We start from the raw sequence: 144,179 nt of genomic DNA, 5'->3' as shown, positions 1-144,179 counted from the left end.
CTCTGTTGGAAGAACACCTGAGCGATGGTGACGCCCAGTGTGGCATAGTTGATGTACGGCTCCGTGGCATCCTTGAAGTAGAAGGGCGGCTGCAGCAGCTTCGGATTGACAGAGTCTGTCGACCAACTGTTATCCATTTCGAGGTCCACCGGGACGCCGGTGTGGAGCGTGTAGACGATTAGGTTGACTACGAAGTCTTCACCGTAGACGCCGTCTAAAGCACCCTCAGGGACGTTGTCGCGGTTTCTAACGCTTCCTGCGTGACAGACGATGACACTCAATTGCGATATATATGTCGTAGGCCTTAAATACAGCAGACAATACTAATATATAATGTACATGTATTTCTGCAACTATTCTGTTAAGAAAGTCGCAATAATTGTAATAGATATATTTGGAAAACATGACTTTCGAATATGGAATGAAACGTAGCGGCATGTCGCTACTTAAATCAAAACAAAACTCGTAATTATAGGTGACTGTTGAAATATCAATGACAGGACATTTACATTATAATTAGGTAGGAGTGGCAGCACATGACACAGGCATGGCCTCAGCTGCTGGGCACCTGACTACCTGGATCACAAAGTTTGAGGCAATGGATTATGGTAGTTAGCAAAATAACTTTGGGTTGTTGAGGTACAGAGCGCTACGACAAATACCTAAACACACTAAGGTTCTGTACATCCAATAGCACAGTGCTGCATTGTTTCTCCGAAGTGTCCAATACTAAGCAGATACTCGTTGACACATCGCTAAGGCTCGTGTACAATACCAAATTTCGTCTTGTTTTGCCATAGCCAATAGCGCGCAAGTGGAGATAAGTCTTATCTGATAGGCTAAATTAGCAAAATCAGCGGCCAGAGAGATACTCATGTCTTAATATGCGCAGCGGCCCACAGTATAATGTGTTCGGACATACCGGGTGTCCCAGCTGTTTTTAGCCAAGGGTTAAAAAATACAATATTAGAGGCATGCGAGTGAAACCAGTTGCAAATTACTGAGTCACCTTCCGCTTTGTAATTAATTAATTTGTTAATTAGGATTGTTTAACTGAATTGCTAAATGCTGACTATAGGCAAGAAAGGCGACTTGCCAAGTTCGAGAGCGTCTTCAGAAACCCCTATTGCATTATTTGCGATAAAGAAAGTCTCACGTATACCATTTTTTTTTTTCAAGTTGCAAAGAAAGCCCTCGAAATAGAAGAACAACCACGTGGCTAGCGCATTCGCGCGCAGCGAACATGCTGCTCTCAGCCGTGGTTTGAGCGAACGAAATCAGCTCCGGCCGCGACTCGCCGGCTCCCTTGCAGCGGTAGGCCGATAAGTCGGGAGGTGGTTTCTTGGCCCACGTCAGCCATTTGGCGCACGTGACGGTGCAAGTTGTAGCACGCGCGGGCCAAGGAACCACGCCAACTTATCGGCCTACTGTAACGGAGCCGGGCAGTCCCGGTCGCAGCTGATTTCTTTCGCTCAAAGCACCGCTGAGAGCAGCATGCTCGATGCCTGCGAATGCGCTATAAAGTCGATATTATAGCAATGCAGTTAAATAATCCGAATTCACAAATTAATTAATTACAAAACAAAAAATTGTCTGTAGTGCGCAAGGTGGCTCTCAGCAATTTCCAACTGATTTCACTCGCCTGCCTCTAATATGGTATTTTTTAACCCTTGGCTAAAGATAGCTGGGAGACCCTGTATATCCGCTTGATGGAAGGATACAGAACTGCGAACTGTGAACTAGAGGCTAATAAATCATGACTTTCAAGTGCCGTGACAATGAAGTTTCAGCATGGAATATGCATGGCGTGGTAAATAACACACCTTTTACAGTAAGCACGTTCTTGGCGTTTAAATGCTCGCTAATGTTGAACATCCCAGTAGAACCGGTGAGCCTCAGGCAAAACAAACCGGCCGCAACTGAAGTCACACCAATGTTATGGCTGACTTGACTATCGACGTATGCTTTGAGTGCAGGACTTTTTGTGTGTTTCTAGTCTCGGAAGGGATTGCAAGATCTCCCAATAGATAATGACCATCATGAGTGTTTCTTTATTCGCACGTGCGTTTCAGTCATCAGCGCAACATTATTTTTGTAGGCCCTTCCTGGTTTCGTGTGCTCTCATCGAAGATTGGCTGCGCCGTTGAGTGCTAATATGTTTTAGGACTGTTCATAGCACCGGTAGGTCCAGTATTTCCTCACTTCGAACAAGCCATGCCAAAAACGGTGGCCGCAGTCAGCCAGAGTAGCTCAGAGCCAGCTAGTACATTGAAATAAATCTCAGAGTTAGGCTGACGACGGCATACGACGTTCTCCAACGCATCATGATCGCCTGAAAAACAATTTCGCCTGCGTTAAGACGGAAGCATCATGCTTCTATATTGTTTCAGCAGGACATAATGTTTTATGTCTCGCAAGCGTACACCGTCAAGCCCTATCTCCTGATTTCAGCCATCGCATCACACGGCTAGTTAGGCAGCTGTCGCGACCTGTGACTCGTTGATCGTTGACCACTTCGCTCAAACCACCTCGTTGTCCGGTAATCAGGGGACGCATTGATAGGCTCAGAATACGCAGTTGGCGACGAAAAATACATCACCTGATAGTTAAATACAAGAAACAATGATAACTGCAAGAAAAAACAAACTAGCATATGCACCTTTAAGTTATATAGTGACGACTACAAAGAAGTGTCGTGACTCTGAGCTATTACTAACGGAAAGAAAAGGAGGAGACGATGCGGATCGACTCTAACAATGTATAAGAATGCAATTTACGGCGGCTGAATAACACACACAAAAAACAATAGACATACAGATGACTGGACAGCAGCAACTTCATATACCACGAAGGCACGGCAGATCTTTCGCGGAGAACGCTAGCGAGTCTACCTGAGGTGGATGCTTCTGCAGGGCTCGTGCTCCCGGGGGTCTAGATCTGATTGTTTGATCAAGCTGGCTAAGGCAACATGAGAGGAAGCTCCGTGGACTTCATTGTAGACGTTGGTTTCTAGTCTCATGTAAACTTCTCATTTGGAGCTCATGCGTATGAAGTTAGGTTGCCCAAGGGACACTGTACAGCAATAACTTCTCGACTGCTTCGGGCTTAGACTTTAGATTCCGAAAGTTTGCGTTAACTTATATTTTCCTTTAAAATAGACTGATCAGTTCAGGGTTCCAGCGTGCGTTTATGTACCTCTTGTTTTCCTTAATTTTCTGGTCTGAGAGACCGCAAGTCTTGGTGAGGACCCAATCACGATCACTCTATTCCCTCAAGGCTGATGAAACGCGTAAGTTTCTTATCTACGCAATGTCGAGACACGTGTCTATTGTATATGCAGCGTCATGAGTGCGTCGACAATGCATTCATAAATTGTGGCACTCATTTGACGAAGTATAACTACTATTCATTGCTAGCTGTTTTATAATTGAGACCTTCAGTTAATTGTACTATTGTATGTGTTCAAATGCATGTATTTCTTATGACTGTCCAGTACAGTGCCATGCCACAGGGAGTGGGGACCCTCGTCTACTCACTGCTGCTGCGGTTTATAGTCCCGTCCCCTCCTTTCTTGACAAAAGAAAATATTATGAATGGAAGAAGTAAAAAAATAATACAGATTTAAAGAAACAAATAACCATGGTGGTACGAAAGAAGGAAAGGTGATACATTTAAGCTTATCGTTAGTTTGAAACAGAAGAACGCAGGAGCTGAATCTCGTTTCCACAACACCGCTTTACTTTCCTTCATTATATACAGCCTTACGAAATCCTGGCGATACTTGGCTACTGAATGGGAAACTATGTTATAAATCAATTTTACAGCTAGCATTATCTCTTATGATACAGCGCGAAAACGGGAAATACCTTATCGCGGAATTTACACATAGATAACATTTGCTCTTCTGCGTTCCGTAAGTTATACTTTTTAAGACATAAGCTCAAAAACTCACCTCCAGGAGTAACATTCCTTGATATAGAACAGTAACTAGGCCAAAACTTGGAATTAGGGCAATTTTACTAAATACAACATTACTCGTCTCGAAAATGTACACAGAAAAGCTAGGAGGTTTATTTTTTAAACATTTTCTTCGTATGACTCACCCACTGAACTAATGCACTACAAACGGAGCCCAGTCAGCACTTGGTTGTCTACACAAGTGCTCATGAAACGTTCTGTTTCACCTGCACAGTGTAATTCCAAATTTCACTCGCCATCGCAATGAGCTCAGGCCTAGTCTTCATTTTCCGGACGGCGTCTCGGACCCTAAGCGTGGTCATGGGAATGTCACCGGAAGTCGTTCATAAGCAGAATTCTGGGGTTTATTAGGATTTTAACTTTTTCGATAACTGAGCAGGTATTTGTGACAGGGTTGATTGCCACAACCGCGCGGTAATCTGGGCTGCTTACGGGTGATCCTCCTCTGTGCCACGCTTCACGCGTGATTCGTCCAGACATTCCTTCAGCGGAGGAGATAAACGTTCTACGGGCCTTTCAAGCGGTCAGCCCGTTTGTTGGTCATAGGAATAGCATCTATTGTATTCTCAACTTGTCGCGCTCTCGAAAAACTAGGCTGTACTAGCCATCTGTGCAAAAAAATTGGGGGACCCATAAGCTTCGCCTTTAAGAGTTGAAAGCGATAGCGAAATCCGGCCCCCAGTGCGCACTTCAGCCACTAAGTGCATATTTATTAATGTGTGTTGTTACACACGCACGCACACAGACACACACACGCGGGCGCTATGTATCATAGTAATGGTACAGGCACTGCTACAGGTTTTAGATCTAAAGCACTTCGCTGTGCTAGAGTCGAGACATATTTCTCACAATGCCTCACAGATGGCAGCACATTATCCAACGTTTGCTGTTTGCTTGATCAACGCCTCCTCTAGAAAGGAGCATGGCCTCCGAGATGGCGTGGACGCCGCGCGCCCGCCATCTCAGAGGCCATAAAAGGAGACGTTGCCTTGATATGTTTTCCGCTAAATTAACATAGTTGTCCATTTTTGGATCTCTTTAAAAGTTCGTGTGTGTCTTTAGCGGCGATGGCTGCACTATCCCGGCTTTTTTCGAAGCATAGCGTCGCGCAAAAAACGTAATTTGACGGCCTCGCCAATGCGACTACAAATCGCCGAATGGGCTCATTTTCGTATTGACACCTGCCGAATAAAATGCGTTAAGGAGACTCCTTCCACCACATGGCATTTACGTACCGTTTTTCTTCGACGCAGTCGCAACTAACCTTGTGGCCTTCTGGTAGGACACCTGCTTGCCACGCAAACGGCCCGGGTTCGATCCTCAATGGGACGGAAGCTTTTTATTGTTTATTTTATTTGTATCTTTCTCAATTTTTCGGTCACGGACGATTTTCCGCTCACAAGCGACTTAGCGACGCCGACACTGACGGCGGCATTTCCGCGAAACGAGCTCTCTAACGCTATCGCGGTAAACGTACGCACTGTTATGAAGATGTTATCAAACGTGGCAGAACTGCGTGGTGAGCTGCCAAAGAGGACTCCAGCCCCAGCAGAGTCACGTATTCACGTTGTAAATACTCGATTCTCCAATGGAATCAGCAGCACTCTGGTTCGACGACATTGACAGGTACGACGTCCAACTAAAGCTGACAACAACGGACGTGCTTTCCAACTTTTTACATTAAGGGTCACTTCGAACCTCTCCATCCATCTCGCTCCAGTGAAACAAAGTTCCTTAAGCAGTGGTGCCGACATTGCGACCAACTCCGAAATGGACACCGTTTGTGAGCCAAGTCCTGGGATATAATGAAAGAATGGGATTTTTTCGAGGGACGCGTTTTTTTGTTAGAAGCAACCAAATGAATACCAGAGATAAGTAGGTCAAGGAAATATGATATGTGACAATTATTGCTGTATAGAGCTGTACTGTAGTAATTATGACGTAAGTCAGAATGAATTAAGGTGGACCAATAATCACCGCTTCCGTGAGTGGAATCCGAACCCTAAGCTTCGAATTACGCATCCGATGCTCACCAAGTGAGCTACGATGGAAGGCACTTCCCCGTCCATTTCGTTAAATACTTCTGTGCGTGTAAATCCGCGGAGTAAAGGGAACCCAAACTCAAGTTTACGGTGCGATGACAGCGCCGGGCTGCGACTCTGGAGAAAAGCTCTGGCGCAACTGGTGCAAGAGCAGCCGGCTCAGACGGTTTGTCGGCAGCGGGAACACGCGCGCGCGCGCGTTTCTCAGTCGATACGGGGAACTGGGGCGCCGTGCCGACAGCTTGGCACGCTGAACCGAGAGGCTTGCTGTGCGAAGCTGCATTCCCAGGTTGGCAGAGGCAACCCCGCGGAAGCGCAAGCGTAGTTCGAAGTATTGCTGTGTCGTGGACTGCCACAATAGCGCAGACAACACCAAGGCACGCGATTCACGTGGGAAGCTGTATCGGTTCTCGGGCATGTCGCACGAGAAACCAAGGCGGCAAGCGTGGATAGCTGACAGCGCTGTCTCGCCTTCTATTTGGGCTGTCTGAGTTCATCGCTTTCGTTCGTTTCGACTACATGAATCAGTACGACTCTCGGCGCATGCATGCAGCGACTGCAGTAGTATTACTCGCTGGCTTCTCGCATTGTGAAAGTCCAGGTACGGTTGTAGGTGAAACAACTTTGTGTTTTGATTCCCCTTGTTCGTGAGACCTACCCGTCGTTGTTGAACGTTCACATTTGCGTTATACCGTTAGCGTTGCGCAGCTGGTAGAATTCAGCTGAACTCGGCACATTGTCAGAAATTCGGCGCCTGCAATTCATGCGTCGAAAAGGTTGCTTTATCACGCCGGAACGGACGTCTGTGCATTTTCAATAAGCTTTGACATCGTTCTGCAGGTTTGCTTTGTTTTCGTAACCTCATTAGGGTGATATTGAAGCCGCTAAATATCTCTGGAACTTAATACCTGCTTTGCAATTGCAACCTTGAAGTAACCACCTTCTGACTTTGTGCGATTTTCTAGTCGCGTTCGCGCAGCATGTTTTATACGCCAGTCAAGTCGATATCTTCATAAAAAAGAGTGCAAGCATGACGCGAGAGCCGAGAAAACGAGGCGAGTAGTTCATTTTGCTTCACAGTGGTTAAAGCTCAGCTAGCTGCCTCGCATCCTAATCGGCGGCTGATTCTCCAGCGGCACGGAGTACTTGACTCTAACCTTCTCCGGAAACAGTGCCATGGTTGTATAATTTCTTTTTATCGCACGCCGTAAACGTTTCTTCGCGAAAGTACAGGGCATGTCATATCAAAACAACAATCATATGAATCGTAGTCCACACCGCAGAACATTGATACCGTGCACGGCTTCATTTCGGAGTGCATGTGGACCTTTACGCATCTTTAACATGACATGATGAGGCTTACCTCAAGGTATACGTCCTAATGGTGTAATCGCGACTTGGGAAATGCATTTCGCCTTGTGTCGGGCGTCGTTGTCGTCGATCATCTGCTCTTCACCGTAAACGTGAATCACGAGCTTTTCTCCTTTTATCAAGTTCGCCTTTCGGAAGTGCCAGTCAAGCTTGAAGATCATTTTGAAGCCGCACTGAAAGCGGCACATTGTGAGCCGCCGCAAGTGCACCGAGAGATCTCTGCACGCGCACGGAAGCGAGCGGCAGCGCATTGGAGAGAAGGGAAAACGCGCGTTGCTTGCACACAGTTTGTATTTTCATGCCAGAGATGCCGCTGCCTATCAAGAGCAGCAGCGCCACTAAGCGATGATTGGGGAGCCTATTAGCCAGTACCGCTCGTAGTCAAGGCGGCGAACGTGGAGCACACTTTTTGCCAGATGGCGACACGGAGCACGTGACATTTTCACGAGGCGCAAGCTGAAGAATAAACCCTGACACGCTAACCGAATACATTCAGACTGTCGTTCACCGTGTATAAAAGAAACAAGTTGAATATTTTTCCGAGGGACTCCTTTCTTCGTTAGACACAACCAAATGAACCCAACAGACAGTAAGGCCGAAAAAAAGCAAAGGGCACATTAATAATTGCGTTAAAGTGCTGTGTAGTGCTTACGAAGTCATTTGAAATGAATTAAAGGTCAAGATGCAGCACCCATTCTGTCGGTTGAGTCCGAACAGCCGACCTTTGAATTACGCGTTCGTACCTGAAATGACAGTTGTTACTGCGCTACCTTTCTTCCTCTTCGTGTAAGCGCGTTCGTACATTCAGGATGCCAAACGGACTTCCAGCTAGGTTTTTTGAACAGCTGAGGTTATTTTATGCTTTATTTCTCGTGCTTCTTGTTCTTCTTTTGCTTCAACAGAAATTCGTATTCGCAGATGTAAAAGTCAGGATCAGTAGCTTTACGTTATCTATTTTGCCTAAGGTTTTTAACGCATCAGGCTTGCCTGTAGCGAGCACCTTTCTTTTGAATAATGTTTCAGGGCATAAATGCAGCTGCTCGTAAGCGCCAGCTCATATTGGTCACTCTCAGATTTTGCATCTTCCATTGTACGTTACGCAGTACAAATGCGCCAGAGCTGTGTGGCGTTAAAAAGATTAGCATGCAGATGTAATCCAGCTGCAATATAATTCCATTGTCAAATATTTTAAGCCATGAACAACTGTTGTTGCAAAGTGCTTTCGGCTCATCTTAGGACATTCGTGATATTACTCAGGAACACCAACAGCAATGCTGCGTTTGCGGAAACCTCGTAGCACATACCTCTTTGTCAGTTATTCAAAACAAGTGTAAAAACAGTGTTTACGTAATACCCCCAAGGACATACAAATACCTCTCGAACTCACCGTGCAGCGTAAGGGTAACATTGGGGGGGATTGGGTCCTCTTTGAGCCTTAAACCACCAGCGTTAGGCCTTCCAGCGCCGGCCTCCTGTATGCGCTTCCAAATGGCGTTTATGTTGGCCAGGGACTCCGAGGCATCGCTAGACGTTGAGATGACCGAGTGAAAAGCGTCCTTAAAGAGTCCGTGTACGTAGTCGGAGCACACTGAGCGTGTTTTGGAGTGCCCGTAGTTGCCTCGAAGAACTGAAGTTTCTTTTTCAAAGTTGACAAAATCCGCGAACGGCACGTGCAGCAAATATACTGCTGCCAGTTTCACGTCAAACTTCCCAAACAGTTCAGCCATCTGCAGTACTGAAGCGTCGTCCGGATACCGTATCACCTTCGCCGCTGGCTTGGATGCATTCGCCAAGTGCCTCGCTATCGGCCCCGAAAACAGAGCGGCTACAGGATCACGTTTAAATTCGGGCTCCCGTATGGAAACCAGCGGGTTGTGGATGCCAGAGTACTGCGAACAAAGGTCGTTTACAGCTTCATTAAACGTCTTGATGTCTGCTTCGCGGGCTCGGAACCAGTCGTTCGCCGGAAGATTTTTCGCCGCCGTCATCATGTACTGGTGAAGAGTGAACAGTGACTTCTCCAAAATGCCTGTGCCAATCGTTATGTCGATGGTGGCGTTCGGGTGGTAGACAATCGAGAAGATGGACGACAGGTGGTTCGTCAGTACGCTGTCGACAACGAGATCGATGAGTCTTGCATGATCTCTGACAGAAAGCCAGACGTCCGGGCGAATTATTGCTGCAGGCCACATTTGGGTAAGCTCAGCACTCCGATTGGTGTAGAAGGCGACACAGGACTCGTACATGGCACCAATACTGCTTGCCTTGGGATCTTCTGGTGGCGACAGCAGCTGCTGCTCCACACGATCGAGGTAAGCTTCCTGCAGACCCTGTATGAAATTTCGTTTTTTTCCATGAAGCACTACCTTTACAAAAACGGGCCACTCATTCAACATTGTTAGACACCTTCTAAACCTCAACTATTGTTCGTTGGTGAAATAGCGACATTGCTAACGTTTTGAGAGACTGGAGCTTTTTTTTTCTTTTGCTGTCCTTCTTGGTCAGAATTACCTTTTGGTGGGCAGTGGGCTAGCAAAGGCTGCACTGCGGCACAAGATGCACAAGCGCACGATTTTACTCTGGTGTCAGTATTTGGTTCTAGAAGAATCCGTTGGTGGGATAGTTGGTACATGTATTGATATATGCTAAGTATGTATAGCGCAAAGAAACGAAGAGAAGAGAAGGCACATAAACGACATACACAATGCCAGACTATGTCGTTTATGTGTCTTCTCTTGCCTTCATTTCTTTGTGCTGCACAAACTTAGCATATGTCAATATTTTGTTTGCCTGAATGGCAAATGTGTAGCTTATATCATTAGGCCTCTATCATGAACGCGGTTTACTGGTAGCGGCGAAGCGCTCTCGATCACGCACTTTGATCAACTGGCGAAGCAGTGTACCACAATGCACAGACATGCGTCTCAATCTGCCTTCATATGAAATGATAAACCAACTTGTGTATTTTCAACTTGTACAGTACTCACGGATTGAAATAGGACACTCGGAGCGCGTGGCCGCCGTTATGCAGCGCCGCTCGTGCGTGCTCATGGGACCAAGGTGTTGCATTTTAGTATATAGCGAGGGGAGAACATCTACGCAGCAGAATTGCTCCTTTCGGTCGCCAACTAGCCGGCATGTAGTTCACCGCACTGCCAGCGAGGCGCTGCCAGGTTTGCGCGCTTTCGTATGCCGACGGAAATGGCTCGCCGGTGCACGCGCCTTGGCGATACGGCACGCATGCTGTGCAAGTAGGACACATGATTCTGCTAAGAGATGGCGCCTTACATGCGTTAGTTGAAGCTACATCGAGCGCTGCTTGCAACAAGATGAAGATCGGGCGCGTCAAACGTGGGCGAAGGAAGGGGGTAGAACGCTCACACTATTTCACTTCACTGCGATTGATAACCGGGACGATAGCGAGCCCTGCACTTCAAGGTTGGCAGAATGCACTGCTTACATTCACGCTGTAAGGCGCAATCTCTTAGCTGATTCCCGTGTCTTACTTTCACAGGATGCGTGCGGCATCGCCAAAGCACGTGTAAGGAGAGCGTCCTCTGCTCGCGCCTCAGTATATGAGGTGCTGTTGCGACTGGCCTTTGCAGACACCGGAGACTCGGGAAGGAGATGCAGAGGCAGCATGAAGAGACTGAAGGGAAACTTGGCGTGGTTTATTTACATGGCGAGCATTTTGTTACGCTGCGACTATTTCGTCCTACATGACGAACATCTTGTTACATGAAGAAGATCTCGTTTTTACATGACGACGATATCGCGCTACATGATGAAAATTTGGCATCGAGTTATGATTTCATGCCGAATGAGCCCACGGGGCTCATTTTAAAGCGCCTTTTAAAGCGTCATTTTAATCACGTCACACACAGCACTAATGAGGGTCCCGCCCACACCCACCCAGGTCAACGTCCTCGACTGGGGCGTGGCCTCAGCACTCTGCACTTGTGGCACGAAGGCGTTCTTCCTAGCAATGTGAAGGCCGAAGGGTAATGGGTAACAGGCTCGGACAACCGGGCGCATGCAAAGGTCCGCCGCTCAAAAGCACCTCGGCGCTCAATTAGCGGGACGGGTTGTCATCCGCGGTGACGCCGCTGTCTCTTCAAGGAAGATGTCGCGACCAGAAACCTTATGGTCGTCTGGTATCTCCCTGCTGATTCGGGCTGCATGGCGCCTCATTTTCCGTGCCAGGAGGACAATTCAAGTGTCTGAACAGCCGTCAGCAGGCAAGCAGCCTTTCGGCGCCTTGTTCAAAAAAACAGGGAACGCCGTTTCCTCTTCGGCGCAGGGGCCGATCGTAACAGTGCGCATCGGCGAGCCATTGCGGTTAGCATACGAAAGCACGGAAGCTTTGCAGCGGCACGCTGCCAGTGTAGTGAACTACAGGCCGGCGACCGGAAGGAGCAATTCTGCTGCATACCTGTTCTCCCCGTCGCTCTATACCACAATGCAACATCTTACTTCCACGAGCACCCACTATTGGCGCTGCATGGACCGGCGATCAAACGCTCCGAGTTTCCTATTTCAATCTGTGGGTACTGTACATCCTTGCGTACAGAAACAATAGTACTCTACGGCAGGAATCATTTATTACAAAATTTAGCTTGAGAATTCATAACTACTAGTTGACTTACGAAAGGACAAGATTTTGCTGGAACCATTGACAAAGGAATGCAAGTGAAAGCAATCTGAACGCTGCCAGAAAACTATTCATTGAATGTCTTGAAGAGCGTATGTCTGCAAAAGTGAGGACCTATGTATCACTTAATTATCTAGGAAAGGGAGCTGTGGACTAAAACATCTGTTTTGTTATGGAAAGTAGGCAACACGCGCATGCGAAATGGCTCTCCCAGCCATTGGTGATATCGTCAGCTGCAGGACAGCGCGACTGCACCAGAGTACATTGGTTTTGAATCGTCTTCATTGTCTTAGCGGTGAACCTTAACTCCAACTACAATATGGCGATCTCTAAAGTAGGCAAATGAGCCGAAAGTAACCTAGTTTCATTCAAAGTGTGACCTTGTGCTCGCTCTGCACACCGCGAGTGAATCCCTGAACGAATGAATGGAGCAAGTGCAGGATTGCTGCTACCGCAATATCTTTTAACTAATTCAAAGAAAAATGCTCTCGTTTCCAAGACTCATTTCATTTTACGGTGAAAGCTGTTTGGTCAAGAGTACGCTATGTGCAATCAGTGCTGTTTGTGGAATTGTTTCGAGTGCATGCCAACGTTGTAATAAGCAGCGCGATGCAAACTAGCAAAAAAACTCACAATAGGCATGCGGATTGGACTAACGTTGTTTAGCCTACTATTGTCTTGTGAAAATCAAGGTATTGTTCATTGTGAATCGTCCCCTTACTCTTAATGAGTCATTTCACTGATTGCTCGTCCAATCGCTGAAGTCCGAGTTTGAAGCTCTCATTCATAATTATCGTATTATTATTCATTATGTAGCTCTTTTCAAAACCAAATCTCACCGGGATACATGAAAAAAAAGCAATGACAGAGCCACCTCAGGTGCTTCACCTGCGTGAAAGCATATTTCAGAATAGAACTTTCAAACAAAACAACAAAGACAGCAGGGAGCCCGACAGGGGCATTTCGAAGCATTTGGATCAAAAAGAACATCAGCAGGACTATGGCCGCGCAGGAAGGGAGAGGAGACACGCGCACCGTCTACGCGTGCTTCTCTCTCCGCAATCTGGGGCCTAACAGAGGCTTCCTTAGGGTAAAATATTCTAAAATTTGTAAGTATATTACCTGCAGTTCCATTTTTATTGCATACATATTAGTACGCAACCTAATATTAGGGACCATTCAGAAAGCATGAGCCAAAAGTTAGCCACCAGTACCCGACTTCAGCCGACCTCGGCCATCATTCTACCTACACTTGCCTGCACGGCATCGCCACTTGTGGCGGCAACCATATATTGGCTCACTTTCTACAGCTGCTCCATGCTACTGCTACTTTCTTCAGCACCTGTGCTGCCGTTGTTCCCTTCTGTGCCGACTGTATAATACCGGGTGAAAGAAGTTAAGTGTCCTGCCAAATTATGGGACGGGTCACGTAGTGACGGTTTATGGAGGTTAGTAATGACGGTTAGTAATGAAGGTCCGATTTTTCTGCCGAACACGAAGCCCGGTTCCTGTTAAGTATTGTTCAGCTGTTTCTACTGAACTCCGTAATGTGTTTTCAACGTGTTCATCTCTGCTATCGCTCACGTTAAGGTGATATCGTCAGCATAGATGGTATGATGGAGGCCGTCTATTTCATGTAGCTTTGTCGGTAATCCGACCAGGGTGATATTAATTAGCACTGGCGAGATTACTGACCCTTGGGACGTACCTGCGCTTCCGAGCTCTGGTACTTCGCAGTGAAGGTCTCTTATTTTAAAGTGTGCTTTTCTGTTCGTGAGAAGTATCGTATATAGATGTATACTCGCTGGCCTAGGCCTACCTCAGTTATTCCATTTGTTTTTCGTGTGTGACATTGCGAAACACTACTGTACGTCTATTCTAAGGATAGCATTGGTGTTTCGACTTGTGTTTCATGTGATATGATGTTTTAGTTGGAGCATTGCGTTCTGTGTTGGTAAATTTTTCCGCAAGCCCAGCATGCTAGACGGAAGAACGCCCTTGTGATCAAGATACTTGATCACTCTCGTTTGGACAACGTGTTCGATGCGTTCCCTCACACAGGACGTGAGTGAATTGGGTCTCACGTTCTCCAAATGTAGCCGATTGCATGATTTAGATATTAGAGTATTCTGGCCCATTTTCCGTTCCGCGAGCTACGGCCGCAAACGTAAAACGTATCTGCCGAGTACTTTGTTCCGTGAAAGCAAGTCTATGTTCTGTAAAGACCCGCGCATGCGCACATTCCATCCGGTATCCGGTAAAACGGTAACGTAAAAAGGCCGGCGCGTGTGCAGATTCCATCCGGTATCCGGTAAAACGGTAACGTAAAAAAAGCCGGCAGATCCCACGCAATGTGGGAATCGAAGTAATGTGAAGGAGCCAGCAAAGAGCTGCATATATCATCTTGTTCGTCATTCAGGCAACGCAGTCATTCATGTGGTGACATCTAGTTCCCTATATATCGCCAGATTTCCATGAAGGCATGCATGTGCAATCTGGTATATACCATGCTAACGAAACGCGCATTCTGGTACATATATACGACTCATGATCTGCTATTTATATTCGACATGAACTCAGGTCATGCTACACTGATTTTGGTATATATCCAGCTAACAAAACGGCCGCGAGCGCACCATGAGCGTGGCGCCTAATTAATGCATTACATGACATGCGCGTCAAGATTGTCATATTAAATCATGTTATTTAATTACGGGCGTCAGACAGTCCCGTCACGCAATACCAATTTTGGTGTATATCAAGCTAGCGAAACGTCCGCCAGCGCATCTTGAGCGTGTCACGTAAGTTATGTTATACATGACATGCGTGTCATCATTTTCATATAAACTCCTGTTATTTATGTTCGTCACACAGTGAGGTCACGCAATACCAATTTTGGTGTATATCAAGCTAGCGAAACGTCCGCCAGCGCACAATGACCGTGTCACGTAAGTCATGTTATACATGACATGCGTTTCATGATTTTCATATTAACTCCTCTTACTTATGTTCGCCACACAGTGAGGTCACGTAATACCAATTTTAGTGTATATCAAGCTATTGAAATGGCCGCCAGCGCACCACGAGCGTGGCATGTAAGTCATGTTATACATGACATGCGTGTCATGATTTTCATATAAACTCCTGTTATGTTCGCCACACGCTCTTGTCAAGCTATACCAATTTTGGTGCATATAAAATTGACGAAACAGCCGCAAGAGCACCAAGACTGTGGCATGTAAATCATGCTGTACATGACATGTATGTCATAATTTTCATGTTATGACCAGTCATTTATGTTCGTCATACGGTCATCTTATGCCATACTAATTTTCGTGTACAACCCATGAACGAAACGGCCAGGAGAGCACAAAGTCGTAGGCGGCTAGATAGATAGATAGATAGATAGATAGATAGATAGATAGATAGATAGATAGATATAGATAGATAGATAGATAGATAGATAGATAGACAGACAGACAGACAGACAGACAGACAGACAGACAGACAGATAGATAGATAGATAGATAGATAGATAGATAGATAGATAGATAGATAGATAGATAGATAGATAGATAGATAGATAGATAGATAGATAGATAGATAGATAGATAGATAGATAGATAGATAGATAGATAGATAGATAGATAGATAGATAGATACGCTCAAAGTCTTAGAAGTTCGCTAAGAAATGCTTCGCATTTAAAAGTATGCGTACCAGCCAAAAGCCCCTAATATTTCAACATTAAGAAGTAGCCTACATGTGCAAACGTACACAGAGCCTGTCTGTCGGGCGCATAAAATTGTTCGCTTGAGCGCAGTGTTTGCTCGGACGTTTGCGAATTCTTTGAGTGTTTATTAAATGCAGGCGTCTGGTTAAAATTAAGCTACATTTCTCCTGGTTAACGCACGGCCCTTCTAGGCAACAATGGAATGGCCTCGCACTGCTCGTCATCTTTCATGACGCTTCTCCGCCCGACGTGCCATATCCCAACGTGACGAAGGCAGTGTGCTAAGCAAAGAATTGTCGAGCGGTGATCACTCCATATAAACAAGCTTTAGGCGTAGTAGAGGCAGCACAAATATTATCTACAAATGATTATTTCCATACGATCGGGCCCCACTGTCGTGTCTGCTAACTGCTAGCAGGCGTACGAGCAGATAATTGGAAGCGCTTAGATCATTCCGTGAATAAGCTTCGTGTTCATTGTTATGCTCTAATCATTGCGACTGTGTTGGCCAAATATCCTACATACATTTAATGTATTTATACGGTGCGGTCATGCTAATTAGGGACATGATTTAAACAAACAAAATAATTATAGGCATTTGATACCTCTATGGTTAGGTTATTCATCCACCATCGGAATTATGTCGCCCTCTAGGAGGGGCGCAACGAAGTACCACTCAGCACTAATGAGTGCCGGCCCGAAAGCGCTACAGAAGCGCCTCTGCTACTTCGCTTTTAATAGCGCCATATAGCGGCGCAGAAAGGTAGCGACGTCTGCAGGTGAATGTCGTGAACCTAACCGCGTTGGGACAGTGAGGTACTCGGCAGCTGGAAGCACAACGCATTCATCGTTACAGACGTTAGACACTGTAGTTTCGCAAGACGCTTCGAGCGACCTGCGGGAGCGAAAAGAGAAGGAATCAAGTAGCGCAAAGTGCGACTCCATTGCAAAGCTTGCTGTGGAACCACATGCAACTAGCAAGTACAAAACAACGATTCAGCTTAATTAACATTCCATGTGCTTGCGCGCTTTACACCCAGAAAAATAGGTGTGAATTTCTCTCTGCTGGTCTGACGCGCCACCGAACCGCAATGAAGTACTTTCTGGATCACTCGCCAGAACGATGGAGAAAAAAAGGCAGACACGACACCTCCACGCACGATTAAGAAACGCCGCAATCGACGCTACTGTTGCGTTGCGAATTGCCGCGGAAGTGAAGGACTGAATATTAAGGTCCAGCTTTAACGATTTCCACAGCTGTCGTACGAAGCAGAAAAACGAGAGTGCTGGATACGAACCACCTAACGTGTTAGGCATAATCGAATTGCTCGCTTTATCCACAGCCGGTCGCATGAACAAGTATGATAACGTGGCTCTGCTGTTATTTATTTGCACAGCCCCGACAGAGAACTGTGGTAACCTTGACGTTGAAACTCACCAGGGTCTCTGACCACGGTGCGCGCCGTGTAGCACGCAGTGAGCAGCTAGAGGAAGACTTTAGACGCGTGATAAAGATCACGCACACCGCGTCTTCCCATGATCTAGATTGGTCGTCACCACACAGCATCACGCAAGTACGTTTCGAGGATTAATGTTCTCGTTTTAACTAACAAATGCTGACACTTGCGCCATACAGCTAAATTGCAAAATGTTGGTCGTGACCATTTTCAGGTTGTTTGTTGGTCGTGACCACCCCACGACAGTGGACATGCACGTATTCCCATTTGCTGTATATCCAAACGGAAAACAACCATCAATAGAACGTTAGAGCATGCGTAATAAAACACTCGAATGCACAGGAAGCGAGTACTGAAGGGAGAATGCAACTGAAAAGGCGAAAATCGCCGGGGCCATTGTCGTCCCTGATAAAGCGAGCTTTTTTGCGTTTATTGAGTTTATTGGTGACATAAGGGTTAGTTACATAACACGTGTATACAGATGAGGGTCCCAGAGTATAAATACTGAAAACGGGATCCACTGATCCACTGTTCCACTGATCGTAAGTTTAATAAAGGAAGATAATATTGAGGGCTCGTTTCTTTGCTTGACACAACGGTAATGAAAACATGAAGACAAGTAAGTAGAGGGGACGTTAATTGTACAGTCTTAAGTGTATTACACTCATATACTCTTAATACACTTGAAATTGTACACTTAACGTCCCTACACATTAAGGCAAAATTACCCGAAAGAGGAGTAACGGAGCCCACTAGGCGCGTGCGATGAATGAATAGACTATTGAGAAGCAATCGCAGAGGGATGCGTTCTGTGTGCAAACCAGTTAGTCTGCAAAGGGATCAGCCGCGTGTGAGATGCAAGTCGTGTGCAGAGACACGTTCCGCGTGCAAATCGTCGTCAAGGGTAACTAACCGTCCTCCTCGCTCTTGGGTCAGTCTTCCCACTTGTTTTCGTGGTGGCGTGTTAGCGGTTGTGCCACGCTCGGAGAGTTCGACAACCTAGGAACCATGCCGCGGTGCCTTCGATATACACGTATGCGTGGATGAGCGTGTGGTGCAGCTTCTACATTTCGCCGCACCCATAGACTCTGCAGCTGGTCTTGACACGACGCAACGCCGCGCTCTGTCTCCGGCGTAGTCACGGCACTGCGTCGCCACCGGCTGGGAATTGCGGAACACAACACAATAGGCCTAACAGATCCATGATTTCAATCTGGCTCTGGGCACAAATCGGACAAGTAGGCCATCGCTTTTTATTCTGCCGTAGCTATCGCGTGCGCGAAACTGATCGCGATTGCCGGTAACGTACACGATCGTGTGTTATATCGTGCGAACGAAATGTACCATGAGGGTCGGCTTGGGCGTGAGCTCGTCTGTGCTTTGTGACCGCCTAGATATCGGCCACCATTGCCGTCGGCCGCCCGGATGCTTGCTCATGGAGAGTTCACCGCGGTGATGAGCGGCGGGCTCGAGATATTGGCCCGAGGCCTGGCCGCTGTTCAGCGTCTCGTCCAAAACGCATTGCGGTCGCCGGCAACGACCACGATTGTATGTCGCGCGCTTGAAATGCACCGCCATGCGTTGGCGGGTCCTTTGGCTGGCAGACTTTTGCTGCGCTTCGAACTCTGGAAATTGGTCGCCATTACCGTCAGCCTCCTCGACGCTCGCTCGCAAGCAGTTCGCTGCCGCTCGTGACGGCGGCCCCGCTTTCGCTCGCTGTACTGCCACTTGCTCGAGGAACTTCCTGGAAATTGGACAAAGTTACCGTCGGCTTCCCCGTCGCTCGCTCGCAAGCAGCCTGGCGCCGTTCGTAGCGGCGGCCCCGCGTTCGCTCTAGGAACTTTGTGGAAATTGGTCGCCATTACCGTCGGCTTCCTCGTCGCTTGTTCGCAAGCAGCTCGGCGCCGTTCGTGGCGCCGGCCTCGCGTTCGCTCGCTCTTCTGCTCGAGATTCGCTGGCCGCAGCAGCGGCTGACCGGCTTGGTCGAGCTGCACGACGCCGCTCCCAGAAACCTCACCGACTCGTTGGCGGCACGGTAGTTGGCGGCGCCTCGGCCTGATGGCTGCGGCTGCCGCATTTGGGGTGTTGCGCTATGCGGCTCGAAATACGTCTTTGATGATGTATGACATTACGGTGAAATTATTTGCATGCCATAATTCAGACCTGTGCTTTCATTGCACCTTGCACGTATTTGACGTGTGCGTGCGTATCCATCCTCTCTGTCATGTGTGACTAACTATTTGCAATCTTTCTTGTGGTTTGCTGGATGCAGCCTTTGTCCACAACGTGCAGAATGCTAGGTGAGATGGCGCATGCAATACCAGTCATCTAAAGCTTCCGTTGGAGCAGCTTCACAAAAAGAACTGTATGGGAATGACAACTCGGCTGGACCTGTACTGGGCATTTTACAGTGAATTAAATGAAAGAAAGCAGAAACTTCACATGTTTACAGACAAATAAAACGTTTCATTGTTTCACTTTTGTTTTTCGTTGCCGCGTTGAGTGCGAAAGTAGTAATACGTGCATGAGTAAATATTTTTTTACGCGTTCTTTTCCGCGCAATTTGTTGCTCACCTCGGAAAAAACACGCGAGAAACGTATTAAGCATTGCGGATAGTAACTGCAGAAAATGGTCCGTGGGGATTAACGGATCATTTGAAATGGGGATAAAAAGTTCTTCCGAATGGAGTATTTGAGTGGACCGACCGTTCGTCCGGCGAGGTGCAACTGCGGGGAATAACGCTTGCCCGGTAAGGTGTAAATGTTAGGACTAAATGTTAGTTCACTGAGGGTATATCTGGGGACTAACATTTATCTGCTTGGGGACTAAAGGTTAAACCCAGTGCCGTTAGTCGTTAAAGAGATTAATGGTTGTGGCAGCCCAATTAGTCCCCAAAGGGACGAACCACACACTATTTCAACACCCTTTTGCCTTAGAGTGTAATTTTCCTTGACGTCATTACCTGCTGGTTTTCATTACGATTGACCGATAGATGTATGGCTAACTAAATTGATTTTGTATGTATTTTATCGTTTTGACATTACGCATATACCCAAATTTAACGCATTTAGGCGCTACAGAATCGACGTTGGAGGGCTTGCCTCGAACTCGATTTCGTGCGATGCTCTGTGAGTTGCAGCGCGCAGAATTAACTAAACCTTCTTTTGCATTGTACCCGCAGTTCGCTTTGATGAGCTTACTACTATTCTGAAGCGTGGACTGGCGCAAGAAGCTTTTCAGGTCTTTGATTTCTGGAAACCGTGCCTCGACACCAAGGAAAAGAGGGCGTTCCATTCTGGCGTAGGCACATTCGCTTGCGGACGGCTCTCTTTGCTCTACCCAGTTAGCGCTAGGGTTGCCATGAGGCGCTACAGAACGGACGTCGGAGCAGATGAAGAGGCGACAATCGTCGGGGCCATAGTGGTCCCTGATATGGCGAGCTTTGTTCCACTGACAGTGACGGTGTTTTTCGCAGTGCCGCCTGGGGAAAGAGCGCGTCGTGAGGTACCTGGTTCCGACGCAAACCAAAGACTCGTACCTCCTCCGAAGCCGCTCGCCAGCAGGACACCGCGTGCCACTCGAAGCCGCACGGCGGCTGCTAAGAGACAAATACTCTCGTGGACAACTCTTCTCATTTAAGAAGTCACGGCTACAGAGGCGAAGTTCGTTAAAGCAATTGCCGCTGCACGTGGTCCCCATGTTAAGTTCTTGTTTTCTAACGTAAGCAATTAAAATGAAGATTGCTTTATTTCTTCATGAATCGACGAGGGGAATATTCTCGAAGAAGGTATAAACGCATTACTTGATTTTAATGGGTGCCATTTCATGTTTTTTCAGGTGGCAGACCTTCGCACATTCTATACATTCCCCGAAGAATAAATGGCGTCCGCGTCTCTTGCTGAGAGTTTGTCACCGTCTGGCTTTCTCGTGTATTCGCGTCAGAAGCGTACGACAAAGTTCTCCGAAAAATTGCTGTCGACGCAAGATAATTTCACGAAACGTTTACAGTCAAACCACAAATACCCATCCGAAATATTTGCGCCGTCGCCTTGGCACAGCACAGTGAGCCACCTGACCGGTGTTAGTGTGCGAACACACACTACGATAAAACCCAAGAAGCTGTTCGAAGTCCGCTACAGCCTCGAAGACAAAAAAGACGAAAAAAACCTCCCTTCAGGGCATGGAAGCAGCACTATGAAAACTATAAAAATAAGAATACAGCGGCGCTGCAGTGCCGCGTTTGGTGCCGTAAAGTGCAGGGTATTTCCAAACTTCATGCGCAACTAGCTCCGCACGTCAGCGAAAATCGCTAAGGATGTGCACAGTTCACCCGACATGCACTTGCCTCGTATGCGTGAATGGACCGTGTGGAGTCTTCTAAGCAACGTTGGTTTTGTTTTGCGAAGGGAAGGCAGAACTCCACCATTGTCTAGAGGCAAGAAATTTTGCGCGGATTGCGGAAACAAGGTGAGCCTCTTCATCCACTCTTCAGCGGGGCTGTGGTTAATCAAACGCTCGTGAATCTGCACGGCAATCTCAGACATAGCGGGACAAAGGCTGCATTTTGTAATGACCGTACTTTAGTTGCGAAGGCAAGTCTCCAGACGAGATCATCGAAACGGCCATCCTTGCTGTCGCGTGGCATCATTTGCTTTCAGGCGAGGCACTTTTTTGCGCTGCCTTGCTCTGTCCGTGGGAAGGGGCACTTACAAGCGAGAGGCTTTCCGATTTTGACGGAGAATGTCTTGTCAGCATTTATTCGCTAAAAGAATTCTATAGCACGTTTTGATATTGCTTATCACGTGTCTGGTCAAGCCGTAGTAATATGTTTGCTGCAGGAGTCGCGAGAAGAAAACTGGACTCGGGAGCCTTCGATGTCACTGCTTGCTAGAATATTACTTCCCTGTTAGAATCACAACGCCCCCATTAGCTCGTGCTACTTGAAACCACTGTGAGAATTAACGTGATATATATATATATATATATATATATATATATATATATATATATATATATATATATATATATATATATATATATATATATATATATATATATATATATATATATATATATATATGACAGACTTGCATGTTACAATTGGAGTGAAAGGAAGAGTGAATCAGATGTATTTTAACAATCTGAGCACGCATCCTACGTCCATGGGTCTAAGAGGCAATTTTTCTCGATCAGTGTGTATGTGAACATTTCTATGAGTGTTGTAGTATTTTAGTTTTGTTTTATTCGTAAATGTAGAACCCACTGTGGAATGAGACGTGTGTCAATGCTGTGTTCCTATGCAATAAACGATGAAGTCGCGGCGCATGACTTCCAATTAATATGTCACATTTACCTTGACGCCTACAAGTCACCATAGCGTAACATTCGCAAGCTTTACATCCACGATGGTCCTTAGCAGTGGCGTAGCCACAGGGGGGGGGGGCACACTAGGCCCGTGCCCCCCCCCCTCCCGAAGAAATTTTTTCCCGTCGGATACAGAGCACAAGATGACACTCAACCCCACTTATCTGCCGAGCATATGCAGCTTTTCTGGACACCAGCGGCCTAGTTCGCGTGAACGACACCACGTGGCGTATCGACCTTAAAGAATTCAAAAGTCCCGCCATGATGTATGCAGTGACGCGGCACTAAATAAAAGAGAATCAAAAGAAACAGTACACACGCGCCGAGACTGTCGCTTCACCTCGGTGCGCAGAAAAGAGCGCTGTTTGTCGGCGTTATCTCGACGGCGACGACTGGCAATGAATTGGCAGTTTTTCTAGACGTGCCATGTCATATGTCTGGCCGTTATAGACGCACCCGCGATGCAGGAAGAGAATCGTGTTTTTATTTGTTTGTTTGTTTGTTTTGTTTTGTTTGTTTCGTTTCTTGCGCTGCCGTACCGGTGGGATATTGGAGCAGCATGCTGCTTTCCGAGTTTCTTTTTTCAGCTAGTGGGAACCATTATGTTTGGGTACGAACAGGATATTGTGGTTGCATAATAAACCGAATTTCCTTTGGTGTAACACTTGGGTGATGCTCGTTTGCTCCTTGCGTTAGCTCAAATTAGAACTGGATAAGTTTGAGAACGCTAGGAATGAGTGTAAAAAAAAGGAAGTTAAAGAGAGCTTTTATTTGTTTTCATTTAGTTCTTATCGAAGTGTGGCTGCCACGGCCAGCTTGGCGCCGTGAAATCGGGTGTGCAAAAATGACACAGTCGTTGAATGATGATATTGTACTCAGGAAAATGCGAACTTGGTAAGCTTTTTTGTTAGGAATGTACGTGTAGTAGAACACATATGACCGACGTGTTGTGTAATAACCTCTAGATCTGCCGTCTATCCCACCCAAAAAAGGCACCTATCTATCATAATTGCATTTCTTCTTTCTCTTTCTTTTTTTTCCCTTTTTTTCTCACGGTCGACTGACTCATATGCTCGAGGTGATTGTCTTGAATCCTGTTGGCGCAGATACATAATAGGTTACTCTAATGGGCTGGAAGTTCTCCTGAAGCTCTCCTTTCATGTTCTGTAGGCGCAGTCTCTTTCAACTTTGCACTTCAGCAAGCACAAAGTCGATCATGAATCACCTACTGGCCCAATCGTCCACTTTGATCAGCACAAAGAAATTCAGAAGAGCGAATTTTGGCGTTTTTGCGCTGACAACAACGATTGGTAATGCAACATAATATAGTAACTATTCCTACAATCTCTCAAAATCACTTCTTTATTCTGTATCACTTCTGATGAAGAATACAAAATGCATTTGACTTGCTCAACAACGGGTCACAAGACACATCAGAGAAAAGCGAACCCTTTAATTCCCCCTTCTTTCGTTCACCCAGCATATGAAAATTTCTTCAGTTGTGAGTGGAGCTCCTTCTGTTGCCACGAAGACGTGCAGGCGTTCCAAAGGAAATCTTAAGCCTTTCTTTCCAGGAGGTCCCCTTAAGAGAACAATGGTGTTTATGCGCACAGGAATTTTGATTAGTAGTTTTTCGCTCGTAGCAATGACTGAAAAATACCAGTCTTCAGCCAGATAAAACCTAGCGAAATTTGCTTTTTCGCTTATTATCTACGGCTTTTCAAGCAGTAGTCTTCTTCCTCTGAAAACCCAACGGAAAATGACCCATGTCGAATAGAATGATTACAGCTCCGCTCGAGGGTCTTCAAAACCGGAGCTTTTTTTTTTTGCACTTTATCATGCAAAATATCAGCCGCGTATTGAATCCTGGAATCTTCTGGCTTGATAGGAATGTCAAAGCTGCGAAGACATTCCTGGTTGGGATTCTTTTCTGGCTCAAACGTGTAGGCCCACTTGGAAAGTCCCTTCCACTGTATCGGTAGTTTTGTCTCTATTGTAGATAAGAAAATCATAGTAAAATAGATAGTAAGAAATATATAATTCAATAATAAATTTTACTGCAACATAAAAGTTGCAATAGAAATACGCGCGAAAGCGACTAAGAAAAATTAATAATATTTCAGAAGACACGATAACTGGCATGTAGCCTCGACTTTAATAATAGGGATATCTGCACACAGGTGTGAAGTCTGGTTAATGCGCATCAATAGCACAGTGCTATCATAGATGCATGCGTTTTAGAAAACACCCTCTAGACATGGATATTCCCTCTCAGCTTTGTCTGAGTGGAAATAGCTCAAAGAATTGAATTCCTGTCAATCTGATAACATGTTATTTTTTTTTCTTAGATTAGGCCCTAAATCTGCCCTAAATGGTGGCTTTGCGCTGTACAGCGCACACGTGTGCTGTACAGCGCAGAGCCACCATTTAGGGCAGATTTTGTAGTGACGCGGAAATTACCTCCTTGATAGTCAGAAAGTTCAAATATGTATACACAATAACCTTCTCAATATTTACTTATGGACAAATATTTGGGATCGTGGAACATGAGGTGAGCATGAGTGAGGTCACGCCTTTTTAGACTCTATCACTATATATATTCGCGATGTGCTTTCTTAAAGGGACTGAGATCCGACCGAAATGTGTCACAAGACCCTGGCTGTGAATTATAGTGACATAAACGAGCTTTTTTTTCAACCATACGATTAGGATTTGTATTGTTGAATTGCGCTTTGAAAGTCACAACGGCATGTCGCGTTGCCTGACGGGCAAGCCTTCATAGTGCACGAATGAGATGTGCAGAATGCTGTACGCAGTCCACTGCTATTTACTAAAGAAAAAAAAATGCGTTTAAAATTAATCCGCACGTTATTAGGCGTTCTCGATTTATTCTGTGCTTATAAAAGAGTAGCAGGAGTTGACGTTGAGCGGTGGCGTTGCCTTCGCGACTACTAGTGAACGCATGTCGAGCAACGGCGCATGCGCAAGGCGCTTTCTACATTGCATGAACTTCCAGGTAGCACACATCAAAAACCGGAAAAAATGCAGTCCATAACGTTTGGGCTGTGGCATGGGCTTCGCAAGACACTGACCTACTTAGGCGGTGTCACGGCTGAAACGTTAGTAAAGGCATATTTTCTTTTTTTAGTGAGTGCTACCCGCAGGGCATTCTCTCTCTACACACACACACACACACACGCACACGCACACACACACATATATATATGTATGTATATATATATATATATATATATATATATATATATATATATATATATATATATATATATATATATAGTGCATTACCGACACGTTAGTCATAAACCTGAGGCGAACAAGCAAGGCGAGCTTGATCTGTTCATTAGTTTGATGAACCGTAATTAGGCTTGGCTCGGGAACACAGTGCGGAGGGCAATCTAGTGAGCGTCGAATACTTGGCTCATTGACTCGGTAAGCAGAACTGTAAAGCGAAAAGCGCTTGTTAGTTTTGAAGTCTTCTTCCTTGCTCTTTCTGTTGTACATTCATTTTGTTGTACATTGCTGCTAACATGGGTACCTGTTAAGGGAAAGTCATCAGTAAAGACAACATGCATGTGTCCATGCCTGGACTTCCCTCTTAGTTACTCCCTCTTATTACTCTTTCAACGGCGTGAAGTGGCGTTGCGGCAACAAAGGCAGTGTGTAATCGGCTAATATTCCCTATGAAGTTACCTATGCCTTTCAGGAAAGCAGCGTACACTAAAGAACGTGTTGAAAGGGTGTCGTTTCGCCTCACAAAAACAGTCCTGATGTCGTGCATGCCTCTCGATTGCATTATCGCCGCGCGCCCGGCACTTCCAGGTCACAAATGGCATACACGGTATGAGCGTGAGACAGCATTCTTCATAGGAAAGTGGCGAGTGCTGAGAATTCAAGAAAGGAAACGCAAGCCAGCAGCAAAGCAGCCGGTTGAAGATCTCTCCGTCGTTGGCATGGCAACGGCGCGCGCGGCCGCGCTCGCTTCCGAGTCTGCTTGCCTACCGTTTCGCCGTCTGTTCCTTGCACACCGGTCCCCGCCGCCGGCCTGCGCCAGTCAGCGAGGGGGGGGGGGGGTAGGGTAAAGGGAGGGGGCACTCTGAAGGCCTTGACAGTTTGAGAGAAACACCTATTATCATTATTCTTGTCGGTAAAACACCGCCTCCGTCAAACGTTTGGGAGGGGAGGCGGGCCCTTGGGGCATACCCCCTAGCTACGGGCCTGGCCTCTGGACTCCTAGGTGGCCCCGGTCGGTCTACGAAACTTCTTCCGAAGTACCACGGCCCGCACCGTATGGTCTAGAGAGCCTCGTACTTCATATACGCCGTCAAGTCGCTTGAGACTTATTGTAATCAAATAACTAGGCATGAGATTCTGCATATGGACATGATAAAGCTTCGCTGTCACTGTGCAGCTGTCCGTAATTAGCCAGGGTGGCTCTTTTTCGGAGGGGTAGTAAATGTAATGCAAAAGAGCGGCACTACTTCCACAAGCAGAGAACGCTGCTCCCTTAGAAAAAAGGCGACGATTCGACAATACAAGCTTTGCGTTGGTTCTACTATTCCTGGTTACGTTTCTGCGTCTGTCACTAGTAGTAGAGTACTTCTTCAAAACGCTTCATTATATTGTAAATGGCTGCCCTCATGCTTGCCTTGGTTTCGTTGCGTCTTGCCTTCTTATGGTTGAGGTTAACTAAAATCTGGGTTCCTTTTTATAGTTATTAAGTAATGGGTTGCGTGGTAATAAATAATAAAACATGAGAAGTTTACTTGCTCCATTTACAGAAGCAAAACCGAAACTGCAGCAAATATCTTGGGTGAAATGGTCCAGCGAGAAAACAAGCAACTAAATATTTAGTGGCATTGCACTTGTAATATTAATTGCTGGAGTTTACGTGCCAGAACCATAATATCTTTATGAGTCGTGCCGTAGAGGAGGGCTGCGGAAATTTCGACCAGTTCAGGTTCGTAACGTGCATCTAAAACCAAGTACACGAGCCTCTAGCATTTTCGCCTCGTTCGAAAATGCTGGAGCCCCCCTCAAACCTGTGCCCTTTGGGTCAATAGCCGAGCGCCGTAACCGCTGTACCACCGCGGCAAACTTAAGCAATTCTGAGAGAGACAGAAAAGTGAGCAAGAAAAAATCGCCTTGTGATTCGAACCCGGCCCCAGCGATTACGCGCTAACAGCCAGCACGGGCGATCAACCCATTCAGCCACAGCGCGCGGCGGCTGGCACGTGATACGATAGCTATTATCAAGATCTTACGGTCAAACGCTCCTTGCAAAGCTTCTTGCAAGTGTCCCTACATTCCAAAGAGCAGGAACGGAATGCAAAGTGAAAACGGCTGCTTTCTGTTTGCGCTGTAAAAATGCACTGAAGAGCATAATTCGATGTTTCACACCGTAAGAAACGAGGATGATATTGGAACACACACACAGCACTGAACTTACAACTGGCTATATTTTGAAGCTTACAGCCATATAGATACGCTTTTCACCAGAAAAGAAAAAAGAATAGAGCAATTGAAGCACGCAAAAAATTCCGGAAATATCGTAGAAGACCAAGAAATTTTGAAACGTGATAAAAAGTGCATGAGTGCAGCTTCGCTTGCTCTTTCGTGCAACGAAAGTTAATTTCTCGCGATCGTGAAACATATGTGATATCGATGATGGGTTGTTGTTTCCTGTGACTACAATTTTTTGTACACCAGGCCTGCAATTGCCGCATGACTAAAATCACGTAACATCGCACAACATCTCCTTACGTAACTATAATCACGTAACAACTAGTCACGTGACTGAAAATCAAGTAAGATCACGTAATTAGTCACGCGACTAAAATCCCGCAACGTCACGTAACTATTGATGTGACATGTTTCCGCCAAAAACTTCGGAACAACCGGCTGGCACGGGGCAACCTCAGCGTCTGCACTGGACTCTAATAAAGTTGTACTTTCTCTCTCATGTGACTAAAATCCCATAACGTAACTACTAGTGACGCGACATTTCTCCTTCAGAACCACGCAACAAGTGCGTAGTGTGGGGAACCGACCGAAACCTGAGAAGAATAGAACATCCAAGCCTAACGATATCCTAGTACTACTAGCAAAAACGTTGCACCTCTAGCAAAAGCTTGGTATTACTAGCAAAACCTTAGAAGCTAGATCGAACACTAGCTCCGTTGACGGTTCCAGCCTTACGCAACTAGTACAAGCTGCGCACATTTTTATTTATAGATGTTTAAAATGACTGCGGCACGTTGAAGTCGGCTGCGAGTGCGTGAGAAAAGCGGCTGAATCACAGGATTTTCGTTTTGTAATTGGCAGCACCAGTCCCTGGACTTCCACAAAAATTTGATCCACACGGACCTATCCGATGCAGCGCACAGTGCTTTGTCATTTTAAAGGAGAAGGCATGCTGGTCTTTTTCTCTTGACGTAGGACGATAGGTATGACAAGAGGTGAATAAAAATCCCAGTTTCACCGCAAGAGCGATGCAAAGAGTGCGATAGCAACAAATGAAGTAAGGCTGGACGCTAACTCTCCTAGATCTAGCCTCGCGTAACTCTGCAAAATGGTGCTTTAAAAGAACACAGCCACTCCAGGTAGGAAAGGGGATTTCGCACAGTCTCTTTGCGTTGAGAGCGCAGCATGTAGGGTATACGAGCCGTCCGCTGATGCCTATCCAGATAGCGATTTTGATTTCTTTGAAAAAAAAAAAGAAATTAAACAATGTTTCCTATTCCTTGCTTGGCGTAATGATCTGTTCGTTTCATTAGCTGTGTCTAACAAGGAAAAGAATCCCTCGAACAATTGCCCTTCTTTCGTTAAGATTACGACAGATACTTGCCTTAGCCCTAAAGTAAAAAGCTACTGCAAAAACGTCTAACATTGTCATTTCATTACTACGCCTCGCTTTTCTAAGCTTACTTCGTTTCGTTTACCTTGCTGAATTGTAGGTACCTCAGAATATCATAACGAAATCATGAGAACGGAGAAATAAGTTTCCACCACAATACGCGTACGAAAGTTCCAAAGAGCTTTGTTCACCATAACTTGAGCGTTCGTTCTGTTCCTTAGGACGTTTATAAAAGGATAAAGTAAGAATTACAAATGTAGATCTGAACGATCTGATACGCACGCCAGCTCAAGATTGCAGTCAAAAAACCGAAACCGAAACGAAAACTCTTTTCTTTTGTTTTTGCGGCGACGTCTTGAGGGATTGTGTGAAACTAAGTCACGGGCTGAAAAAAAAAAATACAGCTGATCCGACGCCAGGAATCGAACCTATGACGACGCGGTGACGTCGCGCTTCGAAAGCGAACGATTAACTCACTCGGCCACGGATGGGATCGTGCGGCCGGTGATAAGCAAGGGTTTATCAATATACCACAAGCATTTGAAGGACCGCGTTTCAAAAAACGCGTTAGGGAACAATGTTACGCCAATTGCGAAACGTTGAGAATTGCTTCAAACGAAAGCTGAGTGTCAGGACTACATGTGATTTCCTGACCATTAACATAACTTGCTTAGTTTTACCACAGTGACCGTTTTTGTCTTGAAAAACGGGCCACATTTTTCGCCGTTTCCATAGACTCCCATTGTACAACCTTTAACTGCTCTGGGAACAAAATTGAAGCTTACTGCAACATGATCGCTGCAGTCCTCTCGTGCGTTTAGGTTCCCAGAAGCGCTCTGTGGTCTGCGTTTTTCAACATTCACCCTCTACACTTAATTATTCGGGAAAAACTCGCCAGTTCCATTGAAAACGCGCTAGCTTCGCGCCGGGGCCGCCAGGGGTGCTGGCTGTGATGTGTCCACAAAAGCTGGATATGACCCAATGTCGGATCAAGGAGGTGTCCTCTCCCCCGCTCCCCGAAAAAAATTTCTGGCTACGCCACTGGTTCTTAGGAGCGCAAAAGCACATGATATACAAGAAAAAAGAACGGGACAGGGCGACCGCTCACTTCAATCCAGAGTTTATTTTCAGAAACAGGCCCGTACGCCAAAAGGCAAAAGCCACACGAAAACGCATGAGTGCGCTACAACTAAACTAACAAACATTAAACAACTGTCGCCTCAAAGTAAAAAAGAGTGAAAACTACATTGTGGTGTGAGGGTGAGAAAGCTTTGGTAAAAATAAGCTGTGGAGAAAAAAACTCACACCTCATGCCAGGTGAACGCCACCTTCTGGCCAGATGCGCGAGCGGAAGCCGCTGATGGAGTACATCGGCGTCTTTCACGCGAACGCCTGGAACGGCGTGCGCGTTTTTTTCATCAAAGTTTTGTGGCCCTCATGTGCCATAGTAGTTTTGGTTTCTCTTGTGGTTTTATCTTTGAGGCGATTGGCCGCGAGATCGAGCCGAGTCGGCACCTAGCGGCTAGTGGACGAAACCCCGTGGTGTGGATGGCTCCTTGCGTCGTCTGCTAGCCACACCGTGTTCGCATGTGTGCGTACGTCATGCACGTCCTCAGATTACAGCTTATTCCCTTGTGCTGGCACAGTATCAAATGCTTGTACGTATGCCTACACGATATACATAAGCATTTCGCCTTACGAGACCAGTATGCACTCTAATAAGCGAGTGCACGCACGCGGCGGTATGGCGCTATGTCTAACCATCGTACCGTGCATTCGCCAAAATGATTTCTACGTGGGTACCACCTTGTTGTTCAAGCACATCACATAGTGCATTTGACGTCGTCCTAAAAAAAAGTACTAAATGTCGAGGTGTGAATCGAGAATTTTAGCGACATCATCTCGTGGAGTATTGGCGATTTCGAAATTCCCTCGATACCGCAAAGCATGAACTAGTGCTTGCAGAGGCCGATTAGCGGTAAAAAAGACCTGAAGCCGCGCATTTCTATTGCGGTACGCGTATGCAAGCAAATAGAAAATCAGAATGCACAAAGTTATACTTCATCTAATTACACAGAAACACAGGTTCTCTTTTTTGTAGCTGCTAGAGCAAGAACAAAATACTTAATTGGCTCAGTCGCGCTACACTATTTGTATTGTGGATAGGCAAAACACAATTTAAACACGCGCAAATAAAGCAAACGAAACATCGAGCACAGTGCAAAACACGAATGTGACCGAAGGCCAGTACACCATTGATTGGCAGATTGCGCTTCTTTCACATGTAATAGGAACGTTAGGCCGGCTTCGTGCATTCATGTGGCAATGGAGGGCGTATACATCACCGTTAGGCTGCAGTCAACGCGCTTTAGTCGCCGATAATCGACTCAAACCGCCTACGGCGAAGCGTTGCCGCGTACATTTGTACACGCACCGCCGACCGCCTATCCACACAAACGCGGCGACGGTGCTGCCAAGTATTACCTGATCTCGCGGCGAATAGTTGTTTATTGTTTGTTTGTTTAGTTGTCGCGCACGCATGCGTGTTGTTGTGGCTTTTGCTTCTTGGTGTGCGAAGAAACCGGGCTGGTTTCTGAAAGTAAACTCTAGCTTGAAGTGAGTGCTCGTCCTGTCTTGGTCTTGGTTCATGTGTATCATGTGCTTTTTGCGCTCGTAAGTACCATCAGAGATCCTTACACACTGGCCCAAGTATATGTTTTTACTAAGCTTTACGTGAATTCACTGCGTTATTGTGTGCATTTGAAACGCTTACCTCTTGATGCCCACGAGAAAATGAGATAAAGCTGTTCCTTTCCTAGAATTCAATTTTTTTAACACGAAATTGTTTTATGCAGGGTTCCTCCAAGTCTTCAATGACGTTCTTAAAATGGACGCTAACGGGTGAGAAAGAAAAAACATAAGAAAAAATTCTGCCACCGGGAATCGAACCTACGACATCTAGGTACGCGACGATAAGCGCCCGGCGCGCGACCGACTAAGCCACCGATGCCGATGCGCGACACTACAAACGCGCCTTAGATATCTCACGCATTCTCTCTCGCATGGTGACCTTTGTTGGCGGGGCGGGTCGGTGCCTACCTCTGTGACCGGTGAAGAGAAATACTGCGGCATGACATTTACTAGCGCCGATAGAGAACGATTCGGCGACGACGCAGTTAAAGCGTCGCCTCTGAAAAACATGACGATGCGCACTCTAGGATGCCATGGTTAAAGCGTCTCGATAGCAGCGAAAAACACTGGTCGGGCAAGCATCGGGGATTAGCCCTACACGCAGTTACGTTCTTTGCCTTTCACTTCATGTTAGTGTATGACGGCTCGTTATCAGAATAGTGCAGCTTCCACGTGGACCAACGGTGTTTCTCCGCCGCCGACTGCTTTCAGTGCGGTAGCACCGATTGATAAAACTGCTGCAATAAGCGCTGCAGGAAGGCAACGTTGTCGACGGGCGAATGTCCTGCCTTGGTGGAGCGAGACGGAGGCCAGTGGGACGTGGAACGTTAACGCGCGTTCGCGGCTAAAGCTACGAACCTCTGCATCCCGTGTTGCTGAAGCGCAATGTGGTAGTGTATGCCTGAGCGCAGGCGTAGGTTACTCTAATACCCAGGAACGCACACCGTGCCGTTTCTCTCCTTAACTGACGACGCTTTGAAGAAGTGCACGTCATATATCAGTGTTTATTATGAGCTTGTTGGTGTTATATGTGCGCGAGATTCACGCTGCGCTGTGTCCACGTATATGTTAAGAACTTCAGCTATCACAACGGTTAAATCATGATCGTGGGCGTTAGTCGTCGCGATGGAGATGTGCCACTAGGCGCCAACGTGGGTGCATCCACGTCAAATGGTGGTCTATCTGCCAAACACCAACATACATTGTACATGCTCTCATATATCACTACACAATAAGCACTACTTCTGTGAAGACACATTTCACGTCCGTGTTATACCGATTCCTATGGCGGAGGAATCAGCCATGGTTTTTCGAACAACCACACTTCACATTACCACGATATCTGCTGAACTAAGCGAATGAATGCATTTTCTTTTAATCAAGGTAACGCATTACCTGCATGTAGGACAGTTGCACCGTAACGCCCGAAATTTCAGTGGTATTCGCGATCTCATTCCATTTGCCGCAAGCGAAGCTGTACAGGTCTTGACATGGTACGACGGAAGTGTTCACCGACGCCTTCATTTCGCTGGCGGCTCTCTTGCAGCTCGGCGACTCGCAAAAGTGGTACATGGCATCGGGAAAGTTGGCCATCAGTGCGTGCGCCCCCATTGGTTTGGGGCCCCCCTGCAGGCGTCGGTAGTAAATGACCACCAACAAGGCTGCCACTGCAATGGCAGCGATAATTGTCGAGCGGCCTTGAGCTCCCGTCATTTTCTTCCAAAAGTTGCCCTCCACTTCGTCCTCTGTGTCCATAAGCTCCTCTAGGTCAATCTTATCTGCATGCCAAAAGTAAATACATGTAAATAAATAAACGAGACATTTTTGTTTCTTCCGTAGACCATGCAGAATGCCGCTTGCATCTAGTTTACAATGTCCGAGGTTTACGTACTGTCTTGACACGTGGAGTACGGAGTTCAGTCGTAGTCTGAAGTTTATTAGCTGGCGAGACTTCAATTTAGATGCGACAAAAACCAGCGATAACTCACGACAAGGACGAAGAAGGAGGCACATTCAAGCGCACACCGTCGCCGGTGGCTGATTGAATGTGCCTCCCGAGTATTCGTCCTTGTCTTGAGTTTTCGCTTGTTTTTCTCGCATCTAAACGTGACAGCCCAGCGTTTCACGCTTCTCAAATTTCAATGCAGCTCGACAAAGTTTACATGCATTCTTATTTGATGCTCTGAGCGGCCAACGACAGCCTGTCATGGCAAAAAGTATATTTTGAGAAATAAACGCCAGAGCAATTCACAGATACACGGAAATTTTATAACGGACAGGACATAGGCCAAATAGCGTACTGTTTGCTTTCTCGCTGCTATACCAAAGAAGAGAAGATCACGCGACCACGTAGACACCCAGCTCGCCACTGGTGAAAAAAGGTAAAACTGCGGTACCCTGAAAGACTAACGCCACCCAACTCATGCATAGCACAGTAGCACTGGATTTCTCTTTCCTTAAGTTAAAATGTTATCCAAGCGGTTGTCCAACAATTCTACCTTTTCCTGACTCAATGACGTAATAAACGAAATAAAGCATTCTTGAAGCTTAGACGAGTTGGTGATGCGACATTTTGATTGTGTTTGGAGCGTGCATAAATTAGTAAAAAAAACAGATTATAAGCAAAGTGAAAATAGGACTGGCTTGCAAGTAATATGCTGTACAATAATCCTGGTTATGCACTTTCATGGAACGAAAACAATCCACACGACGCCGAATCATCAAAGCATGCGGGATTATTTTCAAGCATTAGCCCGATTTAACATAGAAATAAACTCTCAGTTTGCCGCAGGCGGATGCAATGAATGCGATAACAACAAATTTAATTTTTGTACTAAATAATGCTGTGCGCTCACTCAGTTACCATGACACGTTGTGCAGCACATAGAAAATGCTACGTAACTAATCACGGCCGTTGCAGCGAGCGAAGCAACCTTCGTGGTTTCCATGGCTTTCACGCAAACTTTTATTGGGATATAACACAACGCGTACTACAAGTGTATGAGCGTTGGCTGATCCCCTGCAAAGATTTGGCGAGTGCGGCTGCAATGTACCATACCCGCGTACTACAAGTGTATGAGCGTTGGCTGATCCCCTGCAAAGATTTGGCGAGTGCGGCTGCAATGTACCATACCCGCATCTCTTGCCGGAAGCATGCAGGCCCCCTTGCTCTTTTCACGCATATACAGACGACTGGCACCTCTGCTAGGGCCGCCTACTTTGGCAGCGCTCGCGCGCTTTCACTCGCACATAGAACATACGACGCGCGGACTGATGTTCATTTGGGCTCTATACGGAATATTCATAATAACATACACCACAATATTCCACAATATACCGCAATATTCAAATGGATGCTTCGGGATAGAAAACATGGATGGTAAGGCTTTACTGAGAGCAACTTGCGTTTGGCGACACTATCATTTAAGTGTCACGAATAATAAGCCTGTTGCCCGAGCTATCAGTCAAACTTTGCCAGGCAATACGAACTCCTCACGTAGGTCAACCAAGTTTATCGACAGGAAGCTCAGGCCCAATGTGCAAACGGCGCTGTCCATGGCGCAAACTTGTCATCGCGCAAAAGATCAGAAGGGCTTACTGTTCCAGCGTAGCAGCTAGGACATGACCAATAGAATTGCGCGATATTTAAAGTTGAAAGCAATTGGTGAGCTCTAGCCATTGAATAGCAATAGCAGAGCGCGTGTCATCCACTTTTCCTATGGTCTGGTTAATAGGAGACATGGAGGTCAACAAAACAATTACGTTTGTGCACATATTATATGTGCTTGGTAATTGGCATGCGTGTTTCTTATTGCGCATTTTCTTGTCACTGCATGCCTGCGTACTGTTTCTGACCTAGGGTGGTCGTCTCGCGAGTTAGCCACCGGCTCCTCAGAGTGGTAGTGGGTGAGAGCGATGGCGCTAGCCATGGTCAGCCCAAAACCACAATGAATGTCGGCCAGAGACGAAGCGAGAAGTTGTGGCAAAAACTGTATATTTTACAACAATGTCAAGCATGAGAAAAACAAAAAAATACAAGTTAGACAGTTCAGAGCGCGCTCTTAAACACTAGCTAACTTCCAGCTCCCGTTCTACGCAAAACAGCCTGTTTAAATAAGGGTTTAATACAATAGATTTGTCGCTGTGGGCCCTGAAGTCCAGACTCCCTGAAGTCCAGTCCTCTCAAATGGAGGGCGCGTGTCACGTGGATTAGCAGAGGGGGGAGAGAGTCACGTGATCACACGCTGTCTCTTCATCAAACGTCATCAAACGCTTTCGTGTTTAAAAAATACAGGACCAGTTGCCCTATCACGAAAATAGGGGGAAAGCGAATCATAGCGTGTGCGTGGCTAGCCAACTATTTTTCGTCATGCTTTCTTTCTTTATCTCATATTGCGCAATCCTTTCTTTCCTTATCTCACATTGCAATCCTTATCTCACATTGGGCTCCTTTCTGCATGTTTTTTCCCTACATGCTGCGAATTTGACCATATCCACAAGCTTAGCAGCGCAACCCTTCAGTAGCTACAGGCAACAACGATGGTCATGCCTTCATCTACAGCTAACGGTGAAGTGCGGCAACGTGAAATGAGTCACCTCGATAACCTCGATAAAAGATCAGAGAACCGCATCAGAAAAGGACAACAGCCGATGAGCCCACAATCAAGAGAGCATAAATAATTGAAAAAACTGCGCATAGAAATACGCATGTGAGCAGTACACCTTCGAGGGCCGCATTTGTTTGCGTTCACGAGCGCCCGGTATCGTTCCGTTCACGCCTACAGCACCAACGACACTTTCAAGACACTAGAACCTTCGCTTGAAAAACGACAACTCAGTATGCCGACTGAATTTCGGTAAGTATATCAGGTGATAACAATCTTTCCGAAAGTAATGAAAAGTGAGGGATGCGAGAGATGCCCTGACCTTCCTTTTGTTCAAAATAAAAGGGGGTTGGAGGGACCACTTGCAAGTTTCGCCCATACTCTTCAATTTCAATTGCTTGACAGTTAAGTATTGCGCGTTCTCCGTAAATTCAACTGCGAAATCTGAAGCGCTTCCAATGAGCCGAAACGAGGTACAAAAGTGAAAGCTGCTTTTCGTTTCAAAAGGCACTGTAGAGTGCGAGCTTTATGAAATGCTTCTGGTTACTTCTGACGGGCCATAATGTTTGTTATGCTGGGTCTTGAAACGTAAATAAAGAATCCCTGACAACCTACCGCCATATACATCGACGGCTTGGTGGAAGCCATTGCCCATAAATTGTGAATGCGATGGCTCGCCTATGATTGTGTCTTTGAAAAAACACATCCCTGGTGAACATAAATACGCTTTACAAGAAAGATTTCAAGGGTAAAGGCTGGTAGTATAACAGATACACAAAATGGAGAATGGAGCTGAAATTATAGAAAAGTTGTGCTATTACGCGCTATAGCGAAGCAATGCTAGCAATTTCATTTGATACTATTGGCTGTTCAGTGCTATTACGTTGCTAGATGACTGAACACTACGTACGCGCTTCACCTGGTAGGGGCAGATCACTGTCTCACCACTGTGGAGCTCGCGCTCTACATTGGATTTCTCAGACATGTGCAACACATATCTGACAGATATTTCTGAAGGAGATATTTCTGACAGAATGGTAGGTGCCTCAGAATGGTTGAGGACATAACGGCTAAGCACATCTTAGTCAAAACCAAGAAAAAAATGGGCATAGGCAGGCCACGTGGCGCTATGCAAAGATAACCGCTTGTCTTAAAGAGTAACAGACGGGATTCCAAGAGAAAGCAAGCAAGCAACGGGAATTCAGAAAGTTAGGCGGACAGATGAGATTAAGAAGTCTGCGGGGATAACGCGCGGCTGCAGCAAGCAGAGAACCGGGGTAACTGGGAGAGGCCGTTACCCTACAGTGAGCGTAGTCAGGCTCATGATGATGATGATGGTAGAAGCCCCAGCGGCAGTTGGAAAGACCAGGCAGCGATAGTTTATTGGCGCATTCACTGCCACGACATCTTGTTTCGCAGCTCTTTTTAATGAATGCGATGTGTACCATAACGTAGGATCCAGCAAGTTAGTGATAGTGGGCAGGCTGAAATGACTGACTCACAGGGTGACACGAGTGCTAGTGCATATTCCGTCACCTATTTAAAACCTGTTTTGTCATATGATACATGATATGAAATAATAGAGATAACGTGCTTCAATACTATCGATCAAATATTTGAGTCCCTCTCTCTTGCCTTCTTCCCTTCAGACTGGTGTTTAAGTTTAGTCAATGAGTAAAATAAAGCTAGTGGATATTCGGCGCTGTATTGCTTTGATCAGTGTTACTTGTTGTCGTGCTCACTGTTTCCCCTCTACGTCATTGAGAAGACAAAATCAGATTTAGGGAGCATAAGCTGCCAGCAAGGCACCGCATCCTGCTGAAACTAAAAAAAAAGTACCTCAAGATTCTATTTACATCATCGGCGCTGCGGCACTTCTACTGAGAGTGCTACCAACTCAAAACAATTGATACATCGTAATAAAACAATTATTAAACAGCGTGAGATGGAGAGAACTCGTCTTCATACACTACTTGTGCTTGCACGAGAAATACGGCTGTTACAGCCGAATTAAAGAGGTAAAATACCTTTGACTGTGTCATCGGCATCGACGTTTCCACTCGTATCCGGGCTTTTAGCCGAGTACTTCGAAGTCCCTTTGCTAGTTGCGGAAGCTGGAGTGCCTGCTTTGTAGGTTCCTGCTGCCGATGGCTGGTCGCCCTTGCGGCTGGTATCAGGCTTATCTGTTTTCTGTAGCGGCGTGCATGCAAAACAATTACAAGCATTGACCAATGGGATCTACACAAGTTCGCAACGTGGCTAACTGTCTTACTCTATGACCCTAAAGAGAACTAACAGGTAATCGACCCATGGAAACTATAGGGGACGTTGTTTGTAGTAATACAAATAACGTCCCCTATGCCCATCCTGCAACCATCAAATAACGCGTCCGATCCTCTACAAAAATCAGCTACGGCGGCGGGCGTCCTCCCAAACACTTTATCGTGTATGTATGCGCATTTAAGCGTGGGAGATAGAGTGTACTGGCGGACGACCACACCCACAGCATAATTGGTGGAGCATCGAACGCGTTATCGAAGGTTGCAGGTTTGGTTCCAGCTGGAGGCAACTTATCGTCCACATTAATTGCTTCACATTTGTCTCAAAATCGCGACAAATAACGCCCCCTGTACTTTCCATGGATTGATTGTCTCTCCGTTACCATTGACCCATATATGCCCAAAATGGGAGAAATTGACAAAACAAATATTTGCTTCACAAATACGGCACTTGTAGCATCAATAAGATGCACTTAATTGTATTTACTCTGAGGAAATTGGAACGTTGTTTCCCGAGCCCTCCTACGTGTAGGACACTAGGCATATAGGCTGCTTGCACCAGTTGAGTGAACCTTGAAACATTTCACGCGCACACCAACGTCTCACTTCGCGGATCGAATTGCTTTCTCGTGGCAGTAGCATAGGCGTGCGCAGAGTTCCCCATCAGGCGGGGGAGGGGGTGCGAAGGTTCATCGCAGCGCCCCCCCCCACCTGCGAAGTCAATGTACGAGGCAGATTTTGCGCCCCCCGCTCTTACGTGACTAAGAGGGGTCAATGTTTGGGGCAGATTTTGCGCCCCCCCCTTAGGTGACTGGGGGGGTCAGTGTGTGGTGCAGATTTTGCGCCTCCCCCTCTTACATAACTAGGGGGGTCAATGTACGGGGAAGATTTTGCGCCCCCCTCTTAGGTGACTAGGGGTGCAGCCCCCCCCCCCTGCTCTCCCCCATGCGCACGCGTTATGGGCACTAGAGCACCTTGTCTATTTTCAGTTAGGCGCAACAGTATGGTCAGTGCGGTCTAAACGTCTTTGTGCCTGAGTGTTGAGCTCGCAGAAATTTCCGCGGAACGGCTCCGTCCGTATTTCTTGAGATAGACCTGTGCGGTGGACCTCTCAAGCGAAATGTGCTCAATCTTCCCATTTTTTTGTTTTACAGCTTCAAAGCTTTGGTTATGGATGCTCCGAGAAGGTAGGCAAACAGAGAAGAGTACCACTTTTTCCCTCTCATGGCATGTTCTTTATCCGCATAGAGGTTACTTTCCTAGACAGGAAGTGCGATGATGTCGCTCTCAGAAAAATTCTCGAGTGCTTCTTGCGGAGTCAACAAACAAGAATTGACATGTTCGTCTTGGGACGATTCTTTCTGGTGTCATTTTGTGCTCATGCCCCGCCTTGACCATTCGTGCTGGACTTCTTGGCCTTTTTGGTTGGCTCACAGTCGTAATCGTCTTCACTGGACGAGGACCACTTGTGAAGGTCCATATTTTCCGCCTGAAAAGACACTCCAGGGAAGACAACCATTGCAGTGTCATTTTCATCACCACTTTCTACGTCAGTCACTACGGCTGCAAAATTTCACTCACACCGCCCCCTGACACCTTATTTGCCTGATGTCCTAATATAAGACGGCTGGGTTTAACGCGTTGTAACTAATGACCTCCTGACATTGGAAAAACACAACTGTCCCCGATTAATTTCTTACCTTCTGTGAGCTGTTCGAAAAATTATCGCCATGACTTCATGGAAAAGGAAAGGTCCTAACTTAAATTTTTTCCCGCTCCATGGCGTTCGTCATAAAGGGTAGGCGTTCACCCGGAGGAAGCAGTCCATACAAGGCAATGGTAAGGGCAAGCAACGTTTAGGCATACCTGCTTCACACGCTGTAGGTGGCGCTAGTCTTCAGCTAAAGGACAAACGATTTTAAAGCACATCATAAAGTGTCCTACATGTAGGACACTGGGCATATATGGGTTAAGGTTATGTCTAACAAAAAAAGAAAGAGCGCTTGGATTTCCCTTCTTTCATTTTTTGATAGAGGGTTCTCGTTCTAGCAGACTTGGTGTCTTCAGGTAATTTGCTAGGGAATATTGGTCAGCTGCCAGCTCGAAAAAGATCACGTGCTACGTGTCGCCAGCAGACAAAAAAAGGGACTGTTCAACACGCGACATCCTGGCTACAAGCGGCGCTGACTAACACACCCAAGTTTAAATGCACAGATATACCCGATAAAGCATACGGGAGGACGACCGCCAACATAGCTCAATAAGTAGAGCATCAGACGCGTTATTCGAAGGTTGCAGGTTCGGGTCCTGCCGGCGGCAAGTTGTCTTTCCATCCACTTTCATTTGTTGACATTTATCTCATAATTACTCCAAGTAACGTCCCCTATACTTTGCGTGAGTTGATTGTCTGTTAGTTCTCAATAATGAAGGAAGAAAAATGAGCCCTTAAAGGGGCCCTGCAACACCTTTCTTAGTTATATTGGAATAGTCTCATTATTGACGTATGACTCTTCACGAGTAATATGCCGCAAACATTTTTCGAATCCGTCAAGTCTAAGTGGTGTTACCAAATTATAGAGATCACGTTCCGCAGCTTTCTCCCTCAACTCAACGCCGCGAGCGCGCGGAAAGCTAGGCAGCGAGTCGACGGAGGGAGCGCAGAGGAGCGAGGCTCCGCCCAAGAGCGCCGGCGGAGTTTTTTTCTTCATTTTTTTTTCTCTGACGTCTGGGCGCAACCACGTGGTCTGTGCCGCCACTTCCGGTCGGCTTGCGTCGTTCTCGTCGAGCGGAGTTGATCGCACTGTGTATCGCGCGTGCTTGAAAACTGCGCGTCGGTTTGGTAATGTTGGGTGTGCACCTCGAACGCCGTAGTGTTTTCATCGCTCTGCCAACCATGGAAGCAAACCTGCGCGCTCGTTTGGAACGAATGACAGCTGAGATCGGTTTCGGCCCATACTCCGATACACCGCCTCGTAAGACGGCACTGGAAGACGACCCCGAAGCGCCGCCATTACCGGACGCCAGCATTGTTATCGCAGACACGCTGCGCTCTTGCCTCGGTCGGTCGTGAGAACGTGCCGACGATGCAGTTCTCAGCTGACGAGGCAACACTCGAACGGCTGCCACTCTCAACGGCAACCGGCGATGGTCAAAAGCACAGAAATATTCACGTTTTCGGCACTGCGCATGGCGAAGAAAACGGAACCACGCAACTACGAGCAGACGAGCTGTCGGTGAGACCGGAAGTGCTAATATTAATGTTTGTTCGGTGTTTTTAACGCGATAACAGAATATAAACATACATATTATCTACTTATTGAACTCAAAATTAACAACGAAAGTAATAATGAGGGTGTTATCGTGATTATAACATCAGCCAATGGTGGAACTGCCGACAATCGCGTCATATTTTGCGGACAAATACATCATTTGTCGAGAGAAGGGGGAGCGATTTTCAGCTGACTTTGAGAATTTATTGTAAATTCCAGGCCGTGCGCATCGCTATAATATTTGGCTCGCGTGTTCTCGGGAGCCTCGACTACCAATCGGCAGCGCTTTTTGAGCATGCTCGAAAAGTGTTGCAGGGCCCCTTTAAATTCCCATTCTTTCATTCATCGCAGTACGGCCGCCGCACCAGAGCGAAGAAAGGGACAAGTAGCATACGCCTCATGAACCTCTTGTTTTATATCCTTAGTAATGCCTGCTTTTGGCCTCGTCGCTGCGTTACTAGGGAGTGTGTGAGGCACCAAATAAATAAAGGATGATACAAATGTGCAGGGTGTCCTGCGCTTCTTCGTGACCATTTTTCTACATGCTTTATTTCGGGCCTTAAGCTCTTCGTAGCGTTCGTAGACACTCTACGCTGTCCTATTCTGCAGTTTAGCCATTTTTATAACCGCACAGTTAAAAAATATAGAGCAATTTACACGCAAACTTGCGAAATGTCGATAATGGAATCTCACAAATAGTTCGACACTCCGTACACACGCGCCACAGAGCAATAGTCGACATTATCCTTATATGCAGCCACGATTCCGTTGCCTTGAAACGGCCCATGGAGCAGCTGTACATTTTCAAGAAATACGATTGATCCGCCCATGCAGATTAGATCTGCTTTTTTTTAAATCAACGTAATACTTAAGTCAACAAGCAACATTTATTAAAGGCGGCAAAGAAACAAACTTAGCTTTGGGTTTGCAAAAAGGCATCTGCTATCTATCACAGGCTGCACAATATAGCCAGACCACTGAAATCCTGACGACTATTGAAAGCACCTGCACGAACTGAGCAGAATGTCTACATACTTAGGCTTTAGAAAGTTCCAGAATTCTACTGACGAGCAAGAGGATTTATGCAGAAGGCCAACCCACTCTCCTACTTGTTAGAAAAGTGACTGTGGTAAAAGAAAGTACACAGGTTGTCTGTGGGAAGGTCTCCTTTTGTAATCACAGATTAGCTCATTATGGTCCGAAATCGACATTACTCTGCGGGTCACCCTCTACGAATAGCGGCAGAAAACTTGTTAATTTTTAGATACACCGTAGGCAATGAAAAATGCTGCCTCGAAAAAGTCACACTTCTATATTAGCTGACATATGTGAAATTACAGTCGCTACAACCAATTGCTCTGAAAGCGATACTCGTAAAGTTTTCACGAACAACTCGTACCCTAGGTGAGCGAGATGGACGCGAGAGACATGAGTTGCCCTCTCTTTGTAGAGCCCTTATAGCGGCAATGTCTCACTAAACATTGGTACATTTTCAAATTTGCAGTGTGTGTCTTTGAAGATTGCCAAGAATTCCTAACGACTCTGTTTACTATGAAAATAGAAAATTTAATCATGTGTATTCTACCAGTGGCGGTAGGTGCAATAACTAACAAAAATTATTCCTTATAAAGTAAGACTCGGTAATAAGCTTCTGCATAATTTTTCTCGGCACATAATGTGATTTACTTATAGCTGGAATGTTTTAAGGCGACCCTACCGCTTAGATTGAAACCTGAAGGTCGCGCGGACTGGATGTGGGCCTTCAAACTTCTGGTAAAAAATATCTGTTGTTCCTGTTACTTTCGCTAAAAACCCTTGTCTTGTGCACTAGAACACTAAAAGAACTTGAACCCTCATGTGTTCTTTCTAAAGCTTTGGGAAACTTCGACAACTTTCGAAAACTTTGGGAAAGAACACCTAGGAACTTGTCTTGCCCCGGATATTATTTCAAAGAGTACAAGCCTTGTGAACTCCCCGGCTATACAAGTCTCCAAATGCAGTGCGTGCTGATGAGTGATTACATAACAATTAGCGAATATCAGTTAACAAACAATGACTTAGCCTGACAATAACATATATGGACGACCGCCGAGCCGGACTCTACAATATTTTGTCCTCGACATATTATGTACAATATGATATTGGACAGGTTATGCACTATATGATATGCTACAATGTGACACCACGCTACAAGAGCATGCCCTTTAGTAAGTCCAACACATCCAAGAAAATGTCATTGTGCAAAGTGTTGACTTCGAAGATGTCTTTTTTCCTGAAACTTTGTGCTTAAGAATTCATGACAGTCTTCAGACAAATGCAGCGGGTTTACATGTTTACCAAGAAGCATCGCTTTCTTTTAAACAGCAACAAACGACAATTCTAAATAGCAGAAGGCTCCCTTGTACTTAGAATGTTTAACCATGGTTTCGTCAAAGTGCAGCGTAGACGACACCACGAGCAAAGTGTTGTGATATTACAGACCAACAAGCTTAACGTTTGTCCACTAGTATAAAAAAATGTGTGCTGTCTTTACGGGTGATTTACGACTGACCGGTCCTTTCCCTGCGCTGCTGCTCTCCGTTGCTTCACCCGTGAGAAGGCTATTGAGCTCGGACGACTTGGGCGAGGCAAACTTCTCGTAGCCTTCTTTGAAGCTTGATTCCGACAATGAAGAAGGCTCATCGGGTGTTGCCTGGTCATGTGGCACTTTCACTCTGGGGGTTTTCGGCTCGTCGTCGTTAAGAAGCTTGAGTATATCTTCCGGCCTGAGCGTATACCTTCGCCAACCGAGGGGGAAGTTCATCCATGAGGAGGACGGCAGACCAATACATCCTACGGCCTGAGTGGTTCGATTTACATTCTTCGGACTACTGGCTGTTTCCTGCAAAAACGAGAACAGAAGAGTAATGGGCACACGCACAATACTCGCGCGAAAGAACTACCGTGCACCTGGCTTTAGCTGAATGATGCAAAAGAAATAGTCTGCGTTTTTAGAAGCGCAATCATAAGAGATGAAAAAATTATTCTCCTCGCCCTTTTCTTGCGTATTCACCAAGAAGATCTACGCTACCGCAGCCGTGCCTCAACTGTGCGGACGTCAGCAAGTTTAACACGAACACTCCGCAGCGTGGCCTCCACTGGTTTGACTGATGCCAGCCTCGAAGTGCTGGGCGCTGTTGCCCAGATAGTACCTGTGTATATTTGGTTAGTATGTTGGCGTGTATTGGTAACATCTCGGCGACAGAAGACAAAGCTACGTGGCGCTGGCATGAATCAAACCGTTTCAGGTCACGCTGCAGGCGTTCGTGTTTAGCGTGCTGACGGCTGTACGCATGCTGTGACATGGTGATGAGATGATCTTTTGAGGCGCTACACATTTTTTTCTTTAAACCTGGTGCTCTACTCATTCCCTATATTTTCCTTGACGCATTATGGCGCATCATGTACCTACTGTCTTCTGCCCTCGAGCAGCTCCGACGACGCAGGTTTGACAGCAGCCTCATCTTTACACAAAGCGTGAAGGAAATAACATAGACACCAGTAGAAAAAAAAAAACGCCAGGCCTGCGCTGAAACCGCAGCACAGTCACAGCGAAAGCTGGAAGAGCGGCGTTTCTAGAGCCCGTTAAGCACTCTTGGGGCTACAATACAAGTACACTAGAAAGGTACCCACTACGCCATAAATCACAATTTTTGTGAAGTTGGGAAGCACCTACTAAGCCATTATTCATCATTCTGCGGAGAAGCGAGGCACCAGCTACACGTCTGTAAGGCATTATGTGTACTTTGTAGACGCGACGACTGATGACGATGAAGAATTATGGCTCAGCCCTTTGTAATGGGTTGTAATCTTTATACGGCCCACCAGTTATGTAATTTGCATTGGGTGACGCCCGGTCGCTATTTCTCTCTGCCGCCATGTTGTATAACATACATTGACGTGGGAGAGAGAGGGAGGGGGCGAAGAACTTTACTGAGACCACGAGGAAATGGATCATGCGCTTATGGGCTTCCTTGGCAACCAATACAAGTGCACTTGCGAGGAACCCACTACGCTATAAATCATTGTAATTTTTGAGAAGTAGGGCAGCAGGCACTGTGCCATTTTTCGCCATTCTACGGAGAGCGTTGGTACCTGCTAAACGCATGTAAGCATTATGCGCACTTTGATGATGCTGTGCTTGATGACGATGAAGAATTATGGCAGAGCCCTTTGTAATGGGTTAGAAGCATTCAACAACCTACTCGTTGCGCAATTCGCATTGTGTGACGCCTGGTTACAGAATTCGCGTTGTGCGACGCTTGGTGCTTATTTTACTCTTCTACCACGCTATATTACATATGCTAATGTGGTTCCTTCCCGACATGAAGCCTGTATAGGACCTTTTTGCAAAGCAGTTTCAAGCACCGGCATCGCTCAGAGGTTGAATGCTGGGCTCCCACGCAGAGGGCCCAGGTTCGCACCTCGTTCCATCCTGGATTTTTTTTTTCTTATTTCGTTTTTTTTTCTTATTTCGAGCGATACTGGTTACGGACACCGGCGGCGGCGGCGGACAACTACGGCGCCAAAAACGGCCGGTGAAATGATCTCATAACAGCTTTCGCTGTAGAACGACGAAACACAAGTACTGACGAAAGACTAAACGTTTATTCAAGCAAATCACGAATGTAACGAAAAATTGCACGTGCATACTCCAGCACGTCTAGCCCTCCATTCAACATGACTGAAACATGACAGAGGATACAATTGATTAGCGATTGTATCAGGTGCATCGGCGTGGCGTCACAAAGAAGGTGACGCCACGCCGACGCACCTATCGCCACCCTTAAGGTACGTGCCCACTGGCGGAAAGCATGCCGCGGCGGCGTTCTGCCCGTCGGCGCCTCCGCTCGGCAAGCCGCGACATGCTGTCCACATTGCAGGCGCGAGTGTCACGTGACAAGAGTGAAAATCTATCGAGGCGCGTGCACCCGCCGGCTCGGTGCAAGTTCGCAGCTTCTACCAACACCTTCTGGACGTTAAGGACAAAGGGCTGTGTGCAATCGGAGTGCTGCCGTCCCGAACCGGCGGCGGCGACGGCGGGAATCCGCTTTCCCCTGATCTATTCAATCACAGGGGATCAATTCAAAGCCGGAAGGATACAACTTGACACATGACACTGGTCGTCATTTAGAAATTCGCAGTTTTTCTCTCAATAAAAGAACAGGAACTGCGGAAGAGAGCTGCAATATTCATATCAGTTATGTTTGAGTGAAATATCACTTAGCAACAAAACACTGTACACAAAAGCGCACTATATTTACTGACGAAGGACAAGTAGCGCGGCAGCACACCGGCCCGTCAGTTTGTCTCTCGCTGCTAGACGTGGCATGTCGGTCCCCTCAGTGCAGTATGCCGAGTTTCGCAAATTGTGAGAACCTCGTGCGTGCTGCAGCCTGTGTGAGGCATTGATTTCGCCTTACCGAAGAAATGCTCTGTCTCTCAGTGCCGTGACAATTACGACTCGAAGTGCAAGGTGTGCGTTTTCAGATTTTTCTAAGACGCAGAGCTGCGCTGAAAATGGCTGCGCGAAATTTCACGACACTTCACTGCCTCGTATTACAATAGGGTTAGTGGCCCAGCCGAATTTTGTCCATATACCTCCCAGCGTGATTGCAAGTATGACGGTCGCCACTTTTAGAACTGCCAGTGACAAAGAGGAGCAATGACATGACCTTCAGGAGGAAGCTAACTATTTGCGGCCTGCCTGCAACCTAGTTGTCACTAAAGAAACGCAGTCAAAGATGAAGGACAATATACCGGTATTGTGGTGTGTGGCAGGGTGTGCTGTCTAAGCCGCCTTGAAGAAACTCAAGTGTTAGATGCACAGATCAGCATTGACAGTGAATAAAGAAGTTTCAGTTCGTGTTGCAGAGAACCACTGTGACCTCACCAGAACAATGCAGGAATTATCCTGCATTCAGCGCTGCTTGTCGCAAATGTTGTTGCGCATATTTATGCAGACGTGGAGTATTTGTCGAAACAAGAAGTACTTTTAAAGCTCTCGAACCTGCGCCAAGTGGTTACAAACCTCATCGTGGAGCTCTTAACCAAGGACGAATCGTCAGATCTTGATACCTGCGACGATGGATACGCTATATAGAGATGCACGTGTTACGGTGTAGCACGAATCATTTTAAACATTTTTTCAGCCGAATGAATGATAATATTTTAAAAGCTGGATCGAAATCAAAGAAGAAAAAAACATGGTTGATCCCTCCGTCATAGCAATCGGAATAAACGAAAGTAAAATGTGCCCTTCTAAAAGTAACTGAATGTTTACTGTACATTGATATAAGAGAGTTTGCACAATGTATATTCATGTCTAGCAGCTACAGCACCGTTTAACATGGATGCACCCACATTGATGCTTGGTGGCACATCTCCATGCCGGCGAATAACGTCCATGTTCAATGATTAAACAAACCCTTGTGGTAGCTGTAGCAGTTAACGGTGAAAGCGTAATCAGAGAACGAGTTGTGATAGCCAGAAGAGCGTCGCATATTGGGCGAAGAACTTGGTCGCCATCCTGCGGCATGTTAAAATGTGATAGAAAACCACGGCCGCACTAGAGGGAAACGCAAAGTGCGTCGTGCCGCCCGGGTAGCCCGGCCGCAATTTTTCTTGGTGCGAGCGCGTAGGCGGGGAACGCGGTGTTACAGCCAGGTGAGGCAGGCGGGCGTGACAGAGCTATTTTTGGTTTCATCATCGTGATGCTATGGGGGAGACCGACGCTTTTACGACGCTTGAGTTAAGGTCGCCACCTCGCGGTGTGTTAAGGCATTGACAAAATTGCACTTCTATTGAATACGCGCCGAATGGGACGAACGTGTAACGCATTGCAGGTACTAATCGAGGAGGCCACAGTAATGATGAATTACTTTACTTTGCCGCTGCCAGAGGGCAACACCACCCCGCCGACCGGGAGAGTGGTAGATACCAAAGGCGCGTTTGCAAAGCCTCGAGAGTCTGTGACCGTGGCGCAGTGGATAGCGCGCCCGTCTTCTGTTGCTGCGGACCCAGCGGTCGTGGGTTCGATGCCCGCTGACGGAACTTTTTTCCTTTGCCATCTGATCGTGTACATTTTTCGACGTCATTTCCGCGACGGAAATACGTCACTGAAGTCGTGGTGGACCCCGGCATAAAACACTTTCGTGTTAAAAAGCTGGAAGGGCTCAGCTAGAAATAGATCTGAAGGTTTCCTTGGCTTTGCTGCAAATAAAGTTGTTCAGACAAGATGCTACCAGTCTCCCGTTGTCGTTTATAAACCACTCTAGCGACCCGGCATGAAATTTCCTCTGCTTTACTTGTTATTTGACCATAATTATCCCTACCACTAAAAAGTGGAACTCTAGAACGGAAATGTCTGGAGAATACGAATTTTCACACCAACCGTTAACCTCGTAATTTGGCTAAACGTCAAACGTTAGTTCGTTCTTATGATTCGTTTTTTTATTCTTGCTTCCATGAATGTTTCACGCAAAAATGATTTTGTTCGAGAGGCGACTACGTATTCGGACGCTTTTGTGGTCGATATTCAGTCATAAAATTCTGCTATCTACCGAATGTATAACAAAGAACCGATTAAAGAAATTATGCGAAACTTCCTGGCCAGTTTCTGCTCACTACCGAGCTGAAATACAGGGCATAAGTTCAGTGGAACTGCGTTTAAGAGCTCGCTGTTTTATTAGCAAGCACATTTCTTATAGTATTCGTAAGGGAAAAGAGATGTGAAAATATGTGAGGTTCATTTCATCGTAAATATTTGCACGCAATTCCTTCACTCGTTGGGAAGGAATTCTTATGCGCAATAGAGGAGCACTCACTAAGGAAAAGACAGGGACAAGCGCACCGCAGACATTACTACGCTAGCCTTAACTGCTCGGTGGCAAACCACCTCCGCCTCCACTTTGTCACGTCACGGCGGCAGTCTTCAGGCCTTCAAGTCTAGAGGGTGTTGCTTCAGAACAAGGCTGCACCTCGTCAGGCCTTCTGTAGAAGACAGTCGCCCGGAAGTATTTCCGGGAAACCAGTCGCCACAGGCATCATAAGAGTACGTTCAGTGAAGGAGACCTCCTGGGGGTTCGTAATTTCCGTTGTGGACCAAGCTGGTTCATTGCTACTGTCTTCGCCCGCACCGGTCCGGTGTCCTACCATGTGAGCGTGGTGACTCCTTGTTGTGTGTGTGAGTGGGTGCGTCACCGTAACCATGTGGTGTGTGCTCCGGACGCTGACGACTTGGTGATTACAGACACGGACTTTCATGAGGAAGCCCACGTGACAGCGGGTACAAGCCCTAGCGGCACCACCGAACCATTGGAACAGCCATTGACTGCTGGTCAGGCCGCCGATCAAGGTCGATGTTACCCAGAACATCAGTGCCGAGCTCCTGACCGCTACGGCGCGTAACCCAGTCACGGGACGCTAAACGAGTGGGAGGAGGGGACGGGGAGAGATATGCCGTGCGCCTACGCAATAAGGAATCGCCGCTGTCACGGCGGTTCATTTGTCGCCCTTTTTGCTGTGCATAACCTGTGCTTATCCTGCACGCGGGAAAATAGGCTAATTTCGGGTACTCTAGTAAACAACTTCTTTACTGCCACAGAATATTATTGGTACTATAATATATAATATGAACTTATTGAACAAGGAAGGTGATTTCTAATCGTATTATATTTTAGCGATCATTCTTAAAGAATTAAAAAAAGAAAACTTTAATAGGAAAATGTTTGACAAAAACGAGAACACTCTGTAAAAACATCAATGGCGCTTTGCACCAATTAAACACAAAACAATTTAAAAATATACATTTTAAGCACAAATTCTATATCCATTATACCTGCAAATATAAGCATTCTGTCTCTAGTCGGTATTTAGATACAAAAGAAAACGTTTGCCCTAGTAGCTATCGTGCCACCGCGCAATGCTGTTATGTGAGGCAGTGAAGCACAGGTTTGCGAAGCGTGATTCGTAGAAAGCATTCAATTTCTGTGTTACTTTTTGTCCAAGAGTATGCATTCACGCATATTTATTAGCTGCGCTGCATATCCAGGCGATTATGTCTCAGGTAAAGAAGAGCATGAAGAAATCGACGGCTCCGACGAAACGTCGCGCGGCACTACGGAGCGCAATGCCGAGGTCCACTGCGGGTCGTTTTCTCGCGCTGAACATCACACGTTCAGTAGCCGGCGGCAAGTGGTCCCGCCCAAACGATGTTGATACCCCGCAGATAAGAGCCGTGACATTTAGAACACGCCAGATATCTTCCGAGCGGAGTGCGGCAGCGACGACTCGGTTCGGAGATCAAAACGAACGTTACCGGCGGGAATAGTTACCGGGAGCTCGCGTTCATGCTTTTCTGAACACACCGCGCTATACAGTAGGTCCGAGGTGTTTATTCTTATACGTTTGCACGTTATTGAATGTGGCGTAGCGAAAGCTTTACGGTGGCAGGTAAGCAAGATATGAAAGGTCATTGCTGTTTTATATACTCTATGCATACTCGATGTATCGCAACAAATTCTCGCTACCAGCTTTCTTGCTAGCGTACACGTTTCGGGCGATTCGGTACTGCGTAAGTGGTCGTACGTTTACAGACAAAGTGAAACTCTGCAGCCGTATTGGCGTCATCATGCAATTAGGCTTCTTATTGACGTTGTTATATTTAGATGGCAACCTGCTAGCTTATCGGCAAGCAGAGCAGTGAGTCCCATCAATTACAAACCGCCTACACCCCAGCGTAAAAACAGCTGTCATGTTAAACCACTAGAGCAACCCTAATTGGTTTTTTCGGAATAAAAGGAAGATAACGTGGTTAGGATTACAAAACTTTTAAGATACTAACAAATATTTTATTCAAATCAACTAATGTTGGTCGCAGTTACGCAATTTTTCAAGGAAGCATATTTCTGCGTAGGCGTTTCGTGCTCTATTTTATACACATATCAAAAGAAATTTGGAAACGTATCGAAGCACCTCACAAAACAAATGTAAACTATCGTACCGGATACAACAATTGCGGCTGTATCTTGTATCTGAATCTCAAATATCTGTTGCCAGGGTATCTTGTATCATATGACGATAAAATTTCAAGTATGTTTATGCAGCCCAGAGTGCGTTGCAATTGGCCAGTGCACCGTATTTCTAAGCGCATGTCCAGTGATCACTCCTAGCCCACCTTCTGCACCCTTGTTGAATGCGAGGGTGTCGTATGTGACGTCGCAGAACGTCTTTCACTCTTTGTGCGTTAATAATAACATCTGAGGTTTAACGTCCGAAAACCACCATATGATTATGAGAGACCCCGTAGTGGAGGGCTCCGGAAAGTTCGACCGCCTGGAGTTCTTTAACGTGCACCTAAATCTAAATACACGGGCCTCAACATTTTCGCCTCCATCGAAAATACAGCCGCCGCGGACGGGATTCGATCCCGCGACCTTCGGGTCACCAGTCGAGCGACATAACCACTAGACCACCGTGGCGGGGCACAGTTTGAGCGTTGTCCGATACTTACACACTTCTTCGTGCTGCTCTGCTTGCTCGGTTTCCCAGGGTCTTGCGCATTCTTCTGCTGGTTGAGTGCGGCGGGCCTCTTCCAGAATTCCCAAGCAGCGTAAAACGGTTCAGCCTTTTGCTCCTTTTGTTGTGACGAAGTCCCTTCCGATGTCTTCCTCTCTGATTTGACCGAGCTCTCCTTCTCTTTACTCTGCATGGGAGAGCAATGAAAAAGCTCTTTCTCAAAGCCTACAGAAAAGGGCACATTGCACTGAAACTTTCTTCTTTATACATACGGATATAACAACATATATGCATCTCGATAAATTTTTTGAACTAATAACAGCTGAGTCAACGAATCCTTATTAAACTGCGTTGACCACATATCAATACATGGGAACGTCAATCTGTTAAGAAGATGTTGCATTTTTAAAAGTTTATGTATTTGCTACCACATCATCTTATTCATTTCAATTATTTCTATTCAGAAATGTATTGGTTTTGTTTTCACGTTTTACTCCTTTGTATGCTCTTTCCTTCTTTCCTTTTCAGTTCTTGCTGTTCATTTCATTCATAACAAAAACAGTGGAAAAGGTAAACCACTTTAGATGGCGCTCATGCGTGCACACTTGCGCAGACCAAGAGAAAGCACCACAAAATAACTTTGGTATGACGCAACACAGTGTTCAGAACTACAATGTTGAGAACCATGTACACAAGTTGCGAAGCGCAGGGTATCCAAATTCAGTGCTTGCCTCCGCTGCCCAGAAGGCTCCAAGGTTGGCCAAGGTGGAAGGCAAAAGCAAGCAGGCGAATGAGTCGCACAAAAAAATTTCCACTGTGATTATTCTGTATCTTCACGGACTTTCGCACCACTTGAAGAAAGTGGCCGCCCGACACGACGTTGACGTCGTTTTTTTTTTTTTTTCGACAGTGAACAAACTAAGTGCCATATGTGCTGCTTTGCAGGAGCGCCTTGCCACTAAGGAGCGTACAAAAAGCACTCAACCAAAGGCCAAACATGGCATGCAGTTTGCGCCCTATAAACACGGGGCTGTGTACCACATTCCTTTCGCGTGTGGGCGGTGTTATATTGGACAATCGGGCCGGTGCATGAATGTAACGCTTAGAGAGCACCCCAGCTTGCTAAAAGGCATGGCCTATTCACACCTTGTGTTGCACTGCCGTGATTGCGGATGCGAACCCTCTTTCTCTGACACTTCTGTCATTTTCAGACACGAGAATAAATTGACAAGGGAGATAGTCGAAGCCTTTCTGATAAAAGAGAAAGGCGACGCGTGTGTTAGCCAGCCTTCACTGAGTCTGCTGAAAATTAATGTAATCTTTTGCAGAAATCTGGCATCATACCAAACTGACATTGTGGTACTTTTCTTGGGTTTCTGTGAGCCGTCTGCGCAACTATGCACGCATGCGCGCCATCTAACGTGGTTTACCTTTTCCACTCTTTATCTAATAAATTCACTTTCATGTTAGCGCTCGTTGTGTCCACTCACTTCATTCAGAAATGGGATAGCTTCTATCACATAATAGCGCATGAATAAATGTGAGAGGAATCGGGCTATGAAGGTATTTCCTTCCACAACGGGGGAGAGGAGGGGGTGTAGAGTGCTCTTCAGCAGCAGGAATGACTTTTCTGGCTAAGCTATAGATGTTCTCTCCTTACGTCAACTCCGCTGACCGCGAGCTTGACTCGACCATACGTTGAGAGCATATATTTTAACACGCAAGATGCGCACTGAGTTAGCTATAAAGTTCGAATGCCGCAATGGTGTCGTTCCGCAGATTGTTACGATTGCTGACATTTCGAATGGCCTGCGTTGTTTGGAAGGACTCTAGTCGAAGTATTCTGCAAGTTATAACAACATATCAGTTGGATGTACTGCAAGTGTGAATACATTTTTTATTCACCAATTTGCTATGACACGCTTTCGTCCTGAAATTGAGTCACAGCTCTCCCCCTTGCATAAATGTTTTCTCTAGCTAGTGAAGACTCAACAGTAATCATTGCTCACGGCTTGCGTTGTCAGTCATGCGCTAAGTATCGTTTGCCTTTATGAAGGTTTATCGAATTTAACAATATTGTTATTCTCGATGCGCGAAGTTGTCAGGAAGCTGTGGCAAATCGTCTAGTAATCTAAATTATCTTTAATAATATCGCAGCATTTCACGTTTGATTTTCTTTTGCAGCTCTATTCAGATACTTAGAGGGAAGAATATTTTGTTTCTTTTATTCTCAAACAGACTCACTACTATTAGACTATTTCACTACTCAGTGATTCTATTTCTATTTAAGCTCTTTTCTCACTTTGTTCATTTATATGTCTATTCGGGAACTCGCGCGTGGCACATGTATATTCAGGCGAATACATGCGATTACCCACTGTAACATGCTCTGTTGAGCTTGAGTATTGACAGAAGTTGCGCATTCGGGCCACGGCGTAGAATCATGTGTGATGCGAACCACCCGTCAGAGCATACGCACGCGGGCGACCAGATAACGCCACAAAAATAAAATGCGTGGACCGGGATGCATGCACTGGCGACAGCTCGCGGCAGCCACAGCAGATAAATATATTATCAGTCTTTGCCTCATCGTGAAAACGGAGGCAAGCGAAGCTTGGCGTGTGCGTGTCTGACCTATTATTTTTTCTGCCTTCTTTCTTTCTTACTATCGCACTGCGAAATGGTCCTCTGTAAGTGTTTCCTTCCTCTATAGCGGGCATTGCACCTTCACCCACCTGCTTGCAGCGCGACACTTCTGTTAGTGCAGGCAACAACGGCGGTCATGCGTCAAACAATGAAATGCAGCAATGACAGTCAACAAATAAATGTGGCAACGTGACCTCAATAAAATACGTGATTGCCATATAAGAAACTGGTGATCGCCAACAAGTCCACGATCGAGAGAGCATCGATTATTGGAAAAAGTTGCATGCAACTACGTATGTGACCGGCGAATCTTTGAAGGCGTCATTTTGAACACCCGCAAAGTCTGGACACTCAACGACACCGGGTTTCTCACAAATTATGCCACCACCATTGAACTCTGTGAGCCATCGCAGCTCCGCTTAAACATTGAAGCAACTAACTGCTTCACCATCCAACCTGGCGTAATTCAACAAAACGCCGGCGTAAGGAAACGTGGCCGCTGCGAGCGAGCGTTGCGAACTTTCTGCTGTCTATCTGTGATGGTGTAATGTGGGCCCAGGATCCGAAATAATTCAACCGGCAGTCAGGTGATTCTGTACACACAACACAGACTTTAACACAACCGATAACTGACGATTTACACACAACACACTACATCATTCCTTATGTACATTCTAAACGTCCTACGCGCCTCGGCACACAAACTGTCCTACTCGCCGTTATGCCTGTTGCCGCTGCGGCGAGGTCGGTCGTCACCGGTACGCTGCCTTGACCGTGGCGAGGTGGTGGTGGTGGTGATGGTGGCACTGCAGGCCGGTAGATCACCAGGCCACTGCAGTGCAGGTTAACTGCCCGTCGCCAACATGAGCCGCGGCCACCTCGTGACACCACTCGGGCCCCAAGACCTCAGGCCAGGAACAGGCTAGGCTGCCGGCCTCCGTGTCAGCACCGGGCACAGAGCGGGAATCAGGCTCACCAGGTCCACATGGCTGCCGGACGCCTGGTTGAGTGACGCAGCCCGAAGCAAGAAGCCAGGCTCACCAGGTCCGCAATGCTGCCGGACGCCTGGTTGCGCGATGTCGCGACCCGAACCGCCGACCAGCGGCTGCCGTTCCAACCGTGTCGCGCTCCAACTCCTCGAGCCGCACGCCCCGCTCGCGCTTCCTTTTCCTCGTCTTCTCTTCCAATGGGTAACGCAGAGCAGAACTGTCGTTCCCTCTTCGCCCCGTCACGGGCCACACAATCCACATCATCACACTATCACTTCAATATGCATAGTTTCTGCCGGAGCCATGCACTGACGCCTCACACGCCCCATGAGCCTTTCGCGCAATGAAAGACGGCCTGGCGCGTTTCCTCCCCACTTGGTGAGCGTTCGCTGGCTACGTTCACGCGCTTTCACTCACACGTAGAACACACAACGCGCGGGGCGATGTTATCAATTTGGACTTTAACGGAAATTCACCGGCGCCGCCGGCGGCGACTGCTGAATCGCGCCGAGAGTATCCATGTAACTGCTATAGCAATAAAATGCGGTTAGCCGAATCGCGCTGCGCTGCGTGGCCTAACGAGACCGATCCTGGAGCTATGTTACTAGTGGTGAGGTATAATCATGGCCGAGCACAAGAATTTAACAACAGCCGTTTTTTTTTTGTTTTTTAAAGACATTGGCTGAAGCTTGCTGTGACACGCCGTACTACTCGGTGAAAGGCACTACTTCTAAACCAAACAAGCTCTTTTAAGACTCTTGCTAACAGCTTCTTTAGCTTAAATCATCAAAATTAGTCTCCTAAAATACATTGGAAATTGGTCCAGATTAGAATTACTGCGGGTAAGAACCTCAGCGGGTAATTTAGGACACTCGCGTAGGCTTGTGGAAGTCATGCTTCTCGCCAACGCAATCGCTGAGCTTAATGTGACGTCTAAGGGCGGTGCTTGGATCTTTACTTCAAGCTCTCTCGAACCATGACAAGGTGGGGCCATTCACGTACAGAATCTTCGCATCCAAATCCACACTGCATTGTCACATGGTTAGAAACTTAGGAGGAATAATTTGTTCGCTCAAAACAGCAATCTTGGTTAGGCATTTAATATAAAAGCATATAAAACACAGAATCAGTTTATACAAAGAAACGAATAGCTATACTAAATACATTCAGTCCATTTGAGAGCGGATACCTCGTCCTAGGGAACTTCTAAGCTTTTACGCAACGCACAGAAATTGTTTAGCGTGCAAAAAAAGCACATGTCGCAGTTCAGTACGCTGTTTCTGTATATGGAATTCACACGGCACAAATCAGATATAGATAAAGAAATTGCTTAGCGTACGGTTATGATGTTTTCGTCTGCTTAGCAAAACTCCTCCTACTTCACATTCATGACGCATTACAGCGCTGCATATACCACCAAGATTGTCCATTTCATGAAGTGCAGTTTACGGAATGGTAATAACACTTTTGGTTTGGAGCTGGGAGGGACGCCGTAGTGGGACTTCGGATAATTTCGACCAGCTCGATTTCCTTAATGTTCTCTGAAATCGCACAGCACATGGACCTCTAGCCTTACGCCTCTATCGAAATGCGACCACAGCGGCCGGGATCGAACCCGCGCCTTTCAGGTCAACAGCCGAGCACCTCAACTATCAGACCACCGCCGCGGCTCTTGCAGCGTATTTATTAGTTTACCTAGGGTCTTGTCACCTCGAATAGTTCCACAAGCTTTTTATCTTTGCAATATTGAATTATTTTCGTATGAAAACGTTTTATTTATTTATTTATTTTATTTATTTAGAAAATACTGCGGTCACTGAAGACCAGGCAGGTGGGGAACATTACAATAAACAAATATGCAAACATCGAGAAAATTTCAAAGAAATAATCAACTTTGCAAGAATACAAAAATGGATAATACAACAAATATAACAAAAATATAACAAACTATATATAAAAATAAACAATGGCGGAAATGGAGCAATGTCTTAAAGCACAAAGAAAAACAATATACACATGCGTACAGACAAATTTATGCACATGGAAGCGCCTCAAGTATTACAAATACTGACACTAACAATCCGAAGAAGTGATATTGCATAAACACTATAATAAGCACTAGAAGTACAGAGATGGTGCACTTATGTCACGGTTGGGATGCTCCGAGCAACGCTTTCTCGAAGTCATCAGATGAAAAGACATCAGGTGGTAAGCTATTCCCAGGAATTATAAGAAAACTTATAATTGAATGATGCGAAATATTCAGTCATACAAAGAATGTTTGCGTGTGTGTCATTTCATAAGCTGTGTATATCTTGTTTCTTTCCTTAGCTGCGTGAAAACGATGTATTTGGTCTCATATGCATATATAAGACACTTGAGCTAATAATTTCTGTATGCGGCAAGATCTAATCTCTGACAATAACTGATCAAGTTCGACTGATGGCGTCGCCCTGCGGAAATTAACCATGAGTGTAGCGACAACACGCATTTCAGTTCCACCCCACCCCCCCACCTCTAAAAAACCCTAACTGTCCTGTCGCTCTCAAACGTTACTTACGTTACTTACGCATTACGTTACTTACGCATTATGGTACACCTCCACGTGATTCAAGTCACTGGTAAACTGAGCCTTTTCATGTAACTTATAAGCACTGAGCTTGCCATATGGTGCAGTAATGCATTCGCTAGAGCATCGAGACAAGGTGTACCGCGAGGTAAATACTTGTTTCTTCTACACAAATACATTTAGGGACATAAAACGCTCCCAGAGGCACCTTATCATAAAGAAAATGTCGGCATAAATTATCGCGCGAGGAATTGTTTGGATAGAAGGCACATAAATGTTCTTCCATGCGTGTGCAAACTCGTTAATGAAGAACACTGGGGAAGGTAATGCACACCATTTGGTAGTAGTATGCTCAAACAGCTCATCCCTGTCGTGATCCTGTCGTGCCAAGCAGGGCAACGTAGGAAAGCAGCCTACAAAGCGAAAAGCATGATCTAACGCCGAACATTGCCATCGGTTTCAATTGATATCCAACGAAAAAAAATGGTCTAGTGTAAAAAGAAATCCCGACAATAGGGCACGGCCTCAATGTTGGGTACCTATGGGTGTTCCGATTGCTTTGCATCGCTCCTGGCTATAATGCTTTCGGATGATTTCATAGACAAAATGAGTGTGGCGTTACACAGCCCATAGCCTGAGCTGACAAAACAAGCAGCGGCAGAAAAAACGAACGGAACGCAGTGTCGTCCCTGTTTGGCAAAAATAAACTTCCGCTCTTCGAAGGCGTAAGTCCACTGTGATCTGTGGTCATGGTGCCGCGTAGAATAAGAACTTTTCCGTAGGTTTTCGCGGCGAGTAACATGTGACATATGCAGCAAGAAGGAAGTCACTTTTGCCTTTAAATGACCTCATATGGCCACGCGTAGCCACGTTATTGAACTTGAATAATTTTGAAGAAAGGCAGGGATCTTACGAAACAAACACTACATAAACAAACACTCCACAAACACTCTACATTGGCGGCCTCGGCAGCATTAAGACAACAACGCCTAAATGAGCATCTGCTTTTTGGCAGATAAGCATCGGCTCTCCTGACACTAGATTCACCGCGTTTCTGCTGCTGCTGACGAAAGGCAGCGCACGCGACAAAGCCCACGGAAGCCAGGCGGAATTGTCTGCAAGCGCCGTTCGAATCATTGGTGGCCAACCAGGCCAGCCTACAGTGGATCCAGCCGCAAGCGTCAAAAGGCGCCTCGGTCGACGGACATCTTATAGGGCGGCCAAATCGAGCTCTTTGTTACGTTGGCGGTCACGGCAGCATCGAGACAACGCCTAAGTCAGCACCTGCTTCCTCGGTGGTTAGTATCCCTGACTTTCTTACTTCCCTTAATTAGCTTTGTTTTTCTCTGCTACTGCTGCCAAACAGTGATGATGGCTTCCAAGGTGCTGTGTTTGAATTGTCAGGTACGGCTCACGGAGTCGGAACCTTTTATCGTGTGCAGTGACTGTGCTTCTACCTAGCATACCGAAAAATGTTCACGAATTCCCGTTGCAACGCTCAGGACAAAGAGGCAGGTGCATCGTCTAGCTTGGTGCTGTACGTCTTGTCGGCGGCAGAAAATTCGAGCGCAACCACAGAGTGCAAGTGATGATTCCGACCAACAAGACATTCGCATAATGTTAAAGAACAGAAGTTGTAAGCTTCGCCAGCTGCTGCCATTGAAGGAAGTGGTAGAGAGCATCGATGATTCAATTGCAATTCTCTCCGGATCAGTACGATGAACTACCTAAAACTACCGACAAACATGAACACGAAATTAAAGAACTTATACGCCGCACCGAAAGACTCGAAGAAAACGAAAGCGACGTTAACCAGCTCCAAGCGGAAATCGACATCTTGAATGGAAAATCCGCCGCCTTAACCTTGAATTTCACGGAATCAGACAGAAAAAGAAAATCTGATTGATAAGCTAAACGAGCTCACCACGCAGCTTGAACTTCAACATCTATCGGCAAACGACATGGTCGCTGTTCACCGTCTACCGTCTAAGATCACTGTTTAATGTGTACCGTCTCAGAAAACCTCAGACATTATCTGCCGCTTTGCCAAGCAGACTTATAGGGACCGTTGGCGGTTGAGCCGAAAGAAACTGCGAGACAAGACTGATGTAGCCTTTATTAAAAAAAATGTGACAAAACGGACACGTGCTCCACTATTTCAAACAAAAAAACTGGGCCAAAAGAGCAAAGTACAAGCATGTGTTGCACAACAACGGTCGGGTACTTGTTTGCAAAGCGGACGGTTAACAGGTGGTCGTGATTCCGACCGCGGATCATCTACATAAACTCGCCTAATTGCCGTATGGTTTGCTAAAGCTATGGCAGATACAAACGTAGACACGTATGTATTGCCCCAAGTATGTGAGCAATACATCGGGAAACCGTTCATGAAATCATTTAAATGCTTTCACCTTAAAGGGACCCTGAAACGGTTTTTTGAAGTTTTGTCAGCGTTTAGGCAGGGGCATCCCCAAATCATTCGCACCAGAAATTAAGCGACGCACTGTCTACCAAGGCCGCTACGGAATTTATATCTATACCCTCCTCCTCACCACTGTCTTGCACCCTCAACTCACAGACACCCTGACATCGCCGGCGATCGCAGCGCTCTCATGAGCGCACTCGACGGTTTGAGCTTCGCCCACTTACAGTACACTATAGCCCAGTCATGGCCTCAGATATTGTGCGCCGACGGGTTGCGCGCATTCTCGGAAGCCCAACAAAGACGAAGCTCGCGGAGTGGTTGATATCTGCTCCGACAGGTGCCGCCCCACTACCAGCAGATGTAGGGTGCCTTGATGCGCGTTGCACACATCGAGGCACACTAAGCAGATGTAGATAAGGTATCAGGTCAACATGAAACAAGGAAGCTTTCTTTTTTTTTTTCTTAGAGCCTGGTGGCAGACATGTCACCGCCCCGTTTTAAAGGGGACGCTCATAGCATCCATCCATCTTATTTTATTCTCCTGTACGGCGACAATCTGCAAAAGCATGCGGACAAATAAAAATAATTCGAGAACGATCACCGATACGCGTAAACTCGGGTAATGTGGTTGTGTCTTCAGGGGTGAAGTTACAGCCACAAAAACATGGATCGTGGCGTTGAACGGATAGTGAGAGCGCGACGCTCATTGCAGCGACGAGCTGAAGGGATTCCGCTTGCCAGATGCCTCACGAACATTGCACGATTTCGCAGCTTTACAAGTCACCAATTGCTAGAAATCGCTAGATATGTGGTACACAACACGGCTAGGGAAATTAATTATGTCCAAGAAAAGAAACCTCGAGATAAACACTGTCGCGCAGCTCACGTCAACACGGAGTACGTTGTAACACAGGCAGACGACGCTCGCTGCCCACAGGAGGTTCAGTGACGTGTACTGGACATATCCAATCAGATCAGCCGCCTGCGTGACGTCGCGCTTCCAATACGACGCGCACTGGAAGTGGGTGGTTTGGAAACGCGTTTGGCTGAGCCGCTGTGATCGGTGGTGATTCGCAGCTTCAAAGCCTTGTAATAAATTACACAGTTTACACACAGAGCTTAAATCGGTCTGTAAATGATCCTTAGGACTTGCTCTACCAGCTCAATGTGTTCGTACAAAATCGTCAAAACCGTTTCAGGGTCCCTTTAACATTCTTTTTGTTATAAATAAGGAACCCGATCTTTGTTTGTTCTTCGAACAAATCCGACGTTCATTTGATGCAATATTATTAACAGAAACCTGGTGTACGGACGATCTAGATGTTTTCCACTTTCCATCCTGCAATACCTTGTATTTAAATCGTTTCTACGCACGTGGTGGCGGTGTATGCATCGTGATTAAGGAAGCATTTACTAGGAATGATTAAGGAAGCAATTATTACCCCAACTTCGTCAGCACACATGACTGTGAAATGCTGTCATTTAAATTATAAAACATGGTAATAACTCTCTGCTACCGTCCTCCAGTGGTGCTGTATCTGCTTTTTTCAACCATCTTGAGTCAGTTGCAGAGTTTATTAACGAAAACCCATTAGATTTTGTGTTCGGTGGTTAAATTAATATTAATATGATGAAGAATGACTTTTTGAAGGAAAACTTGATCTTTTACTGACCGTGAATGGCCTAATTAATGCAATTATTCTATCCACTAGTATACCTCACATTCCTCATCTGTGATCGATACCTTTTTCACAAATATTATTTACTCAAATGTTATAGGCGGTGTTTTCGCCTCTAATATCAGTGATCACCTACCTATATTTCTTTGTTTCAAGGTACATATGCGTAGTCACAGGCCCAAATTAACACACCTTGTGCAGAAAAAACTGAAGAAAATTTATCTAGATTTCGTAATGAAATACAACATATTTCTCGGGAAAAATATCTAGGTGCTTTGGCGTGAATAGGGCCGACAAAGTCTTTCTTTGTATTCTTAAACCTATATGTGCAGCCAGTTTTCCCGCCATCTGCGTGAAGCAAAGGCAGAAAATTCGAAAACATTGGATGAGTTCAGACCTTCCTTCTAGAATCGAGAAGAATAAACTGTACCACAGGTTCATTGAAACTAAAGTCTGTGAGCTGTTTCGCCAATTTAAGTTATGCCGTAATCTCTTGGACAAAGATATAAATAAAGCTAGACGTAAGCACTTCGTAAACTATTTCCGTGTTGCAGCTGGATGCTGTGAGCTTACGTGAAAAATACTAAACGCACTGCCTTAAACTATAACGCCACTCCTCAAAAGATTACGAAGTTAGAAATAATTGGTCAAGAGCTTTCAGGTACACTGCTTGCAGACTCTTTTAATAAGCATTTTGTTAGCATCGCAAACATTCCATTTGGGCCAAACAACCTAAACAGCCTTTCCTACGTTACAAACACACATTCTTTTTAAACCCTCTAAATAGACCTGAAGCAATTCTTGTAACTCATCACCTTAATAGAAGTAACGCAACAGACATATATTGGTTGCAAATTAAGCCCATTAACCAAGTAATTCATCTATTAGCCCCCCTCTTTCTTACATTTACAACCTTTGTTTTAACCAGGCTTCCTTTCCTCGTGAAATGCCGCCCGTGTGACATTGTCATTTAAAAAAGGTAATAGATATGACGTGGGTAACTATCGCCCTATATCTCTCTTTCCGGTATTTTCCAAAATTCTTGAAAAACGATTGTACACCGATTTACCGAATATAAACAAAAAAACAACTCCGTTCCAGTTTGGTTTCCGCAAGTGTCTTAGCACTGAATTCGTATTATGAGCTAAGAAAGAATTAATATCAACGGCACTTGATGGAAGTAACTTAGTCTTAAGAATTTTTGTGGACTTCACTTTAGCATTTGACGTTATAAACCACGCCTTTTAATGCAGAAACTGTTACGCTATGGATACCGCAGCAAAGCGGCGCACCTCATTAAATCTTACCTACAGCATCGTATCCAGAGAGTCGACATAAATCAAGATCTCTCTAGTCCCCTTGCCGCGTATTCCGGTGTGCCACAAGATAGGATCTTTGACCCGTTCCTTTTTATAGTCTATATTAATGACATAATCAACATAAACCTTGCGGCAAAGTACGTAATTTACGCTGATGATACGACCATCTTTTTAGTCGGGGATTCTGTTTATGATTTAATTGATGTAGTCAATTTAAACTTACAGAAGTTAGACGAATGGGCACGCCAAGGCAGTTTTAAAATAAATACAAACAAAAGAAATCATATGATATTTCGCAGTGAAAATAAAAAAGTGTGGTTAATAAAGATTAGTACTAAACTCGTGTTCAATGGCTATCGTATCCAGCTTTAAAACATTGGCCGTCGTCTTCCAGGAAACACTATGCTGCAACACACAAGTCGATTGCTCAGCGACAAAGCTATCTCAAGTAGTTGGCCATTGTTTACCGCAATCGCCATATACTGCCACAAAACGTTCTGATGCTAATTTTTAAGTTTGTTTCAATCTCGGCTTAATTACTATCACTTAGTTTGAGGAATAGCGACTTAAGGAAACCTACACATTATACATGTCTGACAAAAAAAATTCTGACGCATCATTTAAAATTATGCGTAGGAGTTTTTTTTTGTCAGCGATGTATAATGTATGGAAGTCACCTTCACACACGAATATTTCTTAAAGTATGGGGTGCTGCTAGTCACAAATTTATATGATTACCGTTTGTGTAAACGATATAAACAAGAGTTAAAAAGTAGATCGGGTTTTCTTAGGCACCTTTCCAGATTACAAGATAACACTACTATATATGCAACACGTAAAACGGAATACTGGAAAATATTAACAGTGCGAAGAACATACGGAAAACAAACACTAGGAAATAAGCTACCATGATTATTAAACAAAATATTTAGCGAAGGGCTACAATTAGATAAAATGTCCTTTAAAGCTATACGCAGTTATTTGTTCCATAAACAGATGCTCTTTGAAATAAATCTTATCTGATGCTTTTCATTTATAAGTCTTGTGTACTGTTTTTTTCCCTTCTTTTTGATGCTCTGCAGTAAGCAAGCTTACATTTGAATAATGTTATTATCTTGTGTTCTTTCTCTCTGCACAGGATTGCGATTTTGTGAAGTTATACTGTACTTTATTGTTCTCCTGTATGTTTATTGTATTATGTATTGTTGAATTATGTTGATATACTGTTACTATACCACTGCTGTGATCGCCAGTGGGCGGGCCTGCGGCTTCGCTTTTTCCGCCCACCCCTTCGCATCATTACACTGTACTGATACGAAAATAAACGTCATTGTCATTATCAATAGATGCAGTCACGACAACTTTTCGAGGGCAATTCAAGAATGGTTTATTTTATGTGCCCTAGCCGTCGTGTTTACGTTTATCCACGAGCCCAGCCACCAGTCGAGTTTAAGTGCTAATAGGTGATAGCGCCACCCAGCTCTCGCGTTTTAAAGCAAGCATTTTGGACGAAACCAACATTAACAAAGAGTGCGTCATTACTGGTTGCATATTATATGTCACGGTCATTTTCGCCGGCTTGCCTTCAACTGACAGCCCATCGCGAGTGAAAAACAGATAACCTAAACAGGGCACAAAACTTATAGGGGCAACAGGTAACACGTTACAGAAATGATGCTTACACTGTTGAAAACCGTCTTTATACTACTAACAAGATAATTACGACAACAGTCATAACGAACCCAAGCTCAAGCTTGAGCGCGACGCTCGTGCGGCCGAATTATGCGTTACTGGGGATAGACGCAGCCGGCGAAGGCGGTTTGTCGCCGTATTTGGCAGCGGCGGCGACAAGGACATGGGCGCGCACGAGCTCCTCATTCAGCCCGGAGCACTACTAGACAGCAATAATTACAAGGTGACACGCCACACATGCAATCCGAGAGCTCTGCGCGTTCGCGGAAGTGGGGTTGGCAGGGTTGTGGCGAGAGGAGACCCCTTGTGTGCTTTTTTGATTATTCACTCCAGACTGCCCGAGGCTGTACATACACGTTCCGTATATGCACTGTCTTGGGCAGTGTAGCACAGTCAGGGATAGATAATCGAATACTTCTTGCGTTTCTTCGCTTTTCTTTCAAAATATTCCGCACGTGACGCTTCCCGATGCTCTTACGTCACCGGCGTTTAGTGTTTGAGGAGAAACCAGACAGGCACGATCGTGGGCAACGCGGAAGGCTCTCGGGAAAGAGACTCTGACCTCCGCCTTTCTGGCGTATTATTCCAGGTTCATTAACTCGTGACACCAGCCCATAATGCTCTCATGGTTTCTTTTAACATAGGCGCTCTTTCAAGCTCGTAGTATACTGCCGGTGTTGAAGACAGAAAACTCGGCGGGTAGACGCCACAGAAAGCGGGTACGTGCCAAGTATAGTCATGGCGTAATCATGCAAGTACACTATAGCAAGAGGGTGGGAAGGGGGAGTGAGGGTGAGGGTGAGGCGGAAGGAAAGGAGGGAGGAGAGAGGGTAAAGCATTGCGTAGTCTTGTATAGTGTCGTTTAGCAAGGGGATGGGAAAAGGAAGTGAGGGTGAGGAGGAGAGAAGCGAGGAGGTAAAAGAGGCGAGATGGCAAACCATAGTACAATCTTGTACGGTGTGCATATCAAGCGCTAAGAAAGAGAAGTTAAGGTGAAGAAGACGGAATGGAGGAGGGCAATATAGAAGTAAATAACGAGCGAAAGAAACCTGATAGAAAAAAGAGAGCCGAAGAGGATTGAGAAAGAACTAAAGAAAGAAAGAAAAAATGAAAAAAATGATGAAGAAAGATCAACGAACTCGGGCTGCGTTCACCAGGTAGTAATGCTTGGTTGCCATTTCCGCTGTTTACTCAGATTTCGCAGGCATGGAAGAGACTTCATTTTTAATGAAAAAATCTCGCAACGTGTCTCCAAAATTTCATATCAAAATCGACAAAGTTGCATAACACAAACAAAAAATAATCTATGGTTTTGTTTCATTATCCCCGCAATCATACTTATCTTACATTGTATAATACGGCCGTTCAGTTAAGTGGACCTACCTTCAGCAACTCGCCGATAGACGGATGCGGCGGCGCAGTCGATGATCTGGCCGAAGGCGCTTTATTGCACACAGAAGAACCACCGCTAGGAATTTTCTTATCGCTTTTGTCGTCTCGTTTGCCAGAGTCACTAACGGCTTGAGCGCCAGCGGCCTTGGGTGACGGCGAGTCAAACACACGCGCAGCTCCGGCCAGACCAGTGCTCGGTTGTTGCTCCTGCGAAGAGCTTTGCGTTTGCACCTGGTCTTTTGCCTTGGCTGTGGGGCTCGCCTTTGTCGCACTCTGTAAGGGTGAAACCCACAAATTGTGATGCGAGACACGGCACTCATTTCACGTGCAAGTTTGGCTTATGCCTTTTCATCAGATTTGCACAGAACCTGTGGACTTGGTGAAAACCAAAACACTGCCTTATAAAGCTATGAACCTGTAACTCATACAACATCTTTCCGAAATCGCATTTGGATCTATGATGCGTGAGCGGACCTTCTATCCCTATTGCAAAAGCCGGCGCCGTTCCAGTACCCCCCGCGTGATACCAGTGTGTTTTCTTTTTTTTTTTTTGGCATTGGATCCCACTGGTAACACTGGTACACGCTCGGATCCAATGGGACTTCGGTGAACGCACTGGGAAAGAGCTGGGTCGCACTGGTGGTTCTAGCCGCTGTGACGCTGGCGCTCGCTGGGAAGCGCCGAAGGCGTCAAATTTTCACAGAAGTGCGCTGGCGCCAACTGGAGCCTGTACTGTTTCTGCCAGTGCCGCGCGCTGCTTTCAGTATTGTGCGAGGCGGAATGTTTCGGTATCCTTGAATATCGAATGTTTGATTCCATGGTACCGATAGATGCCATACTAACAGGTCCCTAGCATGTGTCACAAATTCTAGCTTGGCAGAGAAAGCTAGACGATAAGATGCGCACTATTTTCATGATGAACGTGCGATGCGAAATCTTTTTAACCTTTCCCTATCGAATGTGGAGAAACATATGTTAATAACCCAAAGCAACCAACGCTGATCATCTTGCTTTCTAGAACGCCTTTTCATTTGTTTATTTAGTACCAATGACGTCGTTAATTCTTGCGAAGCACGTGACAGCAATGAATAGACATTTTGTGCATGCCCCGCACATATATCGCTTTTGCACCCATGATGTTGTGCTCTAATGATTCCATATTGCAGTGTTTGTAAGTCGGAGGCGTTGGTCTGAACATACACAGCAAATCATCGCGTCGCCTCGCTGTTAGCGAGAAGTAAATCAGCTCTTGCTCCGCGACCTCTCCCAACGGAGGCCAGAAAAACAGCCACCGTTGGATATCGTCAAACCGGAAACACATCTCGGGCAATTCGGGTACTTCAACTTACTTCAGTCACATTAACAGATAGAATAGTTCCGAAGCTAAAATGCAGAAACTTGAACCATCGCAACTCACCGGCGCCGAGATCGGCCCTACCCAGTGCGACTGCCAGCAAGTATTAGGCCTAGCGTATAGGCCGAGTCCATCTACATGCCACCGGTACTTCTTGCTTTAAGTATACGCAATTCCGACGTGTAAGAATGACTGTAGAGCACAGTTTGGACACCAGTTAACCAAGACGAACTGTTTTTTTTTTTTCATGTTTATGGTGTCCGCACAAGGAGAGATGACCATCGATGCGACACACGTTCATGCAAGACACGCAGGCTCACCGAAAGATGCCGGCCGCACTCGCCGATGCTTCTTAAACTCGCATGTCAGAACACATACTTGTCAACTGGTACGCCTTAGTGAACCAACACATTGGCATATTTTTTCAGCGCATCGTGTTCTTTCTCTTTTTTTTTGCCGAGCAGTATTATAGTTGTAGGTATCGATAGAACTGTTAAACAGTACAGGCACGCCTGCAGTACTGGCATATCGTCGCTTGCACGAGAAAATTATTCAATAGAGGATTTTAGTCTGTCCGGCACACCGCTATACGCAAAATGCTTTGCGTGTACCGGAATACCGGGTGTGAACTGCGCATGCGCACACCCGGTAAACATGGCCGCACCTCTGAAAGCGATTGCCGTCCACCTCCAATCTATCAAGTGGCCGTCGCGCGTTCTGTCGCTCGTTATCTCCGAACTGATGCTTTTATTTGCTTTAGATGCACGGTCCTTAAGCTTCCACAATAAAGTATTCGTGTCGATTTGGCACCGTTTTCGAGAGCCATACTCAAATAATCAATGATTTAGGCTTAGCGAGTGACAATCTCGGAATCTCGGGGGACATACATTAAGTGTTTGTTAGTTGTTTTTATCCCCCATAGCTGGCGCCACTAGACATGGCGGCTGCTACGGCACACGCCATCCGGTATTACGCTACGCCTTCGCGTTACCGGAATACCGGACAGACTAAAATCCTCTAATATGAAATCATTTACGCGCGCACCCTGTGGCAGTGGGTTTTGCAATAGGAATAGCCCAAACAAATAATGCTAATAAAAATAACTACCCTGGTTTTTCATGAGTAGTTTCATTAAGCTTGTTCGTCACTCAACATTTCGCGCCTAGCTTGTGAGCAGGGCTGGGCAAAGATACTTTGAATTTGTATCGCGATACAAGATACTCAGGCAAGAAGTATTTGAGATACAGATACAAGATACTGCAACACTGATTCCAATTGTATGTTAAGATACATCGATACGTTCTCAAATTTGTTAATATATATCGATATATTGCAGCATTAAACGCCTTAGCACATAAATTTTCACTTGAAAATTTATTAACTGCGACCAATTGTGTTTCATTTGAATGAAAGCTCTGTTAGTATATCAAAAGTTTCTTACTTCTTGTTCGAGGTATATCTGTTTCATTCCGAAATAACTTATTGACGTTGTTTTAGCTACCTAACATGACAGCTCTTTATACATTTCGCTGATAGCAGTTCTTGCTTGTAGCTTTTGTGATTGATGGGAGCTAGTCGCTGCTCTGCTTGCTGACCAATAAGCGGGTTGTCAACTAACCATATGAACTTCAATAAGAAGCCTCCGCACAATGGTGCAAATACCGCTGTCGAGTTCTACCTTGCCGGTAAACATATGGTTTTCGCAATAACGGATCACCGGACAGGTGTACGTCACCAAGAACATGTGCAGCCCAGAAAAGTTTCAGACCCCTTATAGATCAATTACTTGGTGAGTAGCAACAGTAAAAGAATTCAGGGAAGCCTAAACAACGAAAGCGAATATATGCAAGTAAAATAGGAAAGCGTTTCCGTATCAAACATAGCGAATAAATATAGAAACACAATACAGGAGGCACCCCCAAGAGGTAATAATTGTTGCGTTTTGCGTCGAAAACCACGATATGGTTATGAAAGACGCTGTATGGAGGACTCCGGAAATTTTGAGCACCTGGCGTTCTAAAACCTACATATAAGCACATGGGCCTCTACCATATTGCCTCCATCGAAATCCGGCTGCCGCGACCTTCGTGCCAGCAGTCAAGCGCCATAAACACAGGACTACCGCGGCGGGTAACCCCTAATAGCTACGACAATCAAATTCAGTGCCTATGGAAAATGACGTAAAACGACTGTTTGGGACGCTCATGACAAAAACGGAGCATTTGGTATAACAGTCTTTCACGAATATATTTGCGAACATATTTAAGATGGCGCCTAATAATTTACGTTATTATAATGCAAATTCAATTTTGCTATTTCACTGAGCAGTAATCAAAATTATCGTTACTGTATACTCCAGGCGCACCAGGAATATTATATATTTGTTCTCAACATCACCTTTAGATAACAGTAAATTCAAGTGGAATATAAGTATGTAAACTTACATTCCTCTTGAAAAAGAACAGAAGCAGAAATGATGCAGACAGTTAAAAGTAAGAATAAAGCAGAGAGCTTACCTTGGCGGCACGACAAAATAAGCAGACAAATAGAATGTAGAGGCGTAGGCAATGTATGGGATGGAAACGAAGGACAGCAAATAAAGAACTGCTGACAATCAAATTATGATTTTAAGAACTCTTTGAATAAAAGAAAAACAGATGTACGTCAAGATATCCTCTGTTAGGTGAATGCTTGTTCTGTTAAATCATTCCATAAAATGCAAACTTACATCCACGAGATCCTTCAAATCGCTGATGTGTGAAAGCCACGACAGGCAAAACAACCCGCCATTCTTGCATTCTTCAGACTTCGCAACGAATCACCATACAAGAGGAACTTCGATAATGACTTTACAGCGGCATCAGCATGTGTGCGAAAGACACCGCACGCATTGTAGTACGCGGCACAGGGGAGTGGCTAAGTGCCAAGTGTCATCGCTGACAAAATTTAAAAAAAAGGATTAAACTAAAATTCGGCTGGGCGCAGACGTTCGCGCGCTTGTCTGCCGAAACGACGCGAGCGCCACCTCGTAACTCTGCTCGACCAGTATACAGAGACGCTCAGAGCTTATCGCCTACCTCGCTTGAAAACTTTGCGGAAATATAAAATAATGTCACTGCCTTTAGTTTTATTCTGGTGACTTAGTGGCAGCAGTATCAGCTTGAGAAGCGGAGCTCGGCCAACGTTCATAGCGTCTCATGGGGGTGGTGTGATCGCAGTATCTTGTATCTTAAGATACACGATACATTCTTCAATGTATCGGAAATACAGATACAAATGCTTGTTTTGCGAGACGTATCGCGATACCGATACAAGATACCGAAAGAGTATCTAAGATAGTATCGAAGATACATGTATCTTGGATACTGCCCAGCACTGCTTGTGAGTTACGTCAGACAATTCAATAATAAAATGCGTTCTTATTTAGACCTGTTGTAGGCGGTTGGCAGGGTTTTTAAGCGCGAATTGGAGCGTGGCAAGGCCACATGTGTGGCTAGATACCTCAGCGATGCTGTAGAATTCAAAATTCGGTAACTTAAGGAATATTCATGCTGCAATCGCACCGCATCTTAAATACAGACACTGTGAAGTTGAAGAACAGGGACTTAGCTATAAACTTATATTCTTGAAAGGTTAGAACACAGAGGCTCTACCCATTGTTACGTTTGGCCTGAAAATTCATCGAGGCAGACGCCATTGAGCGTACAGCTGTCTGCCAGAATGCTGCCTCCCCCCCCCCCCCGTATCGGCGCTTAGACGGAGGCAGGAATGCCAATTCTTCCTGGAGGAGCCTATGCCGAGCGAGCGAGCAGGTCGCCGTGGACGGATTTCCCAGAAAAAGGACGTCGGAATTCGGAGACCCCTTTTTGGCTTCTTGTTCTCTGCGTGAGATAGCACCGCGGGAGAGTTTCTCACCCAGCCACATCTGCCTTCTACCCTACCGCAGCAGGGAAAATTAACCTGCGCCAGAGGGAGCGGTCTGCGTGTTTTCCGGAATTCGACACACCCGCTTTGTCGTGCGTTTTGGTCAGCGTGGGACTGCGCCGTTGAAGACGCTCCCATCAACCCAGGTGGGGCCTTCACCCGAGGCAGCCATCATTCAACACTTCTTCCAAGTATTACTGGCAGTGGAAACGGAGGTCATCGGCCCTTTCCCCTTTGGACTGAAACTCCTCGCCGACCTTCTCACCTACGAGTCTTCGGGGCGTGGCGAGTGTATTGTGTGACTCTTTGCCTCCTTTCGGGAGGCCGGACGCCAGGACGACATGTCACCGGATTGGCGGGAGACGTTGACACCGGTTTGCCAGTGCTTATGCAGTGACAGTCTCGGGGCTATAAAAGCCGAAGACTTTTGCTGTTATTTCTCTTCTTTTCACCTCCTGACTTCATCATGTAAATAAACACGTTCCTTCTTGAAAGAACGCGTCTCTTCCCTGAGAGCCAGCTACCGTAACGAGACCCGCCGAACCCCACTCCTTACAACTGGTGGCAGCGGTGGGATGACCTTGTGACATGGTGCTGCGTTTGTGGTGAGTGCTTGGTCTTTGCTATGACTTTCCAGGCTTCATTTTGCGTTTACACTTGAGTAGTGTAGAAGCTGGATTGTATTTTTGTGCGTTAGGTAGATCACCTAGTTATGCGTAACGAGTGAGTTTGAGGGATCACCTAATTATGTGTGAGCAGGACCAAAGCAAAGCGGCAGTCATGGATTTGAGGACGATGCTGAAAGATGAGCTTTTGCTTGTGTGCGAGCATCTCGGCATCAAGGTAGATAATAAAATGGCAAGGACAAATATGTGGAAGCTGATTATTAGGGAATCCAGTGAGGAGGACATTAACTGCGCGTTAATAGCTTTCAAAAGGTTTGAAGAGCGAGAAAAGAGAAGAGAGGAGAATGAAACAATGGAACGTGAGAAAGAAAGAGAAAAACGCGAGAAAGAAAGAGAAGAACGCGAGCGAGCCTTAGACGAAGAGATTGAAAGGTTGGAGCGTAAGGTTGAGGCAATGCGGCGGAGAAGTCAGACGTCCGCAGAGGTTGCGCACGAAAGGTGCGAAGAAGTGGCGAGTGCGGTGCACTTCAAAGCCACTGAGAAAGCCGCTTTTTGTGAGGTACCACAAATGAAAGGTACGCGTCTCTACGAGTGCGACATGCGCACGGAGCCTTCTGCGGAGAAAACCGAGAGACAGGTCGCGGATAGTGAAACCGCGCCTGATAAATGTGTGCGTTTCTCTGATTATGCGAAGGCCGAGCAAATGGAAGACGAGACCGCGGCTGGTATCGAGACTGAAAGGATTCCGAAAGGCATTCCGTGTGGGACCGAGGCTGGTTCCAGCCGCCCTAATAGGGTCATTGAGGAGTTGGAGACTTCCCTCGCACCCCAACACGTGTATGGCCTTCCGGAAGTGGAGGGAGAAGAGGACAACGCTAGTCCTAAACGTAGCGGTGACGCGACGCTCCAGAAAGACAGTGCTATCGGAATGGGCCTCTCTAAAAAAGTTCCTTTTGATAGCGGAGGAAATATCCCAGAGTGTGAGAGGGTAGAGAGCCATACTGTCGAGAAGGGCCCAGCTGTAGTTTTTGCAAATGAGAGCAAAGATCAATTGGCCCGACAGTGCAACGGAGCGGAGAAGTCGAATGACTTAAGCAAGAGAGAAAGTGGCGCACAAGCACCCATGAGCTGTGAAAATGCCGATGTCGCAACCCAGAGTGAAGTCCACCGTAATAGGGGAAATGTTCGCAAACGTCGCCGCAAAAGAAAAAAGCGGACTCGTGCGGCGCCGCGAAGTGTTGAGACAGGTGGCACAGGGCAGAGCGAAACACAGGACAGGCGAGCGGGCAGTTCAGGGAAACGTCCTTTGAGGCGTACAGTCGGGTGCAAGCGACCGCCGCAGCGCAGAGAGAAAAAGGACAGGTCATCGGGCAGTTCAGGGAAACGTCCTTCGGGGCGCGCAGCAAGGTGCAAGCGGCGAAAGAGGGGAAGCGGGGGAGAACAATGCGCATCCCCACGACGGAGGGTGCCTTCGACAGGTACAAGTTTGCGGGGACAACTATGTCAAGGTGTTCCTAGATACAAGGCAGGAGGAGTAGAGCGCCGAGCGAGAGCAAACAAAAGGAGAGGATTGCCACTCTTTCCCCCGCGTCTCTGGCATCCCCTTCGCCTTTGTGAAGGAAACCGTCGGAATTCCCGAATGAGGCGTGACGGAGAAGTACCGCTAATGGCGCGCGCTCATTGTAGTCTCTGGCGAAATGAAATGCCGCCAACACCGCGACCGCCACGAGTACGACTAAAAAGAGGAAGAAAGCTGTAAGCTTGTCGGAGAATGTGAGTTTGTCGAAAAAAATTTTTTTGTAAGGTTATTCTAGTTAGATGTAGTGTTATTTTGTTATCTCCGACTAATTTGTTTAGCTAAGCAGTTTCTTACTTTTGGGTATTTTTAAGCGATGTATGTGTTTCTTTTATTAAGCCTATAAGCATTGTGCGAAATAGTTGTGGGCGCAATATTATGAGTAACTTGTGCGGAAGCAGTGACCCGCACGGAAGTGAGCTGACTGCGTAAGATGAGTCACGGCAGTCATGAGTGAATATTGGTACGACCGCTAATTGTGAAGCAGTGGTATAGCGTTTGTCGATCGGAAGCGCATTTCACTTGTTTGTGTTTATATGTATAGCGCGAAGTAGTATACTGTCACCCATTTAAGGGAGCCAGTGAGCAATTTTGAGGAAGGTTTTAGAGTAAAACCAAAGCGGTTTTTGAAATGCTCAGGTTTGGCGCTGAATGTGGCTATTTTCGTGGACCACTGTCAGGGTTGACAAGCATGTGGGGCCTGATATTCAGCACGAATCTAACGCAGATTACGTCAGGTGCTCCCGAGGTGTACGGCGTCAAGAGTTATTTTCTTTGCGTGTTGTTTTTCGTTAACATTTAGTTTCAGTCGCGTGTTTAGAGAAGTGAGTTTCTAGGGATGTGGCGTACGGTTAATGATGCGTGTTAATTTTTCAGTGCTCTATGAATGCGAGCAGTGTAGAGCTAAAGAGCACAGCAGAGCGCAGTGCGTTCTTTATCAGAGCGGCTCTCAGGGACGGGTAGCATTGACCACACGAGCCTGTTAGTACGCGATGTTTATTCCCTCTATTTTGTTTAGATTCATTGATGGCTTGCAGGTCGTGTGATCACGTAAGCTGAGCGTTACGCTTTACCGAACATTAAGGATAGGGACACGTTTCAGACAGTTGTATGACGCAGCTGAATCTGCTGTGAAAAAGTTTGCGAGTACGTCAGGTTGTGTTTCAAGTAGGTAATAGCGGCTACGTTTTGAGTTTGTTTTGAGTGAGCGTAGAGAATACGCACAGATATCTTCTGTAGATTTTAGGCAGCCTTCGTGTGAAAGCTGTGTTGTTGGTTGTTTTTCGTGTAGAAGGTAACGCTACATAGCAGTGCGGATGGTAGGAGCAGACTTGTTTTAAAATTGGTTGTTTCAGGGATCTAGAGCCAGATTATATCTGCTTTTGGTGTTGTTTTGCTTGGACGGCCAAATGATTCCTCTTGTAGGCATCTCCTCATCCATGAGTGTTGTAGCTTTGGCGGCATGAAATTCTGCCAAAATTTTAAAGTAGCGGGTTTTTCATTTGTTTGTGTGCCTGGAGAAGCCTGGATGGTTTTAGCGAGTCCAAGCCGCTTGATCGCGGCATGGCATTGTGTTGTGTGGTTCACTTTGCTGCTGTCGATCATTGTGAGGTGGTTTGGGAGTTTGTTGCGAGTTCGCAGTTGCGGTTCCAAGACAGGACGTCGTCCTCGTCACCAGCCTTTCTCTTCGTGCCCAGCGGTTGTGAGCGCTGGCCAGTCGAGATTTTCCGGGCGGCGGAAGAGCTGTTACGTTTGGCCTGAAAATTCATCGAGGCAGACGCCATTGAGCGTACAGCTGTCTGCCAGAATGCTGCCCCCCCCCCCCCCCCCGTATCGGCGCTTAGACGGAGGCAGGAATGCCAATTCTTCCTGGAGGAGCCTATGCCGAGCGAGCGAGCAGGTCGCCGTGGACGGATTTCCCAGAAAAAGGACGTCGGAATTCGGAGACCCCCTTTTGGCTTCTTGTTCTCTGCGTGAGATAGCACCGCGGGAGAGTTTCTCACCCAGCCACATCTGCCTTCTACCCTACCGCAGCAGGGAAAATTAACCTGCGCCAGAGGGAGCGGTCTGCGTGTTTTCCGGAATTCGACACACCCGCTTTGTCGTGCGTTTTGGTCAGCGTGGGACTGCGCCGTTGAAGACGCTCCCATCAACCCAGGTGGGGCCTTCACCCGAGGCAGCCATCATTCAACACTTCTTCCAAGTATTACTGGCAGTGGAAACGGAGGTCATCGGCCCTTTCCCCTTTGACTGAAACTCCTCGCCGACCTTCTCACCTACGAGTCTTCGGGGCGTGGCGAGTGTATTGTGTGACTCTTTGCCTCCTTTCGGGAGGCCGGACGCCAGGACGACAGGTCACCGGATTGGCGGGAGACGTTGACACCGGTTTGCCAGTGCTTATGCAGTGACAGTCTCGGGGCTATAAAAGCCGAAGACTTTTGCTGTTATTTCTCTTCTTTTCACCTCCTGACTTCATCATGTAAATAAACACGTTCCTTCTTGAAAGAACGCGTCTCTTCCCTGAGAGCCAGCTACCGTAACGAGACCCGCCGAACCCCACTCCTTACACCATTTACGCTGGACAAAAAAAAAATAATAGATGTGAATGCTGCAAGAAGGTGCGACAGCTCTTCTACGCTTCAGCCGAAACGATTGGGGGGAAAATTCATTTGTGCTTTTAAAAACAATCTGAAGTAATAAAGTGCTGTGCTTGTGCACTGTTTATGCTCCGTTTACCTTTTGAGATTGTATACATAGCACACACTGATTGCTGGTTTAACACACGCCTTGAAGAATAGTTGCATTCGCTCGATAAAAAAAAATCAATCTTACCTAACCATTGAAGCAGTGTCCTTCTGATACATTTATACTGCGACACCTCTGCTCTATTTTTCCGATCAGAACAAAATGGCGCCTGATACAACTGAGTCATTCCGTATACAAAGCGTTCGTAGATGAGTCTGTCATTGAGCCATCCGTTATAGACAGCGCCAAAGAACTTGACTCCATGAATACCGCTTGAAATCTTGCTATCTGTTTCTAAATTTCTTGGTGCGTTTTGTAGATGCGGAACGTCGATGGGTGGTGTAGATATGTGTTGTATTTCAATAATAAGCAGCGTCAAGTCCTACGATTTATGTCATTGTGTACGTGTCACTGCGTCGTGCTGCGGTTTCAACATGAACCAGCAGTGCTGTATGCGGTGAAGCATGTTTATTATAAACGAGACGGCTAACTGGCAAAGCGCCTTCGTCGAAATCAGCAAGATTCTAGTCTTGTTTTTTTTTTTTTTGGCGCACAGGCGTGTATGTTCATTTGTGCAATCAGCGTCGTGAAGGGCATCCGCGCGAAGCAATGCCATAATAAAAATAAAGCCACCCCAATCTACCAAACCTCGGTATCGAACTCAGGCAGTAGGCGTGGTAATCAAGAATTACACCACGCTAAAAACTTCATGCGTTCCTTTCCGCACGGCACGGTTGAGGTGTGCACCGATTTGCAAAGCATGACAAGTGATTCAGGCTCGATAGCGCTGTCCGGTCCTACTAGAGAAGGCGATGCTCAAGCGTCCTCCAAGCTTTCATTAATGAATTACGAGTGAAATTGCTTGATTAAGCGTCCCCACGTCGTGAGACTAGAGGTCCTTAATATTGTAAAATGATGCTAACAGCCTTACTCGGCCATCACCTGCGTTATGTCTCGCAAGGAATCGTGGTGCCGAGTAGCCCTCCGTCTCTACTCAGCCTTCGACAGATATCAGTCACGTGCTCCTACTCAACACCTGCATTTTTCGTAGTTCGTAAAACAGTCTTCTGCTGCTCTATTGGTCGCCCGAGAAAGTTGCGGTGAGCACAGAATCCACGAATAGCGCAAGCTATACACCCATGCGAAGAGGGTTTCCAACTTCAACTTGGCTTCCGGGCAGACGCGAGCCGCTCTTTAAAAACAAAGTGCGAAAAGATAAACTAAAGTTGTATATTTAATTATCATGGGAAAAGTGCTGCAAGTACGCTGCTGAAGGTCAAGGATATGTTTCGACCGCATACACATGGTGTCATTGCAACAGAATTTTCTTTCTTTCTTTCTTTCTTTCTTTCTTTCTTTCTTTCTTTCTTTCTTTCTTTCTTTCTTTCTTTCTTTCTTTCTTTCTTTCTTTCTTTCTTTCTTTCTTTCTTTCTTTCTTTCTTTTTTTTTCCTTTTTTGAAAGACGGTGAGTACGTTAGCTGTTTAACAGGATTAGGATCTTAAGAAAACCCTACTTATTAACTGTTTCCTGAAAAATAATTAATCTTCCACGCATTTTCTCTAAGGCTACATATGATAAAGATCATTTGCGCTCGGTGAAATATTCCTCAAATCTGAACAGCACTGCCTAAGGAACTTCGTGGGCAGTTCCGCACAAGCGACATATGTTCCGAAATTCGCGCGGCCATTATTGAACTAATACGCTTAGAGTTACTGTATATGCTACCTTTAGGTAGCAGAGTTGCGCATCTGTTTTCCAACGCCGCTAGCAACCATGCGTTGCGGAGAAGCTGACGCTCGGGCCAATTTTTGTATTTCTCGACGCCGCCGCTCCAGCTCACTCAATTAACACTAGTCATCGACAGCCAATGTTTATCGCCGGCCTTCGACACGCCAGACATGTTTATCGGCGACGCGGTAGGCATGTCGCCTGCAAAAATGGAGTGCGACTTCACCGCACAGCTGTGGTTGCTAGCCGGACCTATGCGCAACTCTGCTACCTAAAGGTAGCATATACAGTGACTCTAAATACGCTGAGCTTACGGTGTCCTCTATGGACGGTGCTTAGAATAGCGATGCGTGTTTTCTCGCACTGTTAAGAGATGGCGCCCGGGTCTCTGAGACACGTTAGAGCTACCGTATAGTCGCCGCTTATGGAGTATAGGATTCTGAAGATACCTATACAATAAATTTACGGGGTGTTCGCACAACAAAAAAGATTTTTGCCTCCTCAAGGGTGCAGATGTGTCCCATGGCAACCCACTTGGGAGGAAGATTGAGCTGGGAAAAAATTCCATTTCTGCAAACAAATTTATGTAAAACGCGGAAACGCCTTTATTAAGCAACCGCCGGACCTAATTTAATAAAGGTTTGTTTCAGAAAAATGTTTTAGAAAAAACATTCAGCCGATACTATTTTTCTCAGGAGTGGCACTATTTTGAAAACCACTGAAAAGCTCAAAGTATAAGAAAATTGAATGCTTTTTGTTGTGCCATTAGCTAGTTTCTTATTTAGGACGTTGACGTAGGCTAGTGGTGATTAACTTTTAAGGAACTCGTTGGTTCACATACGACGTGAACAGGAAAATAGTTCATCAACAATAGTTCATCTTTCTCAAACTAGCTATTTAATCCTAAGCGATGCCGCAATCGAGTCTCGTCTCTTGTCGCTTTCAAAGTTCAAGCTTCTGACACACGAAATCGCTGTGCTTACCGTGTCCTTTCTCTCTCTCTCTCTTTATATATATATATATATATATATATATATATATATATATATATATATATATATATATATATATATATATATATTATATATATATATATATATATATATGGAGAGAGAGAATTGCCGTGAATGGCTCCCATATAGAGGCATTTGCTCTATATGTCATCTTAAGTGGAGCATAGGCGTACGCAGGGTTTCCCATTAAGAGGGGCGAAGTGGCACCGCAGCGTCCTCCCCCCCCTCGCTGCTCCAGTTGGTCGCGTTCGAAAGGTAGCAACGTTCTAAGCTTCGCAATGGAAGCAAAAATGAAAATAAAGTGATGACGTGCTTCCCACAGTGTCCTGCCTTTGGTCGCCTCCTTTCCGGGGGTGAAAATGGGAGCCAAGCAGCTCTTGGAATGCAGTGCCAGTGGTCCTCGCCTGCCATTATCGTCAAAAACCCCCATGGCCATAACCTAGGACATTTAACAATGACGGGACAGCTCCGACTGAGTACAGACATGCGGCAGACTTGCCGCAAGTCTCAGAAGAAAATAGGGGGCGGCCGCTCACGCTGAGGGTCCGTGAGAGTCCGAACGCCGCTCACGCTGAGAGTCCGTGAGAGTCCGAACTCCGCTCACGCTGAGAGTCCGTGCTTTGCCTTGGCTGTCGCCATTGCGTATTGCTGCTGAGCACCGTCAAATAAACGCCTTAACAGCAGGAATTTTCGATGCTCATCATGCAAGATCGCTCTGATCGTCTCAGGCACGCCGGCAGAACAGAGCCCTTGGAGCAGAGCCTTTGGAACGACGATTGTATTGCCAGTTGCGCATGTGTGGCGTCTTCTCAGTAGTCGTCACTTCCGAGAGAAATTCTCGGACACTGTTCGGTGGGTCCCGCATCAGTTCCACGGAAGGCTCCTGCTTAACTTTTTACATGAGGAGGCAAGTATTCTTCTCTTCGGGCATGGCAGGGTCTGCGTGGCGGTACGGTATGGTGATCTCTTCCGTGGAGAGCGCCGCGTGTGTATTTGGCAGCTGCGCACAGGTTACGAGCAGAGCCTCTCGGCCCTCTCTTTTGCAGACGATGCTTGTGAATGTGGCGAGGAACATGGTGCGAAACCTCTCCCACGTTCTCAGGCTTCGCTCTTGGTTCGCAAACCAGGTTCGAGTGGCGTCCTCCAAGGCGAAATAGACACGCCGTAGCCTGTCCTTACTGCTCCAGGTATTGAAAACGGCGACCCAGTCGTACGCTTCGAATCAGATTTCCGGGTATTCATATGATGATCCGCGAAAGGCTAGCGGCTACTGCGTTGTTGCAGCACGGCTGTCACGGGTGGTGACACAGTGGCTGTCATCGCTGCCACAGCGTGGTCACGGCCTTTGTCTTCCGGTCTTATCGAGAACAAGCCCGTACTCTGGTGGTAAGCCTTCTTGCATGTCGAGGTTGGCGTCGATGTGTTCTTCGTGACTTGGGCTGTGTTCACGGCTTGACGGGGGCGTGCGGAACATGAACGAACAGCACCTCCACCAGATGTCACGTGGTCGTGACGTTGAAGAAAGCAGCAGTCGGCGTGTTCAAGGCGAAGCTCTTTATATGAGCGAACTTGTGCCGAAAGTCTCAAAGTTGAAAGTACAAGCAACACAACGCCGTACCTGATAGCGCGAACAGAGCGTCGACCGTCGAGTCAAGCAATCTCAAACAATCGCGAAGCTTCTCAAACATAGTAGCGCGGTCTATGCCGAGCATTGCTAACAGTCTTTGCGGGTGATATCAAAATAAAACACTCGTGCCAATATCCTTCCATGTGCGTGCGAACTTGTAAATCGAGAACACTTGGGAAAGTCATCTACGCCATTTGATTGTAGTAGCCTGAAACAGTTGATCCTGTCGTGATGGATGCGTTAGTGTCAAGCTGGGCAACGTAGCAAAGCAGCCTACAAAGCGAAACGCATGCCTTGGCGCCGAACACCGTCATTGGGTTCGATTAATAGCGAACGAAAAAACGCCAGGCCTGCGCTGAAACCGCAGCACAGTCACAGCGAAAGCAGAAAGAGCGGCGTACAAGTACACTAGAAAGGTACCCACTACGCCATAAATCACAATTTTTGTGAAGTTGGGAAGCACCTATACTAAGCCATTATTCGTCATTCTGCGGAGAAGCGAGGCACCAGCTACACGTCTGTAAGGCAATATGTGCACTTTGTTGAAGCGACGACTGATGACGATGAAGAATTATGGCTCAGCCCTTTGTAATGGGTTGGAAGCTTTAAACGGCCCACCAGTTATGTCATTTGCATTGGGTGACGCCGGGTCACTATTTCCCTCTGCCGTCATGCTGTATAAGATACGTTGACATGGGAGAGAGACGGGGGTGGGGGGCGAAGAACTTTACTGAGACCCCGAGGAAATGGATCATGGGCTTATGGGCTTCCTTGGCAACCAATACAAGTGCACTTGCGAGGAACCCACTACGCTATAAATGATTGTAATTTTTGAGAAGTAGTGCAGCAGGCACTGTGCCATTTTTCGTCATTCTACGGAGAGCCGTGGTACCTGCTAAACGCATGTAGGGCATTATGCGCACTTTGTTGATGCTGTGCCTGATGACGATGAAGAATTATGACAGAGCCCTTTGTAATGGGTTGGACGCAATGAACAACCTACTCGTTGCGCAATTCGCATTGTGTGACGCCTGGTTACAGAATTCGCGTTGTGCGACGCTTGGTGCTTATTTTACTCTTCTACCACGCTATATTGCATAAGCTAATGTGGCTCCTTCCCGACATGAAGCCTGTATAGGACCTTTTTGCAAAGCAGCTTCAAGCACCGGCATGGCTCAGAGGTTGAATACTGGGCTCCCACGCAGAGGGCCCAGGTTCGAACCTCGTTCCATCCTGGAATTTTTTTCTTATTTCGTTTTTTTTCTTATTTCGAGCGATACTGGTTACGGACACCGGCGGCGGCGGACAACTACGGCGCCAAAAACGGCCGGTGAAATAATTTCTTAACAGCTTTCGCTGTAAAAATGGTCTAGTGGAAAGAGAAAACCCGACAATGGGAAACCGCCTGAATGTAGGGTACCAATGGGCGTTCGCATTTCTTCGTATCGCTCCTGTCTATAATGCTTTCGGATGATTTGATGGACAATATGAGTGTGTTGTTACACAGCCCACAGCCTGAGCTGACAAAACAAGCAGCGGTAGAAAAAAACGAACGGAACGCAGTGTCGTCCCTGTTTGGCAAAACTAAACCTCACCTCTTCGAAGGCGTAAGTCTACTGTGATCTCTGGTGATGATGTCGCCTAGAATAACTACTTTTGCGTAGGTTTAAGAGATGTGGCGAGTAACATGTGACATATGCAGCAAGCAGGAAGCCACTTTTGCATCTAAATGACCTCATATGGCATCGCATAGCCACGTACTTGAACTTGAATAATTTTGAAGAAACGTGTGGCTCTTACGAAACAAACACTCCACAAAAGCCGCAGACGTGACAACTTTTTGAGGGCGATTCAAGAATGGTTTATTTCATGTGCCCTAGCCTCCGTGTTTACGTTTATCCACGAGACCAGCCGCCAGTCCAGTTTAAGTGCTATTTGATGATAGCTCCACTGAGCTCTCGTGTTTTAAAGCAAGCATTTTGGACTAAAGCAACATCAAGAAATTCGGTTCCTACCGGCGGCAATCTTTTCGTTCTCTATACTTTCTTCACAATGACATCAGAATTACTCCTAAAACATCCCCTACACTTTCTATGGCATTCTTGTCTGTTCTAATTAATGTTGTGTCTAACAAAGAAAAAAACGAGCCCTTAAAAGTCGTCTTCTTTCCTTGATTTATAGCGAGGGTCTCGTTCTGGCAAACTTGATGCCTTCAGGTAGTATGCGAGGAATTATTGGTTAGCTGCCAGCTCGTAAAAAGACCACGTGCTTCGTGACACCAGCAGGCAGAAAAAGTGTGTTCCACATTCGCCGTCATGGCTGCTAGTAGCTCTGACTAACACTCCTAGGTTTCAATGCACATATACACCCAATAGATTGGACGGGAAGATGACCGCCGCCGTAGCTCAGTGGTAGAGCATCGGATGCGTTATTCGAAGATCGAGGGTTCGGTCTCTGCCGGCGGCAAGTTATATTTTCGTCCACTTTACTTTCTTCATATTTTCATCACAATTACTACTAAAACATACCCTATACGTTCCTTCGCTTTCTTGTCTGTTCTAATTAACGTTGTGTATAATTAAGAAACAGTGCGTCATTACTGGTTGCATATGGTATGTCACGGTCATTTTCGCCGGCTTGCCTGGCGAGTGAAAAAAATATACCATAAACAGGGCATGAAACTTAGGGGAAACACGTAACATGTAATACAAATGATGCTTACTGTGTTGAAAACCGTCCATATGCTAATAAGAAGATAGTTACGACAGCACTTATAGAGAGTTATCACGTTTCGTGCCATCATTTGAGCCATCTTGGTGTCAGGGTGCCAAAGTGCACGCGCGGGCAGCGCTTTCAGAGTTAGGAGGCAGTTAGAGACGCAAAGTGCGTTTGATTGCAAATGTGTCAAAGCGAAGGGGATATGCGGTTCGGCTGAGTCACCACTGTCATGAAACGCCTCGCGGTGTCACTTTTGCGTCACCGCCACCCGTTTTGTGCCTCTTTGATTATTCATTCTAGACTGCCAGAGGCTGTACATAAACGTTCCGCATGCATCGTCTTGGGCAACCTAGCACAGTCAGGGATAGAGAATCGAAGACTTCCCGCGCTTCTATATACCACAGGTGACGCTTGCCGATGCTTTTACGTCACCGGCGTTTAGTGTTTGAGAAGAAACCCCTGAGGCACGATCGTTGGACGCACAAGGCTCTCGCGAAAGAGACACATGACTCCGTCTTCCTGGCATATTATTCCAGGTTCGTTAGCTCATAAGAATAGCCTATGTTCCAACCATAGTTTCTTTTAACAGCCGAGCTGTTCAGGCTTGTGGTAGGGCCGGTGTTGAAGACAGAAAACTACGCGGCGGTGCGCCACAGAAAGCGGGTATGTGCCAAGCAGCTCGTAGTATAGCATACCCATGCATGGTATAGTATAGCAAGTGAGTGGGAAAGGGAAGGGAGGGTGAGGAGGAGAAAAAAAGATGAGGTGAGAGGCTAAACCATGGCTTGTCCATGTACATTAAAGCGTACCAAGGGGTGGGAAATAGAGGTGAGTGTGAGGAACAGGAGAAGGAGCAGGGAGGGTATATAGAAAGAGTTACAGAAAGATGAAAGAACTCAGTCTGCATTCGCCTGCTGGTGGCACTACTTTGCCAGCTCCGCTGTTTCATCACTTTTGACTAGCGTGGAACTAGCATAAATTTTTATTTGTAATGAAAAAAGACCTCGATATGTGAAAAAAAAAATCTGGCAACACATCTCCAACATTTCATATCACAAATAGAGAATGTTGCGTAAAAGAAACAGGAAATATTTTATGGTTTTGTTCCATTACCTACGTAATCGTACTTTTCATACATTGGATAATATAGGTGTTCATTTAGGTGGACTTACCTTCAGCAACTCGCCCCTAGACGGATGCGGTGGCGTTATCGATGATGTGGTCGAAGGCGCTTTACTGCGCACAGAAGAACCGCGGCTAGGACTTTTCTTGTAGCTTCGGTCGTTTTGTTTCCCAGAGTCGGTAAGGGTGTGAACGCCCTCGGCCTTGGGTGACGGTGAGTAAAACCCACGCGCAGCTCCGGGCAGACCAATGCTCGGTTGTTGCTCCTGCGTAGAGCTTTGTTTTTGCACCTGGTCTTTTGCCTTGGCTGTGGGGCTCGCCTTTGTCACACTCTGCAAGGGTGAAACCGACAAGTTGTGATGCGAGACACTGCACCCATTTCACGTGCTTCATTGGCTCATGCCTTTTTATCCGATTTGCACAGAACTTGCAAATTTCGTGAAAACCAAAGCATTGCCCTGTAAAGCCATGAACTATAACTCATACAACTTCTATCGGAAATCGCACTTGGAACCATGACGCATTAGCGGAAATTCTATAACCCAAACAAATAATCACAATTAAAAATAACTACCATGGTTTTTCTTCACTTATTTCAATAAGCTTACCTGTTCATTCATTATTTCGAGACCTAGCTTGTGAGTTACGTCAACCAATACAACAATAAAATATGTCATTATAAAGAGATGCGGTGGGTAGTTGGCAGGGTTTCTTACTTAAGCGCAAATTGGAGCGTGACAGGGCCTCATGTCTGTCTAGACAGGTCAGCGATGCTGTTGAACTGAAAATTCGGTAATTTACAAAATATTCATGTTGCAATAGCAACGCATCTAATAGACGGAGACATTGTGAAGTTCGCAAACAGTGACTTAGACAGAAAACGTATATTTTTGAAAAATTAGAACACCGAAGCTCTATCCATTTATACTGAACATCCACAGGACTCGTAATGAAGTTTTCATAAAAGGGAAGCAGATGCGAATGCTGCAAAAATACGATGCCACAGCTCTTCTACGCTTTAGCTGAAATGCTTGGGAGAAAAACACATGCGTGCTTTTATAAGTAATTTGAAGTCATATTGTGCCGTACAAGTACCGTGTGCATGATTCCTTCAACGTGTGCGAATGTTGTGGTGGGAACCCCGGCAGGCCCCCCGCATCCGAGGATGGCCGCTTCCTTCCCGGCCCACCTGGGGACCAACGTACATCCCGATGTCCCCAACGCCAATGCATTTGCTCACGACCGTGCGCGAGGTCTCGCTCACCGCGGCGGTCCCGGTGGATTCCAAGGCGGGGATGCCGGAAGATACAGAGACTCGCTACTACTCACTTTCCTCGAGGTCATGACTCATTATCATCTCTCTTGGAGGGCTTTTCCACTTCCTCCCCCTAAACTAACTTGACCGCAATCATCGGCCTTCAGGATGCTCCAAACGGGGTATTTCCCTTCGAGGGGCAAGTTCAGTCATTTCTCGCCCAACATCGAACCGCATTGTCCGGACTGCAGAGAGGCCTATCGCCCATTGCCTCGTATGCTCTGGCAATGCCCTGCGTTACGTGACGCAGAGTTCAACAAAGAAGAGGACTGCGAGGAAGCCCTTAACCGCTGCCACCTCTCGGCTGTCAGAGGGTCTGCGAGAGGGCAGAACTTTGTGCACTATGCTTTTCAGTGAACATGAAAGTCTCTTATGCCGGGGTCCACCAAGACTTTACTGGCATATTTCCACCACGGATTTACGTCAGTAAAATACAAACGACAAAGAAAAATCAGAAGAAAAAAAGTTTCGTTGATTTGGATGACCTGGCGGTCAAATATAGACCTCTCCGTCCGCGACGATAGGAGCCGAGTGCTGTAACCATTGTGCCACCGACCCTAATACTTGCGGCTCCCCAAACGCGCCTTATATATCTCTCTCACACCTTCTCCCTTTTAGAGTGACGTTGGTCCGCGCAGAGCAGTGTCAGCGTTTGAGATCGGTGAAGTACAGCCTCATGACCATGGCCTCCGGGATTAGCTCCGGCAACGCGCTGCTGCTTCCCCGCTTGCCATGTGAGCAATCATGGCCAGGCTAGAGGGAAGACACGAAGCCCGTCGCGCTGATCTTCGCTCTTCTATAGCCCTGCGGTGGTTTGATCTTTTTGTTAAATCTTTAACATTCTGCAGCATGGTGACTTTAGCCCAAGCTTAGCGTCTTATAAATAAATCTCTTCTTGCTGTCCAACCGCTTGCTCTAAGTACGCTCACCCCGTGCGAATGGAACGGCCAGAGCAACAGCGCGTTCCCGGGGTCAATCTCGGAGGCCACTTCATGACGCTAGCGAGCACTAGAGTTACTGTATATGCTACCTTTAGGTAGCAGAGTTGCGCATCTGTTTTCCAAACGCCGCTAGCAATCATGCATTGCGGAGAAGCTGACGCTCGGGCCAATTTCTGTATTTCTCGACGCCGCCGCTGCAGCTCACTCAATTAACACTAGTCATCGACAGCCAATGTTTATCGCCGGCCTTCGACATGCCAGACATATTTATCGGCGACGCGGTAGGCATGTCGCCTGCAAAAATGGAGTGCGACTTCACCGCATAGCTGTGGTTGCTAGCCGGACCTATGCGCTACTCTGCTACCTAAAGGTAGCATATACAGTGACTCTAGCGAGCACCGACAGTGAGCGCCTCGGTAGTTTCAGCTTTCGGTGCAGCGCGAAGCAGAACGCCTTTCCGCGTACATGTCTCAAGCTGAGAACTCTGCCTCTCGCGTCCTTGAACCACTGTGTGGTATAGGCATGAGTACATGCGTATGTTACCGTATTGTCACGGGCGTAAGAATATCCGCAATAAAGAAAGAAAGAACGAAATGTATTTACAGGACGCACACGGGCAGTCCTTCAGCCAACTGGCGGAACACCACCACCAACAACAACAACAACGCGAGCGCTATTGCAATCGTGTTCATCGCCTCTATGGAGCCAGGGGAGTAGCCAGAAATTTTTTTCTGGGGGGGTTCAACCATACTTTATGTATGTTCGTGCGTGTGTTTGTATGTGTGCATGTATATATGCGCAAGCAAAATTGAAAAATTTCGGGGGGGCGGGTTTGAACCCCCCAACCCCCCCTTGGCTACGCCCCTGGATGGAGCATTCTTTCTTGTTCATCACGGCTTGTAACAATAATAAGAAAATAAGCGGCAAATAAAGAAAATAAGCGGCAGGAAGTGGAACATGGAAGCTTGCGATTAGTTCCAAACTTGAACCAGTTCCAGCATTGAAGAACACAATTCCACTTGTCGAAACGTCGCCTCGAGCATCCACCCCCTGTTTGCGGATTTGTTCATCATATTACTGGAGAGCGCACACCTTGGCGTTTCTCTCCTCAAGTGACGACGCTTTGAGTGACTGCATATCGAGTACCAGTGTTAGGTGCTTGCAGATGCCATCTTTGCCCTGGACTCGGGATATGCTGTGTCCGGGCAACGTTACTAGAACAAACTCAGTTTCAAAGCTCCGCATCTCCGCCAGTGGAGGAGGGTGGTCCGAACGGCGGTCGCAAGAACTAGCGGCGCTGCAGTTCCGTCTTGCGCCACTATCGGCGCGTCGTCTGCTGCCACAGCATAACGCTGCGGTCCGCCGCGCAGTTCTTATTGTACTATTTTCTTATTGTACTAGTTAGGTGGATACTTAGGTGGATATGCATAAGGTCGTCTGTACGCATTGGCCCGCGTGCGTTGTTCATTTATTGGCTAAGAATCGATGTTCGGTCTATATGGCCACGCCGACTTCTCGTTTTATTTTGATGTATTCGGGTTTGACCAGCAAGGACGGTAACGCTCGACGCTGTCCGCGAAGCAGTGTTCGAGAAGCTTCGCGATTGTAGTAGATCGTTTTGGTAAGATTGCGCGCCGCACGCGAATATTCCAGCTTCGTCGAGAGATAACGCCGCCACCAGCGATATCGCTGGAAAGTTCGATAGCGCCTGTATAAAAGCCGACGCGCTTGACCGCTTGTCAGTTGATCGACGGTCGACGCTCTGTTCACCGCTATCAGTGTATTGCTGTAGTGTGACTTTCAGTTTCCCGGCGACAAGTTCGGCCAAATGAAGAGTTTCATCTCGGACCTGCTGACTGCTGCCTTCGTCGACGTCATGACCCTGTGACAATATTCGAGCTGTCTACATTGCACTTCCAAGCATAGGAGTTTCTAAGCCAATGAGGGTTTTCAGCGTAATTTTTATAACTACCACCACAATTTTAGCCGCTGCCGTCTTATCTAGACCAAGAACAACTCAACACGTTTGTAAAAGCCTTTATAGTGTACAAAGAAGCGTACTTACTCCAGATACAAAAACGTTCTAGAAAAACAGTACTCATGTTGTCTACAATTTATTGAAAAAAACTTTATCCAAAACATTACCAATGCTTTGCAATGTTTACAAGATACGTTTTCGCGACGGTTAAAGGGATACTGACCTAGAATCGGAAAATTTTACGAGAACTCGGTAAATGAAATCTCAGTGTGCTATTACGTCGAATAGATGTCGTCTCTGAGCAATTTTTTCAGTGGATAGTTGTATTTTCGGTGTCTCATCTTTCTACGTCGCATCCTTCTACGGTGCCTTAAACAATTCGAACAGATCGGCCGTGATGTGAGCACCGAGCAGTTGTTCGCGCGTACTCTTTCGCTAGAAGAGTCGTCAGTATTGAACTTCAGTTTTCCAACTTCACTGAGCAGATATTCCGTGCCCGCAGCACTTCTTACACTGTACGACAGCCGTTTGCGTTTCGTGCTGTAGCCGTTCACTCCGCAGTTAAACTGCTCGCCAACTACAATCATCTTTTGCACAAGTAAGTCTCCGTTCCCGAAGCAAAGTGTGGATTGGGCTAGCTGGTATTAAATTAATAAACTGCTCAACGCAAAAAATTTTACACGGTACACATAGAAAAGACGAGGACCAGTGCTGGTCCTCGTCTTTTCTATGTGTACCGTGCCACATTTTCGCGCTCAGCAGCCCGTTCCCGAGCCCGCGAGTGTAAAATATTCCGTACATCTTGTTCAATACCTCGTCGTAAAATCTCTCGAAAATCCACTGCTTTGAAGGCATAGCGACAGCTGACAACTGATCGAATGTCAGTGTGATGCAACTCTCAGTCCTTGCTGTTTTATTCCTGGCGGCTCCTCCAAACTGGGCACTGGCAGGGGCGTAGCCACGTTAGGGCACACCGGGCCCGTGCCCCCCCCCCGAAATTTTTTTTTGCCATAGCATACAGAGCAGAAAATGACACTCGACCACATCTGCCTGCTCGTCCCCACTACAGATCAAGGAGGTGCCCCCCCCCCCCCGAAAAAAATTTCTGCCTACGCCCCTGGGCACTGGGCTCTCGCGGGACGCCATGCGTTTTGGGGGGGGATTTGCACCTAAACACCGAACATTTTAGCTTTGAAATGTGGGGTGGAAGTGCTGGGAACAAGCGCGGCACGGCACCAGGCGCGCGTTTCCACTTTCCACGTGGGATCAAAACTTCTTGTCCCGCAACGACACGACGATAGTGCTTTACAATGTCGTCACTCTAAAAATGAACGTCACAGACCTTACATTTCGCAGTAAGCTTTCTATCTTTGCGATGCAAAGCTTGAATGGCGTAGGGTCTTTTGGAGGTCCGAAGAAGTGTCGTGAAGCGGAGTCATCGTTGCGGTAGCCGCTCTTGCAGCCCGGCGCAAAGCAAGTCGGCATGCCGCACTGTGAATCTGTTCCCCCTCGTTACGCTTCGTACATCATGCACGTGTCTTCGTACAATACGCTAAGCCTGGTCAAGAATAGTCGCAAAAATGACGAGCTAACAAAGCGCAGACGACGCTGCAACCCACGTGCGCTCGTACATCGGCGGCGCCGATCGCAACAAGCGCCAGCCGCGGGAGCTAGACGTGACTGCAGCGCCACTAGTTCTCACGACCGCCACGCGGACCGGCTCTCCGGCGGAGCTTTTAAACTGAGTTTGTTCTAGTAACGTTGGTGTCCGGGTGTATGTTAACTATTTCAGGTACCACAAAGGTTATACCATGATCTTTGGCGTTGCACGAGAAAGTGGCACCCACTGTGAAATTTTTTACCCGAATGGAAGGTACGATGATTACACTATAGCTCCATACCGATATGTGCATACGCTTACTGTGCATACGCTGTGCATATGTGCATATGTGCATACGCTTACTAATTAGAGTACGTATTAGCTGCAAAAGGCGAAATGCTTGTACATATTGTGCAGGCATACGTACGTACATTTGAGACTGCGCTAACACAACTGCGTAAACTGCCCTCTAACGACGTGCATGACGTTCATACACATGCGAACAAGTCGTGGCTCGCAGACCACACAAGCACCCATCCACAGTACGGGGTTTCGTTCGCTCGCCGCTAGGTGCGGACTCTCTTCGATCTCGAGGCCAGTAGCATATTGAGGGGTGGGAAACAGAAGTGAGGGTAAGGAGGACGGAAATGATGAGAGATGGCAATAAAGAAAGAAGGTAAGAAAGAAAGAGGAAAGAAACAAAGAGGAGATGTAGAAAGAGTTAAAGAAAGCAAGATAAAAGAAAGAAAAACGAAAAAGAACATGAAGAATGATGAGAAAGGCACTCAATGTGCTTTCGCCAGGTGGCGACCTTGCTTGCCAGCCCTGCTGTTTACTCAGTTTTCACAGGCGTGGAACCGGCATTAATCCTTTTTATTATTATATTATGGCCTTGTTCAATTACCTACGTAATAACACTTTTCATACATTGGATATATGCGGATTGAGTTAAGTGGACCTACCTTCTGCAACTCGCCGCTAGACGGATGCGATGTTGTGGTCGACGATGTGGCCGAAGACACTTTACTGCGCACAGAAGAACCGCGGCTAGGACTTTTCTTGTTGCTTCTGTCGTTTCGTTCGCCAGAGTCAGTAAGGGTTCGCGCGCCATCGCCCTTGGGATTCGGCGACTCAAACCCACGCGCCGCTCCGGGCAGACCAATGCTCGGTTGTTGCTCATGCGAAGAGCTTCGCGTTTGCACCTGGTCTTTTGCCTTGGCTGTGGGGCTCGCCTTTGTCGCAGTCTGCAAGGGTGAAACCCACAAATGCTCATGAGAGACGCTGCACCCAATTCACGTGTAACTGTGGCTTATGCTTTTTCATCTTATTTGTACAGAACCTGTGAATTTGCTAAAAAGCAAAACATTGCCCTGTAAAGCCATGAGCTATAACTCATACAAATTGTTTCGGAAATCACACTTGCACATATGACGCGTTAGCGGACCTTCTATAGCCCAAACAAATAATGGCAGTCAAAGATAACTACTCTGGTTTTTCGAGAGTGATTCATTGAACTTATGTTAATTCAATATTTCGTGCCCTAGTTTGTGAGTTGCGTCAAGCAATACAATAACAAGAGACTTCTTTATTTAGACATGTAGTAGGTGGTTGGCAGGGTTTTTGACCTAAGTGGAATTTGGAGCGTGACAGGGCCTCATGTTTGTCTAGACAGGTCAGCGACGCTCTTGAACGGAATATTGGGTAACTTAGGGAATATTCACGTTGCAATCGCAACGCATCTAAAAGACAACGACATTGTGAAGGTGACAAACAATGACTTAGCTAGAAAACGTATATTTCTGAAAAGTGAGGACACAGAGGCCCTACCTATTTGCACTTGACATGTACAGAACGTGTAATAATTTTTTCAGAGAAAAAATACATGCGAATGCTGCAAAAATAGGATGCGACAGCTCTTCTACACTTTGGCCGAAATGTTTCGGGAAAAAAACACATTCGGTGCTTTTAAAAACAAATCACAAAGTGCTGTACTGGTGCACTGTATATGATGTCTTTAACTTGTGGGAATCTATACATAGCATAAACTGATTGCAGTTTTACCATACGCCTCAAGGAATAGTTGCATTCCCTCGATAAACAAATTATTCCATGGCACCTAACCACGGCAACAGTGTCCTTTGGATACTTTTCTACTGTGACAGCTTTGCTCTATTTTCAGATAACAAATAATTAACGCGCGAAATAACTCCCGCATTCCGTGAACAAAGAGTTCGTAGATGAGTCTATATTATTGAGGCATTCGTTACAGTCAGTGGCAAAGAACTTGCCTTCTTGAATAGCGCTTGAACTTTTGTTACCTGTTCATGTTTCTATATTACCTGGCGCGTTCTGTACTTGCCGTACGTCGATTGCTGGGGCTGATATGTGTTACTTTTAAATAATAAACAGCGTCAAGTCCTACTAATTATGTCATTGTGTACGTGTCATTGCGTCGTGCTGCAATTTCAGCATGAATCAGCAGTGCTGTATGCGGTGAACCTAGCCTCTTTATTAGAAAAGAGACAGCTAACCAGCAAAGCACCTTCGTTGCAAACGCCCAGATACTAGTGCATTTTTTTTAAGCGCAAGCGTATATGCCCCATCAGTGCGATCAGCGTCGTTAAGTGCATCCGCTCAAAGCAACACCATCCTAAAACACAGCATATCCACGGGGTGAATGATGATGAGTGGGGCGAAGCTCCGGAGGGAATCATCGGTAAACCTTGAAACTCTTCTGTGAAATTCGCCCAGTACATCATATAAAATGTGTGAAACACCGTGTATATATTAAACATCAAACATTTATTGTATTGTTGTTTTACGTAGTCCCTTCATTACCACCGCTTCGTGATGGGTGAAATGCAGGGAAAGGGTCCGCTGCTGAGCGAAAGAGAAAGCGCGCCAAGAGCGAGTGCCCCCGGGAAGCTGACACGTGTGATGGCCATTGTGTTGTGATGCAGATTTGCTAACCCAGACCATGCTGGCTCTTTCATCTCTTATTGTGGCGTCAGTGTAGATGTCAACGGTGTTCTGACGTCTGCTCTGTTCCAGTCTCTTCTCAACTAGTCATCTGGCTTTCATATTTCGCCTAACGAAATGACGTTGTGTCTTGCGTTTACCTCGCGGCACTTCCCGTGGTGGCGTTGTGAGCGCTTCTTCAGCCACTGGCATCGCGTGGGCTCGGTTTTCTTATGCCATGACCTACTTTTCATGTGGTATGTTTTACCGTCGGCATCGCGTTCACAATTGTGCTTCACTTACAACGTCCCGTATTGGTGGTATCAGTACTTCCTTGAGCAGGCTCTCCTTCTTCGTGTGCTTTGGCAGAAGAGTTATCGTACTAAGGGTTGCCCTGTGTAACTTTTTGATGCCGGTGAAATCTCGATTGGAGAAATCACACACGGGTGCCTCGTACAGAATCCTCCCAACTGCCACTGCTTTTGTATCTGTTTGACATGCGTTCTGCCGGGCTCCGAAATACTTAATTGATATGCGTCGGATCATGTGCAACATCGGATTCCATTTGGGCTTTAAAGTAGAGATCCACTGTTTGGGACTGTTGCAGATAGCAATTTGTTCCCCGAGAATTCTGATTTGTTCATCGGAAGACATGATATCGGTTTTACCGATGTGTATTGTAATCTGATTGCTTGGATTCATTCATATCTTTCCATCTACGCTGAGCTATTCCGTCCTTTCTGGCGAAAATCGTATTCCGAGATCTGAAGTACCGGATATGCTGAGAATCGCTGCTTCGAGTTCTGTGTTCTGTTGCATACTCCGCTCGCCGGGATAATCCGAATCTTCCGTCCATATCGTAATGTCGTCAGTGTAAATAGAAAAACGCGCCGTAGTGTCTCTCTCAAGCCTTTCTGCAACTCGTTTCGTGGCTAGGTTAATGTCGGCGAATCAAACGCGTTCACTATAGCCTAATGGTCATATATATGTCTTCCATTCCCACGTTAGTGCACTAAGCGGGCCTAATGTTCCTATTACGTGTGAGAGAAGCGCTATCTGCCAATCAATGGGGTTCTGACCTTCAGCGACAGTCGTGTGTTTTCGCACCATATCCGATCTGTCAACTTGCTTTATTTGTACGTGTTATTTTGTGTTCTAGCCATACTACAATACAGTGTTGCGCTAGTGACCCAAGCAAGCATCTACTTCTTGCTCGAGCGACTACAATAAAAGCCTATATTTCTGCGTAATCACTGTAAGTAGAACTTTGTGCACTGTGCTTTTCTGTTAACACAAATGTATTTCATGCCGGGGCCGGCAAGCCTTTACTGACGTATTCCCGTCACGAATATACGTCAGTAAAATACAAATGACAAAGAAAAATCAGCAGAAAAAGTTTCCTTGATTTGGATGAACTGGTAGTCCAACTTATGGCCTCTCGGTTCGCTACGATAGGAGCCGAGCGCTCTAACCATTGCGCCACCAACCCTTTGAACTTTGAACTTTATTTATTTCAACATTCGGGATGCTGAGGGCCGTGGTCAAAAAGCCTCTAATGGGCTTGACTGGGACCACGACCCCTTACAAATGGGCAGCATAGGCAACACTTTTATTGCAGTGACAATGTACAAAAATTTGAGCAAGTATAAAGCATAAAGCATAATAAGCATAAGCATAATAAAGCATAAGCATAATAAAGCATAAAGATTGAAAAGTAATAAACTCAAAGAAATGACCGTAATTATTTCCTTACACATACGATATCAATAAGAGAGTGTAACGATGCAAGAAAAGAAGATCGCAAGATTAGCACCAAAGTAAAAAATATGGGGCATGTGCCCATACGCTTACTACACTTACAATCAGAACAGTCACTCGAATGGAAGACGATATGGCATTCAAGTGAAACGGCAAGAGGAAGCGCAGCATTTCTTTGCCGTAGTTAGTGCGCGTGCGTGGGATAAACCATGTGTGATTGAAACGCGTGTTATGAAGAACTTTGCGGTGGTTTAGGTTGGCAATGGTTCCTAAAAGGTTGTCGCCTTTTAATCCTGCCTGGTAGCGTTTCACAAGCATTGCGCGGTAGTATTCAGGTAGAGGTAGCAGCTTCATGTCGTGAAATATGGGAGTGGTGTGACTGCGATATGGAGCATTTGCAACGGCACGAACAGCCCTTTTCTGTATGACGTGCAGTTTGCGGATATTTGTTAGAGTTGTCGTACCCCAAACCAGATGACAGTAGTTGACGTGAGATAAAAACAGGGATTTATAGATGAGAAGTTTAACTGCCTTAGGTAGCGAGAAACGCACCCGGGATAATATGCCCGAAATCCTTGATATAGTGCCACATAGTTTTTCAGTGTGTGCGTTCCAAGACATGTGTTGATCGAAAATTATTCCCAGACACTTAATACGCTGTACTATCTCAAGTTCTGAACTGCCAAGTTTTAATGGGACATGACAAGGGGTTTGTTTATTTTTCGGCCTGAAATATACAGCTTTTGTTTTTGATGTGTTAAGTTTTAAACAGTTAACGCATGTCCACGTGGCCAACTTCGCCAGTACCTCATTTGCGTCATTAATTAAGTTTGTATAATTTTCAGCAGCAAGAAGCAAGGTTGTATCATCAGCGTATATAATACATTTTACAGACGTGTCAATTTTTACAATATCATTTATGTATATACAAAAAAGCAGAGGCCCTAATATGCTACCTTGTGGTACACCCGCTGAAATTTTTAGTAAATTGGAGATACAATTGCCGACGACTACTTCCTGCTGCCGATACATTAGGTATGATTCAATGAGTTGTAAGAAAACACCTCGAAATCCATAGTGTGCACATTTCTGTAGCAGCGTAATGTGATTTATTGTGTCGAACGCCTTTGAATAGTCTACGAAGATGCCTAAAGTGTGTAGTTCGCGTTCAAAAGCATTTAGTATAAATTCTTTCTGTTCCAAAAGAGCATGTTCAGTCGTACGGCCTTTGATAAAACCAAACTGCGAAGGAGTGATGATGTGGTGCTTATCTAGGAAAGAAACCATACGCTTTTGAATTAGTTTTTCCAGACCTTTTGAAATTACTGGAAGTATAGATATCGGTCGGTAATTGTTTAGTGCATTTTTATCTCCTCCTTTGTACAGCACAACCACTTTTGCAACTTGCAACTTTTGTGGAAAAATTCCGGTGGAAAAAGCAAGATTAAAGATATGCTCTAATAATTCAGCAATGATATCTAAAACGTGTTTGATGGGCTTAATCTGTATGTCATATGCGTCACAACACGTGCTGTTTTTCACAGACGAAAAAGCATGTGAAAGTTCACCAGCTGTTGTTGGCGCCAAGAACGCGCTCTCAGAGATACTGTCAGACAAATATGTGGTACAAGCTGAATTGTACTGTTCCTTTGCTAGAGATACAAAATAGTCATTGAATAAGTTTGCTAAATCATCCTTACAAATAACGTCACCGTCTATCACAAGCTCAGTAGGCCTGAAGTCATCACCGTTACGGCCAAGAAATTTGTTTAGTCTAGACCAAGCTAAGTCTTGTTTATTCATTACATCTTTGTTGAAGATGCTGTTTAAGTACGTTCTCTTTTTGTAACGCAACAGGCTGTTTACTTTATTTCGCTGGGCTTTGAAACGCTTAAGCGTTTCTTCGTTCTTGTTTTTCAGGAAGTTTTCGAACAATTTATTTTTACGTTTTATTTCATTAAGACAACTTTTAGTCAGCCACGGTTTTTTGGCTTTGCGCGTATGCTTGAGCTGTTTGTACGGAAAGCATTTCTTGTACACCCTTATCAGTTTGTCATGGAAAATATCATAGGCGGCTTCAGGTTCTTGCTCACAATACACGCCTGACCAATCGGTTAACGATAGCTCCTTGCGAAATGCAGCCAGTGTATATTCATTAATATCTTGAACAACTATCGGTTCTCTGAGTTGGGCTGGCGCACAATTTACGGTTTCGTTTATCAGCATAAAAATAGGAAGGTGGTCACTGATGGGTGCGCTTAGTACGCCGGACAAATATTTCGAAGCTTCTATGTTAGTAATGAACACATCTATTAATGTCGCAGTGTTTTTGTCAATGCGGGTTGGGATGGTGATAACATTAGAAAACCCATTGGATTCAATAACTTGACAAAGTTCTAACTGACTTTCTGATGGCTTTGCAACGTCGATATTGAGATCACCTGCAAGAACTAGTGTACTACCAGTGTCTCCAACCCAACGCAAGTATGTATCTAAGAATACTAAGAAGTTCGACTTGTTACCACTAGGAGGGCGGTATAACACACCATAAACAAAACCGTCACTTTGTACAGTCAATATTTCATAATCATTAGTGACATGCGAAAACTCGTGAACCAGCCTACATTTTACTGAATTTTTAGCCATCATCAAAACACCACCTCCTATTTTTGTTGGGCGATTCAAAAAGAAGGTTTCATAGCCGGGTGATCTTAGAACCTCAGATTCATCCCTGTACCATGTTTCCGTCATCATAAGAACATGAGGTTCAGAGCGTATAGTTGAAATAAGGGCGGTTATTTGGTCTTCTTTATTTCGTGCAGATTGTGCGTTGAGATGAAGGAAGGACAAGCCATTCTTTTTCGTGGAAAGTAATGCGCCTAATTTTTCGAGTGTCACGTAATCTTTGTCTGCCATCTTTCTCTTTAGGTAACAGTCGCTTTGGTCATTAACAGTGGCTACTCTCTTATTACTGAGAGGTCCTGCACGCTGGCGATGACGTGAACTCGGCTGTCCTCAGTTTTTCGCACCTTGATGCGACCATTGTCCACCCACAGAAACTTCCATTGCTTTTCTCTCTTTAGTGAGAGCGCTTGTGCAAACAATCTTTTGTTGTTGGGTGTGAGGTGGTCATTAACGTACACTCATGCATGTGGCTCCACAAACACGCCTATATCTCTCTCACACCTTCTCGCTTTCACAATGACGTTGGTTCGCGGGGGGCAGTGTCGCCGTCTGGGATCGTTGAAGTGAAGGACTGACTCATGACCGTGGCCTCGAAGATTAGCTTCAGGAACGCGCTGCTGCTTCCCCGCTGGCCATGTGAGAAATCATGGCTAGAGGGGAGATACGACGCGCGTCGCGTTTACCTTCGCGTTTTTTGGCCATACCGTGGTGTGATCTTTTAGATGCCAAGCATCTCTTGCTCGGGGATACGTCCCGTGGCGTGGGCGTCCGCACTCACACTACGCATGCGCAACTCTCCTCCTTCCCTCTCTCCAACAGCTGCAGCGTTACTCTCTCCAGTTCTCTCCCAGCACCTGCTTGCGCTTCTCCTGCGTTCTCGCTTCTGCTCTCGCGGCGCATGCGCTACTCTCCTCCTTAGTCTCCTCTCCTTCAAGTGGTAGAGCGCTGCGCGCGTTCAGTCCAGCGCTTCCTTCGGTTGACTCCTCTGAAATGCGGGCTCGACATGCCGAAATTCTCTCCTGCGCAACGCCGCGATGAATGCACGTCCCTTTCTCCTCCTCTACTATGCTGCCCCTCTCGTGCGCCTGTCGACCGCGTTCCCCGCTCGCCCTGTGAGAATTAACGGCCAGGCTAGATGGAAGACACGACGTGCGTAGTGTTCCTCTTCGCGTTCCACGAAGCGAGGTCGGCAGCATGCCCGAGGTCGGTAGCGTGCCCAACGAGCGCCGACGGAACGCGATCGTGCAAGTGTTCCGGCTTCGCATCGCCTCATGGTCCCCTTTTGCGGGAGATGGTGTAACATTTTGTTGACTCTCTAACATTCCGCGGAATGGCGACCTTAACCTAAGCTCAGCGTCCAATAAGTGACCCTCTTCTGGATGTCGCGCCGCTTGCTCTGATTACACCCTCCCCGTGCAAATGGAACGACCTGAGCAACGGCGCGTTGAAAGAGCCAATCTCGGAGCCACGTCATGACACTAACGTGCGCCGACAGTGAGCGCTTCGGTACTTTCAGCTTTCGGTGCAGCGGTAAGCAGAACGCCTTTCCGCGTGCACGTCTCAAGCTAAAAACTCTGCCTCTTGCGTTCTTGAACCGCTGTGTGGTATATGGATGAGCACAGGCGTATGTTACCATATTACTGGGCAGCGCACTCCTTGGCGTTTCTCTCCTCAAATGATGACGCTTTGAATGAACTGCACATCGGGTACCAGTGTTATGCGCTTGCGGATGCCAACTTTGCGCGGGATTTAGCATATGCTGTGCGGGTGTGTATGTTAACTCTTTCAGCTACCACTAGGGTTAAATCATGATCTTTGGCGTTGGTCGTCGGGATGGAGATGTGCACTCGGCCTCGACGTGGGTGCATCCATATCAAACGGTGCTATACTGCTAAACACCAATAGATATTACGCAAGCTCTAGTACAACAATGCACAACCACAATCAATAATCAATACACTCCTGTGAAGACATGGTACACTTTCGTGGTATGCCGATTTCTATGGCGGAGGGATCACCCATGTTTTTTTACCACGAAAGTGTTTTATGCCGGGGTTCACCACGGCTCCACTGACGCATTTCCGTCACGGATATCACGTTGTAAAATATGAAGATTAACATATGGCAAAGAAAAAACTAGAAGAAAAAGTTCCGTCACCTGGAATTGAACTTACGACCTCTCGATCCCCAGCGCGCAGCGCGAAACGACTCCGCCACAAAAGGCACATTCTTCATCGCCCTAACGGCGTGCTATTTATATACACCATTTGCCGGTGGCCGTACTCAGAGATCAGGGTACATCAGCGTGTTTTCGTTATCACTAGCGACATGGCGCGAAGGGCTCGAAGAGCGCGCTTTAAATGTCGTCGCCCCCCGCGTTGAAATGAGCGTGTGTCTCTACAGGGCGTGGTCGCTCCTGCGCGCGCGCTTATCTTGTATGTCTTGCGCTCTCACCGCAAGTTTGCGTTCAAGTTACAGAGAGCACGAAGGTCATTTCGCTCACGGCAGCGGCCGCAGTTGCGAAAGGAGCGCGCTGCTCCTCAACAAATAGTCACAACTATGACAGTTCGCGCTCATCCCTCCTTTGGATTTAACCAGCGCGCTTTAACTGTCGAGCTGTGACAGTTGTTAGTTCGCGCTCATCCTGTGCATGTTCGTTCCGTGCATCCTTTCTGCTTGAGCAAGGCGTTGGAAGTTTCAAGCTGCTTGCCGTTCTTCGCGTGACATAACAACTTGTTGCTATAGCATTCATTCCTTCGCCCTCGGGGTGAAACAATGCACAACAAACGCTCAACTACGTATGTGAAGTTCAGACGTAGTTGAGCGTTTGTTGTGCATTATAACACGTTTTACTTTCGTGTTATACCGATTCCTATGACAGAGGGATCAACCATGTTTTTTCATGTATGTAGTTATGTATGTAGTTTGCAGTTATGTATGTAGTTATGTAGGTAATTTGCATGAGTATGTAGTTATTAAACTATGTTAGCCAGACTACCGTGCTGGCATGCTGTGAAGATGTTTCACACAAACTTGTTCTTATTCGTGTAACAGTATAAAAAGTTGTATATACAATGTGATTCACTGTGATGTACTTGAACAAGAAAGTGGCACCCACATTGAAATGATTTTTTGAATAGACGGTGCAAGGATTACACCTAGCACCATAGCGACACGTACACACTCACTTATTAGAGTCCATATAAGCCGCGGAAGACGAAATGCTTGTGTATATTCTGTAGCCTTACGTACGTACATTTGAGACTGCGCTAACACAAGAGCATAAACTGCACTCTGACGACGCTCATGACGTTCGCGCACATGAGAACAAATTGTGGCTAGCAGACGACGCAAGGAGCTATCCACAGTGTGGAGTTTGGTCCGCTCGCCACTAGGCGCGAACTCTGTTCGATCTCGAGGCCAATAGCATATCAAGGGGTGGGAAAGAAGCGAGGATGAGGAGGAGGGAAGGCAATATAGAAAGAGATAAAGAAATAAAGAAAGCTGAAATAAACAAAAAGAAGATGTAGAAAGAGTTAAAGAAAGCAAGATGAAAAGATGAAGAAAGATGAAGAGGGAACTCAACCTGCGTTCGCCAAGTGGCGACTCTTGCTTGCCAGCTGCGCTGTTTTCTCAGCTTTCACAGGCGTGGAACTGGCATTCAATTACCTACGTAATCATACTTTTCGTATATTGGATATTATGCGAATTGAGTTAAGTGGACCTACCTTCCGCAACTCGCCGCTAGACGGATGCGGTGTTGTGGTCGATGATGTGGCCGAAGACGCTTTACTGCGCACAGAAGAACCGCGGCTAGGACTTTTCTTGTCGCTTCTGTATTTTGGTTTGCCACAGTCAGTAAGGGTTTTAGAGCCATCACCCTTCGGTGACGGTGAGTCAAACCCACGCGCAGCTCCGGGTAGACCGATGCTCGGTTGTTGCTCATGCGAAGAGCTTTGAGTTTGCACCTGGTCTTTTCCCGTGGCTGTGGGGCTCGGCTTTGTCGCATTCTGCAAGGGTGAAACCCACAAATTGGGATGCGAGGCACTGCACCCATTTCACGTGCGTCATTGGCTTATGCCTTTTTATCCGATTTGCACAGATCCTGTGAGTTTGGTGAAAACCAAAACATTGCCCTGTAAAGCCATGATCTCTAACTCATACAACTTCGTTCGGAAATCGCTCTTGGATACACGACGCGTTAGCGGACGTTCTATAACGCAAACAAATAATGACAATTAAGTATAACTGCCCTTCTTTTTCCTGAATGACTTCATTAGGCTTCTCTGTTATTTCAATATTTCGCGCCCTAGCTTGTGCGTTCCGTCAACCAATAGAATACTAAAATAGGTGTTTATTTAGACATGTAGTAGGTTCTTGGCTGGGTTTTTGGCTTCAGTGCGAACTGGTGCGTGACACGATCTCATGTCTGTCTAGATACGTCAGCGACGCTGTTGAATTGAAAATTGGGTCACTCAGGGAATATTCATGTTGCCCTCGCAACGCATCTGAAAGACAGAGACAGTGTGAAGTTCACAAACAATGGCTTAACTAGAAAACGTATATTTCTGAAAAGATACAACAGAGAGGCTCTAGAATTTACATTTGACCTGTGAAGAACGTGTAATGAAGTTGTCAAAAAAAAATAAAAGATGCGATGCGAATGCTGCAAAATGACGGTGTGACAGCTCTCCTACGCGTCATCCGAAACGTTTGGGTAAAAAGCGCATTGCTGCTTTTAAAAAAAATGTCATAAAGTGTCATACTGGTGCACTCTATATGATCCCTTTAACTTGTGGGAACGTATACATAGCATAAACTTTTTGCTGTTTTAATATACGCATCAAAGAATACTTGCATTTCCTCGATAAACGAATTATTCAGTCTCACATAACCACTGAAACAGTGCCCTTCGGATACTTCTCCACTTCGACACCTCTGCTCTATTTTCCGACTAGAACAAATTGACGCGTGAAATAAGTCATTCCGCATACAAAGCGTTCGTAGATGGGTCTATCACAGAGCCATCTGTTACAGTAAGTGGTAAAGAACGTGCCTCCTTGAATACCGCTTGAAATTTGGTTACCTGTTCATGGTAACAAAATTAGCTCATATGTGGCTGATAAGTTTTGCATTTCAATTATAAACAGCGTCAAGTCCTACGACTTATTTCATTGTGTACGTGCCGTTTCATCGCGCGGCGATTTCAACATGAATCAGCCGTGCTGTATGCGGTGAAGCTCGCTTCTTTATAATAAACGAGACAGCGAAGTGCCAAATCGCCTTCGTCGCAATCGCCCAGATTGTAGTGGATTCTTTACGCGCAGGCGTCTTAGCCCCACATGTGCAATCAGCATCGTGAAGTGCGTCCGCGCAGAGCACCGCCATCATAAAAAATAGCGGCACCGATCTGTCCCACCTCGGTCTCGAACCCAGGCATTGTGGCCTAACAGCGCAGACAACGGAACGAAGAGCATCCAGACCACAGCACTGACTATGTATGGACTGATTTCTTTATTGAAAGGGCACAAGATATAAAGGCAGGCGAACAAAAATCGAAAAATGGTAGAAACGCTATCGCGGGATTCGGCCCGCCGGCGTTACTATCCATTTGGATAAGAGCTTACAAGATGAGGCAAAAGAACATTTCATAAAAACGCAAACACGAGCAAAAGGTGGCAATAAAGGACCATGGCTTGCCATTCGATATAAAAATGATTAAAACAGCTAAGACTGGACATTGAAAAATTATCAAAAACCACTTGCTGCCGCACTAGCCGCCGCAGATCAGGACTCAAGGGTCATCATCACCGTCTCAAGGGGTGCCTGTCGCAATATCGAACAGGGATACATTCACTGCTTTGCCTATAAAATTTTGCAGAACTGCATCTACCTAGCTGCCCCCGCGCACGGAACGATCATATGGGCTCCAGCTCACACGGGCCTCGATGGTAATGAGACGGCCGATGCGGCTGCCCGCGCGCTCACTCTCCGGCCGCCATCCTCGCCCCCTACCGATCCGGACCTCGAACCTAATCCCGCCTACACCTTTAAGGCGGTCACATAATTTTATCAGTGCGGCCATAACATCTAACCCAAACCCTGTAAGGGACTCTCGAAGGAGAAGGAGCGAATCCTTCTTCGCCTATATATATATACACCAAAACTCTATTGTGCACGGCAATCATGAATCACTTTGACCCCGCTTGCAAGGAGTAGGGAGCACATTGTGAGGAAAACTCTTGCGACATTTTTCACATGGTGTGGGCATGCCAAAAAACCCGAAAGCTAACTCCACTACACAACCCTTCTCGGGAGGACTAGGCGGCAGCCCTGCTCGGCTGCTCTGACATGGCGGGCGAACGGGCCTTGGTCGAGCGGGCCCTGGCCGCAGCCAACGCCAATAGGCTCACGTAAGAGGGAGCCCACCTAGTGTTTGTACGGAGCGGCCCCTTGAGGATCGCTCCCACCCTCCCTGTAAATAACTTCTGTAAATAAAGAAAAAAGATGTCGACACTGGGGGATAGAACGGCCATCAACTTGACATTCCTCTCCGTGTTCGAAGGAAAATAGTTTGACCCTTTGCACCAAAGTTGCAGTATAGGAAGTTTCTAATATGTTATGCAATATGTGACGCACTGGGCAACTGGTTGCTGTGAAATATTTTGTGGACACTGTCGTGTGCATTCACGGACAAACCAACCACAGCTGGATCACAATACCTTCAATGCGTTCAGAGTCAATCAGTCGATGGCCCTGCAAGCTTACAAATTTCCTTCAAAGCTTCAGTATTTCCACAGAATCAAAGAGCCCTAGACTTTTTATTACGTCGCGGGATGTTTACCGGAGGTTCGAACTTTCACTGGACTTAAACTGTGAATTCTATATAGTCCCGCGTTTGGAAAAAGGCCATTAACAGGCCGCGTGTCAGTCCGGCATTGCACTACGGGACGCTTGCTTTGCCCTCGCAGCAATTCTGCATGGTATTCAGCTATGTCTTGCATCAGCCCAAATTTCGTACTGGCAGCAGCAACGACACGAGAAGTTGCGACCAACGCGCCACAATTGCTTTGCTCTATGTCTCCTGATTCATGAACGCCTGTCTCTTTAATGAGTGCCGTTTGTTTATACTAGCCGACAACGGTTTCAGCTGACATGATGCACGTATTATTTGCAATGCCCATAGACTGTCGCGCCGCCAAGCGGATTCAGGAGCATCCTCTCGAGGAGCGTTAGCAGACGAGAAAATGGTCTCACTACGCAGTCGCTCCCTTGCTTGGCTGTGCTAGCCTCAGTGTTAACGCGTTGGCAAGAAACGAACACTACGACTTTGCATGTTCCCTGCATGAGTGAACATACCGGACCCTCCGTGAAACGACAAATCTGATTCGTTCTTGCAAGACGCGAAGTTTTCGTGAAAATACGTGGAAACTCGCACTTCAATAACAGCACACAGCGTATACATAGCTTAGCGAGGTTTTCTATAGCCACGTAGGCTAGTTAAATGTTATCGTCTGACATTTTCATTTGAAACTCACCCTGTTTTACATATAGCATTCGTCAGTGTTTTTTGTAGTACGTAAATCCCATAAGATCGGGCAGGCTCGCGAAGTGCTCTTCTGTAACTGCGCAATCTCAAGTTGGAGATATACTAAAATAGGGCCTCTATCCTTTGTCAGGAAAGCGCTATTATGAATCGTGCCAGCGACGTCTCAGTTATTCGAGGTTGCGTCCGCTTCACGCCTTTCGTGGAGCGAACGCTCCCAACGTTGTCCTTTACCAGTGTGTTGGTTTCATAGCCAGCGCTACGCCGCTTGTTTTTGTACGTTTGTTGATAGGTGGCAGCACACTGCAAGCGATCTGCTTGTTGTCCGGTTTGCGAGCAAAACATGGAGCAAGGTGTACGCTACGTCGACGTCTCTTTAATGTAAACATGGTGACGCGGAGTGGTCGAAGTCGTTGGGCGGAGGAAATTTGTCAAATTGCTTTGAGCAGTTATGTTGAAAGAAACCATCTTGACGACGAGAATTTTGCACTGGACGTAGAAGGCTGTGAAAGCACCGGGAATGACAGCGACAATGAACGATCAGCTGCTAGCTCACGAGGAGCGAGTTGCACTTTACGTCCCCTCGTGCGTTAATGGTCTTTCACGCTCGTAAGTCACTTTGATTGTATTTATGTATAATATTGGTGGAGGTGCGGGGTATCGATCCCCGTACCTCTCGCGTCGTGCAGCAAACTTTCTTTTCCCCTTGCTGTTGTCAGTTAGCTCTCCAAAGAACAGTGAACTGCGTTTTCTTCCCTTATTGTGGACTACAGACCCCATTTTCTTTCGCCTGCATCTTCGCTATGTGTTATAACGTATTTCTTTTATTTTTTCTCTTGTTTAGTTTTTTTTCCCCTTATCCGCCCCTTTCAGTGTATCTCTTGTGTGTCAGCATGGAGTCGATGCTCCGTTGGGAGGGGGAATAATGCCACCTGGTGTTTTCAGCCAGCATGCCGTGGCCAGCCGAAAGAGGCGAAGAAGACGAAAGCAAGGAGCGCTTGGATTGTGTCTGTCATTCGCGTCTTGTCGTTCCGCTGTTCTTGCCCCTACAGCGCCTATAGCGCGTGACAATATCATTGAGCAAGATCTATACAAAAGCATAGTTTTTCTTGTGCATTGCATGTAGTGCAATTATTGTGGATATTATGGAGTGCCGCATGTCGCCATCACGCTCGAGCTCAAGCAGCGAAGCGAAATGGTTAGAGCGACCAAACGTGCAGTCACGGCGACAATTCACGCCTCTCCGATAACTTTTCCTGTACTTCACCGGTAGCCTCCGAATGACATTGTTGTTCGACAAATTTTTCGCAACGTCGAATTATTCTACGTTGCGAAAAGTGTACGTGTACATTCCTTTCGATATTCATATTTCGATCATGCTGACCGGACCTGCAACACGCGAGTGAATTGCACACGGCTTGAGTCTGAGCAAGGCTGTGGCACAAGCGCTACTCGATGGGATGGTAAATGCTTGTGTTCCGTTGAAGAAGTAACTCCGCGTTCCTTACTGCACAAGTAATGACGACGGCGTAATATATTTGCAAACCATCACCACATTAAACATGCGGTCCCGTGCAGAAGCGATGGCGCTACTCTCTGGCGGGTTACTACTGCGGCAAATCCGTCAGGCAGGCTCGGGTACGTACTACCTCGGAGTACCGCCCAGTTGATACGTCAATTCTAGTACATGCAGTTTTCTGTAGCACGCACAGGATTTCGCAAAGCATCGTTGATGCGCGGTAACGGAGCTGAAATATAACCTTTCACACCGCAGCAAATAATGAGGTGGCGAGCACTTAGCACTTTCCATGGTTTTAGTAAGTATTTTGTTCTCATATTCATTTCAGTGCCACTCATGGCTTCATCCTGTGAAAGTGTCACTGGCCGTTCGTCCGCACGTCCTATCTGTTCCCATGCTAACAAACGGCTTGACCCTCCTCAGGGCGCCATCTTTAATCGCACGACGCGCCACCTATAGTTCATGGGCATTGCGAATAAGCAAGCTACTGAACCATATAAGGCAACATTTAAGGCCGTAGTATAAGAACGTGATCTGACACCACTGCGCATCGATTCGAACTCATGTCGAACGAAACAATTATCTAGCGGAAAGAGAAACTGGCAAACTGTGTATGACTTCTATGTTCGATGCTAATGCGTGCTTTGCAGTAGACTGGAAGCATTCCTCCATGTAAACCATTGATTTGGTTTGACGCACAATATGAGTCAACCGGTATACAGCCCACAGCGAAGTGTTCGAAAGAAGGAGCTGCAGCAGCAATCGATGGCAGCTAACGTCGCACATTATTCGACGAAGATGCCGATTTGCAATTTGAAACTGTTTTCGGGAGTAACTTGAACAACGTCACTTGTGTGACATTATAAGGTTTCAGCGAACGTTAGTCGGCTATGGTTCCAGTCAAGTAATCGTGAAGAACAGTGCGTGATAAGTTCCGCTTTCATTGTCAGATATAAAATTTATTATTATTGGGGTGACATGTCGAGACACGTGGAAAGTATTTTCATGATTTGAATGCTGTCTTCTAGCAGCGCTGAGTAGTGTATTTTGTCCTGATGCATTTTGAGGCAGCGGTGATTTATAAGGCAATTTTATTAAAGGAGCACTGACATCAAATTTTAAAGTCGAGATGTGCCATTCATTCGATTGCTCTGTATACATAGCTCTTCTTGGCCAAATTTAAATGGCGTCCGTCACGTGGATATAATTTTATTTCGAGGGCAAACAGCGTACAAAAGCTCAACGGAAGATTGATCACGCTGAAACATCGACACTAGTGCTACGTGTAAGGTGTGATACATTCCGCAAATATCATCCTGAGTGACGATACGCTAGTAACAGTGACGTCGCCGAACTGAGCGTATTTATTGTGGCGCCGACGCCAGGCGACGCTCTCACTCCCAGCCAGTGGCTCTCCTTGCTGTCCCGATCCGTACTTGCGATTCATCGTGTCGCATCGACTAATTTGTCATGTACTGCACAGCGCGAGTGCGATCAATCGGAGCGACTACGTGCCAGCATGTCGGCGAACCGCTGCGTAGTGCGGACCTGCTCGTCGAGGCGCGGAAAAAGCGGAAAGTGCATGGCGTTTCATTACACGTACGGCACGCGCCAACACGACCACAAGCTATCAAAGTGGAGTAGCCTACAGATAAATAACATCGCTAACAAGTAACACGCATGTAGCGTTAAAAGTGAATGTAAGTTCGTCCGTGGACTTCCTTGCGCTAACGTAATACCGGGTTACTGCAGCCGTAACCGTGAGAGGCCGTATAGGTGGGGCCATGTGGCGGCGCAAAGGACCTGGCAAGCACAGAATTCGTGTTGTAGAAACCTATCGTATTCTATTTCTCCGCTGGTGTGCATTCGCTATGCCGATATTCCATAGACCCCTTTGAGTATACCGGAATGCTGTGCACGCTAAAATTCTCTGATATAGCTAATTGACACACCAGCGAGTATGGCCCAAGCGTGCGTCCCCGGGCACCTCCTCGTTGCTCCTTGGAACGGCGTCCATTTCTGAATCGCTGTTTTGCAAGGGTCGAAGCGAAAATGATTCGCGACGCCGCGTATCGCGGTGATTCTAAGTTCCAGAATGTCGTCTTCAACACAAGTCGATATTTTTGACGGCGACGACGGCGACGCTGGTGACATGGCATGACTGAACGTGCGCGCCTAGCAGACGAAATGTTAGCTGAGCAGCTGATCCTTACGTCACTCCTTTCTGCGGACAAGTGGTAAACTGGGGCGCGGTCTGGAGTTGACCGCGAGGGAGCGTTGCCAGCGCTAAAAAATGGCGGGTTTGCAGGCTGTTTTGAATCGTGCTAGATACCGGTGATATAAATCAATAAAACAGATAGCTATTCGTCCCTCAGTTGCATTTCCAGTCGCGAATCGCTACTAGGGGGTAGATCACTACTCGTGGATGCAAAAATCTTGACATGCGTAAATTTGACGTCGGTGCTCCTTCAATAAGCGCGAGCTCTGTGGCTTATGTATACAGGACAAACATTGTACAGGATCGGAGGCTGACGTTATTGCAGCTGTATAATACAAGTGAAAGTGCTTTCTTTTTCTTCAACTGTCATGGGGTCATTCCACGCCAAACGTCCCAGACATTGCGCTCGACCCTCTCCAATTGTATTGTAAAAAATTGTGGACGTTCATATCAGTGCACTATTTGCCCTCGGAAAGTATTTTTCGGAAAAAAAAATTTTTCTTGTCTGTTACAGTGATTTGAATTTTGCCGTAGTGGGTGAAACATAGGTTGAGAAAAAATATTCTAAAAAATACAGTACTTTACGGAACGCTTCAAATATCTGCTGTTTACTTGAAAAGGAATGGCACTATCTTATTATCACCCATTGACGACCACTACTTTGTCTCACGATGTGCTTTGTGGTGAAGCAATGCTGCAATTCTGCGCCCAATTTGATTATTTTTTTTTAAATTCTACGAATATTACAGACGAAATAGGACTATATCACATGGCTGGATAGTTGGCAGTAAACGTGTCAAAAAAGTATTGAAGTCGTTGACCAAGTAATTTCGAAGTGGAAGGGGCGCAAACATTGAAAAATGTGTGAAAGGCTCCACGTTCAGGCACATGTAGAGTGGTGATGCAGTCCACGTAAAAATGCGCGCTTGGTCTCGTTGGGAAGAGTAAACAAAGGAGATTTATTTGTGAAAGTTTCATCGGAGTGTTTTTTGTTTTTGGCGAGAAACAAAAATTTATGTTGAGCGTTCGCGGCGTGCTTGGGCGCGGGCCCGTAAGTCCGCTTCACTGCGCCGCCACTGTTCCTTGGGGCAACGGAAGTATGCAGCGCCCACGCGGGTGGCACGATCGTGTGCTGCTGTGAGTTTTCACGTTGCTGAAAACTTGCAAACAGTGTATATGGCTGGCAGAATGTTTCGGAAGGGCACTAAAGGCTGCCGGTTAGTAGTCGGAGCAGAGCACGATTTCATTGCCACGTCACTGCATGCACACGTACGACAGGCGCAGAGCTTGGGTTGTGTTTTCGATCTCTGCGGAGGTTGCAGTTCTTACTTCCGTTGCCGACGTATGGTCTTCGCCACTTGAAATGCCTGTGTTGCTGAGTAGGTGGTGAGCCCGGCATTAAGAGTGGTCAGTGATGATGGCACGAAAAGGTGAAACGTGCGCGTACCTTTGACTGAGATTGTAGACTCAAACCTTGCTGAGAGCTCAACTTTCTGGAAGACGCTGTATGCGATGCTTTCATCTTAGTAATCGCCTAGCGATTACTAAGCGAAAGCGATAGACATTTAAAAGGACGAAGCCGCCTGCGGCTTCGTCCTTTTGTATATTTATTGCTTTCGGTTTCCGTTGTACAGGCTCTCCGTCTAAAATATGACACGATAGCAGTATACTCACCATTTGCAATGTTTATCTTACGCGCTGCCAAGGGATGCGGCCGAAAGACGAACCTTCGAGTGCCGCGTGCTCGCCCGGCGACGCGATCACCGGAGCAAAGTTCACCTCTGTCGAAGATCCGAGCGTAAGAATACGTAGCACCATTCGGCTCCGAGGCACGAATGGCGCGAGTCACGTTCAAGCTAGCTGCCCATAAAAAGGAATTATAAGTGTATTACCGGTGCCTGTTAGCCACTTTTATTATATAATAATATATTTTAAACGAACCATCACTCGTTTTCCCTGACACTTCGTCGGCGGCACTGCGGAAAGCCGAAGAATGCGTGTCGAAACGTGAAAACTCACAGCAGCACACGATCGTGCCACCCGCGTGGGCGCTGCATACTTCCGTTGCCCCAAGGAACAGTGGCGGCGCAGTGAAGCGTACTTACGGGCCCGCGCCCAGGCACGCCGCGAACGCTCAACATAAATTTTTGTTTCTCGCCAAAAACAAAAAACACTCCGATGAAACTTTCACAAATAAATCTCCTTTGTTTACTCTTCCCAACGAGACCAAGCGCGCATTTTTACGTGGACTGCATCACCACTCTACATGTGCCTGAACGTGGAGCATTTCACACATTTTTCAATGTTTGCGCCCCTTCCACTTCGAAATTACTTGGTCAACTACTTCAATACTTTTTTGACACGTTTACTGCCAACTATCCAGCCATGTGATATAGTCCTATTTCGTCTGTAATATTCGTAGAATTTTTAAAAAATAATCAAAATGGGCGCAGAATTGCAGCATTGCTTCACCACAAAGCACATCGTGAGACAAAGTAGTGGTCGTCAATGGGTGATAATAAGATAGTGCCATTCCTTTTCAAGTAAACAGCAGATATTTGAAGCGTTCCGTAAAGTACTGTATTTTTTAGAATATTTTTTCGCAACCTATGTTTCACCCACTACGGCAAAATTCAAATCACTGTAACAGAAAAGAAAAATTTTGTTTCCGAAAAATACTTTCCGAGGGCAAATAGTGCACTGATATGAACGTCCACAATTTTTTACAATACAATTGGAGAGGGTCGAGCGCAATGTCTGGGACGTTTGGCGTGGAATGGCCCCATGTTTATGTTGAGGCGCATGACTAACCATCGGACCAGCATTAGTGTTATTTGTTGAAGCTATCAGTAGTTTGCTACGTTTATAGCAGATGGACGTGACCTTCGCGAATCGTACGTCATTCGTAGTGACATAGAAATTGTCACTGATACTTTTGCCTCCGTGCCTTCAATTAGGAGCCAGCCATTAATATGAAAGAGCGCGTATATTCACACAAATAGCATAAGTTAGGGATCAGAACAGTGACTAAGCACGACGTCGACTTTCTGTAGCATCATTCTGAAGATGCCAACAGAGATTATTGCGGTAACGACTGCGCGGAGTTTTGATGGTTTGCGCTACTGCCGGCGTCGTCTTACGTGGTGTCAGGGCACCAAACCGCAAACGCTGAGCATGCGTGGAGGGATTGGAGGTATTCAGGGACAAGGAAGATGCGCAGTGCATTTGGCTATATGCGTGACGAAACGTAATTCTCGCAGCTGTCAAACATCCTGCCACGTCACCATCACGTCTATGACGTCAGCTGTGCCATTAACTCTTCTGAAATTTCTCCTCAAAGGACCTTTCTGGTGAGGTTGGCTCATGTTTTTACCCTTATCGGAGTTCTATGTTCTAGGACGAAGGGGCGAGAAACCATCGTAGTGGATAGGCCAGGTTATCGAAGAAGAAAGACAACCTTTATTACTGACTCGTTCCTTGAAGGTCACCTATGAATCACCAAGGCCGTACTTTCACCCGTTTTGTTTTTTTTCTTTAATGAGGAATCCTGCATGTTTTTACAATGTCTATGAACGTATTTTCAAACCTGAACAGCATGAATAGAAGCTTTGACATTAACCAAGCGAATCATTTCGATGCATTTCTTCCTTTTCAAGTACCCATAAATATTCTACGTTGAATAATATATGGAGTAAATTAAGTGAACTTGCCTTCAGAGACTTGCTGCCAAGCGAATGCGGTGGCGTGGGCTGTGATCTCGCCGAAGGCGCTTTACTGCGCACAGAAGAACCGCCGTTTGGACTTTTCTTATCGCTCCCTTCGTCTCCTTTGCGAGAGTCAGTAAGGGTGTGAGCACCATCGTCCTTGTGTGGGGTTGAGCCAGTGTCGACCTCAGTTCCGGAGAGGCCGCTGCTAGTAGTTTTCCCCGTCAAAGAGCTTGGCGTTTGCGTCGTGTCTTTTGTCTTGGCTGGCGTGACTCCTCTTTTCGCACTCTGCAAGGTTGTACGCGCAAAACTGATTCGAGACGTCACATACATTTCACATGGGATAACTGCTACTCCCTTTTCGTTATAATTGCAAAGAACTTAAGAACTTCAAAACTGTTAAGCCGAGCGATATTCAAGTTCAAATCACTGCGCACAGAAAAATACAGGCACACAGTGAACTTCAAGACAATGACACATGTTACAAAGGCTGAGATTTGCAAAAGGCAGAACGTGGGATCGCTTCTTTTCTACACTAGAAATGTGCAGAACGTGTCATAAATGCATTAAAAACGGTGCATGTACGAATACTGCAAAACGAAACGCGAAAACGCTGCCACGCTGTAGAGGAAATTATGAAGAAAACAGTAAAACTCATTTCTCATTTTAAACGAAATAAAACCTAATACAGTGTCATACAGGTCTAGTCTACATGCTCCTTTTAACTTGTGAGAAACTACACACGAGACAATCTGATCATTGTTTTAACACATAAGCTGGAGAAGACTTTGCTTTTCTTGTCAGAGCAGGTTATTTAGACTTGTGTAACCACTGGTAATATTGTCTGGATGGTTGTGATTTCTGACACCTCTGGTCCGTCTTCAATTAGGGTAAGCTAATACGTGAAATACCTCAGACACAACATACGGAAAACATACCTAGATCTATCTTATTCTGAGCTATCTGTGATAAGGAATGACGAAGAATTCACTTTACATTATATAGCTTCGAATCTTCTTGTGTGTTCATGTTTTGCATAATACATCGCTCGTTCTAAACATGTTTAATGTAAATAGTTGTGGCTTCTGTGTTTGTATTTCAAAAATAAACAGTTGCGATTGCAAAGATTCATTTCATTTTGTGCGAATTTACACTGAAAGTGTGACTATGTAAGAACCGGTGTCATCGCAGCAGCTTTTCTTCCTTCTTTTTTTAGTTACGTTGACTTACGCTAGCTGTACTATAGTATCATCAAGTGAAAATATGCAACATTGATCCAAAAGGAACTGATTCTTGCAAAATATCGCTGTTAAAACCCATAAACCTGACGCTCCTTTCAGGACAATAGTGAGCGAGAAAGGCACCTGGGGGCAGCACATAAGTTTTTGATAATGCACTTCAAATTTTTAAAGGTCACAGAACCCTTCGCATCTAAGATTTCTTTGAAGGTTGCCGTTGGAAAGAGAGGCGCAGATCAGTTATGCATCCTCTGTTGATGTATGCCTTTTGAGTAGCCCAGTACCCCATGACGACCTTCAGTATCTATTCAGTAGGCCATGATGGCCTTTTTATTGCTGCTAAACAATTCATAGAAGCAAACGGCAAAATCGTTTTTCAAAATTCCGCTGGGTTCAGTGTCAGCAAGTTTGTGATCTTTTTAGAGTTTTATGTTGAAGGCACTCTTATGGAGATTAGCAACCGACGGTTGCTACAACGCGAGGGCATTAGCATAGAGTCATCTGTGACTTCGGTTCTCTCTGTCAATTTTCTTGCATCAATTGACAACATTATGGCTGCACTAATTGACGGGGGGCACCTAAAAACTTAGGGTATATTGATGTTGTCTTTTGTAATTTTAAATAAACGTGACGTAGGTCATTATGGGGAGATCGCAATGTAGATTGTACAAGAGTTAGTCAACAGGAAAAAGGGCTCACTTTTACGCGTGAATTGTCGGACCAAAAGAGCCTTGGTTTTTAGACTTCACCATCAAGTTCGGACTAAGGTGCGCTTGCTGGTTTTATCGCCCTAGGGCCGAAAGCTATTTCTTGCCATTTGATACGGCTCAATCGAAAACCTGTCAATAATGCCATTGCGTCTCTTCCACTTTACCATGCACTCCTTAAGTCGTGTCTCACATGATGCATTCGAGCTTTGAGGGTGAGTTCGTCACACTGCGCCAAGCAGGGTTCCCTGACTATCTAGTGACTACAGTAACGGAGGCATTATTGAAGAATTTTAAGGCTAGCAAATAGAAACTACGAAGCTAAGATAACAGCAATGGCAAACCTGTCGTGATCCCCTACACGCGCAGGGTTGCCAACAACCTCAAGAGGGTTGGCAGCAAGTAGGGCGTTCCGGTGCTTCTTTCCTGCCCCCGGGAACCTGCTAAAATGTGCCCCAATGTCACCAGTGGTGTCCTGCAATTTCCGCCCGTGGAATCAAACACACAAAGCCGTACGGACGGTGTGGCATGGGTGTAGTCTTGAGAGTTCCCTTCCATGTGGCACGGCTAAGAGTTTTCGTAGCAGCTGTTAATGAATGTGCTAGGGAACATGAAAGATCTTTAGATGATGCTTCAGCCACAATTAGGAATCTATCCGCCCATTGCCGCTCCTGCAAATATAACACAGAAACTGATCCATAACTGGCGGACATCCATATTCTTACTACAAATATGGAAATTAGCTTGCGGAAGCCTTTTTTCTTCATACAGAAGAAAGGCTATATTGTCACATGGTCATGAGGATGACTCAGGCAGAAGTCGGCGCGTTCAGGGGTTACCTCTTTATTTCGGCGTACCTGTGCCCGGAAAGTGAGAAGACAACGTGGGAGCGATTCACACTGTAAAGCGACGGCGGCGGGTACAGTTGTCGGCCGCCGAGTAATCTGATCACCGCGAGCGCGTCGTCCTTTATAAAGCAGTCATCGAACCTTCCAGCGTAATCGCTGGTGCTCGCGTAACTCGCATAAACTTGACTATTCGCGTCCTGCGCGTAATCTTAATAGATTAATCGCGAAGCTTTTCAAGCATTGCGGCGCGGTCTGCGCGTAGCGTTGCTAACAGCTTTTGTGGCTTAAACCCGAATGCATTAAAATAAAGTTTATGAACGCGAGTGGCGATGCCCCCACTCTGAAAAAGCACCGCCCCGCGGCTTATATCAGAACAGGAAAAAACTGCATGCAATACGAAAGAACAAAAATATTGTGACCAAAAACTAAAGTCCTCAAGTAGCTTCACGCGCATAGAGCGATTTAAGGCGCACCACAAGCACGACCTCAGGGCGTGCCCGGCACCGCTCAGAGTTCGTGATGCCGTCGCGGACAACCTCGTCGTCAAGTCCGCCAGGACGTCGAAGTACCCTGTACGGTCTGAAATACCGTCGCAGAAGCTTCTCGCTAAGTCCTCGTGGGCTTATTGGCGTCCAGACCCAAACACGGTCGCCGGGTTGGCATACCATGTGGCGCTTTTAAGACGCTCGGTGAGGCCATTGGCCTATGGGTCGTAGGCGTTGGTGCGGCGACGGCTTGTCTGGCTGTATTCCAAGAACGTCATAGTTAGGTCAGCAGTAAAGGCCGTACCTCTGTCGGTGATGCGGACATCTGGGGCGCCACTACGAAGGACGATGTTCTCAACGAAGAACTTGGGTACCTCAGCGGCACTGCCGTTGGGCAAGGCTCTTGTTCAGGCGTAGCGGGTGGAGTAGTCGGCAGCTACGACAATCCATTTATTTCCGCAAGTCGACGTTGGGAACGGCCCAGTCAGACCATACCAATTTGCTGGAACGGTTCCTTAGGTGGCTCGATCGACTGAAGAAAAGCCCGCTGACCTTGTCGGCGGTGTCTTGCGTCGCAGACAGTATCGGCATGCCCTTGCGTAGCGAGCGACGTCCGCGGCAAGGCGTGGCCAGTAGTACTTTTCTTGTATTCTTGCGAGCGTGCGGGTAACACCGTGGCGTCCTGCCGACGCGTCGTCGTGGAGGGCCTGAAGGACCTCTAGTCGCAATGCTAAAGGCACCACGATAAATACTCGGCTCGAAGTGGCGAGACGTTCTTCTGAAGAACGCCGTTGCGCAAAAATAACGTAGCCAGTGCTAGCTTGAATACCTTCTGAACAACGGCTGTCCTGCCCTTGAGGTATTCCACGAGGCCCTTGAGATCCGGGTCGGCTCACTGTTCCTCAGGAAAGTCGTAGGCCCTCATGGTTCCCAAGAAGCAGTCATCGTCCCGGTCGTCCTCCGGCGGTGGGTCGACGGGGGCACGAGACAGGCAGTCGGCGTTGGAGTGTTTTTTTCCGGTCTTGTAAACGACCGTAATGTCGAATTCTTGAGGTCTCATACTCCATCGTGCGTCGCTACCTGTAGGCTCCTTGAAGTTACCTAGCCAACACAAGGCGTTGTGGTAGCTCCCAGCTTTGAAAGGTCTGCCGTACAGGTAGGGGCGAAACTTGGATGTGGCCCAGATAATGGCAAGTCACTCTTCTTCTGTTGTGGAATAGTTGGCATCTGCCTTGGCTAGCGACCGGCTATCCCAACCGATAGCCCCTTCCGGTTCGTCAGTCCTCTGTACAAGGACGGCGCCGAGTCTGATACTGCTTGCGTCGGTGTGGGTTACCGTACCGGCGTATTCGTTGAAATGCGCAAGTATCGGGCGCGTCTGTAGGTGTCGTTCCAGATGTCGAAATGCTTCGACTTGCGCTGTTTCCCACTTCAATTCCACACCACCGGTCTTCTGGCTCATTCGCACTGGGGAATCCGCCCGCCACAGCGACCGGAATTCGCGCGCCGCCTAAATTCCACATTGTTCACACCACTTAGCAACCGCACCGCCGAAACTAGGGCGTCTAGTCGTCATCGTCCCTTCGCGCGAAGGAACGCTGGCATCGACGCGCTCGGCGTTGTGTACGCGTTTCGTTATGGCGAAGCGCATAAACAGGAGCAGGGTCGTCGAACTGCTGGGCCTGCTGCAAAGCAACTTTCTGGCGATGTCGGACGAGGATAAACATACATTCGCCGAACAAAAGAAACGACGCAAGCAGTTGTGGTTGGTTCGTCCTGATTTGCAAGACGCGGGAAGCTTGGTCGAGCCGAGGTAATGCTACCCGTTTTGCGAGATCGTGATGATGTATTGCAAAGATGCTAATCGCGACAACACTTGGTAGTTGTCGAGAGCTACAGGATGATTACGAAAGACTTCGCTGTTGCTGTGTGCTTCGACGGCTCCGATATCACAAGCGCGCCGCCATTTTTCGAATGTCCGACTCGCATTCCAATTGGTTCGCGGTGAGGGAATCCGGCGGCGGCTGCCGCAAAAATCGGTCCAGGACCGATCGACGCGGAATGGGCTTTTCCGGCGGATCTCGCTGCCGCCGAAGCGGATTCCGCGCGCTGTCGCCGCCGAATGTCTCAGTGTGAACGCGCCATTCGTGAGGTGAGTTAGTCGCGCGGCAATCCATGAAATTTCCTTGACGAAGCGTCTGTATTAAGTGCACCAGCCGAAAAATTGGCGTACTGTCTTCTCGGTGGGCAGCGGGAAGGTAGTGATTGCACAACGTCGTTGTCCATCCATAACGCGTTGGAAAGCTGCAGGTGTCGAGCAAAGACCAAAGGGCATGACCATGAACTCCAACAGCCCGTGTGGCGCTACGAAGGCAGTGTTTTCTCAGACTCTCATTACTTCGATTTCCCAGTAGCGAGAGGTTCATCGATGAAAAGTACCTCGCATTGTGGAGTCGATCCAGGGTGTCGTCTATCCATGGGAAGGCTACACGTCCGCCTTTGTGATTATGTTCAGGCGACTATAATCCACCGAGAAACGCAGGGTTCCATCCTTGTTCTTCACTAACACCACGGGAGACGCTTACGGACTCTTGGACGTCTGAATGGTGTCGTCGAGTAGCATTTCGTCGACTTGTTTCTTAACTGCCTCGTGTTCTTGCGTCGACCCTCGGTACGGGCTCTGATGGAGCGGACGGTCGTAGTCTTTAGTTATAATACGGTATTTGGCAACCAGGGTTTTCGAATTCGCGATGATGACGAGGAGCAGACCTTGTATTGTTGGAGCAGGACTTTGATTTCTTCTTGCCTATGTGGAGGAAGACTCGAGTTGACGTCGAAACCGGGTTCAAGAACTTGCGTACTTGAAGTAGGTTCGGTAAAATTTGAATGTGAAACCATTGTTGGCTTCCACAATTTCTTCGATAAAGGAGGCTGTCGTGCCTTTGTTGACGCGCTCTTAATGGTTGCTGAAATTTGTGCGTGTTAACGTGTTTACATGACGGCACTCAGCGGCAATACGCAGTGGTGACAATCAAGGCAAAAGCACGGACTCTGAGAGCCAATCGCATTCTTTCAGGAAGAAGCCGAAGAGGACGACCCACTAGAAGCCGCTCGAAAGCGCAACCCAACACACAGTACCAAGTTTCGCCACAGTGAGCATCATCTCTGCTTTCCCTGCACGAAGCACGGCTATATCTTTTGCGCAGAAAATGTGGCGACTAACCAACAGGTGGTCGTCGCCCTCGATGGCGTCTTCGAAGTCGCTGGGTTCTTCGGTGTCGATGGAAACGATGACGCTGGGGAGAGGCGGAACAGTGACTTGCTCGTCCAGCACATTCAAGGCATGGTTCCCTGGCGTCGTGTGGGGTGGCAGCGCTTCTGAGGTTTGTGTAATCACCTCGGATCTCAGGTCTATGATGGCACCATGGTGACTTAGGAAGCCCATCCCAAGTATAATATTCCTGGAGCAATATTTTAGGATTACAAAGCTCGAAGGATATGTCCATTCATTAATGGTGACTCTTGCTGCGCAGATTCCGGCCGGCGTTATTAGACGTCCTCGAGCGGTCCGGATTTCGGGGCCTTGCCAAGCAGTCCTACTTCCTTCAACTTCGTGGCGAACGTTCCACTGATGACGAAATAGTCGGCTCCAATGTCGTCGAGAGCGGTGACATTGTGGCTGTCGAATAGTACGTTGAGGTCGCTAGTCCGTCCTATTGCGTTGCGTTTAAGACGCGCCGTCAGGTCACGGCTAGGTCGGCTTGTTCCGCTGCTTTACGTCGCGGCATCAGGTCCTCTACAGGCCGCGAAGTTTTGTCATCAGGGCTCCGTTTGATGTGCGGCGTGTTCTTAAGGTTTCGTCGCGGCTTCGTAATCGGCGGCGGAGGTTATGTATTTTGCCGTACAGCAACCGCACCTCTATCGGTAGCTGCCCTTAGTTTTCCGGATTTGGGCTCGTTATACTGCGGTCGTCGCTGAGAAGACCAGTTGCGTCCTGCCGGTGGCGAATGAGATGGACGTCGAGATGTCCATTCAGTGTCGGCCAGGTAGTTCGCGATGTCGCTTGGCCGCTCACCACGCTGTGGACACGGCGCGTTGAAGGCGAAGCCGTGTAGTCCCATCTTGGGGTATTGGCAACAACGTTAGGTATGGCGGGCTTCTCTGCAGTGGTAGCACAGCCGGCGATTGTCAGGGGCGCACCCAACGTAGGTCTTCCCTGGCGCGTAGCTCCGGCCAACAGGCGGAAAGTATGGCGTCGGTGGCAGAGGTGGTGTCTGGCAACGGTACTGTGGCGGTGTGGCCTCTTGGGGAGGGGGCGGAGAGGAAGCGGGACGGTGCATTGCGGCAGCGTAGCTCATTGCGTGTGGCTCAGACTGGGCTGGTTCAAGTGCTCGCAGAAATTGCTGGATTTCTTGGCGAACGAGATCGGCAATCGGGTCTACTTGAGGCGGCGAGGATGGTAACAACTGACGCAGCTCCTCCCGTACGGTGGCTCTGAGTCTCGCGCAGGTCGTCGGATTGCAGCGCCATAGGTCGTTGTCGGAATGCCGTGGTTGTACTGCCTCGTGCGTAGTTCAAGTGCCTTTTCGATCGACGGGGTCTCCGAGACGAATTTAGGTGAGTTGCGAACAAGGCTGACAAACAGTTTCTGTTTAACTCCCCGCATCAGGAAGCGAATGACGGAACGGTAGGGTCATTTCTTCGATGTACATACAGACGTTCTTGTTCGGGAGCTGTAAACAGCTCTCAAGCAGGGTTTTGGCTCTTTCCCTAGGACGACGCTCGTGAAAGTGTCCAGGAAAGCGGCGTGAAAAAGGTCTCAGGTCGTGAGTGTGGCATCTCGGTTGGCGAACCATATCTGAGCGGCGTCTTCCAAGGCGAAATAAACGTGCCGTACCTTGCCGTCATCGATCCACTTGTTGAAAAGGGCCACGCGGCCATACCGTTCAAACCAGTTTTTCAAGTCTTCGAGTGATGACCCGCGGAAGGTTGGTGGCTCACTGGGTTGATGTAGCCCGATCGATGTAGGGGCCACTGGGGCGGTCATCGTTGTGGTCGAGGTCGATGTCACGGTCTTGGGCTGCCTGCTGGTTGCGGGACGCAGCCCGTACTCGGGCTGTAGTCCCTTCTGCCTGTAGCTAGTTCGACGATCCGGGTTGTCGTTAGCGTCGGCCTCTTCGTGGCTTGGGCTTGGGTCAGCGCTTCGCGGGGGCGTCCGGATCATTAACGAAGCAGCACCTCCACCAGATGTCACGGGGTCATGACGTCGACGAAGGCAGCATTCCGCGTGTTCAATATTAAACTGCTTATTTGGGTGTACCTCTGCCCGGAAAATGAGAAGACAGCGTGCAAACGATTCACACTGTAAACCGACAGCGGCGTGAATAATCGTTGGCCGTCGAGTAATATGACCATCGTCGGAGCGCGTCGTCTTTCATAAAGCAGTCACCGAACCTTCCAGCGTTAGGGCTGGTGCTCGCTAAGCTATCGAATAAGCTTGATATTCGCGTCCTTCGCGTAATCTTAATAGTGACCTCAAACAATCGCGAAGCTTCGCAGCATTGCGGCGCGCTCTGCGCCGAGCATTGCTAACATTTCTTTGTGGCTGAAACCCGAATACATCAAAATAAAGTTAATAAATGCGCGTGGCTATATATGTGTTAGCTCTCATAGTGCCAGTGAATATAGATTGTAAAATGCACGATTATGAGTACGCTTCTTTCTTTTATCTATTGCATTTAATCTTCTACCTTAAATTGTGCTTGTGCCCTGTTTCTTCTCTGATGCCGAGTGCAGCGAGTGTCTATTTAAACAGCGTAAGTTGAAATACAGCGCACGTCCTAACACGTCTTGCTGTGTGTTTGTCGCAAAATTGAGCGCTGGGTAAATTTCCTGAAGAAAAATATGCATCACCAACTAGCCCCGCAGCGTGCTTTCTTCGCTGCTTTATCTCCTGAAACCATGCGCGCATTGGCTCGGCTTAATATCTAACGAGGCAATTATCACGCTGAAAAGAAAATTGGCCAACGCGGTATGAACTCCTTGTTCAGTGCTTATGCGCGCTTTATACTGAGTAGAATTGTCCAGGTCTGTATTGTTTCGCGTTGATTTGAAAAGAAGTATGAGTATAGACCGCTACGCAGCCCAAGTAGTTGAAACAATAAGAGGGAGCAAGAATCGACGACAGCGAGCTCCCTATATTCATTGATTACATACGTGGATTCTCATTCGCCAACTATAGGCGCTGCGCAAAGCGCCGACAACGCCGCCTGTCGCCAAGGCTCGGAAGCGTAGGCGGGCTTGGGCGAGCAGTGTTCTCGTGAGCGTCTAGGCGAGTGCCAGTGTTGTTGGGATAGTGAGTCTTCCATCGTAATGTAACGCTTCTGTCACCCTTCAGCAATGTCCAGAAACAACTGCTGCGTAGTTGACTGTTCGAACACGTACAAGACCCCGCCAGGCACACACTTTACAAGTATCTGGTGCTGCTAGACGAGCGAAAGTGACGGCGGTAGTGGATTGCCGCTGTTCGATACAGAAGGTAAGCAATCGCGTTTTGTTTGCGGCAGTGTTAGAACAATTACCGTGCTTTTATTTCTCCACTGATGTCGCTACGCCTTCAGTGAACGCTACCACGGTTGATCACCTCATCAGAATTCTGGAACCTACAATGCACATGAGGTTCTTGTTACTCATGAGAAGCGATGTCTCTCTTTGAAAAAACGAATGATGCGAAGCGCAAAGCGAGACAATGCGGAGTAAAGCTATGAAGAATTAACTGCGCTTAGACGTTTTAAAGAAAAGACTCCGTGTTAAAAAGCAGGTAACGGCGCCTTCCGAAAAGCGCCGATTGACTCACACGCGTGCTGCACGGAATAAAAGCGCCGAGATTGGATCATGCATGTGGTGCACGGAATCGGCTTCATGCTCAACCTATCGATCGCACTGGCGTGCGATCTTCGGTGCAGAATGTTCGCTGTGCGCTCGCCTCAGCTATCTGCATATTGCTGTGCAGCTTGGCACCTGTGCTGTGCAGCTTGGCATTAGCAGTCCGGGCGTTAGATGGAAAGCGGCGTATTTACGATGAGCGCGACTTCTTAGCGACGCTTGTTGATACTCGTCCGTGCATGGCCTCCGAGATTGCGCGCCAGATCTCGGAGGCCATGGCCTGTGGCAAACACTTGGCGCGTGTAGTGACAATGTCGCCGCACAATGCTGTGAAACCGGACGCATGTCCACTATATAAGGTGGGGTTGCTTTGCGCACACCGTGACCGCAGAAGTAATTATTTGGGACGCGCACAAGCGTCAGGTCACGCGCACGCACATCACCCATATGCTTACAGTTAAAGCAGGCGTCTCCGGCACGAAGCCCGGCTGCGATTCCAGCGGCTTTCCGTGGCGCCCCTATAGGCGCTGCGCACCGCCTATTTTTAGATGTAAGCGGAACAACGTCACTAGTATGGCAGTAACGGTGCAGCCAACAAGACAACGTCTGTCGCCTTGTGGTACGAGTCACGGAATGACAGATGGTAATAGTGATTATGTCTCGTTTTTCACTGTGAATTATGTGAGATGCGGCGAGATTGTAAGTAATGGGATGACATATCTAGACATGTGGAATATTTTTGTTCTTTTGATGTTGCGTTCTGATACTACTCCATAGTGTGCATTAGATGGAAGGATATGTCAAGGAAGCGGCAATCTTTACCGCAATTGTTCTGAGGAAGAGCAAGTTGGGTGGTTGTACACTTTATTTTTCCTAAAAGAGCCAAATCCAGAAACCGACACTAGGCTAAATTTCATGGGAGCGTGAAGCGCGCCTAATATCTTTTACTTTGAAAACAATTGTAACCAAATGGGGTCAAACGTGAACTGAAAATGAGCAAAATTCTGGATCTGTTTGAATCAAATTTAGCCAGATCCATTAAACCAGCGCTGCGTCAACAATCGTGGCAAAAACAAGCGACGTGGCCGCATCCAATTTCTTTCATTTTTTGTTCTAGTTTTTTGTCCCTACTTCATCATGAAGGACATGATGAAGTAGGGCAATACTGAAATATAGAGAGTAAGAGGCCAATTTTCTTGCTTCTTTCTCAATTTTAGTGTTTTCTTTTCAAGTCTTGCACAACAGTATCATGCCCTTTTTTGGCTCCAAGATGGTGCGTTTGATACAGAAGCCAACAGAAATGACGATATTGGGCACCGACCTGTTCCTTGACAAAAAAGAAGTGATCCGATACGGTGCGCCATAAAACGATCTAAGAAGATGGAGAGCTGAAGCATTTTGTGAAGACCTTCAGTAGATGCCAAGAATGAGAAAACGCTGCCGAGAGTCCAGGAGAGCGCGCCTGTTAACTGGAAGGACCACTGGCTTCACAAGTCTAGTCATCGCCATTACGCCCATGTAATGCCCATGGACGGCACCGACGGAAGCACAAGGATCGTGTTGATTTTGTCGCAATATAGTGCTATATCGTCCATTGACTGCAATTTAGAGTTATTGTACGAGCTAATTCAAGCCTAAATGAAATGTTTGAATCAATGACAGGCAAATCCAAATTTTACGTCTGATTTCAGAGGATAGTGATTACATAGATTTTAACCGCTATATAGATTTGAGGTATTTTGAAGACATGAGCGCAATGGTAAAAACTTGTTGGAGCAGGCCAGACCACGTTTTCAGTAGAAAAAGCATCGTTTTCCTCAGTTTCAATTAAAGTAGACTTAGCTCTCCTAGAAAGAAAAATCCACCACACTTAACAATCATTATACAGAGGCGGAGTCTGTGGTACCTTAGCGTTTCTGCGAGTAGAAGGGAGGCTTCTTTCCTTAATCTTACGTACAAGACTAACCATTCGGCTAGTATTAGTGTTATTTGGTGATGCACAAAAAAGCCTCCTAAATTTATTGCGGACGGAAGCAACCCTCGCAAGTCATGCGTCATGGCTGCTTGCATAAAATTTGTCACTATTTGTTCCTCTTTGCCTTTAAATAGAAGCCTGCCGGCAACATGAAAAACAGCCTGTATTTACTAAAGTCACACAACTTAGGCGTCCGAGCAGTAATGAAAACGCGAAGTTGACTTTGTGGAGAATCATTTTGATGCTATCAAGAAAGGCTAGAACGGCAGCAATTATATACAGTTTTGACGCTGGGCGCCACTGCCAGCGGCTTCTTCATGCTATCATAGTTTTAAGCCACAAACGCCAAGTATTCTTGCAGGTTTAGGAGATATCCAGGGACGAGAGAGACGCGCAGTGCGTTTGGCTATTGGCCAGGACATCGACCTATTGGTGGCAGCACCATCGCTCCGCTATTGTGGATACGTTGCCCGTGCGGTGCGTAGAAGTGCTTGGAGCTTCTGTTGATATATTGCCATTCCGCGCTCCGTAGCTGTCGTAAACGTTCCAATTTCCACAGGGAGGTTATGTTTGGTTGCCGAACATATTGCACAAAGACAACGTTTCATTCCTATCCCGGCGAAGCGGAACGTCGCCGAGAGTGGCTTTTCAGGTGTCTGAACGGCAACGCGCCTTCTGACGGGGCGCAGTAAGCATTCCAATCACGGTCGTTTCGCCGTTCTTTGACTAAATGTGTTGATGGTCAGTCAAGTGCGATAACACGTTTATCAGTCATAGTCTGTAAATTGTGCACTACGTGCATGAACACCGTGGCAGTCCGCTAAATATGGCAGTGACTTAGCCAGGGCTGCCGGTCGTGACTTTCTTTTAGGTACTTCGGCAAGCGAATGAATCGAGCCTTCAAGCATGCAATTTGTTATACATCCCTAATGTGCCACCATCGCAGTGAAAGCAAGGTGGGTTCGCACTAGCTGCGAATCCATTCAAACGAGAGTCACAGCGTCTTACTGTAGCTTACGGGTTTTCCGTCGCGCTTACTCAGGTACGAGAAGCGTTCACAACGTCCCGAAGTATAGATATGAGCAACGAAACTTGTCCAGTTCGTGCAAGACTTCGTACAGAATAAAAATGTCGTTTCACGCGCCATCAACTGACGGACCATGTAAGCGACGAATGAACATGCGTGAGCGAGTTTATGGCCATTGCTCATGTTGACGATATATTTGTTCTCCGGATCGTTTTAATGGACCTTCCAGAGACGATCCTGACCTGATATGCTGCTAAAATTGAAGTTGCCGCAGCGCATATTTCTTCAGCATCGCAACGTCCGATACGACAAACGCGATACACTTCACACCAACCATATCCCGAACATCTTGTGGTTTTATTAGTATCATGCAGGGCATGAGCAGTTTATTTCTGCTATTTTTGTCTCGTCAACCAACCTGAGGTAAACTTTTTTTGTGGGTTTTGCTAAGCCCGGAGGACTGGAGCATGAAACCATCAGAGCAGCACGTCGCAGAGACGGCACTAAATTAAATGATGTGGCCCGCCGCAACAACTCCTCCCCGTCGAAAATGCACGTGACGCAGTCACCAACATGAGTCAGAACTGTGCTCAGAGGCAACGCTACTGTGATACCGAAAGACAAATGCTAGCTTCTCAGCACGTTGAAAAGTGCATCGGCGTTTATTGTTGCAGCATAAACTTGCGAGGAACCATCATAGATGATATGTAAGGCTCTCGAGGAAGAGAGCCTGTTTTACTAACTCTTTATATAAGGCTCACGCTATTAGGCAAACATGCTTCCCACGGGCTTTTCGCCAGCGGCCCGGCCCACACATGTCTTCGTCCCATATATATATATACATATATATATATATATATATATATATATATATATATATATATATATATATATATATATATATATATATATATATAAATCACCCATCAGCTTTGAACCCGTAATGGACAGCTGCCCGCACCAGAAAGGAACATGGCGGGCAAGGCGGATGGCATACGGTCATTTTGTTCTTCACTGTAGGAAAAAGTTCTCTGACTCTGCTACAACATTAATGGCAACCAACAGACAACGAAGCCCAGGAAAGTATGTGTGACGTTATTTGTAGTAAATGTAATATAGAAGTGAAGAAATTAAAGTCGTCGAAAAGACAACTTGCCACCGGCAGTGACCGAGCCTGCAACATCCGAATAACGCGTCCGATGTTCCACCTATTTAGCTACGGTGGCGGTAGTCCTCTCTTACACTTCATTGGATATATAAGAGCATTTAAATCTGGGAGTGTTAGTCAGTGTCGCTCGTAACCATGACGGCGAGTGTGGGACACTCTTCTTTTGCCTCCTGGCTTCACGTGCTACGTTTGTCTGCTTCGTTCAGGTCAGCTACGTGTACATGATCGGTCTGAAGGATTTCTTTCCTGAAGCAGTTTATGCATTCACCATGCGTTGAAAATTAACCGTGGGGAAAAACTATATTTCAGAATGGGAGTTCAGATATTGCACATTCTGGAGATTTGTATCGATATGTTTCTCGGATAGTGATGCAAATTCCCCTTCAGAAATGACCCCCATAATGAGATATGCGAAAGGCCTTTCAAATGGCAATGTCACAAATTAGCGTGTTATAAAGCGCGCGCGCGGCCGCTTCCAAGCAGCTGCGCGACAGAACGGCGCGAGTCGCGCGCCCAAGAAGCGCGAAAAGACGAAAAACCAAGCATAAAAAGACGCCGGCGCGCCGCATTCTCCTCACCCACTCGAGCCAGGCGCAGACGACGCGAAACGCCCGGCAAATCCATGATGTTTCTTGAAGGAAGGGGGGACGCATCCGCGAGCGATGCCGCCGCGATTCGAACCTACGAGAAAGCTCTCACCCTTTCCCCAGGCTTAGCTGTACTGCACGCAGAAGAACCCTCGCGAGGCTTCCAGAAACCGGGGGAGAAGGGATAAAAGCGTGCAAGCGACGACGGTCAGGAGGCAGTGCAGACAGGAGTCGAGAAGTCAGCGAAGGAGTGAGCGAGTCAGTCGGCCCGGTGATGGTGAAGTTATGCGAAGTGTGGCTCCGTTAGCCAAAGACGTGTTTATGATGGTGTGCGGTCAGTCGATCGTCGATTTGGAAGAATCCGATGATGACACCGTGTGAGCCATGACAAGTCACGACGACGGTTGAGCTACGACGATCAACGTTGGAGCTGGCGTGAGTGTTTCCTTGAAGAGAAGCATTCGATTACCGTCCAAGTATTGCGGACTGGATACGCCATTGTATATTCAGGACTTTAACGGTCATTGAATAGTTGTAATGCATGCGATTGCATTCGTAGCGTGTGATCTGTTTGTTTAGCTCCCGTTGTGTAAACACCATCTGAGTTATATTGTGAAGCTGTAACTGGTACCAGCTGAGTGTGCATGTGTTTGTATTATTTGTATTGCCTTAACTGAGAATATATTTCGTTTTCGTTTGCGTTATCGACTCTCGGCTCTGACTCGATCTTTGGACCACAACCGGCGTTCGCTGGCACACCAAAGGACCAACTCTAAATTGTCCGCGCTTTCGTGGTGCGTTTTCGGAGGGCCGTGACGCCAGCCCTTAGAATCCGCCCGGCGATTGCCAGCCCGATTAACGGGACAAGGGACAGGCAACATTACCTGACATTATTTTGAAACTCCCCCCGTCCCCTTCCCCCTTCAACCTTCTTCACTGTCTCGGCTCTTGCGGGGCTAAAGTTCGGGACTGTGGCCCGCCAGCAGAGGGGATCTTAAGACACTTGCTTTATAATATTATGTCGCCTATGAACGGCCCAGACTTCGGTCAACGTTTTCCTCATTTTTAATAATAAGTAACGTCTTCAACGTATTTTGAAAGCTTCACAGCCAAAACAGAAACTCTGATACAAAGAACGCAAATCATTACGATGCATTTGTTCATTCTCAAGTACTCACACGTTTGAGATTTTCATTAATATGTGAAGCCAATTAACCGAACCTACCTTTGGAGAGTTGCTGCCCAGTGAATGCGGTGGCGTGGGCTGTGACCTAGCCGAAGGCGCCTTACTGGGAACAGAAGAACCGCCGCTAGGACTTGTCTTGTCGCTCCTGTCCTCTCCTGTGCGAGAGTCGGTAAAGGTGCGAGTGCCGTCGGTCTTGAGTGACGGTGAGTGGAACAAGACCTCTGCTCCTGAGAGGCCAATGCTAGTACTTTTCCATGAAGTGCTTGGAAGTTCCTTGTCTTTTGTCTTGCCTGTTGGGCTCCCTATTTCCGCACCCTGCGAGGGTGAACCCGGAAAACTTAGATGCGAGATGTCATACATCTTTCACACGGGATAGCTACGTCTGTCTTTTCGTTAGCATACTGGAAAATTTAACGTTGCGCAAAACACACGAGGACTAGAAAGGAACACTTAACTGTTTAAGTGAACACTGTTTAAGTGTTCCTTTGTAGTCTTCGTGTGTTTTGCGCAACGTTAAATTTTCCAGTATGCTACACCAACTCGCCCACATCAAGCTCCTTCGGCTTCTCGTTAGAGTTGCAAGGAACGTTAAAACCTTAAAATTCACAGGTTAAGAGATATTCATGTTCATATTGTTGCGCGCAAGAAAAGACACAGACATAGTGAAGTTCACAAACAATTGTTTTGGAAAGGACAGTACGCTGCAGCTCTGGCAATCTATATTGGACATATGCGCAGTGTGTCAAGAAATAGATTGAAAAAAAAAACGATAGATGTAGGAATGCTGCAAAACAGGATGCGAAAACTCTGCAACGCTTTAGCAGAAGCTGAAGAAAATAGCAGCCGTAATTTCTGCTTATACACGAAATTGCAAGTTCATAAATTGCCGTAAATGTGCAGTGTACATGTTCCGTTCAACTTGTGGGGAAGTGTACAAAGTCTGACCACAGATTAAACACAAGCCTTAAAGAATATTTCCATTGTTCCTAGTTCAGATATTTATTCAGGGCTCATCTAACCACCCATAACATTATTGTTGTGCTTCCACTTCCTGACACCTCCGGTCTCTTTCAAGATAAAGATAAGCGAACACACAAAATGGCCCATACACTCGATACTAAAACACGCGTACACCTTAAAATACTGAGCTATCTCATATAATGATTGTCAAATAATTCGCTTTCCCTTAAACTGCGAGAAAATTTGCCTGTTCATGGCATGCACATTTCTTGGCTCATTCTGAACATGTCTGATACCAATAACTGGAGCTTATATGTTTGCTTTTCAAAAAGAAAAGTTGTGAACAAGGAATTCATTTCATTGCGTAATTGTCAACTTACATGGTGAAATTGTTGCTACGTAAGGACTGGTGTCATTGCAGCAGATTTTCTTCTTTTTGTGAAATACGTAGATTTACGCTAGCTGGAGAACAGTGCTAACTAGTAAAAGAATTCTAGCTTCATCGGAACTGTTTCCTGAAAGTATCAACTCTTCCGCTGTACATTTCTTATGGCTTAAAGCATTAAAAATTCATTGTATGCAATGGAATACTTCCCCAGAATTCAACCCTGTCGTCTAAGGAACTTTGTGTAAGGCCAATGAATCGTGAGCGCTTCCGACATTCGCGCGCTTTCTTGCGAGCTAAACCGCTGATCTTGCAGTGTCCTCTATGAACAATTACTCCCGTTTACTAATTCTGTTCAAAGGTTGAACTGGTCCCTGAGTAGTCCTAATTAATAGTATCTCTTTTATAACGTAGGCTCTGAAAGAAACCTCAAATGAGTGCGGGTAGAAAAGAAAATTTGCGTCTTCAAGCGCAGAGCTGCGACCCATCGCCAAGAACTCGTGACAAAGGTTCCGTTTGGGCATGAACTTCCATGTCGCTAAACAAAGATCTCTAACGTGCAAATACATTTTAAATGCGAAGGATTTTCTAGAGAGCATACACAACTTTGCACTATCTATCTATCTATCTATCTATCTATCTATCTATCTATCTATCTATCTATCTATCTATCTATCTATCTATCTATCTATCTATCTATCTATCTATCTATCTATCTATCTATCTATCTATCTATCTATCGAGAGGTAGGAATATGAAAATAATGCGATGCGTCTCATGTACCTCATGATTGTGGTGCTCCCTCGGCCGTATTGTTAACTTAATATGTACTAATAAATCTCCTTGCTGGACTAGCATTCCCAGAATTTGGGGACATCTGTATGTGGCGCCATCTCACGGCGGCAGCGACGGCATCCTGCCAGAACTGAATGGAAAGTAGACGAAAATAATCATATCTCGTAGAAAAAGCTAGTTATCAAAAACGACCCCCGGTTATATGCAGCAGAGACCTACTGGGACATTTTTGTAAAATTGCAGTTTCGCACTACAAAAGCGTGCGGCCTCCCAAGACAATTGAACACCGCCCATTAGAAACACATGGGGCCCCGTTGTAAAATCAAACACTCTGGAAAACGACGCGATTTCTAGTGCGACACTGCAATTTTAACGGAATGTTCAAATAGGCCTCTGCTCTATGCACCCTGGAGTCGTTTTTGATAACTAGCTTTTTTCAAGAGCTATGATTTATTTTTCTATTTCCCATTCTATTTCCCATTCAGTTACGGCAGGCCACCGCTGTCACCGACGAGAGATGGCGCTACGTGCACATGTCCCCAAATCCTGGTCATGTGGGCTTTCGTGCCTAGTAAAATATAGGCAAGAGGTGCAACACGGAAGAAAGACTGAGGCGAGGGAACAGGCACAAGCGCACACTACCAACTGGTTTATTTCAAAAGAACACTCAATATACACAATAGAACGCACATGCGTAGACGGCCTAAATCAAAAGCGATCCTGCAAAAAAAAAATTCATAGCTCTGCAAGAAGATCGGAGCTACACTTACACACCTACTGCCGAAGAACTGGATAAAGTAAGCCTCAGCCATTTCCCTTGTAACGGCATTGTAACTTCGTTTTAAGATCTCAGTGGAAGAAAATACAGGTATATATGCACAAGACTTGCAATGAATGGGTTGGTGCAAACAAGTTCCATTTTTAATGGACAGCGCGTGCTCCTGTAATGCAATAGCCAGTTTGGCCGATGTGTAGGTTACAGCAGCTTAACGGAATCATGTATACCACTACCACAGAAGACACCCCAAAAAAATCATCATGTTTTGTACCGCAGCATTATTTATGATCAACTTTCATTACACGCCTACAAACGCTAGATAGTTTACACGGCGCTGAAAAGACCACGGGCGCGTCAGACCTTGGAGCAACTTTCTTAAGGTTATGTGTGACTTTACGCGAGTAAAGGATAACTGCCGGTCTTTTCATTTCTTGCCGCTCTAAAGCGGGAATCGGAGTCCTGCCTTTTACCTTCTTTAACAACGTTTCTAGTACAGAAGCGGCACCGCTCCGGGAAATCTAGCACTTGAGGCGCGAAATTTGCAGAAGAACGTTCACCTTCATAGTGTGCAAACACGATTTCCGCGATTTTGTTGTCCTTGTGTTGGTGCGCTTATCGGTTCCAATATTCAGCTTTACCAACTCGCTCGGACCCAGACTTTAGTTCACCTAAATCTACTCAAAAAAAGATTTAATGTTGAGAAAAGTCTCAGAAGATGAACTTATCTCTGTGGCTCATATTTTGATAAGATCAAGAACTTTATTGCCGTAGAAATTATACGGAGTATTGACGTTTAGCGTCCTGGCATGCAGCGTTTTACATACTATCACGGTGCCAGAGGGCATGCCCAGACCATGTGCGGGTGGTGAGGAGGTACCCAGGGGCGGGAGAGACGTGCAGTGCATTTGACTATAGAAGCGCCAGGAACCGTAATTATTGCAGCTGTCAAATGCCCCGTTGCGTGACCATCACTTCTCCAACGTTGATTGTGCAATCAACTCTTCACAGATTACAGCTAAAAAGAGCCTGCCGCCAAGGTTCCCCGATGTTCTTAACGTCACTGGCGCTTTATGTTTGAGTTAAAACTTCCGAGTAGCCGTCGTAGGAGACGTAATACGCTCCCGTAGAAGAGAGGCAATTAGTCATATTCACGCTTTATTCCGAGGTCCCTTGTGAATAGGGTATGCCCTGCTTATTTTTCCTTCATAATAAGAAATCCTGCATCTTTTAATGATCTCTACATAGCGCTTCCAAAGCTTGACAGAAAGGATAGAAACTGATACAAAAGAAGCAAATCATTTCGCTGTGTTTGTTCCGTTTCACGCAGCCATGTTCAACGTGTTTTGTACATTGGTTAATATATGGAGTCATTCAAGTGACCTCACCTGTGATCTAGGCGAACGCGCTTGGCTGCGCAAAAAATAACCGCCGAGAAGACCTTTTGTGTTGATCCTGTCTCCTTTGCGAGAGCCAGTAAGTGTTTGAGCACCATCGTCCTTGGGTGGCGGTGAGTGCAACCCGCGCGCAGCTCCGGACAGGGCAATGTCTTTTGTCTTGGCTGCTGCGTCCCTTTTTTTCCCACTCTGCAAGGATGAGCACGAAAAAGTGTGATGCGTGAGGCCCGACACATTTCAGACGGGATAGCTGCTTATGCCTTTTCATTTCATTTGCAAGGAAAGCATAAACGTGGTGGAAACATGCATATGGCCTAGTACCAGTCATAATGTACCACAGTTCTTTCTGCGACCGCCAATTTAAGTAGGGTACGCCTTGCCTACACAAGAAACATTTAACAAAAACTTCGTAGGTTTTTCAGTGAGCGATTTCATTAAGCCCCTTCTCACATTCAAGATTCCGACAGCCGCTTTTGACTACAGCACGCTCGTGAGATATCCCAACGACGGTGCATGCACTCAAGCATGGGCCGTTAGTATATAGAACATGGCCAGCTGCGATGGTGCTTTTCCGCCACGACGTCGAATTTATTGCCTTTCTAGAAATTATGCAAGTGGAATACCAATGTGTCGACCTGTCACATGTATGTTTATAAAATATATCGGCACCCGCTGTAAAGCCTGCTTGATTGCGTCAGGTTTTTAGAACATTTATCGCATATTAAAATTCTGCCTATAACAAGGTTGCCAGTTCAGAAAGAAAGGCGAGGCCAGGTGTTAGAAATGAACGGCCACTTCATTTATGGAGCATTAATATTGTTACGAGAAAACGTATATTTACAAATATATACAAGCTGAAATAGACGCTGAGACAATGGCGGACCGGAGCCTGTCCCTTCAGCACTTCGTCGTTGTCCCTCTTCCAGAGTGGGCCCCACTACTACCTTGTGCCACTGGCCCACTGCTACCTTGTGACACTACCCCGCGGCGTAAAAGCGCCGACCCGGCGCTGGTCACGGAAGTAGTGAGGTGGACGGCACATGTGGTTTCAGTCTTACGACGTGCACAACAGTGGATGGCGTTGGCGTTGACTGTACTGAATCGGCGACTCGCTGTATTTCATATGTGAGGTCAGTGACCTTCCGCAGGACTTTGTATGGTCCGTCATAGCGAAATAACAACTTTTCTGAGAGACGTATGCGACGACATGGGGTCCACAACAGGACAAGTCAACCGGGTTCATAAGAGACATCTCGGTGTCGGCGATCATACAGGTCTTTTTGAGAGGCCTGAGATGCTGTGAGGCGCTCTCAGGCAATCTCTCGTGCTGTGTCGGCTCGGGCAATGGCATCGAGAAGGTATGTGACAGGCGAGTTCGAGCCAGTGGGAAGCAGCGTGTCAAGAGGGAGGGATGGCTCACGTCCATACAGAAGATAAAACGGGGAATAACCTGTGGTGTCATGCCTGGAGGAGTTGTAAGCGAATGTGACGTAGGGTAACGCTACGTCCCAGTCGCGGTGGTCGGCAGAAGCGTGCATCGACAACATGTCGGTGAGAGTGCGGTTCAGGCGCTCCGTAAGCCCATTAGTTTGCGGGTGGTATGCCGTTGTGAACTTGTGGTTTGTAGAACAGGAACGAAGAATGTCCTGGATGACGCGGGACAAGAAGTATCGGCCTTGGTCGGTGAGAAGCTGGCGAGGAGCACCGTGATGCAAGATGATGTCATGCAGTAGAAAGTCGGCGACATCAGTTGCACAGCTGGTGGGAAGAACGCGGGTAATGGCGTAACGTGTGGCGTAGTCAGTCGCTACGGCGACCCACTTGTTCCCGGATGCAGAAGTGGGGAATGGTCCGAGGAGGTCGAGCCCGACGCAGTAGAATGGTTCGGCGTGGATGTCAATAGGCTGAAGGTGGCCGGCTGGAAGCATTGTTGGTCGTTTTCGACGTTGACAGAGGTCGCAGCTGCTGAAGTACTTTTGCACGGAGCGATAGAGGCCTGGCCAGAAGAAACGGCGCCGGACGCGATCGTAAGTGCGTGTAACTCCAAGGTGACCGGCGGTAGGTTCATCATGGAGCTGGCGAAGAACATCTGCCCGCAAGTGGGAAGGCACGACGAGAAGGCGTTTAGGGCCGTGGGGGCGCATATTGGGGCGGTATAGAACACCGTCGTGAAGGCAGTACAAGTTTAGAGGACTGCTTGGAGTTCCGGAAGTCAGACTGTCAATGATGGGACGTAAAACCGAGTCGCGGCGTTGCTCACAACCTATATCGAGGAAGTCTGATATTGAGAATACCCCAGACTCAGCGGGTCTCTCTGCGGTGTCGGGTGGATCCACTGGGTACCGTGACAGACAATCGGCGTCCTGATGGAGTTGGCCGGATTTGTAAACCACCGAGAAGGTGTATTCTTGAAGGCGGAGAGACCAACGACCGAGGCGGCCCGTGGGATCTTTGAGCGAAGAGAGCCAGCACAGGGCGTGATGGTCAGTTACAACAGTAAAGCTGCGGCCGTACAGGTATGGGCGAAACTTAGCAACTGCCCAAACTAGAGCAAGGCACTCTCTTTCGGTGATTGAATAGTTCTTCTCCGCCGTGGACAACAGTCGGCTGGCGTAGGCGATGACGCAGTCTCGTCCGTGTTGACGCTGAGCGAGAACAGCACCAATCCCATGGCCACTTGCGTCGGTGCGAACCTCTGTCGGGGCGGTGGGATCAAAGTGGGCTAACACTGGAGTAGTTGTGAGGGCTGTAACGAGCGCCGAAAACGCAGCAGCTTGAGGTGAACCCCAAGTAAAGCTGACGTCTTTCTTGAGTAGTTCTGTGAGAGGACGCGCAATATCGGCAAAATTCCGGATGAAGCGGCGGAAATAGGAACACAACCCGAGAAAGCTGCGGACATCTTTAGCCGAACAGGGTACGGGAAATTGTGTCACTGCGCGAATTTTGTCGGGATCAGGCTGGACGCCAGCTGCGTTAACGAGGTGACCCAGTACAGTTATTTCACGACGGCCAAAACGGCATTTGGAGGAGTTCATCTGTAGACCAGCGTTGCGGAATACCTCGAGAATAGTGGAGAGCCGCTCAAGATGGCTTGCGAATGTTGGTGAAAAAACGATGACATCATCCAGGTAGCACAAGAATGTTGACCACTTGAAACCGCGTAGAAGGGAATCCATCATCCGCTCAAAGGTGGCGGGAGCATTGCAAAGCCCAAACGGCATGACCTTAAATTGGTACAGGCCATCTGGGCTTACAAATGCGGTTTTTTCTCGGTCTTGCGGATCAACAGCGATCTGCCAATAACCAGATCGAAGGTCAATGGATGAGAAGAACTTGGCGCCATGAAGGCAGTCGAGTGCGTCATCGATGCGTGGCAAGGGGTAAACGTCCTTCTTAGTGACCTTGTTGAGGTGCCTGTAGTCAACGCAAAATCGCCATGTATTGTCCTTCTTCTTTACAAGCACGACAGGAGATGCCCACGGACTAGCCGATTGTTCGACGACACCTTTGGCGAGCATCTTTTCGACTTCTTTCTGGATGACCGCGCGTTCGGCAGCGGACACACAGTAAGGGCGCCGGTGAATTGGGTTGGCATCGCCGGTGTTGATGTGGTGGGTCACAACCGATGTCCGGCCTAAAGGGCGGTTGTCAAGATCGAAGATATCGGCATAGGATGTCAATAGACCGCGCAGGTCTTGTGCTTCAGTGGGCGGAAGATCGGGCGCTATCATTTTCTCAATGTCAGTGCGTGCAAGGTCGAGTGCAGTGAGCGAGTTGGCATGGTGACTAGGAACACCTGCTGATAACTGAGAGATATGACAATCTTGCAGTGACGACACGACGCCGAGCGTAATACCTGCAGGCAGCACATGGGTGGTTAGACCGAAGTTCAAGAGAGGTAAACAAGTCTGGTTGCGGCATACTGTGACCACAGTGTGCGGTACGGCGACAGAATACTTCAAGACGACGTCGGTAATCGGTGAAACAACATATTCACCATCGCGCACAGGTGGATCAAGGATAAGCTGGACGTACGTCGCGGCTTGAGGCGGAAGATGCACAAACTCCATGGCACATAAGCGACTGGGAGCGTCATGGTCAACGTAGGCGTTTAGAGGGAGTTCCAGCTGAAGAAGGCCCGTCGAGCAGTCGATAAGAGCGGAGTGCGTCGAAAGAATGTCGAGACCGAGGATCACGTCATGTGGGCACTGCGCAAGCACGGTGAACAATACGATGGTCTGACGGCCAGCAATACACACGCGAGAGGTGCACATACCAAGAACTGCAGATGTGCTCCCATCGGCAACTATTACTGCACACTGAAGAGAAGGCGTGAGCACTTTGCGCAGTTTTTCCCGGAGAGCAGCACTCATCACTGAAATCTGTGCACCAGTGTCTATTAGGGCTGTAACGGTAACGTTATCCACCAAGATTTCTAAAATGTTTCGGCGCGTGGGAATCGTCAACAGAGGATTTGAAGTCCGGGTCGTTGTTGCAGCCTCACCTCCGGGAGCTGCATGGACTAGTTTCCCGAGGTCGAGGGGCCAGGCCGCGTAGGGGACGTTGATCGACGAACAAGCGGCGATAGAGATCGACGGCCTTGGGGTGACGGGGATCGGCTGTACCTTCTGCTTGGAACATGGACATCAGTAGCCTGGAGATCGGAAGGAGGAGAAAACCTGCGCGAGTTGCCTTCAAATCGACGCCATGTCCCGGTGTTCCAGGAAGTCGACGACCACCGATTGCGACAGTGGCGCGCAATGTGTCCTACGCGAGAGCAGTGAAAGCAGATTGGCCGATCATCAGTTGTCCTCCATTCAGCAGGGTTTCGGTAGCGTGAAGGGTACACTGGGATCTCGTTTACGACGGCAGGAGTGCTCTCGGGGGTGCGGATAGAGCAAACAGGTGCTATGCCGAGATTCGCAATCTCTTGGCGTACGACTGCTTGTATGAGCGATACGGTGGACGCGTTAGCCTGTGGAACGTCAGCAGGAACCATTGCTTCCAGTTCACGACGGACGATGCGGGTGACATTTTCTGACGACGTAGCCTGCGTGAACGTGGGGGGGGGGGGGTCTTGGCAGGTCCATGTGGCTGCAGTATTAGGTAGTCGTACGAACTGGCGGCTGATGCGACGAATCTTGGCCTGCTCAAAACGCCGACATTCCTTGACCACGGCGTCGACGGTGGTGCAATCCTTCACGATCAGTAGATTGAACGCGTCGTCGGCAATCCCCTTCAATATATGCGCAATCTTGTCAGCCTCCGTCATGTTCGCGTCAGCCTTTCGACAAAGACCCAGTACGTCCTGTATGTAGCAGACGTAGGACTCTGTCGACGTCTGAACGCGGGACTCGAGATCTTTTCTTGCGGCCTGCTGGCGACCAAATGGCCTGCTGAACAACTCGATGAGCTTCGACTTGCAGGTGTCCCAGGTGGTTAATTCCGACTCGTGCGTCTCGTACCAAACGAGTGCGGTCTCCCTGACGTAGAAGACCACGTTGGCGAGCATCAACCTGGGGTCATACCTGTAATACTCGCTGACGCGCTCGTACAATGCGACCCAATCCTGCACATTCACCTTGTCTTTGTCAGTGCCCGAAAAGGTTCCTGGGTCTCGAGGAGGCAGGAGAACCACATGGGGCTGCTGCTGCTGCTGCGCCGGCGATCCTCGGTCAGTCATTGCAGGAAAAGGGAGGCGACGACCGCTCCGAAGTTCCGTGTTGGTTTTCCGAGAGGAAACGCAGGCGGGCAGGCGTACCCCGCACCTCCACCAATAATGTTACGAGAAAACGTATATTTACAAATATATACTAGCAGAAATAGACGCTGAGACAATGGCGGACCGGAGCCTGTCCCTTCAGCACTTCGTCGTTGTCCCTCTTCCAGAGTGGGCCCCACTACTACCTTGTGCCACTGGCCCACTGCTACCTTGTGACAATATTGTTTTTATTCGCGTAGCGAACCCATGAGGACTCGCGTTGCATTTACAGTAAGCAAGACTGCCAGAATTCAATACTAGTTTACATCCAGTCAGCAACTGCATTATTTCCATGAGGATGCGACGTGACCCAACAAGGCTCACGCTAGTTCACTATATCTCCCGCCTTCGGAAGCTGAGTAGGAAGATATAATTCTGTAGTCAAGCTCCAAGAGCCTGCACAGCAGTATTCGGAAAAGGATGCATTAATATCCTGGCGGACATCACCTCAAAATGCTGGCAATGAAATTACATATAACCTGTACATTTGGATTGGGGGACAGCCCTATCACGGAAATAACATAGTTAACGTTTGTCCCGCCACCGATATGTTTACATGTGGCACCTTTTGGACATCCCTAGATTGATATAAAGATCAAGGAGTCTATATTATAGAAACGAACAGGCGGATAGGTTCGGTAATCAGCTGTAACTCCCTGGGGCCTATTGTAGAAGACGGATTGAATTAGTAATAACCGAGGTCCCCATTAGACTACGAAACGCTTTGTATCAGCTGTAAATATAAGTTATAACCATGGCTGTATACATTTGGGATATAACGCTGCATTGGGGAGTCGAAAGGCAACATTTCGAACACAAAACTGGCTTATTTTTGTTCTTTTCTATCGGCTGCGTTGCCGGGCCCACAAACAACTTCATAACTCGAATCACCGACAACAACGCCTATTTTGAGCATACAGCAACATGCACGAACGTCAGCGCTGTCTATAGGACATACTCCCACCACCGTTCTATTTATTGCGGCCGTAAAATGCACTTTTTGCATTTATAGCTTGATACTCGGAATGTGCTATTTCGTTAAACGGCACTATACCCGATTTCTCGGGGCCAGTATGAGGCGTAAACATGGGGGGGGGGGCTGAGAATATACGCAATATTCCATTGGAATAGTTCAGGATTCGATTTCATTCGCAACGCACCTCTATTGTTGGAAATATTCGAACACCGCAAAACTACACAAGTATTGAAGTATGCACAATTGCATAACGGTGCTAAACTTTGTGAAAAACATGTAGAAAGAGACAAATTCCTTTCACTTGCCACAGCCCCGATCCGCAAATGCACTTTTACAATTGCTATGCATGCATTCAAGTATAGTAGCATGACAATGTGTACGAGGACGTTCCCGTTGTTGCTATAGTGTGCCGAAATTAAACTGAATAAAAGCAGCGAAACAAATGGGGAGTCATTGCAAAATAAGAAGGAACATCTAAAAGTGAGGAGACCCAACATTATTCAATGTTATCCTTAGATAAAGCGTCTGAATTGAACATCGCGCCGACCAGTTGTCATTGTTCCTCCTATTGAGCAAGCATGCTTAAGTGACTAAACTATCAGAAGATTCATACATCAGCACCATTGTTTCTAGGGAGTGGCGTTTTCCGTTGTTTGGAGCAATGCTGAGATGCACAAAGATGTTGCTGCTTCCCGAACTTACCATGCAGCTATCATTCATTCATGGCAACCTTAAATAAGCGCATATGTTGTACTCTCAAGCAAGTGTGTTCACAATGGATACACTTCATGTGTGTTATTTGCTGTACAACAAACTTTCTTTTCTATGCCTGGTTGGAGAAAAACTATTTTGAGACGTTAATTTTTGTACTATTCTGATTCGAAAATATTCCACTCAATTTGCACGTGGAATTCATTATTCGTATTAGCTTCGAAATCAGAATTTTCATATTCGCATACCCCTGGTAGGTGTGCAACCAGACGCTGCCGTTAGGAAGCTCAGCCACTGTAGCGAGCGACGCGATCTTCGGGCTGTCGGAACGAAATGATTTCCGTTTCGCTTTTAGTTTTATGCCACCGCAAATAGTTCCGTTCCATTTCTGTTCCGGAACGAAAAAAATATGTTCCGTAACAGTTCGTAACGGTTTCTATTTCTAAGCAAGAATTTGAAGCTAAAGTAATCATAAAAATATTAGATTTGCTGTATAATTACTTGCGCTCCTCTTAAGAAAGAGGGACAGGGGTAAAACACGTTCTTCCCACGTTCTTCAGTGGAGCGGAAGTAACTGTACCACGAATTCCAATGAACTAGCACAAATCAGTACCCTTTAGCCCGCAATAAAGACCCGAGCTGTAGACCAAACATTCCATCTTTTATTCTACTGCTCGTGCAAACTTCTTTCTTCTCTTCTCTGTCTCCAGTGTTGTCGCCGCCCGTCCGCAATCTTCATCAACATATTCCCAAAGGGCTAAGACGATTACTAGGCAGTCGATTCCTGCTGACTTGCCTACAGAGTTTACGCAATACCGTCTTTTTTCCGAGTGCACTGACAGAACTCTGTTCAGCTTCCAGAGCAGCGGACGGTCGCTGTAGGTATACATAATCACATCACCAGCATGTAGCCAAAGCAGTTCACGAGCAGGCCCAATGTACGCGTATTGAAGTAGGAGCAGGTACGACTCATTCCGCCGGGTCCATAGCTCTGCTATGAGGCACCCATGACAGCGAGTGCGGTGGAGAACGTCCTCTCTTTTAGATGCCGTGCAGTAAGAAAAAGGTAGCTCCTTGAAGAAAGCATACGGCGCGTCTTCCGAGCAAGAAGTGCGATCGTGTCTCTGGTTTCAGTTCATCGAGGCTGCTGTCAGTTCATCGGGCCTGCATTCAAGAAAAATGGGGGTTCCGCTGTCGATGACCGCTTGAACTCCGCAGAGAATGGTGGCGAAGCCTCGGCACTGGGACTGGTGCGCCCAAATGCGTCGAGCTGATAATGCGCTCTGACCAGCCTCCCCACCAAAGAGTTCTATCCCCCACGAACTTCCATTTGACGACTGGTTGACATTGGAAGACGAGCAGCAGCTGGATAATGGCAGCGTTGAGCTTTGTACCATTGAGGAGGACATAGTTCTGGCGAGATGAATTAGCATGCCCTGTGAAGCGTCAAACACAGCACGAAACTCTGTCGCGATGGCATCTTGGCGGATGGCTGCACGGTGAAGCGTATCATATGCATTCTCTTGTGGCTGTGGTTCAACTTGCTTTGCCTGTGCTTCCTTAAAATCTGCTCTGATTGCCGCGTCATGCTGCTTCAGGAGTTCGGCCTGTTCCTGAAACCTGCTGAATTGATGATATCTGCTGTGCGCTTGCGCATAGCACTCGGCTAATCTCCCACAATAGCTGCCTGAAGGTATCCCTGGAACTTGCGTCTCCGGTGGCACTTGGTTGAGTCCAAGTAAGTCCACGGTGTTCTCTTCAAATATATCAAGTGCTGGCAGAGCCTTGTGCTTTTCTTCAGTGGACGGCTTAACTCCGATAAAGTCGAGATGCCGCATCGTACACGGATCGAAGTGGGAAAGGGAAGTCGTGCTGCACTTCAGCAATAGAGCGTCCGTAAGTGTTGAACTTCCTGCGAGTTCCACAGTTGCCTGAACGATCCATCCGAACTTCGTCTCCACGGTCGTCTGATCACTGGGTGAGCGATGTATCCTTCCGGTCGCTACCTTCCAGTAGACGTGGGAACCAAGTAACACGCTTGTTTACAGTGGGTACCATGTCTCGGGATTGAAGTTGT

The 144,179-nt window shown here is 46.8% G+C and overlaps 1 protein-coding gene across 1 annotated transcript; it reads right to left on the bottom strand.

The window, feature by feature from the left end:
• Window positions 1-33,344: 33,344 nt before the first annotated feature.
• On the bottom strand, window positions 33,345-121,854 carry LOC119385540 (uncharacterized). Its single transcript, XM_037652960.2, has 11 exons — window positions 121,715-121,854; window positions 120,738-120,975; window positions 118,411-118,535; window positions 103,157-103,259; window positions 92,811-93,092; window positions 86,065-86,346; window positions 67,572-67,853; window positions 52,865-53,056; window positions 44,864-45,193; window positions 38,792-38,954; window positions 33,345-33,938 (listed from the first exon to the last, which is right to left on the bottom strand). The coding sequence occupies exons 1-11, from the start codon at window positions 121,852-121,854 to the stop codon at window positions 33,535-33,537; spliced, it is 2,541 nt and encodes an 846-aa protein (XP_037508888.1). The 3' UTR covers window positions 33,345-33,534.
• Between the last annotated feature and the right edge of the window lie 22,325 nt (window positions 121,855-144,179).

The sequence above is a fragment of the Rhipicephalus sanguineus genome, chromosome 3, assembly GCF_013339695.2.
Source record: "Rhipicephalus sanguineus isolate Rsan-2018 chromosome 3, BIME_Rsan_1.4, whole genome shotgun sequence".
NCBI lineage: Eukaryota > Metazoa > Arthropoda > Arachnida > Ixodida > Ixodidae > Rhipicephalus > Rhipicephalus sanguineus.
Note: the sequence above shows the minus strand (reverse complement) of the source record. Positions and strands in the feature narration are given on the sequence as shown.

Coding starts and splice junctions, on each gene's coding strand:
- LOC119385540 (XM_037652960.2), bottom strand. CDS start 121,854: ATGCACCGTCCCGCTTCCTCTCCGCCCCCTCCCCAAGAGGCCACACCG. Junction 103,260..118,410: donor TACGACTTTCCTGAGGAACA/GTGAGCCGACCC, acceptor TCACCCTTGCAG/AATGCGACAAAGCCGAGCCC. Junction 86,347..92,810: donor CTAGCGGCGAGTTGCAGAAG/GTAGGTCCACTT, acceptor TCACCCTTGCAG/AGTGTGACAAAGGCGAGCCC.